This window comes from Saccopteryx leptura, chromosome 3 (genome assembly GCF_036850995.1).
Source record: "Saccopteryx leptura isolate mSacLep1 chromosome 3, mSacLep1_pri_phased_curated, whole genome shotgun sequence".
NCBI lineage: Eukaryota > Metazoa > Chordata > Mammalia > Chiroptera > Emballonuridae > Saccopteryx > Saccopteryx leptura.
The window spans coordinates 75,816,130-75,958,311 of record NC_089505.1 but is presented as its reverse complement, the minus strand read 5'-3'; the positions used below and the strand labels follow the sequence as shown (position 1 = coordinate 75,958,311).

Below are 142,182 nucleotides of genomic sequence, written 5' to 3'. Positions count from 1 at the left end.
GGAGGACCCAGGTTTGAGACCCTGAGGTCGCCAGCTTGAGCACGGGCTCATCTGGTTTGAGCAAAAGCTCACCAGCTTGGACCCAAGGTCGCTGGCTGGAGCAAGGGATTACTCCATCTGCTGAAGGCCCATGGACAAGGCACATATGAGAAAGCAATCAATGAACAACTAAAGTCTTGCAACGAAAAACTGATGATTGATGCTTCTCATCTCTCTCCGTTCCTGTCTGTCTGTCCCTGTCTATCCCTCTCTCTGACTCTCTCTCTGTCCCTATAAAAAATAAAAAATAAAAAAAAAAGAAATTCCCTGATGGGGTTGGGGGTGGCTTTGCTGGAGGCCCTTCCCCTGCCCCAGGAAACTTTTCTCATGGCTAGAAAGAAAGCCGAGGACATTTTGCACTTTTGACAAAGTGCTCAGAGACTGGTGAAATGTACCTTTGTAATTCTTCAAACTGTATGATTTGTGCTTTTGTTGTAATTTGTGTAATGTGTTTAACTTCCTTGTACTGGAATACCTGTGCTTTAGATTATAAGTGAGCAAAAGGGGTGAAATGTTGGTCAAATAAATTTTAAATATGATATATATGTTTGCTCGCTTATAGTTTGCATTGGGTGTGGGGGACAGGCTGTAAGCAGGCAGGGTCCTTATAGCCTAAGGCTTAATTTTAAGACTAAGCCTTTCCCCACATCCTTGACTGTTGCATGATAGGGGGTGGTGCACTCTTATGAGGAATCCCATTATGCCTCACATACGTGACTTTGTATCAGAGACTTCCTTATTTGTATATTGGCTTAAAGGTTTGGATTTCTACACTATAAAATGGGGCAGAGGAGCCCATGCTAGAGGAGAGCAGAGAAAGGCCACATGGAGGAGAGGAGAAGCAGTCAAGATGACAGAATGCTGAAGGAGAAGCTAGTTTTTTGGTTTTTTTTTTTTTTTTTTGTATTTTTCTGAAGCTGGAAACGAGGAGAGACAGTCAGACAGACTCCCGCATGTGCCTGACCGGGATTCACCTGGCATGCCCACCAGGGGCAACACTCTGCCCACCCAGGGGCGATGCTCTGCCCCTCTGGGGCGTCGCTCTGCCACGACCAGAGCCACTCTAGCACCTGGGGCAGAGGCCAAGGAGCCATCCCCAGCGCCCGGGCCATCTTTGCTCCAATGGAGCCTTGGCTGCGGGAGGGGAAGAGAGAGACAGAGAGGAAGGAGGGGGGGGTGGAGAAGCAAATGGGCGCTTCTCCTATGTGCCCTGGCCGGGAATTGAACCCGGGTCCCCCGCACGCCAGGCCGACGCTCTACCGCTGAGCCAACCGGCCAGGGCCGAGAAGCTAGTTTTTGTAGAGTTTGTGCAGAGAGAAGGAGATGGGGAACAGAAGTGAATAAGGCTTTTGAGGTACAAACCTTTGATCCTAGGAAAACTTGGATAAGTCACTGGCTTTGAGAGCCCTGAATGGAAAGGGAAATGTTTTCTATGTAATTGTTGGAATCCATGGGAGTCCAAAAGACCAGAGTAACAGGCTTTATTGAACGGAAGAAAGGAACCCTTCCGGGCACTTCTCCCAGGGGCAGAAGAGCGCCAGTTACAGACTAAGGGCGAGTTATATAGTGTTTGGGAGAGCCTGAGGGGATACTGAGGCAAAAGTCCTGGTATGTCCAGAATGCTCCTCCTTGGGGGGCTTCGAGCATGTGGGTGTTGAATCAAAAGTCCTGGTGTGTCCGGAGCCCCTCCTTGGGGCAGCTTGTCAGCTTCTTGGAATTCCTCTGTCTCCGGGGAGATAGTCCAGTAAGGGTGAGAGGTCTGACAGATAAGCAGAACATCAAGAGGCAGTTTGGAATACACATATCTATCTATCATTTCTCAACTCTGTGGTTACATATAAAAGAAAGGCAGTTATTAATTTTATTAATATATGGTGAGGGGTGATGAGGAGAAAGAGGAGAAAAGAATTGGAAAATTATTGCTTCTTCTGGAGAGAACTCAGGAAGGGAACCTTGCCAGACCAAGTCCCTCATCTAGTTAAGGAGGTCATCAATTTCCATGCTGTAAGGTCTGAACCAGGCGATGTCCATAAAAAACTGAGTGAGGAAGTAAAAAAATTTTGCGAGGAAATAATTGTGAATTCCTTGCTGAGAGTGCTGAGTGGACAGAGTGACATGGTGATACATGGTCTCCTGGATGAGCCTCATGAGACGTGCTGGTCTGGTTCCTCTCGAATGAGAGGACATGTGGAGATTTTTAGAGTCAGGGAACCTGTTGGTGTAAGTTTTAGAAAGACTTGAGTATGTGTGGTTTAAAAGGGGGTTTGAAAAAATTCAGGAAGGAACATCTCGGGCTGAGGGGCGGCTTCTTCCTGCTGTCATCCCTACCTATTTGATATTTCCCTCGTGAAGTTCTCCTTGGGGTATTGAAGAATAGGAGTGTAGGAGCATAGGAGCATTTGATTGTAGATAATCCTACAGATTTCTCTCATCCGGGCCTGTAGGAACTTGATAAAGAAGGGGGCAAGTGTTTGGAGATCAGGAATGCAGAGATAAGGAGGGTTGTATAGCAGGTGTGTGTGTGTGTGTGTGTGTGTGTGTGAAAGCTCTTCCATGGTAAAGTTAGAGATATTCTTTCCTGGCAGCCCTGGAGAGAGCAGTTAGCTTGAGCTAAAAGAATGTTTCATGTCTGTTTGTAGGTTCTTCTTCAGCCAAGAAGACCCAGCGATCTTGTCCTCTTACTATGTGAAGGGTAAAAAGACTGAAAAGCATCAAGAGGTGAATGCTATTTATTCTCCTAGTTCTTCAGGGATAAGGGAGAGCTTTAGGGTTAGGGGACCTGTAGGGGTTGAAAGGTAGGATTTAGGAGGTTTGCTGATACAGGGTTTCAGATTTTTCTGTTTGCGAGGGCAGGTTTCAGGGTTGGTGTGTAGGGTTAGGTAGATTTTTCCAATTTTCTGATTCGCGAAGGTCTGCATGCGGTTCTATAAGAAACTAGTGAACAAATGAAAGAGGCAGGGTTTAAAAGTTAGAAAAAGAAATAGGAGAGTGAGTGGACCAATGAAAGGTAATAGTCAAGACGCCCAGTTTGTGTGAAACCACTGATTCCATGTTTATGAATTCGCTGGGCTTCAGAGAGAGAGAGAGCGAGAGAGCAAACAGGAATAAGACAGAGAAGTAGCCAGTCCTCCTGCCCCCTAGACCTACTTTTATAGAAATTTTTAGGCCCTGGCTGGTTGGCTCAGCGGTAGAGCGTCGGCCTGGCGTGCGGGGGACCCGGGTTCGATTCCCGGCCAGGGCACATAGAAGAAGCGCCCATTTGCTTCTCCACCCCCCTTCCTTCCTCTCTGTCTCTCACTTCCCCTCCTGCAGCCAAGGCTCCATTGGAGCAAAGATGGCCTGGGCGCTGGGGATGGCTCCTTGGCCTCTGCCCCAGGCGCTAGAGTGGCTCTGGTCATGGCACAGTGACGCCCCAGAGGGGCAGAGCATCACCCCCTGGTGGGCAGAGTGTCACCCCTGGTGGGCGTGCCAGGTGAATCCCGGTTGGGCGCATGCAGGAGTCTGTCTGACTGTCTCTCCTCATTTCCAGCTTCAGAAAAATACAAAAAAATAAATAAATAAAAAATAAAAAAAATAGAAATTTTTAAAGCAACAAGAAAAGAAATTACCTGTATAGTTCATTGGTCCTTAGATTGATGGATAGTGTATTAGGAACTGGAAGAGGCTCATGGGTTGGGATTAGGTTGATATTTGGGGTGAGATAGATTAGGGTACAGGTTTCTGTACAATTAGTAGGGAGACACATATAGGTGTTGGTCTTATATGAGTAGAAAGCCCCTGATTGGGTGAGGTAGGCTGAGAGGTGAATAGAGAATAGAAGGACGAGGGGTTGGTTTTGTTTCTCTGTTTCTGAGCTCCAGATGGTCAGGGTGGAGGAAAGAGTCGTCCCAATAAGTGGGGAGAGTAGAGGATTGTTAGCTAGGGTGACTGATTAAACATTCTTTGAAAACCAGTTTTCTGACTTCACAGATTCTTTTTTCTCGGTACAAATCTCCTACAACCTGCACAAACCTTCTACAACTTACATAAACCTTCAACTTTCATGAACTTTCTTATCCAGCAATAACTGGCCTTCATAACAACTTGCTTTTCCTTTTTCTTTCAAAAGTATTTCCATACCTTATACCTTCTATTGTCAAAACCATACAATTCCTTTCTAGTCAGAACTCTTGATTTTAAATTCTTTAACCTTTAGTGACAATTAAGTTGGCTTTCTTTTTATCCTAGTTTCCTTTTCCCAAAGCCTGATTAAAAGAGTCCTTAGGCTCTTCATATATTTGCCATACGTAGACCAACCAGCTTCAGGTTTGTGGTTGGAGTAAGGCATGCCGTTTTTCTTTTTTTTTTTTTTTACAGAGGCAGAGATAGAGCGGGACAGACAGACAGGAACGGAGAGAGATGAGAAGCATCAATTATCAGTTTCTCGTTGCGCGTTGTGACTTCTTAGTTGTTCATTGATTGCTTTCTCACATGTGCCTTGACCGCAGGCCTTCAGCAGACCGAGTAACCCCCTGCTGGAGCCAGCGACCTTGGGTCCAAGCTGGTGAGCTCTTTGCTCAAGCCAGATGAGCCCGTGCTCAAGCTGGCGACCTCGGGGTCTCGAACCTGGGTCCTTCCGCATCCCAGTCCGATGCTCTATCTACTGCGCCACCACCTGGTCAGGCGGCATGCCGTTTTTCTACTTTAGCAGCAGTGGAAGTTGTCAGGATCATGGTGTGTGGACCTGTCCATGTGAAAGTCAGTCCTTGGGTGATGTAATGCTGGAAGTGCCTCTTGGACAGTCTTTGAATAGTTTGCTGAGCAACCTGTAAATCCTGCAAGTACAATACTTAGGGAAAGGGTGGTTACATTTCTACACTTTGCAGTTAGAGTTTAAGTCCTAGTGACCACTGCTTCTAGCTGGAATTAGCAGCAGGTCCCAGCCTATAATAGGCATGGAGCACTGAGATAAGAGGAATAAAGGAGATACTATACATTAAATAAAGTAACAAAATAAGACTGCCAATACCCACAGTAGAGATCTTTGAGGGATAAATAAAACTTAAATATTCAAGTAGATGGCCCTTGTATTTACAAGAAATGAGATTAGCTTATCTGCTACTTGGAAGAAATACCTTAGGCTTGTGAAGGATGTGCTTGGGCCTTCAGTGGCAATTCCCAGCATGCTGGGCAAGGTCAGGTCACAGGTAGGTGGAGCAGGGCTAGAAGAGACTGCACCCTCCCTCCATGGAGCAAGGGGGCAGCTTACCTTCTCATGTCCCTCTTTCCACAGCAGAGATGTGTCCCTTGATGGGGCCGGGAAGTCTGGCAGGCTTCAGTTCAATGAAATTTTTTCCATTCTTGAAGTAGGGCTCTGATAGAATCCTATGAAGCCCTTTAGGGCGCTGGAGCTAAAAGCTGTTATTTCCTGACTTCTTTTGGGCCTTATTTGCCTTTTCTGTTACTTTTTTAGTCATTATAGACCCTAAAAACCATGCTCAGATCTCACTGAGGGGCTTGACTAAGAGCAAAATTGGAAATCCAGTGTTTAAAGAGGCCTATTAGACTGAGGAAAGAAAAGATTTGATCTGTGGTGGTAGGTGATTGGAGACTGTGGAGGGTCTGAGTTTGATCTAGGGTGAGACTTCAGGGGTGGAGGTTAAGGCGATGCCTACATAGACTACGGCCTGAGAATGAAGTTGAGCCTTAGCAGAGAAGACAGGATATCCCTTTTCAGTGAGGAAGTTAAGAAGGGTGGTGGTGTGTCTCCTTGAGGCAGGCAGGGAGGGGCTGCAGAGGAGTAGGTTATCTACATATTGTAAGAGAGTACTAGTTTTGAGATTACATGCTGCTAAATCCTGAGCTAGTGCCTGCCCAAACAGGTGTGGGCTGTTTTGAACCCCTGGGTAAGACAGTTCATATAAGTGCTGGGCTGCATTAGTGTCTGGGTAAAGGCAAACAGAAAGTAAGAGTCAGGGTGTAGAGGAATGGTAAAGAGGCATTCTTGAGGTCTAGAACCCTGAAGTGAGTGGTGTTTGAGGGAATGTGTGACAGTAATTTGTAGGGATTAGGGACCACTGGATGGAGGGGAATTACTGCCTCATTGATTAGGTGTAAGACTTGTATGAGGTGATAAGCCCCTGAAGGTTTTCAAACAGGAAGAGTGGGGGTACTGCAGGGAGAGTCCATGGGGATGAGTAAGCCTGGTTTAAGAGGTGGGTAATTATTGGTTTAAGGCCATAGAAACAGACACAGTTACACATTAAACAAAGACTTTACATAAAAGTTATGAATTAAGGAATTTAAATGAGCACGCTCTACTTGTTTCAATTCAAATTATACTAGAGATATTTTCTGACAAAGAGACAAGATGGATTATTCACTCACACAGTTCAATAGACGATTTTTTTTAAGCTTTTCAAGATGGCAGGGAGTTGCCAGCATAGAGGGGAGGAAGAGAGAAAGCAGACAGATGGACAGTGTGAGTAGCTGGATGAAAAAGAAAGAGGATCAGAATCTGCAGGAGGAGGAGGAGGAGGTTAAAGTATTGGTGTGGTTCCACATGGTCAGAGGAGTCAAAAGGATTTAGAGCTCTGAGGAGGGGGAGAGGGTGAGGAGGAAAGAGGCACAGTCACAGTTTGTAAGGAAGGAGGAGGGGTCGGAGAGGAGACAGACAAAACTGCAGTTTGTAAGGAGGGAAGAGAGGTCAGAGATGAGACAGGCACCGCAGCCAGAGCCACAGCTTCTAAGGAGGGGGGAGGGGACGAAGAACACAGTGGAGAAGGGAGAGGCCCCTGGCCAGCAGGGGAGGAGAAAGAGAGACTGGTGAACAAGAAAACAGGATTTAGTGAAGGGAAGGGGCTTTCTGGAGGGAAGAAACTCCAGCAAAAAAGATTTGGTGAGGGACTAGAGAGGGGTCCCGAGAGAGGGGTGCCCCGGGGTCAGGCAGGAGAAGGAGAGAATTGGGAGTTGGCGGAGAAGGAAAGATTAGGAGCAGAGGTTTTAGGTGAGGTTTCTTTGGCCAAAAACGGCCTGTTTGTAGAACAGAAGGCACAGAAATTAAGGACAGGAGAGAAGGGAGAAGAAAGCCTGCACGTAAGGAATTTCTGATACCCTCCTTGTCCGGTGGCAGAAATTGTCAAGATCTCTTAGGATATTGTCATCAAATGTCCCGTTTTCAGGCCAATGGGAGTCATTTTCTAGTCTGTACTGAGACCATGCCGTGTTACAGAAGAAGATTAATTTCTTCGGTTTGAGGTCTGAGAGACCAAGTTTGGTGAGGTTTTTCATGAGACATCCTAGAGGGGTCTGGTTGCAAGGCTTAGACTCTGAAGAGCCCATAGTGGAGACAGGTGAGCAAGAGGGGGCGTCCCTGCCTTTTGTCACTGTCCCAAGAGAAGAAAATCTCCATGTGGAGGAGTCATCCCTGATAGAGGTCGTCATCACCTGTCAGGGAGCTCTGAAGACGAGAAGTCCGAGAGAGTGGAGAGGTTTGGCTAGGCGCCTAGTCTTCTGTGCAGTCCACTGAGACTGAAAGTCAAACCCCTCAAAACTTGAGGCGTGTCAGAGAAAACTGTCCGACCAGGAAGAGGTGTTTTTAGAGAGAAATTTAGAGGCCAACCGGGGAAGGGGAAGGGAGAAACTCCTTACCTTTCTCTCATCCAGCAGGGGTTCAGGACAGGGTTAGACTGCCAACCAATCGACCTACAATTACACATCCAAACAGAATCAGGGAGTAAGCCCGGGATGAGCTGCCGCTGCCCATTGCTTCCCTGGGTGTAAGTTTGGATGGCAAAGAGGGATCGTCCAGGCAGTTAGTACCCTGACCTGGGTTTAGGCACCAAATGTAAGAATCCATGGGAGTCCGAAAGACCAGAGTAACAGGCTTTATTGAAAGGAAGAAAGGAACCCTGCCGGGCACTTCTCCTGGGGGAGAAGAGCACAGGTTACAGACTAGGGGCGAGTTATATAGTGTTTGGGAGAGCCTGAGGGGATACTGAGGCAAAGTCCTGGTATGTCCAGAATGCTCCTCCTTGGGGGGCTTCGAGCATGTGGGTGTTGAATCAAAAGTTCTGGTGTGTCTGGAGCCTCTCCTTGGGGCAGCTTGTCAGCTTTTTGGAATTCCTCTGTCTAAGGGGTGATAGTCCAGTAAGGGTGAGGTCTGACAGATAAGCGGAACATTAAGAGGGCACTTTGGAATACACATATCTATGAGTAATAAGGTACCAAAAAGCTACAGAATTAATATTAATATTTTAGGAAGTGTAAAGAACATTTTATTTATTTGGGCTAGGTGTGCAGAGAGATTTTGTAGATGTGATTTCTATACTTGTGTGATTAGCACCAACTCAGGATGGCTGATAGCATTGTATTGTAAATGAAGAGGGGAAGGAAATTTGGATTCCCACCCCTTCCACCACCCCATACCTGTGAGGAAGCTGGTAAATAGCTTGCCAGGTGCAGGAAGGGAGAGATTGAAAAAAACCTTTTATTTTTTGATGAGCCATTTGCAGGCATTTTATTCCCTAGCACCATGGAAACTACCCCTCCCCTCCTGAAGGCCTGTAATTAATGTATATATATCTCTGAACAAAGGAATGGCAAATAAACACTAGAAAATTTAGAAATGTCTTTTAGCATGTAGAATGACATTTTTACTATTGTGTTACCTTATAAGTTTTAATCTGTGAAAACGTTTTTCATGAATCCTATAGACAAATGTTGTAAACTTGCTAATGAATTGTGTCCCATCCCCCACATCCTTTTCCCCAAAACTGTATAGGTGAAAACTAAGGTTGTAAGCTTGTGCCATGATGTCTCTCCCCAGCCCATGTGTGATTAAGGGTAATAACAAGCCCCTGAGATGCATTCACAAACATGATTTGGGCCTTCCAGATTGCCCGATGTAAGCTATATGCAGCCAGCATATTTAATAAATCTCCTCTTTTAATAAAACTCTTCAAAATTCATCTGGATTTGGTGTCTCTACCTAAACCTGTGGAATTGAGGTTTGGGTACTTTACAACAGAATAATATCTTTGCTGTTGTGTTACCTGTAAGGTATTTTTCCCCACCGAGAAAGAAGGAACAGGCCAGAGCCACAAACTGTGGAATAGTAGTAAAGGGTTTATTGAGTACCGCGCTGCCTGGACGATGTTCTCTGGTCCCAGGGGTCAGGGGTCAGAGAAGTCGCAAGGGTTGATCCACGTGAGAGATATTTAAAGGGTCCCTAGGGTGGTCGAGCTAATATGACATGGTGAAATCTCACTGGCTGGCAGACAGTCACTCTTTTCCAAAGGGCTCTTGGGAAGTTTCTTTTGGCGTGCTTGGTTGTGGGTGGCCCTAGCCAAAATTCCCAGGCCTGAGTTCCCCACGTGACCTTCCCCCATTGCCCACCACCCTACATTCTCATCTTTTGTGTTAATTAGGGGCTCTACTTATTCATCTGGCTACTTCCTGCTGATTAGGGGTGTCGTGGGGAGGGGAAATCAGAAGGTGGTGGTTTTGAGGGGTGTCAGGAGGAACATCTGTTTGGCTGTGACTGGAGAAACTTCATGGATGCGATCCCATTCCTGTGGCATTACCCTGAGGTTTGGTGAGGCTGATGGGTGTCTCCAAGTCCAGGGCGTCAGTCCCAGGAGTTTGAGCGATGAGCCCGTCTGGCTAGCTTGGCCTTCCCATTCGGGGGGCTTGTCCTCCACATAGAGACACTGAGGAAAAGCCTGTTGCCCAAAGGGGCGATCACTCCACCAGTGACCCGGTTGCTTGCAGTTAGGGTAGGGCTCAGTGGGCAGCTGTGGGCAGGGGCCCTGTCAGGCACAGTGGGCCTGCTTGCCACACTTAATGCAAGCTCCTGTTGGGGATTTTCTTTGCAGCCTGGACTTGGGTCGGGCACCCCCTGTGCCTTGCCCCTGTTGCTCTGCCAGCCTCAGGGCTGCCACAAGAGCCTGGGTTTGGAGTGTTACCTTCTGCTGTATGCGGGTCTGGTGAACCGCCTTGGCCTGTTTCTACTAGTTGTGACCATTAAAAACTTTAAATGCGCCTGACCGGGCAGTGGCGCAGTGGATAGAACATCGGACTGGGATGCAGAAGACCCAGGTTCGAGACCCCGAGGTCACCAGCTTGAGCGAGGGCTCATCTGGTTTGAGCAAAAGCTCACCAGCTTGAGCCCAAGGTCGCTGGCTCGAGCAAGGGGTTACTCGGTCTGCTGAAGGCCCACGGTCAAGGCACGTATGAGAAGGCAATCAATGAGCAATTAAGGTGTTGCAATGCGCAACAAAAAACTAATGATTGATGCTTCTCATCTCTCCGTTCCTGTCTGTCTGTCCCTATCTATCCCTCTCTCTGTAAAATAAATAAATAAATAAATAAATAAATAAAAACAAAAACTTTAAATGCCATGTTCACAGGTCCTGGATAGGGGTTTGGGGGTTGAGAATAAGAAGAGGGGGGCTCGTGGGGAGCCCAGCACCCAGATCCAGCTGGAAACGCTGGAGCCAGAGGCAGGACAGGGCCAGGCCTTCCTGCAAGAAAATTGGGGTTGGGAGTCCTGCAAACTGGTGTAAGTGGCCAATGACAGGCTGAGAATGGCCTGATGGAGGAGGGGCTTAAGAACACAGTGGAGAAGGGAGGGGCCCCTGACCAGCAAGGGAGGAGAAAGAGAGACTGGTATTTTGCAAGTGAATGAGAAACAGGATTCTGCGAAGGGAGAGGGCTTTCTGGAGGGAAGAGACTCAAGTGGAAGAGGTCTGCAGAGGGACTAGAGAGGGGTCCCGAGAGAGGGGTGACCCCGGGGGTCAGGCAGGAGGGAGAGAGAGTTGGAGGTCCACGGAGAAGGAAAGATCAGGAGTGGAGGTTTTAGGTGAGGTTTCTCTGGCCAAAAAAAAAAAAAAAAAAGGTCTGCACAATGGAACAGGCAGCACAGAGATTAAGGATGGGCACGTGAATAATTAGAAGCCATGAATGTAAGGGATCTCCAATCAGTTCCCAGCTTTTTTTGGTGATAGTTAAATTGGTGATGGTGTTAAAACCGAAAGTCCCTTCAGGAGGCTAATTCAGTGGGTTCTGTGGCCTGGCCACAGCAGAGAAGAAGAACAGTTTCTTCTTTTTTAGGGAGGAAGATTCCTGTGCCCCCATGGCCACCCTCAGTTCTCGGAGTAGTCAGAGTTGAGAACTGGTGTCCCAAAAATCAAGCTTTGGCCACGGATAGATAGGGAAAGTGGATGTGCTCGGGACATCTCCACAGGCACACACACACTCAGATGGAAAGAGGTCCCTGACGTAACTATGGTTTTGGACAGGGAGTCTCGGCAGAAAGAACTGAGAGGAAGGCTGGAGGCAGGGGACTTACTGCACCGTGCACCAAAGTGGGTGGAAGGTCGGAGATCCTGGTTCTTTCTCAGAGGAGAAGGGAAGAGGAGTGGTCTTTGCTGACTTCAACTCCTCCTGGGTTTCAGCACCAAAATGTAAGGTATTTTTCCCCAGTGAGAAAGAAGGAATGGGCCAGAGCCACAAAGTGTGGAATAGTAGTAAAGGGTTTATTGAGTACTGTGCTGCCCGGACGATGTTCTCTGGTCCCGGGGGTCAGGGGTCAGAGAAGTTGCAAGGGGTGACCCACGTGAGAGATATTTAAAGGGTCCCTAGGGTGGTCGAGCTAATATGACATGGCGAAATCTCACTGGCTGGCAGATGGTCGCTCTTTTCCAAAGGGCTCTTGGGAAGTTTCTTTTGGCGTGCTTGGTTGTGGGTGGCCCTAGCCAAAATTCCCAGGCCTGAGTTCCCCACGTGACCTTCCCCCATTGCCCACCATCCTACATTTTACCTTAGAAGTTTTAATGTATAGAAATGTTTTTATAGGTCCTATAGACAACTATTGTAAGCTTGTTAATGAATTATGTCCCATCCCCCTCCTCCTTTTCCCACCAACCTGTGTGTGTGTGAACAGAGGTATATAACCTGCTGCAAGGGCTGGACCTGAGAGCTTGCACATGGGTTTCCAGAATGCCCCATGGAAGCCATATGCAGCCAGAGTATTTAATAAATCTCCTCCTTTAATAAAACTCTTCAAATTTCATCTGGACTTGGTGTCTCTACATAAACCCGCGAAATTGAGGTACAGTAACTTTTAGCATCTGGGGTACAGGTACTTTATAACACCCACTGTGTGTATTTCTTGCCCTCTGAGTGCAAGCTAGGATTAAAGCTAATGGCCCACCAGTTCTTGGCTCCGTTGTTTCATTACTGTCTGAACGAATGAAATGTGAACCTGCATGGGCCAGGTGGCTCTGATGTTGGCCTTGGCTACTTGCTTTACACTGATGTTCAGTGAAAATTCATTCTGGCTAAAGTCCTTCCAAATTCATTATATTTGTAGGTTTTCTTTAATGATTATAACTGTGACATTTATTTATGAAGAAACAATGGTTCAAAACTGTCTTCTTTTTATGGCAAAATTTGCTTTCACACTAATTAAAAGTCTTTCCAATTGTCAATGTAAGAAACTTCCAAATGTGTAAGAACTCCTGTGAGTTTTTTGGAGACAAACTGTTGACATTTGCCGGGAAGCAAAGTGCTAAGGGATTGAGAAAGTGCTCAGGAAAATGGCAGTTTGACCATTTATTTTATACATAAGAATCAAAGAGGAAGACATGTAGGGCGAGTTACACGGAATTGATGGGTGATAGACTTGGAAAGCAGGAGAAAGCAAAGGAGGAAATCTCTGTGATGGGTAAAAAGTAAAAATGTAGAGCCTGACCAGGTGGTGGCGCAGTGGATAGAGCGTTGGACTAGGATGTGGAAAGACCCAGGTTCGAGACCCCGAGGTCGCCAGCTTGAGCGCGGGCTCATCTAGCTTAAGCAAAAAGCTCACCAGCTTGGACCCAGGGTCGCTGGCTCCAACAAGGGGTTACTCAGTCTGCTGAAGGCCCACGGTCAAGGCACATATGAGAAAGCAATCAATGAACAACTAAGAAGTCACAATGTGCAACGAAAAACTAATGATTGATGCTTCCATCTTTCTGTTCCTGTCTGTCTATCCCTCTCTCTGACTCTGTCTCTGTATAAAATTAAAGAAAAAAAAAAAAAAAGTAAAAATGTAGACATACAATATACTAAAATTCCTTTTATGTAGGCAGGCTTAAAATAGTTAACAGTTAATTAACATGATAATAACAATGAGGCAGGAGTGGTGATTTCTGCTCTGCTGGGATGCCTGCACTAAGTGGGGCAGGAAGAGTAGATTACATCTACGTTTCAAAGGCACCTTATCAGGTACTTAATGTAGATGCAAAAGAAAACAAACAGGTTTGATTAAGGTATGCACTGACCTTTGTTGAGAAAATTACCTCCCTAGGACATGATTACCCACTACAAACTGCTGTTTGTTAGAAAGTTTTAATTTCAGGCCATCCTGTGTGGTTACTTTAGGTCTCTAAGTCTTCAAGGCCTCTCCTGAGCTTCTCGCGTTCACTGTGTGGCCCCCTTTTCATCCACACAGTTATAAAAACAAAACAAACATTTTGATAGATTTCTTAACTTGATTACATTTATGCCTCCTCAGTTTTACAGAGACAGAGAGAGTAAGAGAGAGGGATAGACAGGGACAGAGAGATGAGGAGCATCAATCGTTAGTTTTTCATTGTGCATTGCTACACCTTAGTTGCTTTCTCATATGTGCCTTGACCGCGGGCCTTCAGCGGACCGAATAACCCCTTGCTGGATCCAGCGACCTTGGGTCCAAGCTGGTGAGCTTTGCTCAAACCAGATGAGCCCGCACTCAAGCTGGTGACCTTGGGATCTCGTACTTGGGTCCTTCCGCATCACAGTCTGATGCTCCATCCACTGTGCCACTACCTGGTCAGGCGCCTCCTCAGTTTTAATCTCAGTTGACCCTTACATACCGAAAAGTTTAAGTGTAAAGCCAGTAGCCATGGCCATCATCATAGCTGCCTGGCCCATGCAGGTTCACATTTGATTCGGACAGATGGTAATAAAACAACGGAGCCAAGAACTGTGGGCCATTACCTTTAATCCTAGGTTGCACCCAGAGGGCAAGAAATACACACAGTAGGAAAACACTTCCCTTTCCATTCAGGGCTCCCAAAGCCACTGACTTATCTGAGTGCTCTAGAATCAAAGGTTTCTAACCTCACCAGCCTTATTCACCTCTGTTCCTCATCTCCTTCTCTCTGCACAAATTCTGCACAAACTGGCTTCTCCTTCAGTACTCCGCCATTTGGCTGCTTCTCCTCTCCTCCACGTGGCCTTTCTCTGCTCTCCTCTCTAATGCTAATCTCAGAAACCGAGAGAGAGCAAGCTCCTGGTCTGCCTCATTTTATAGTGTAGAAATAAAAACCTTTAATCCAATATACAAACAAGGAAGTCTCTGATACAAAGCCACTTATTTATCTGAGGCATAAATGGGATTCCTCATAAGAGTGCACCACCCCCTATCCTGCAACAGTCAAGGGTGTGGGGAAAAGCTTAGTCTTAAAACTAAACCTTAGGTTATAAGGACACTGCCTGCTTACAGCCTGTCCCTCACATCCAATGCAAACTATAAGCGATCAAGCATATATATCATATTTACAAACTTATTTGACCAACATTAAGCCAATCCTTTCATCAAATCATTCCATACGTTTGTTTCCTGAACATGTCTTTTTTTTTTTTTAATACAATGTTCAGAATGTTTTAGGAATATTTGGAAAGTAGATTATAGAGATTATACATTGTTATATAACATTGCAATTAATCATGTTGGGTTAAATGTGATTTCAACTTGGAAACACATTAAACCAAATAAACACGTGGCTGGTAGAACTTTTCATCAAATTCAAAACCCTTGGAGTCTGACAAATTATAGGTGAAAGCCAAGAGTTCATTTTGTTTATGGGAAATCTTGTTGCTTGTAAAACTTACAAGTGAAATGAACATATTCACAAGAAGAAAGAGACAATATTATCATTTATTGTTAAGTCCTGTCATATCTCCCTGCAATATTATAAAACAGATGCAAATTGTTAGAGACAACAAAATGATTGTAGGCTTCAAAAATTTAAAACACACAAGCACTAGTGTGACCCGTTGAATTAAACTATATCACAAAAAGACAGACTGTTTTTAAACACACATAGAACATATAATATTTAACACTGTTGAATTTTTCAAAAGCTAATCTGCGAGAAAGTTGGTCACTTTGAACTTGAATGACATATATTTGGTAAGGTTTGAACACCATTACTCGCAAAATTTGTAAGGTATTTTTTCCTGCCTGACCTGTGGTGGCTCAGTGGATAAAGTTGACATGGAACACCGATGTTACCAGTTTGAAAATCCTGGGCTTGCCTGGTCAAGGCACATACACAAAGCAACTAGTACAAGTTGATGCTTCCTGCTTCTCCCCTTCCCCCTAAAAATCAATAAATTTAAAAAAAAAGATATTTTTTCCAAAGTTAATATGATGAGGCCCCTGGCCAGGTTGCTCAGTTGGTTAGAGCATTATCTCGATACGCCAAGGTTGCGGGTTCAATCCTTGGTCAGGGCACATACAAGAAGCAACCAATGAATGCACAACTAAGTGAAATAAATTGATGTTTCTCTGTCTCTCCCTGATCCTCTCCAAAAGCAACCAATAAAAAAATCATTAAAGAATATTATGACACCTCAAAGATTAATTTTGTTTTGTTTTGTTTTTACAGGGACAGAGAGAGAGTCAGAGGGAGGGATAGACAGGGACAGACAGACAGGAATGGAGAGAGATGAGAAGCATCAGTCATCAGTTTTTCATTGTGACACCTTAGTTGTTCATTGATTGCTTTCTCATATGTGCCTTGACCTGGGGCCTTCAGCAGACTGAGTAACCTCTTGCTCAAGCCAGTGACCTTGGGTCCAAGCTGGTGAGCTTTTTGCTCAAGCAGGCAATCTCAGGGTCTCGAACATGGATCCTTCCGCATCCCAGTCTGACGCTCCATCCACTACACCACCGCCTAGACAGGCAGATTGAATTATGGATAGTAACTTTCACACACACATTGTACAATTTTATTTTATTTTACTTTTTTGTATTTTTCTGAAGTTGGAAACGGGGAGGCAGTCAGACAGACTCCTGCATGCGCCCGACCGGGATCCACCCGGCACGCCCACCAGGGGGCGATGCTCTGCCCATCTGGGGTGTTGCTCTGTTGCAACCAGAGCCATTCTAGCACCTGACGTAGAGGCCACAGAGCCATCCTCAGTGCCTGGGCCAACTCTGCTCTAATGGAGCCTTGGCTGCAGGAGGGGAAGAGAGAGACAGAGAGGAAGGAGAGGGGGAGGGGTGGAGAAGCAGATGGGTGCTTCTCCTGTGTGCTCTGGCCGGGAATCGAACCCAGGACTCCTGCATGCCAGGCCGATGCTCTACCACTGAGCAAACCGGCCAGGACCACATTATACAATTTTAGATGGCCTTGGTGCGGTAGCTCAGTTGGTTAGAGCAGTGGTCCCCAACCTTTTTTGGGCCACGGACTGGTTTAATGTCAGAAAATATTTTCACGGCCTTTAGGGTGGGACGGATAAATGTATCACGTGACCGAGACAAGCATCAAGAGTGAATCTTAGACGGATGTAACAGAGGGAATCTGGTCATTTTTTAAAAATAAAACATTGTTCAGACTTAAATATAAATAAAACGGAAATAATGTAAGTTCGTTATTCTTTCTCTGTGGACCGGTACCAAATGGCCTACGGACTGGTACTGGTCCACGGCCCGGGGGTTGGGGACCACTGGGTTAGAGTATCCTCCCAATAAGCCAGGATTGCAGCTTCAATCCCTGGCCAAGGCACATACAAGAATCAACCAAAAAGACCTGCCCTGTGGTGGCGCAGTGGATAAAGCGTCGACCTGAAATGCTGAGGTTGCCGGTTCAAAATTCTAGGCTTACCCGGTCAAGGTACATATGGGAGTTGATACTTCCTGCTCCTCCCCCCTTCTCTCTCTCTCTCTCTCTCTCTGTCTCTCTTCTCTAAAATGAATAAATAAATTTAAAAATTTAAAAAAAATCAACCAATGAACACATAATGAATGGCACAACAAGGGGATGTTTCTCTCTTTCTCTCCTCTCTGTCTATAATCAATAAATAAAATTTTTCAAAATTCAAATCTCACCCTGGACAGTTGGCTTAGTGGTAGAGGGTCGACCGGCATGTTGAAGTCCCGGGTTCGATTCCAGCCAGGACACACAAGAGAAGCGCCCATCTGCTTCTCCACCCTTCCCCCTCTCCCTTCCTCTATCTCTCTCTCCCCATGCCACAGTCAAGACTTCATTGGAGCAACGTTGGCCTGGGTGCTGAGGATGGCTCCATGGCCTCCTTCTCAGGCACTAGAATGGCTCCAGCTGCAATGGAGAAATGCCCCAGATGGGCCGAGCATCACCTCCTGGTGGGCATGCCGGGTAGATCCTGTTCAGGCGCATGTGGGAGTCTGTCTGTCTGTTTCAGCCCCCCCCCCCCCGCCTCCTGCTTCTCACTTTGGAAAAATACAAAAAAAATTTTCAAATCTCATTAAAAAATATTTTTCTTAGATGTGTATAGATTGATATTTAATACCTTTTTTAGTAATGTATTTGACTCTTGATTGAATACATTACCTTATTCACTATATTTTATCACCTCCCTCAGTGCATATTTCTAATGCCATGATGTCACAAGGAAACCAGGAGTGAGTCACAGCAGGGTGACCTGGGTGCCCAGAAGGAGAGGTCAGTGTGGGACACTGCTATGAACCAGGTGAGGTGAGGACAGGGAAGTGTCCATTGGATTAAATTGGGCAACAGGAAAATATTTGGTGACCAGGACAGAAACAGGGGCCTCACCTGAGGGTCCAGCTCCATGCCCTTCTTAGTCTGTGGGTCCTTCATGGCAGCATCTGCTGGGGCAGAATGGGGGTGTCTCCTGACAGGGTCCCCGAGATCTCAGGGTAGCAGATCCCACCTGCTCCCAGATGGGCCAGTAACTCAGGGGTGAGGAGAGGTGCCAGGTCACGCAGTGTGGATTTCAGTCTTTCCCACCCTCTCATCTTAACACCCCCCATCATCTTCTGAAATTCCTGTGCCCCCTCCCCCAGGGCAGCCCTCTTTTCCTTTCACAGAGGGGCTCTTCCTGGGAGTCCACAGCTGGGGTCGGGCTGGGGGAGGATATAGGAGTTTTATGGACAGAGAAGGGTCATGGGGCATGTCCATAAGGTCTGGAGGTATTCTGGGCAGGAATGACCTAATCTGCAATTTGTAGGTTCTGGGCCTGTGGGCCCTGCAGGAGGTTAAACATCAGCCTCTCTATGGGCTGCTCAAGAGAGACAGTTGCAGCCCTGGGAGGGTAGGAGTGCAGTCTCTGTGTGATTCCACAAGAAAAGAAGGAAACATTCAACAAAAGGAGTGGCATTCGCTTGCAAGAGGTTTCTCTATTATTTTCCAGTAGGTGTTGCTGTATTACAAATTTTAGCTCTGAAATTCCTGGGGTTAGCCTCAGCTAAGATGTTGCTGTGCTATAATGTAGTTAGGACTGCAGTCGTGATGGTGGGTGGGGTGGGCGGTGAGGGTGAGGTTTATGCTTTTAGCGTTTAGAATCTCAGGCTTGATGATCTCAAGAATCCAGGTGCTCCTCCCTGCGTCCCAACATACCAGGAGACCAGACAGAGCACCTCTAGTCTTCAGGGGAGAGAGCAGCTCTGAAGAGCTAGCTGTGGAGTTTGTCTCTGCCACTCACCATACGGAGAGGTGAGGAGGAGGGATCTGGGAGGCTGGGGGGTTGCACTTTGTATTTTTTTTGTGTTTGTGACAGAGACAGAAACAGAGACACACAGAGAGAGGGACACACAGAGACAGACAGACAGGAAGGGAGAGAGTTGAGAAGCATCAATTCTTCATTGCAGCACCTTAGTAGTTCACTGATTGCTTTCTCATATGTGCCTTGACTGGGGGACTGGGGAACTAGAGCACAGCGAGTGACCCCTTACTCAAGCCAGTGACCTTGGACTCAAGCCAGCGACCTTTGGGCTCAGGCTAGTGACCATGGGGTCACGTCTATGATCCCACGCTCAAGCCAGAGACCCTGTACTCAAGCTGGTGAGCCCACGCTCAAGCCAGTGACCTCGTCTCAAACGTGGTTCCTCTGCATCCCAGTCTGACGCTCTATCCACTGTGCCACTGCCTGGTTGGGCTAGATAAGTTTTTCTTACATCAGGCCTGAGAATAATTTTTCCAGCTTTATTGAGATGTAACTGACATACAACACTGTGTAGGTGTTAGGTGACAATGTGTTGATTTGATACATTTAAATATAGCAATATGATACTACCATAATGTTAGCTAACAATTTTATTAAAAGTCACATAATTGGTAAGTTTTTTGTTGTTGTGAGAACAACAACACATTCTCTTTGCAACTCTTAGGAATGTAATACAGTATTATTAACTGTAGTCACCATGCTTATACTTCAGATCCCCATGACTTGTTAATCGTGTAATTGGAAGTTTACCTTCTGTAACCAATCAGTCTCTCCATTTCCCCTACACTGCCTGTGGGTAACCACCACTCTACTCTCTGTTTCTACAAGTTTGGCTTTTTTTTAGATTCCACATAGATGTGGAATTCAGTATTTGTTTTTATCTGTCTGATTTATCTCACTTAGCATAATGCCCTTGATATCCATCAGTGTTCTCACAAATGGCAGGATGTCCATCTCTCTTGTGGCTGAATAATACTTCATTATATATATATATATATATATATATATATGTATGTAAATGCCACCAATCAGGCCATTCTAAACATGTTCATTCAGAGGCAGAACACCACCAGGCTGTCCCTTCAAACAATCATGTGGGGATTCCAATTGATGACATTTCTGGAGAAATGACACCAGTGGCATCTGGTGAAAACAGGAAGGATTGTGGGTTCAGAGAGGGTAGTAGACATCATTTTTGGCTTATCTTTTCCAAGTCTCATTTTACCCATCTACTTAGTTATTAAATCCAAGTAAAGTCCTGCGAACCAAACAGATGAAGACTCAACAAATTCACCTGGTCATGTGGTGGTTAGAAATTTAGATCATATTAAATAGAAGTGGGGCAGAGCATGAGGTTTTAGGTGAGTGCACCCAACCCGGCCATGTGGTGTGGACCTTCATGTCCCAGAGTCGAAAGAGAAGGAAGCCAGTTACACAAGGTCAAGCATGGTAGGGAGAGGAAATAAATGCACATTTAATGGAGGAAGAGTCCTGTGCAGGGAGCACTCCGCCATTTTCTGCACCCAAACCCTGTTGACGCCACTGCACATTCCTAGCAGGTAGTTCTCCCAACTCATCATGGTCCAGATTTTCTTTCACTTCACAGGCACTCTGAGGGTCGGCAACCACTGCGGTGCTCACCTCCTGGCTGCCTCGTGGGTCCTTCTCGGACTGTTGCGAGCCTGAAACAGCAGCACCCCGAGGGCCAGCAGGATCAGTCCAGCCACGCCCATCCGGATGAGGTTCCCTGCTGTGTAGTCCTGGGGGTGGGAGGCTAGGAATTGTGCACAAAGAGGTCACGGAGGTCAGGAAAATCCAAACCGCAGGACCCTCACCATCCGCCTAAGACACCTGCTTCCCCTTGACAGGAGGGGCCCCTCTGTGCCCAGCCCCATAATGGAGAATTTTTCTTACTCACCACTCTTGGGGGCTGATTTGTTTTGTGAGAGACTGATGGTGTCAGCTGCTCCTGAGAATTGTGAAATGAGGGAGTGAGTGAGGACCTGCAAACACACAAGCCTTCCTTCTGGTTTCAGTGCTCTCAGATTTCCCCACTTCTCAGATCATAACTCTTACATAGCCCCGCAATGAGCCCTGTCTTGACTCTGCCAGGTTCCCTGGTCTCCTAACCAGACTCCCTCAGCCTCCTGTGATCTCTGAATTCAGAACTTGTTCTCAGTCGCTTCAATAAGAGCTGCATCCAAGAGTTCAGGATTATGAATAAAAAGGTGTTTATTCAGAAATAACTGAGACCTGTGTGTTCTGTGTTTAGTCAGAGGCACAGAAATCCTAAGCTTTTGCCTACAGCTGAGAGATCCCACTTACTCAACAGCTGAGGACCCAGGGCCCGAGGAGGAGGCATTGGTGTCAGGGGTTTTTCAATGTCCTGTCAATAGAAACCCCCTGGAACCCACACGTATTACTACTATCTCAGATGCTCCAGGGACAGCGCCCTGAACTAACTGAGCTCAAAAAGAACAGGTTTGTGGGCCCCTCACCTGAGACCAGAAGCTCCAAGGGCTCACTGGGCTGTGACAGCAGGTAGGGATTGGTGCTCTGTGAGCTGTAGCACCTGTAGGTCCCCCCATGGGCTGAGGTCACAGGACTCATGGAGAACTCTGCCTGGTACTGCTGAGCTCGGAGCTCTGATCTAAGATGCAGGGGGGGATCGGCTGTCCCCTCCTTGGACAGAAGGAAAGTGTCTGTCGGGCTCTGTGACTGACACAGCAGGGTCACATTCTCTCCTGAGGCCACCGTGGGGCCTGGCTGCACCGAGAGGGAGGGTCTGTCAGGGGGCCGTCCTAGAGAGAGGGAGGTGGGTGAGGGCTGCCTGCTACCTTGTTTTGACTGAGAGTCATCAGCCCTCTCTCTGAGGACCCTCCTCTCTGTCTGTCTCTGTTTCTCTGAGTCTCCCCTCCCCTCCCATCCCCTGTCTCTCTGTTTCTCTTTTTCTCCCCAGGACTTGACTTTCTTTATTTCAGCACTGAACATTGTGGATTCCCCAGAAGGACCTGTTTAAAATCTGGTTCCCTGATGGAAACTTCTGGCTCCTCACCTGCCACCAGGATGTCCACGGGGTCACTGGAAGCTGACCACTCAGAGGAGATGTTGTATCCACCGTAGCATCTGTACCGGCCCCCGTGGGAGCTGCTCACAGTGTCCAGGGAGAAGTTGGCCTGAGAGAGCCCAGCCTGGGGCTGCAGGACAAGAATCTGGGGGAGGTCAGGCTGCCCTTCCTTGGACAGAGCAAATCTGTCATAGCCGACATCAGAGTGACACTGGAGAGTCAGGCTCTGTCCAGAGACCACGATGGGGCCCTGCTGGGTCAGGAGGGAGGGCTTCTGAGACACACCTGGGGAGACCAGACATGAGTTACAGGGGTTGTTTCCCCCATAAACCCTCTTCTCTCATCCTGGTCCCCAGGTCTCACTGTCTCTCACTTCTGTGTCTCTGGCCCATGAGACCTGTGTTGTCCAAATTCAATCATCTCACAAGGGGCTTCCATGTCAGCGAGGATCCTAGTAACTTGTCAGGTGCTTTACTACATGGAAGGGGCAAAATAGAGACTTTCTCACCTGAGACCAGGAGCTCCAATGGGTCACTGGAGTGTGACCACACCTGGGGTCTGTTCCTGAAATAACCATAACATCTAAACATCCACCTGTGGCTGGGGGTCATGGGGTTCACAAGGAACAAGGCCTGGAACTGCCCACTGGGGTATCGTTGTGCATCCAGGGTCTGGGAGAGTCTTAGATCTCCTTCCTTAGTCAGAATGAACCTGTCAAATCCAAGCCCTGAGCCACACTGGAGGGTCACGTTCCCTCCTGAGGTCACGACAGGGCTGGGCAGGGCTGAAAGGCTGGGTTTGCTGTAGAATCCTAGGAGAGGAGGAGGCAGCGTGTTAGATGGGGCTTACACCTCCCTTACATCCTCCAGGGCTGGGCTCTGAGAGGGGAGACTCCCTGAGAGCAGACCCCCTTTCTGAGGACAGAGCCTGAGGCTGAGACCCTGAGTGCCCCCTCACCTGTCATCACCAGCTCCAGCGGGTCACTCTGCTCTGACCAGTGAGTGGAACTTTTATATTTACAATGATAGTGTCCTGTGTGTTTCCATTGCACCGATGGGATGGAGAAGTTGGCCGCGTTCTCAAGCTGCAGTATGACCCAACGTGTTGCACTTCCCTCTTTGTACAGATGAAACTCCTGGGATTTCAGGGTCCCCTGACACCAGATGGTCACAGGGCTCCCCCAGGGAGTGACAGAGCCTGGCTCAGCCCAGATGGTGGGTTTTGGTAGGGTCCCTGCAAGAAAACCAGAACCTGGGTCACAAGATATTCACCGCTGTTTCTAGTTCCCAGATGTCCCCCAGGACACTCCTTTATGCCCCCAGCTATTAGCCCAGAGTTGATTTCTCCCTTTGTCAGCTGATCAGGTTTTGCCTTCTTGTTCCCCAAAAAGAGATGGAACCTGGTAGTTTTGGGGACAGACTCACCCCACTGCATTTCAGTCCTCAGGCCCATGCTCAGCCCTGGAAGAGAGTCCCTGTGAGAGATTGGCCCCTGAATCCTGAGCAGAACCTTCCACCCTGTAAGCCTGCTGAGTCTGATGTGCTGAGAGAGCAGAGCCTGGCTGTGGGGTGACATCCCTCCCAGACCAGGGCTTCCCCTCCCCCTCCTCTAATCTCACCCAGGCAGAGCAGGGCTGTGAGTGTGGGGGTCATGGCATCTCCTCTCTCCGGTCCCAGCTGTGCAGATGGAAGAGACTATGGTTCTCTCATGACGGATAAACACACAGGGTGTGGCCATTTGGGGGCTGGCCCTCTTTGTCATGGGATTGTCACATCAGCAGCCCCACAGTAAGATGAATATTTCCTCCTTTGAAACCTTGCTCGTGTTTCCAGGATGGAACAGAAAATAGACCCTGAGCCTCATGAGATACCCCTTCCAGGTGAGGTGACCCAGGGCACGTCCTTCCCTGTCAGAGCCTCCCCCATGGGGTCACCTTCATCCTTAGCCCGTCCATCAGCTCCTCCCTGTGGGGTCCTCACCATGGATGGTGGTCACCAGCCCTGGAGATACTTCAGGAAGATGTGGGTCCCTATGACTGCAGAGCTCAGATCAGCAGGGACAGGTCCACCGTCTCCCTGTGCAGTTCAGGTCCAGTGTCTCTGACAATGAGCACAACAGAGAAGTAGAGAAAAATAAGGGAAGGAAACATGTCCCTTCCGGCCCCAGAGTGTGGCTTTCTTTCTCTCAAATCCCTTAATGGGGACCAAAGTATAAACAGGGTATTTTGCAATTTGGATATATCTTGGGGACAGAGGTGCTGGGCCTAACCCCCACTTTACCTGCCCAGTTAACAAAGAGCTATACCTGATTCTCGCTTGTCCCACCCATGTTCTCCAGAGCAGGCTGGAAGCTAGATTCTTACTGATGTAAAGTTAGATTTGAATGGTATGGTGGGGGTTGTCTTTGAGTTGTCTTGGAAACAATTGAATTGCTAATGGAGCACGTTTTTTTCCCTGAATAAAGATGGATGTGCTTGGGGGGGGGGGTGGCGATTGCATCGGCTTAGGAGCAGTTGAGACTGTTCACCTTGCAGTCCTCCTGAACCAATCCTTATGTATATATCTTTAAGTTTCTGTTTATCATTTATTCAATTTCATACCTTTTCCCATTCGAAGACCCCATAATAGACTCGTCATGGCTGGACCGCGACACTTCATGAAGTTCTCTCTTCCTTGTAACAGCGTCCACCCCCACATTTCTTCAAACAAGATTGTGACTCATTCCTGCTTCCTTGCTGCCCTTGTTTCTCAGGCAGAGCTGTTCCCTCATCCTGTGTCTCTCTCTTCATTTTAGGGGACAATGAGTGGGTTACACCTCTAATTTGGAGAACAAAGCTGATCTTATTTCAATATTCCTCCATCAATCAGTGTTCATGTGACCTTGAGCAGTAATGTCTAATTTTGGAACCCCAGTTTCCTCATCTGCTCCAAATTGTCATGAACCCCAGTCCTCAGAGTGCTCGTGGCATGACTGGTCCTATGTATATGGGAGAGGTCAATGTTAATTTCAGATCTGATTTAGATGTGCCGGGTGAGACATGAAAGTTCAACTGTTGGGCTCCATAGTCTAAGGTTGACTAGAGATGTGCCTACTCAAGAGCCATAGCCATTTCAAAAAGAAAAATAAAAAAATCAAAAACAAAAATAAAAATTTCCAAACTGGAGAAAGAACCACAATAGATAAAAACAGCCAAAGCTGAGGCCCTGGCCGGTTGGATCAGCGGTAGAGCATTGGCCCGGCATATGGAAGTCCCGGGTTTAATTCCCACCAGAGCACACAGGAGAAGCGCCCATCTGCTTCTCCACCCTTCCTCCTCTCCTTTCCAGTCTGTCTCTCTCTTCCCCTCCCACAGCCAAGGCTCCATAGGAGCAAAGTTGGCCCCAGGCACTGAGGATGGCTCCATGGCCTCTGCCTCAGGCGCTGGAATGGCTCTGGTTGCAACAGAGCACTGCCCTAGATGGGCAGAGCCTCACCTCCTGGTGGAATTGCCTGGTGGATCCCATGGAGCGCATGTGGGAGTCTGTCTGCCTCCCCGCTTCTCACTTCAGAAAAATACAAAAAAAAAAAAGAACCCCCACAAGAAAACAGCCAAAGTTGAGTGACCACTTGTGTCGCAGTCTAACCAGGGATCATCAAAGTGAAGGTATGCACTCTTGTGGACATGACAAGTATATCAGGGACCTCACAAGCAGGGAGAAGATCTTTGAGTAAGGTGAAAATTGGAGTCAGTGTCATCTTTTCTAGATGCTTGATGTGGACACTAAGATATCTCTGCCCACTGATCTAGTCCATGGTCAACACAGAGCCCTATCCCTCACAGGTGTGTGAAACTGATTCAATCCAGTCTAGCATGAACCAAGTGTCTGCCCAAGTGTGAATGTGAGGCTCACCTTGGAGCCATTTCTGTAGGGCATATCACAGTCAAGTGTTAAATTTTGAAGAACAAATGCCACAAGACAGGGTAGCTGCAGTTAGCTACCTTTTTCAGTCTTGAATGTCAGGATGGGCCTGGGAGAAACCCTTTGTGGAGAATTATGTGTGTGTGAGATGATTGTCCACAGGAATGGACAACACAGAGAAATTCTGATAATGACTAAGAGGGGTATGAAGGACAGTGAGAGTCATTAATGGGGGTGATCAGACCTAAGGAAAAAGAGCACTAGGAACATATGAAACTCATATCTGAAAAAATTAAAAAAGCATAAAATTATATTCTCGGAACAACAACAGGAGTTATATCATAGACGGATATAGAATTTTAGAAATAAACTAGGCAAATATCAGAAAGGTAAAAATAAAATTTTGGAATAACACATTCAAAATATTCATTCCACCAAGAAGATATAGCTGGAGATACAATTATGAAATTGGAAGACAATATTGAGAAGATGTTGTACAATAAGATAGAATACAGAGAGACTGGGATTAGAAAATTAACAGGCATGAGTAATAGAAAGAGAAGGGCCACCTATGCTGTGATTTTCAGGAGGAAAGCAAGGAACAGGATGTCCGCTTCAGTCCTAGAGGTCAATGGTGGGGTATTTTCCAGAGAAGCAGAGAGAATATGAGAGTGAAAGACTTGATGAGAGCTCACTTTCAAACAAAAAAATAATGCCAGAAAATGTGGTGACATACACTCAAGGAATAAACTGTGAGTGAAGAAGTCTGTACTCATCCAAATTATCATTAAGGTGAAAGGGTCAGTGGGGAGAAGTCCATAAGTAAGAGGAAACAAGGACACATCCGATCCGTTTGCATGTGTTAAAAACCCACCACATCAGGTTCTGTCTTCAGAAGAAATGAGGAGGGTTTTGGAGGTGGTAGATCCTTAACCATCCAGTGTTTTGTCCCCTCCTTCTAGTTAGATCATATTCTTTATTTGAAATATAAAAATATGTTTTACTATCTTAATAAAAATAGAGTAAAAATAAGGCATTTTCAGACATGCAAAGTCTTAGACATTTTACTTTTTACAGACTCACTAAATAGAATACTAAAATATATAATTTAGCTAAAATAGATGAAAAATAAAGCAAGTTACAAAAGTGAGAATAGATGGCAAAACAAATTATACATTGGAAAAATATTTGCATATACATTTATATACATATGTATTTAAAGAAGGTGAATGAGAATACTTAAAATTTATTTATTTATTTATTTTATTTATTTATTTATTTATTTATTTTTACAGAGGCAGAGATAGGGACAGACAGACAGGAACGGAGAGAGATGAGAAGCATCAATCATCAGTTTCTCGTTGCGTGTTGCAACTTCTTAGTTGTTCATTGATTGCTTTCTCACATGTGCCTTGACCGTGGGCCTTCAGCAGACGGAGTAACCCCCTGCTGGAGCCAGCGACCTTGGGTCCAAGCTGGTGAGCTCTTTGCTCAAGCCAGATGAGCCCGCGCTCAAGCTGGCGACCTCGGGGTCTCGAACCTGGGTCCTTCCGCATCCCAGTCTGACGCTCTATCCACTGCGCCACCACCTGGTCAGGCTAACTACTTAAAATTTGAAATACAGTATACAATGTCCAAACTGGTCAAAGTAATTATATAAAACAAGTAAATCTTAATCATACCAAAAGTATTCTGAAAATTCAAAAAGAAAGTAAAACAATGCAGAATATCTTTTTTCTTTTTAATTTTTATTTATTTATTTATTTACAGAGACAGAGAATGAGTCAGAGAGAGGGATAGACAGGGACAGACAGACAGGAATGGAGAGATGAGAAGCATCAATCATTAGTTTTTCATTGCGCGTTGCAGCACCCTAGTTGTTCATTGATTGCTTTCCCATATGTGCCTTGACCGCGGGCCTTCAGCAGACCGAGTAAACCCTTGCTGGAGCCAGCAACCTTGGGTTTAAGCTGGTGGGCTTTTCCTCAAACCAGATGAGCCCGCACTCAAGCTGGCAACCTTGGGGTCTCGAACCCGGGTCCTCTGCATCCCAGTCCGACACTCTATCCACTGCGCCACCGCCTGGTCAGGCCAATGCAGAATATCTTAATACATAATGAAGCATCACAAGTAAAACGGTGGTGACAATTTAAGTTTATGAATCAACAAATGTTAAAAGATTAATTGACTGATTCAAGGATTTGACCAAAGCACACTGCTCAGAAATAAAAGATATAAATTAACAATAAAATCTTATCTAAAACAAAATCATTAAAGAATATTTGAAATCAATAAAGAATGTTATTGTTATTTAATAAAATCTCATAGCTATAGAAATACTCATCAAAATGATATGTAAGAGAAAGATTTTTAAGAAGGAAAAATTATAATATTTTAATTTGAAGATACAGTATTCATAAACATTAACCTAATCAATGTCAATGAAATATATAAAGCATAAGTAAAAATATAATTGGAAATTCAAACAAATATCTTCATAAGATTATGAGATGTGTAATCTATATGATAAACTAACAAGATAAAAAAAATTATGAGTATATGACACACTTAAGTGCTTAAGCTAATGTGCATTAAATATTAGAAATCTGTTCAGAATTTATATTATATAATATACATATAATATTTGCAATGTACATATAAAAATAAGTAAATAAATAAAATATGGAGCTTTCTATGTAGCAATAAGAAGAAAAAATATATATTTAAGGCTCATATTCTACATTAATATTAAATATTTATTAGGTAAAAATAGAATTATTGCTAATTCTCTCTAGATTGCTAGAATATACATTAAGTTCTCTGAAAAAGCAGCAATTTATTTAACAACCAATAATTTTTTAAAAAATGTATGAAAGAGCCCTGCCTGGTTGGCTCAGTGTTAGAGCATCAGCCTGGTGTGTGAATGTCCCGGGTTCAATTCCCAGTCAGGGCACACAGGAGAAGTGCCTGTTTGCATCTCTACCCCACCCCTCTCACCTCTCTCTTTCTCCACCTCCTGCAGCCATGGCTCAATTGAAGCAAGTTGGCCTTGGGCACTGAGGATTGCTCCATGGCCTTCACCTTGGATGCTAAGAAGAGCTCAGTTGCTGAGCAATGGAGCAGCACCCCAAATGGGCAGAGCATCGTCCTATAGTGAATTTGCCAGATGGATCCCAGTTGGGGGGCATGCAGGAGTCTGTCTCTGCCTCCCATCCTCTCACTAAGTAAAAAAAAAAAAAAGTATGAAAGAATGTAATTACTGCATGAAATATGCAAAATAATGAAACATAATATTTGTTTAAACTTATAAGCTATTGAGAAAAGGGGATGATTAAATTACCTCCTATAAAAACCTGAAGAGTGTCAGAATCAAAAAAGCAGACACACAGAGATGTCAGCAAGATGGCGGAAGAAGAGTCCCTACCATCCAGTGGTAGTATTCAAATAATTTAACAACTGATTCTCTGCCCTAAAGACTGTTTTAAGTATAAAAACAATATACCAAAAGGTAGTTTATTATTTCATGCATTTAATACTTAAATAAGAACAATAAAAGAGGTACACAAAACTAGATTATGTTATAAGAAAAAATATTAATAAAAATATTAAATAATTCCTGACAATAAACAATAAAACTGTTATTTAAGATATTTCCATATTGCTTCTTGATTGGCATCCTCACTTGTAATTTTTTTCACCTATGGACAGAAAGAACATTACTATGAGCACTTAAAATACGCTGTTGTGCAGATGGATGTTAAAAAAGAGTAAGGAAGGTAAATTTGTGATTTCCACACTGGGCGGCTGTCCAGGCACCCACCTTAGAGAGAACCCTGATTATGAGTGCCATTTAAACAACTGGTTCGCCAAACTCAACAAAAAATTAGGTATCTGTTCTGTTGAACCGTTGTGAACCAGCTGAATCCCACCTCTGCTGCCGTCATACCCACACAGAACAGTGATTCTAATGACCCAAACCAAAGGCCAGCGCACCCCACCTATGAAATAACCCGAAGTCCATACTGATGACTTCCATCTCAATTCAGTTGCGCACCAGGATGGGTTCAGACACTCACATGACTCCAGTTTTACACTCTTTGTTATAGATCTTCCGATGTTGGGCCAAATGTTCAGAGACCCAGTTTGTCACCTGGGGAATGGGTCATTGTCTGATTAAATTTCAGTGAGTCTAAAGAGGCCGACACTGAGCCTGTTTTGGAAGAAACACAATGTCAACATGTAAAGCCTTTGCTACGACAAATCCACTTTGGTTGATAGTCAGTGATTGGTGAGGACAATGGGTTTCTCCATCCTATCTCAATCACTTCACTAAATTGTATAAAAACTAAACATAGATTATGAATAGAGTCATAGTATAATTTACCAATAACATATGGTATATATATATATATATATTTTTTTTTTTTTGCATTTTTCTGAAGCTGGAAACAGGGAGAGACAGTCAGACAGACTCCCGCATGCAACCGACCAGGATCCACCCGGTACGCCCACCAGGGGCGACGCTCTGCCCTCCAGGGGGTGATGCTCTGCCCATCCTGGGCGTCGCCATGTTGCGACCAGAGCCACTCTAGCGCCTGAGGCAGAGGCCACAGAGCCATCCCCAGTGCCCGGGCCATCTTTGCTCCAATGGAGCCTTCACTGCGGGAGGGGAAGAGAGAGACAGAGAGGAAGGCGCGGTGGAGGGGTGGAGAAGCAAATGGGCGCTTCTCCTGTGTGCCCTGGCCGGGAATCGAACCCGGGTCCTCCGCACGCTAGGCCGACGCTCTACTGCTGAGCCAACCGGCCAGGGCCCAACATATGGTATATTTTACCAATAACATATGGTATAATTTTTACCAATAAATATGGTATAACTTACCAATAACAAGTAGATTTATAAGTCAATAAATGAAACTCAGTGAGCATATTGCCCATGTCCAGAAGGCCCTCTGGTTTCCATCTTTTTTTTTTTTTTATTAAATATTTTAGTTATTCATTTTAGATAGGAGAGAGAGAGAAAGAAAGAATGGGAGGAGAAGGAAGTATCAACTCCCATATGTGCCTTGACCAGGCAAGCCCAGGGTTTTGAACCAGAGACCTCATCATTCCAGGCCTATGCTTTATCCACTGAGCCACCACAGGCCAGGTGTGGTTTCCATTTTGAATAAGATCTTCCAATGTGTCCTTATAGTTTACCACCATCATGGTAACTTTTCCTCTGATTATTTATAGGATTAAACAATAAACCGCCCATAAACCACACATTTCTCCTTTTGAACTTTAGTATGTAATGAAATACATACATGCTTCTTAAAAAATGTTCTTTATTTTTTTCACATTCATATATGAAAGTTGCTCATATTATGGGGAACAATTTTTTTCATTTTCTGTTGCATGAGGTTTTAGAACTTTTTCTATGTATTTCTGCATCACTGATTCCAAATCTGAAATTTATTTTTCAGTGCATGCTCTAGTTTTTGTGCAATTTTAATTTCTTTTTGTTACAGTTAAAGCATGCATTGGTTTTTAAATTGGAGTTAAAGGGCAACGACTCTTGGATTGAACATAACCACAAGGCAATTAATGTTTTACAAACATGACTTTAACATAATTGTAGTTGTTTTTAAATGTAAAAAATTATCTGATAAAAACACCCTCTTATTTTGTTTTAAGATTGAATCACGGCTTCTTTGAGTAGGTGTAAATGTAAAAATAGTCCTGACACCTTCTGTTATATATGTGGCTGTTACACATTTCAACGTCAAAGGCACAATATTTCATCATTTGTGACATGTGCATATATTGCCTATTTTTAAGTTCCTCTTGGTGAGCAAGAAAAGAATTGGGCTCCTCATATTGTGTGTCATAATTGTAATGAAATGCTTTGTGACTGGACAAAAAAAAACCCTGGAAAGGAATGCCTTTTGGTATTCCCATGGTTTGGCATGAACCTAAGGACCACAGCAGTGACTGTTATTTCTGTCTGATCCATACAAAGGGCATCAGCAAGAAAAAACGGCATATGATTACATATCGTAATATTCCTTCAGCAATACGACCTATCCCATACTTTGAGATACTCCTGGTTCCAGTTTTCAATGGTTTTATTTCTTCTAAGGACGAAGAAAGTGAACATGGTGATCAAGTGTATTTTGATGAGATGCATGAGGAAATGTTTGTAGAATCTGAAGGGTCTTCTTCTGATGCCAAGCAGTCACTAACCCCTCAGCCATTTAGCCAACCCGAATTGAATGACTTAGTAAGAGATTTGGGCCTATCAAAGAAAGCAGCTGAGTTTTTAGCCTCCAGGCTTCAAGAAAAGAATGTACTTCACCGGTCAGCTAAAGTATTCCATTTCAGGAAGCGTGAACAAATTTTTGTGGACTTTTTTTTCCAAAGACAAACACATTGTTTGTCGGGACCCGATCCACTAATGCTGGCTAACTAGGTCACAGCAGAAGAAGATCCACAACTGCTGGTTGACAAAGTCACAGCAAAAGAAGATAGAGTCACCGCAGTAAAGACCAACAGCTGCGGGTTGACAAAGTCACCGCAAGGAAAGGCACGATACTTCCCCCTTTAATCTTTTGAATTAATCTGGCCTTATATCCCCCCTTTTTCTGGGTGTGTGCTATTATTTGTGGCACAGGGATAATAGTACCGTACTTTCCCTGTAGATTTGTAGTAATTTCTTTGGAAATGAGACAGAAGGTGTAAGTTCCACAGAAAAGCCTGTAAGCCCCTTGATCTGGGCTCGTAAACATAAGAGGCTGGCTATGATATCCCTCATAAAGGGTTAAGTTTGTAGGAGAATTTCTTCTTATTAATCATGTTAAAAAGAATATAGTTAGAACTTAACTAGTGTGTGAATATAGTAAATAAATAAAATTTGACTAGACAATAGAATCTTAGGTAAGGTGTTATGGAATGGCCCGTTGCGTGGCCTGGGATGGGAATGCAGTCAGCAAGAAAAGAATGTTTTGCTAAGAGAATTGTTTTATAACTGAAGGCAGTTGCTGGGCTTTCTCAGTGAGACATTCTCATGAGATTTATATACTTTCCCAAGGTTTTTCGTTTAGATAATAAAGAGGAATATGGAAGCATACATAGAAGCAATAGCAATTAATGTCTTCTGAAATTATGTTGCTACTAAGCTATCTTGCGAGTGCACTCTATATATCTTTAAGTAAAAGTTACTCTTAATGTTATGTCAATTTCTTAATGGGCAAGCCTTTTGTTATCTTGTGAGAAAAATCAGGACACTGCATAAACTCAAGGCCATTTGCCTGAGCAAGCGGTGGTCCTTTGCTACTCCCTAATGATTTTGTCTGTTAATCTCTCTCTGCCCCTTGACTCACAACAACAGTAAAGTTGAGTTATTAGTTAGTACTAATCCTTTAAAAGCTTTTACCGATGTTATCGCTATTCAAGTTATTTTTTAATTGTACTTTGAATGATTTGCCACCTGATTTGTAGTTTATAGATATAAATTAACTGTTATCTGGAAACATGTAAACATAGTGAAACAGAAGCAATGATTAATACCATGTAATTGTAACTTGGTGTGTGTGTATAAAAAAGGAGCTGTACTAGCATTTGGCAGAGATACCTGGCAGTAAATGCTAACTAGAGAATAAAGAGAAAGAAAAGAATTCGGCTCTCTCACTCAATTTTCGCCGACGCCGTCTCCTCCTGTGGGACCCCTGGATCCCCCCCGGGGCTGGACCCCGGCAATTGTTTACTGTCATGATATCAGTAGTCTTCTCAGCCAGCTAGGTGTTACCACTTACAGTCCAACAGAATGGTGGCTATTTCTTGACAGCTCTAAATGGAGTCTGAAATGTGTTCTCCTATACAACAATAATGTTTATGCAGTGGTTCCAATTGGTTATTCAACTCATCTGCGAGAAGATTATAATGACATAAAAATTGTCCTCGACTTTCTGAAGTATGAGGAGCATAACTGGATCATTTGTGTGGATCTTAAAATGGTAAATTTCCTGCTAGGACAACAGAGAAGTTTCATGAAGTATCCTTGCTTTCTGTGTTTGTGGGACAGACGAGCTTGGGAGAAACACTGGACACAGAAGGAGTGGCCAAAACGTGAAGCTCTGGAAGTAGGGGTACAAAATATTGTGAATGAATATATAGTTAATCGAGACAGGATTATTTTTTCCCTACTTCACATCAAACTTGGCTTAATGAAGCAGTTAGTTCAGGCTTTGAATAGAGAAAGTGAATGCTTTCAACATATTATTTCTGCTTTTCCTGCCTTGTCTTTCGAGAAGATAAAAGCAGGTGTATTTGATGGACCTCAAATTCAAACCCTCATACGTGATGAAGAATTTGCCAGGAAGATGAATAAGGAGGAGAAAGCAGCATGGCAATCTTTTGTGGCAGTTACAAAGAACTTCTTTGGCAACAAAAAAGCAGAAAACTATGAACTTCTGGTTCAAAGGATGCTGTTGGCTTTCCGCGACTTTGGATGTAACATGAGCATTAGGATTCATTTCCTGAACAATCACCTTGATGAGTTTCCCCAAAATCTTGGAGCTGTTAGTGATGAGCAGACTACTGCTGGAGCATCAAATGAGATTGTCCTCAACAAGTACACAAATGCAAGAGCTACAAACGCAAATTTTTGCCTGAATAGAATTTAAATAAATTTTGCACAAATTTTGTGATTAAAATAAGTGTTTTAATATGTTCTATTTTGAAATTGTAGACAAATTCTGATGCAATCATATCTTTTAGTGTATTAGTGTATTTACTGCATTATATAAATTATTATATTTTCACAAAGATGATGCCCAAGAAGACATTCTACTTTATTATGTTAAACTAAAAGTTAAAAATTTTACAATACAGCTAGTGCTTGACTTACAACCATGATTGGTTCCAACAGACCGGTTGTAACATGATTTGGTCGTAAGTTGAGTAGGCTATATGTACAGTACTGTGAAATGATGTTATAAAATCTTTAAATCATATTTTATTATAATTTTCTTTCATTATTGTTATATATCATAATTTTCTTTGTTCATTTTATGCCATTTGTATCATCTCTACACCACTTTGTTTCTTATTTTTACATTTGTCAGGACTAAACACTGCATTACCAGTACAACTGGCTTAATATTTGCAAAGACAATTTCCTCTTGGTAGACATCTTGAGAGGGGTTTGATGAAAAATATCCAAGACACAAAACACAAATTGCTGTACCGAGTCTGGGATAATAGTTGAGATAGTGCACGCGAAGATGGTAGTGCTGCTGGAAGCTGGTTCGCACTGTCGTACGCCCAGCTAGGCAATGCTTGTGCTGCCAGACACAGAGCAGTTGTGGCTAGCGATTGTGGTCGTAAATGGGAATGGTCGTAAGTTGCATAGGTCGTAAGTTGATCAATATTTGTAAGATGAAAAACTAAAATCTTGAATTGCAAAAATACCTGTAGCTTACAGAGAAAAACTAATGTCAGATTTGAGATCAGCATACACGAATTAGGTAAGAACAAGTGTTTTTGTGGATGCAAGAAAAATTTTGTTCCCCAGTGTTAAGTTTGTGCCTTTTGACATAAAATATTTTATTACATAGATAAAGAACATTCATTAATTGGGATCTTGATTTCTATAATTTTTGTCTAAAATGCATGACACATTTGTCAATATTCTCTGAAAGTATCACTGTGGTCACATTTTCCTGTAGGGCATATATACTGCTCACAAAAATTAAGGGATATTTCAAAAGGAATATGAAGCTATAAAATATCCCCTAAAGTTTTGTGAGTAGTATAGTTATGAGTTGGAGCTATGGTCTCTTCCTTTTAACTAATAATAGCTATTCACTCCCCAAAGTGGCTGACACAGTGTGAACTCTTACCAGTAAGGTGCTGGGATTCTAGGCACTGAATATTGTCTTTTGCAATTGATTTTTTGCTACTGTTTTCTTTTTTGCTACTCCGGTAAGTGTACAAGGATTTGACACCAAAACTGTGTCATAGCATTGATGTGGAAATGGTCGTGACCTTTAAAATAGAATAAAACACACTTGTACGTGGAGATCACCAGTAATGTGATGTGGCTGGCTTTTATTCACTTGCAAAGACAATTCTATCCATTCCTTCTCCCTCTGCATACCGTGCATTCACACTGCCACCTGGAAGTTGGCCATGAAGGGAGATTTTCAACCAAAAAAAAAATAAGGAAATGCCACAAGTCCAGGTTTGTTGTTGGTTTTTAGATAGAGAAAGAGACAGACAGAGACAGACAGACAGGAAGGAAGAGAGATGAGAAACATCAACTCATAGTTGCAGCAGTTTAGTTGTTCACTAATCACTTTCTTATATGTGCTTTGATGGGGCTGGGGGGGGTTTCCCAGTTGAGCCACTGGCCCCTTGCTCAAGCCAGCGACCTTGGGTTTCAGTCCAGTGATCTTTGACCTCAAGCCAGTAAACATGGGGGTCACATCTATGATCCCACGCTCAAGCCAGAGACCCTGTGCTCAAGCTGGTGAGTCCGTGATCAAGACGGCGACCTTGGGGTTTTGAACCTGGGTTCTCAGCATCCCAGATCAATGCTCTATCCATTGCACTACCACCTAGTTAGGCACAAATTCAGGCTTAAAAAAATAATGTTTCAGAAAGTTGGTTTACCAGCCTTCCATCTGGCTTTTACTTCAGACACCAATGTGCTCATTCAAACAGATGATATTTCTGAAGAAATTATTATCTGATAAAAAGAGAAGGGCTTGGTGGGTCCAGAAGTGTTTTCAGGAATTATTTTGGATTTCCATGTCCTAACCAGGACCTTATTCTCACCAGTGTATTTAGTTATCTAAAACAGATTCTGAACTGAAGAGAGGTTTACCGCAAGGGATGTGCCTAATAAAAATAAGGAAGATAGGGCCCTGGCCGGTTGGCTCAGTGGTAGAGCGTTGGCCTGGCATGCAGGAGTCCCGGGTTCAACTCCCGGCCAGGGCACACAGGAGAAGCACCCATCTGCTTCTCCACCCCTCCCCCTCTCCTTCCTCTCTGTCTCTCTCTTCCCCTCCCGCAGCCAAGGCTCCATTGGAGCAAAGTTGGCCCGGGTGCTGAGGATGGCTGTGTGGCCTCTGCCTCAGGCACTAGAATGGCTCTGGTTGGGACAGAGCAATGCCCCCTGGTGGGCATGCCCGGTGGATCCCGGTCGGGCGCATGCGGGAGTCTGTTTGCCTCCCCATTTCTAACTTCAGAAAAATACAAAAAAAAAAAAAAAAAAAAAAAAAGATAAGGAAGATTGTATGTATATGAAAGTGTGGATCCAAACCCGACATGGATATAGCCTCGTGCCATTGGAGCTTTGAATGCAGGGACTCATTCAAAGGCAATCACTAATGGTGGGGAGAAAATGACAAGTTTAACAGGCCAAGAGTTCTCTACAAGTAATGCTCCAGGAGTATTTTGTCACATCAACCACTACTGCTCTTGACATTGGAAACAGTCAGTTCCCTCAATTTATGCTCCAGATATCCTTCTAGAACTTCTTGACCATACAAAATTTGTTTTCAAGAATCTACCTCAGCCTGACAGGGCGGTGGTGCAGTGGATAGAGCGTTGAACTGGGGTGCGGAGGACCCAGGTTTGAGACCCCGAGGTCGCCAGCTTGAGTGTGGGCTCATCTGGTTCAAGCAGAGCTCATCACCTTAGACCCAAGGTAGCTGGCTCGAGCAAGGGGTTACTCGGTCTGCTGAAGGCCCACGGTCAAGGCACATATGAGAAAGCAATCAAAGAACAACTAAGGAGTCGCAACGAAAAACTAATGGTTGATGCTTCTCTTCTCTCTCTGCTCCTGTCTGTCTGTCCCTATCTATCCTTCTCTCTGACTCTCTCTCTGTCTCTGTAAATAAAAAAAAAACCCAAAACCCAAAAAAATCCACTTAATATTAAAAACTAAAAAGAAATACCTCAGTGAGCCAGACCATGCAGTGGTGCAATGGATAAAGCATCGGCCTAGGCTACTAAGGACTCAGGTTCAACACTGTGAGATCATCGGCTTGAGCGCAGGCTCACCAATTTGAGTGTGGGGTTGCTGGCTTGAGTGTGGGATCACAGACATGACCCCCACTTTTAGGCCATTAGGGGATCTTTGACCTCACTTCCGGCTGGCAGAGCATGGAGTAGCGGAATGCGGGGGGGGGGGGAGGGACGACTGTATCTCTGGGGGCCCTGTGATCCCCATTACCAGCAACCACATAACCACAGCAACCATCATCAATCTACTGTTCTGGGGTGTTGTGGATTTCTAATTGACCATCATTACTGAGATAAGTGACAGGGAGTCTGGGAGAGGTGAGGGCCTGTGCTATGAGTGCCATTTCCCACCATTAGAAATAGCAGCAGCCATCTTAATTTACATAAGATGCAACTTGCAGAATTTCAAGACAGCATCTGGGCTCAGGTGTTTGTCGACTTGAGGTCAAAGCTTGAGAATCTGGAAAGGTGTTGCTTGGAGAATCAAGAGGAGTGCCACTACGAAGAGGAAGTTTGGAGTGCCTGGAACTGATTACCAGACACTTTTAGCACCCTGAAAAATATAGCACTGGCTTTACTCACAACTTTTCCCTCTATGTACTTTTGTGACACCTTATTCTCAGAGTTAAATAATATCAAAACCAACAAAAGAAACAGATTGACAGATGAAGTTAGTAGTGCTTGCTTGGGCTTGAAGTGTACAAAATACCAACCTTCAACTGAAGATTTAGCCAATGAAATTCAGCAACAAAAAAGTCATTAATAGGCAGGTTAGATAAAGAATTCCTCCTCCTTGGCCCTGGCCGGTTGGCTCAACGGTAGAGCGTCGGCCTGGCGTGCGGGGGACCCGGGTTCGATTCCCGGCCAGGGCACATAGGAGAAGCGCCCATTTGCTTCTCCACCCCCTCTCCTTCCTCTCTGTCTCTCTCTTCCCCTCCCACAGCCAAGGCTCCATCGGAGCAAAGATGGCCCGGGCACTGGGGATGGCTCCTCTGCCCCAGGCGCTAGAGTGGCTCTGGTCGCGGCAGAGCGACGCCCCAGAGGGGCAGAGCATCGCCCCCTGGTGGGCAGAGCGTCGCCCCTGGTGGGCGTGCTGGGTGGATCCCAGTCGGGCGCATGCGGGAGTCTGTCTGACACACCAAGCTCAAAAGATTGCCCATCACTACTCTAAGGTGTAAGAAATCTAGAGGGAACCAGGTCTGTTTTGCTTGCATTTTCTTTTTATTAATGTTCAATTTACATAACATAAAACTAAGCCTTTTAAAGTGTATGATTCCCTGGAATTTAGTAAATCCAAAATGTCGCAGCGTCACTTAGTTCAGAGGGATTGTTGTGATCCCCAAAGAACACACGAAGCTCTCAGCGTCCCGTACCTCCAGCTCGGCCCCTGACAAACAGATCCGATTACTGTGTCTATGGGTTTCCTTCTCCTGGACAATTTGTATAACTGGAATCACACAAAATGTGATCTTTTGTGTCTCTGGTTTCTTAGTCACTCAGGTGCATCATTTTGATGTTCACCCACAATGTTTCAGGTGCGAATAGTTGGTTCTTTACGGCTGGATAAGATCCTGGTGCTGTGAAGACACCAGTTTGTCGATGTGAATGTGGTCGGGAGTGAAGGGGTGTATAGATGTGGATCCAAACCAGCCATGTGGGCGCATCCTCGCCCACAGTCAGGTAGAGTCAGTGGTGACAGGGAGGGAGGCCCCCAGTGGGTAGAGGAGGCGTCCTCCACAGGAACACGGCACACGTTCCCTGCACCCCAATCACAGTCATTTCCCTGGACATTCTCAGCAGACAGTGTCCCCAACTGTGGTCCAGATGTTCTTTCACCACCTTCTGGGCCAGCAGATGTTCTCCAAGGCTCCACCTCTCTGAACACTGCATTGTTTCCTCTGTGGTCACCTCCTAGCTGCATCGTGAGTCCTTCTCAGGCTGTGTCGAGCCTGAAATAGCAGCACCCCCAAGGCCACAAGGATCAATCCAGCCATGGCCATCTGGATAAGGTTCTCCACTGTGTGGTCTTGAGGGTGGGAGGCTAGGAAATGTGGGCGAAGAGGTCACAAAGTTCAGGTCAGGCCAGTGTCATCTCAAGATCCTGTATGTCCACCCAGAACACCCATTTCTCTTTGACAGGACATGACCCTCTGCACCCAGCCCCACATGCACACGACCGGGATCTACCTGGCATGCCCACCAGGGGGCAATGCTCTACACCTCTGGGGCATTGCTCGGTTGCAACCAGAGCCATTCTAGCGCCTGAGGTGGAGGCCATGGAGCCATCCTCAGCGCCCAGGCCAAATTGCTCCAATGAAGCCTTGGCTGTGGGAGGGGAAGAGAGAGTTAGAGAGGAAGGAGAGGGGGAAGGGTGGAGAAGCAGATGGGCATTTCTCCTTTGTGCCCTGGCCTGGAATAGAATCTGGGACTTCCATATGCCAGGCCCATACTCTACCACTGAGCCAGCCGGCCAGGGACACCATTCACCATTCCTGGTGTCTTGTCTTGTAACAGACTTGTGGTGTCAGTTGCTCCTGAGAACCGTGAAAAGAGTGAGAAGCCCTGAGCACATCCTGTCTCTGTGTTTTCTGTTCTGAGCACTCGTTTCTCACAGCATGAGTTCTGCGTTCTCCTTAGCAAGCCCCCATCCCTCTGCTGTGGCCTGGTTACGTCCGGATTCCTCACTGCTCTCATCCAGGCTCCTGAATTCATCACGTGAATTCGGGTCTCACATCTGAGCCCCAGTGGAACCTATTTGGATGGGGTTTCCTAAGATCGGAAAACTTTCTTCTCCAATTCAAACATGCTCTGGTCTATTCTGCGTTGACTCTGGGATGTGGGACCCTACTGTTTAATCCCTTGGGGAGCAGTGTAGCCTCGTAGGCAACAGCTGGGCCCCAAGGATACTGGGAAGAGGGGATGGTAGTCAAGGGTTTCTGATGTCTAGAGCATAGTGGGGTGAAAGTCTGAGGCTGACCCCGTTTTCCCTCTGGCTCAACCATTTCACCTGGTATTTCATCTATTTAATCTCTCACTAACAATTTCTTATGTAGTTAGGAATATCTACAATAGGACATGCCAGTGACTTTATTACATCTGGGTACAATTTGCGTGTGTGTGTGTGTGTGTGTGTGTGTGTGTGTGTGTGTGTATATGACAGAGACAGAAAGAGAGAGATAGAGAGAGGGACAGATAGGGACAGGCAGACAGAAAGGGAGAGAGATGAGAAGCATCAATTCTTCATTGCGGCTTCTTAGTCTCCTTAGTTGTTCATTAATTGCTTTCTCATATGTGCCTTAATGGGGGTGGCTACAGTAGAGCGAGTGACCCCTTGCTCAAGCCAGGGAGCATGGGCTTTAAGCCAGTGACCTTTGGGCTCAAACCAGCGACCATGGGGTCATGTTTATGAATCCATGCTCAAGCCAGATGAGCCCATGCTCAAGCTGGAGACCTCGGAGTTTCGAACCTGGGTCCTCCACATCCCAGTTTGACGCTCTATCCACTGTACCACCGCTTGGTCAGGCCACATGCATACACATATACACACAAATATACACAGTGATACAGAGAATCACACATAAATATATACATATTATTTCCAAATGCTGGTGTCAGTAACTCATTATGACAATACTTCTAATTTCCTGAAAGAGAAAGGGTTATGGCCTGGGTTGAGGCCATTGATTACAGCAATGATTAGAGCAGGGGTCCCCAAACTTTTTACACAGGGGGCCAGTTCACTGTCACTCAGACCATTAGAGGGCCAGACTATCAAAAAAACTATGAACAAATCCCTATGCACACTGCACATATCTTATTTTAAAGTAAAAAACCAAAATGGGAACAAATACAATATTTAAAATAAAGAACAAGTAAATTTAAATCAACAAACTGACCAGTATTTCAATGGGGACTATGCTCCTCTCACTGACCACCAATGAAAGAGGTGCCCCTTTCAGAAGTGTGGTGGGGGCCGGATAAATGGCCTCAGGGGGCCGCATGCGGCCCACGGGCCGTAGTTTGGGGACCCCTGGATTAGAGCATCATCCAGAAGCACAGAAGTTGCTGGTTCGATCCCCGGTCAGGGCACATACTGGAACTGATCGATGTCGCTATCTCTTTCTCTCCTTTCCTCTCTCTCTAAAGACAATACATTTAAAACATATATATATATTTTTTTTTTTCCAAAAAGAAAGGTGTATGGCCTGACCAGGTGGTGGTGTATTGGATAGAGCTTTGGACTGGGATGCAGAGGACCCAGGTTTGAAAACCCAAGGTTGCCCAATTTGAGCGCGGGCTCATCTGGTTTGAGCAAGGTTCACCAGCTTGAGCCCAAGGTCACTGGCTTGAACAAGGGGTCACTCTATCTGCTGTAGCCCTCTGGTCAAGATATATATGAGAAAGCAGTCAATGAACTACTAAGATGTCGCAACGAATAGTTGATGCTTCTCATCTCTCTCTCTTCCTGCCTGTCTGTCCCTATTTGTCCCTGTCTCTGTCTCTGTCACACACACAAAAATGAAAGGTGTATAAATGTAGTTGAGCAGATAAATAGCACAATGTATATAAATTCATACCAGATGAAATATACTAGTTCGTTAGATGGATACATATTTTCAGTTGAAGATTATATAACGTTTACACATAAATGGATATGCATATAAATATATGATTATAACTAAAATACTGGACCTATGTCACTGAACTGTAGATAGGTGTGTGCCTGTGCTGTTTGGAGTAGAGTCTTCAGTGAGCCTCTTTCTTGGGGATGCCAGTTAAACTGATTTTTGAAAGGGGTGAGGAGCCCTGAGCAGTCTGGTGAGGACCCACCTCTCTACCTGACGCCATTGAACTCATGGCTTCTCGCTTTCAGTGTATCTGGACGCAAAATCACTAGACCCCCTAACCCCATCCTGCAGGGGTCCTGCCACCAGGAACTCCCCTGTGGCAGGCACGTAATCATTCAGGGGCACAGATGGGATTTTCTTACCTGAAACCAAAAGCTCCAGGGCATCAGTGGGCTGTGACTACACCTGGGGGCTGTTCCTGAAATAACCGTAACATCTGAACTTCCACCTGTGGCTGGGGGTCACGGAGCCCACAGAAAATAGAGCCTGGGCCCTGGCCGGTTGGCTCAGTGGTAGAGCGTGGCCTGGCGTGCAGAAGCCCCGGGTTCGATTCCCGGCCAGGGCACACAGGAGAGGCGCCCATTTGCTTCTCCACCCCTCTCCCTCTCCTTCCTCTCTGTCTCTCTCTTTCCCTTCCGCTGCCGAGGCTCCACTGGAGCAAAGATGGCCCGGGCACTGAGGATGGCTCCTCGGCTTCTGCCCCAGGCGCTAGAGTGGCTCTGGTCACGGCAGAGCGACGCCCCAGAGGGGCAGAGCATCGCCCCCTGGTGGGCGTGCCAGGTGAATCCCGGTCGGGCGCATGCGGGAGTCTGTCTGACTGTCTCTCCCCGTTTCCAGATTCAGAAAAATACAGAAAAAAAAAAAAAAAAAAAAAAGAAAAGAAAAGAAAATAGAGCCTGGACCACTCACTGGGGTATTGTTGTGAGTCCAGGGTCCAGAAGAGCCTCTGTTCTCCTTCTTTAGTCAGAATAAACCCTTCAAATCTCTTCCCTGAGCCACACTGGAGGGTCACATTTCGTCCTGAGGTCACGACAGGGCTGGGCAGGGCTGAGAGGCTGGGTTTTCTGTAGAATCCTAGGAGAGGAAGAGGCAGCATGTTAGATGGAACTCATACCTCCCTCCTGTCCCCTAGGGCTGGGCTGTGAGAGGGGAGACCCCCTGAGAACAGATCCCCCTTCCTGAGTGCAGAACCTGAGGCTGGGACCCTTGAGTGTCCCCTCACTTGTCATCACCAGCACCAGGTGATGCTGACCACCCAGTGGGACTGAGCTAGTAATAGCAATATATCCCTGCATCATGCTCTGTCATGTATGTGATGGAGAAGTTGACCTTGTCTCTGGGCTCCAGTGACTTCTGTTTGTACAAGGGTTCTGAGCTTCTTCTGTCTTTATACAGAAGGTACTCCTGGACCTACAGGGTCATCTGACACCAGATTGTTACAGGGTCCCCCCAGGGGATCACAGAGCCTGGCTCAGCCCAGAAGGTGGGCTTGGGGAGGTTCCCTGGAAGGAATCAGAAACTGAGTCAGAAGACATTCCCCACCCCCAGTTTCCAGCTCTCAGTTTCAAACATCCCAAAAGTCCCCAAACATCGACCCAAAACTTCAGTTCTCCATCCCCACCTGTCCAGATGGTAGTCCCTTGACCCCATTGAAGACTGGGATCTGAAACTTCTGGGGACAGACTCACCTGTCTGCACTCGGGACCTCGATGTCACACTCAGTGCTGGAAGAGAGTTCCTGTGAGAGATTTGCCCTCGAGCCCTTGAAGAACCCTCCTCCCTGTGAGCCTGCACAGTCCCCGGGGTCTCCCTACAGAGCAGGGCTTCCCCTCCCCGTTCTCATTCCCGAGGCAGAGCAGGGCCACGAGGATGGGGGTCATGGTGTTTCCTTCCTCTGGTCCTAGCTATGCAAATGTTGGAGAGCCTGGTGCCCTCATAACACACAGAGGAATGGGATGTGACCACTGGGAGGCTGACCCTACTTTTCATGGTGTTGTCATGGCAGCAGCCCCACAGGTAGGGAAACAGCCTCTCCGCAGGGGCGTCGTCTCCAGGATGGAGCAGAACACAGACCCGCATCTTTCCTGAGATGTCCCTCCAAAGTGAGGGAGAATGAGGACACATCTTCCCTGTCAACACCTCCCCCAGAGGGGTCCCTTTCAACCTCAGCCCACCCATCAGCACCTCCTTGTTGGGTCCTCACCATGGATGATGATCATCTAGCCCACAGTCATGCTTCAGGTTGGCGTGGGTTCCTGCGCCTGGCAGAGCTCGGGTCATCAGAGACACGTGTTGATCATCTCACTGTGCAGTTCAGGTTGAGCGTCACCATGACAATGAGCCCAAAGGGAGAAAGAGAGAAAAATAAGGGAAGGAAAACTAACTCTTCTCCTGGCCCCGGGGGTGTGAGTGTTTATTCTATCACAGCCCTGTCATGAACTTCTCTTTTTCTTAGAATCAGCATTTATCTCCACCCCACCCCCATATTCCTGGGAACCAGACTCATTCCTGCCTTCCTCCTTGGGAGAGCAAGATGACTGGTCACCTCATCCAGTGATCCTGCCCGCAGGGCTTCAGCATTAAGGGACAGTGAGTGGGTTAGTGCTCTAATTTCAGTGACAAAGCTCATTCTTTTTTTTTCTTTCCTTCTTTTTTTTTCTTGTATTTTTCTGAAGTTAGAAGTGGGGAGGCAGTCAGACTCCCACATGTATGCGACCAGGATCCACCTGGCATGCCCACCAGGGGACGATACTCTGCCCATCTGGGGCCTTGCTTCATTGCAGCTGGAGCCATCCTCAGTGCCTGGGCCAACTTTGCTCCAATGGGACCTTGGCTGTGGGAAGGGGAGAGAAAGATACAGAGAGAGGAGAGAAGAAAGGGTGGAGAAACAGATGGGTGCTTCTCCTGTGTGCCTTGGCCGAAATCGAACCCAGGGACTTCCACATGCTGGGCCGATGTTCTACCTCTGAGCTAGCCAGCCAGGTCCAAAACTCATTCTTATTTAAATATTCCTTCATCATCATCCGCTGCCCTTGTGGCCCTGAGATGTGTCATTCAATCTCTGAGTTTCAGTTTCCCCATCTATCAATACAATGTGTTGTGATGATCCCCATTGTTCAGTGTGCCTGGGACTTGAGAAGGATTAATCTCTGCTGATTTCCAGATCGGGTGAAGATGTGTGGGTTGAGACATGAGAAGACTGAGGTATCTGACTTTGCCATCAAGGTGGACAATGGATGTGGCCATTCAAGAGCCCTCATCTGCTCCTAATGCTGAGAAATGCTACTATATTTCCAAAATATGCACCACACTCAATGCAGAAAAAGTGAAGTAAATGTTCCCAATATCAGAGGCATCTACAACGAATAAAGTACACCAAAGCTGAGTGGCCTCCAAGGGCTGGGACGAGCAAGGGGTCATCAGAGAGGAGGTTTCCACCTCCGTGTGGTCAGATAAGATTCTACTGGGTATTCCCGAGCTGGGAGGGTATTTGGAACAAGAATAAAGTTGGCAGCAATGTTTCCCTCTCCCCCTGGTTTGGGGATGGGCACTGAGATATTTCTGTCCACTGACCTGGTTCATGGTCATCACTGAGCCACATCTTCTGGGTGTGAAACGGCTTCAATCCAGTCTAGTCTGACATGGGCATTTGTCCACATGCGAGTGTGAGGCTCAGCTTGGAGCCATCTTTGCAGGGCACACCACAGTCAGATGCTGAGTTTGGGACAGTGGACACCACGGGGCAGTACACTTTATGCTTTTCAGGTCTGAATATGTTAGGACATATTTAGGACAACCTTGAGAAAAACTGACTGTGGACAATTAGGTGGGGGCAGGTGAGCGTCCAACAGAAATGGGCACCACAGAGAAACTCTCAAAATAGCACATGGTGGTAGGAAAGACCATCTAATACAGTCGTTAATGGGGTTCATATATCTGAGAGAACACTAAGAATATATGAAACTTATTTTAATCTAAGCATGTTTTAGTATCTGGAAAAATGAAGAAGGGAATCAAAATCTTGAAACAAGAACAAAAGTTATTGTATGGAAGAATATAGGCCTGACCTGTGGTGGCGCAGTGGATAATGTGTTGACCTGGAACACTGAGGTAGGTCCCTGGTTTGAAACCCTGAGCGTACCCAGTCAAGCACAATGGGAGTTGATGCTTCCTGTTCCTCCCCTTCTCTGTTTCTTTCTAACTTTCTTTCTCTCTCTCTCCTCTCTAAAATAAAAAAATAAAAAGGTTAAGATCATACATTGAAAAAAGAATATACAGTTTTATAAATAAATTAAGCAGTCTTACCAGGTGGTGGCGCAGTGAATAGAGCATCGGACTGGGACTTGGAGGACCCAGGCTCATTTGGTTTGAACATGGACTCACAAGCTTGAGTGCAGGGTCACTGGCTTGAGCGTGGAATCATGGACATGACCCCATGATCGCTGGTTTGAGCCCAAAGTCACTGGCTTCAGCAAGGGGTCACTCACTCTGCTGTAGCCCCCTGGTCAAGGCACATGTGAGAAAGCAATCAATGAATAACTAAGGTGCTGCAACGAAGAATTGATGCTTCTCATCTCTCTCCCTTCCTGTCTATTTGTCCTTGTCTGTCCCTTTCTTTCTCTCTCTCTCTGTCTTTGTCACACACACATACACAGAAGAAGAATAAAGAAAGAAAGAAAGAAAGAAAGAAAGATAAATTAGGCAAATACCTTGGAGGTTAAATAAATAAATAAAAATCTGATTTATCACACTCAAAATATTTTGTCCGCCAAGGGGAAGATAGTTGAAGGTACAATGATCAAGTTGGAATACAACATTGAGGAAATGTTGTAGGATGCAATTCAGAGAGACTGGAATTAGAAAATTAATATGCATGTGTAATAGAAAAAGGGAGACCAATGGTTAGTGTGAGATTCAGGAGGAAAGCTATCAAGAGGACCTCTGCTATTGACTGAGAGGCCAAGAGTTGGGCAATTTACAGAGGAGCAGAGAGAACATGCAGTGCCAAGGTGTATGAGTCTATAAATGAAGTGTGGGAACCTGACCTGTGATAGTTCAGGGGATAAAGCGTTGACCTGGAATGCTGAGGTTGTCAGTTCAAAACCTCGAGCTTGCCTGGGTTTTATATGGGAGAGATGATATTTCCTGCTCCTCTCTCCTTCGCTCTCTCTTTCTCTCACTCTCCTCCTCCCCTCTCTAAAATGAATAAGTTAAAAAAAATTTTTTAATTATGAATGAAATGTGTGCCTTCATATTTATGACAAGTGGAAAAAATTGATGGGAGCCCACGTTCAAACAAACAAACAAACAAACAAACAAACAAAAATTAAAGATAGGGGAGAAATAAGTGTAAAAAAATATTCTGTACTTCCCCAAATTATTATTATGGTGGAAGGGTCAGAGAGGAGAACTTCCTAAGTACAGGGAAGACTTGGGCACATCAGACCACCTTGTTGTCTTACCTTCCACTTAATTAGACAGATGAGGTGAGCATTTGGGTCTTCAATGTGCCCTGAGAATCAAGCATATTACTTCATCTCTATCAGCTCCTTTTGTGTCTTACCCAGGATCATGTAGTTGCGAGTCACTTTCTACTTATTTATTTACCATTTTTATTATTATTATTATTATTTAGCATGTGCAAGTGCATGAGAGAGAGGGAGAGACAGAGAGAAAAAGAGAGGAGGGACTGAAGGGGACAGACAGACAGGAAGGGAGAGAGATGAGAAACATCAACTCATAGTTGCAGCACCTTAGTTGTTCATGGATTGCTTTCTTATATGTGCCTTGACCAAGGGGCTACAGCAGAGCCAGTGACCCCTTGCTCAAGCCTGCGACCTTGGGCTTCAAGCCAGTGATCATGGGGTCATGTTTATGATCCCAAACCCACGACAGCAACCCTGTGATCAGAGAAAGTGCTCGATATAATTTCTTTTTTTTTTTTTTTTTTTGTATTTTTCTGAAGCTGGAAATGGGGAGAGACAGTTAGACAGACTCCCGCATGCGCCCGACCGGGATCCACCTGGCACGCCCACCAGGGGCGATGCTCTGCCCCTCCGGGGCGTCGCTCTGCCGCGACCAGAGCCACTCTAGCACCTGGGGCAGAGGCCAAGGAGCCATCCCCAGCGCCCAGGCCATCTCTGCTCCAATGGAGCCTTGGCTGCGGGAGGGGAAGAAAGAGACAGAGATGAAGGAGGGGTGGGGGTGGAGAAGCAAATGGGCGCTTCTCCTATGTGCCCTGGCCGGGAATTGAACCCGGGTCCCCCGCACACCAGGCCGATGCTCTACCACTGAGCCAACCGGCCAGGGCCGATATAATTTCAATCTTCTTAAATTTGTTGAGACCCTTTTTGTGCCCTAACATGTGGTCTATCCTAGAGAATGTACCATGAGCACTTGAAAAAAATGTATATTCTGCTGCTTTGAGGTGAAAGGTTCTGAAGATATCTATTAAATTGAGTTGATCTAGTGTGTCCTTTAAGCCTATCTAGTGATGTTAGTGGGGTATTGAAATCCCCTACTATTATACTATTGCTGTTGATCTTGCCCTTTAAATCCATCAAAGTCTGCTTTATATATTTAAGTGCTCCTATATTAGGTGCGTATATATTTATAACAGTTATATCTTCCTGTTGGATTGCTCCCTTTATCATTATGTAGTGACCTTCTTTATCTCTTGCTATAGCCTTTTTTTTAAAGTCCATTTTGTCTCATATAAGTATTGCTACCCCAGCTTTTTTTTCATTTCCATTTGCGTGAAGTAGTCTTTTTCCATCCTTTTATCTTCAGTCTATGTGCATCTTTTATTTTTAGGTGTGTTTCTTGTAGACAGCATATGTATAGGTCCTGTTATCTTTCTTTTTTTTTAATTAAATTTAATGCAGTGACATTGATAAATCAGGGTACATATGTTGAGAGAAAACATCTCCAGATTATTTTGACATTTGATTGTGCTGTATACCCCTCATCCAAAGTCAAATTGTCTTCCGTCACCTTCTATCTGGTTTACTTTGTGCCCCTCCCCTCCCCCACCCCTTCTCTCCTTCCTCCTCCCAGCCCCCCTCCACCCCCCCCCCCCACATTGCCATCACATTCTTGTTCATGTCTCTGGGTCTCATTTTTTTTTTTTTTTTAAGATTTTATTTATTCATTATAGGGGGGGGGGGAGGAGCAGGAAGCATCAACTCCCATTTGTGCCTTGACCAAGCAAGCCCAGGGTTTTGAACCGGCAACCTCAGTGTTTCCAGATTGACGCTTTGTCCACTGCGCCACCACAGGTCAGGCCTCTGGGTCTCATTTTTATGTCCCATCTATGTATGGATTCATATAGTTCTTAGTTTTTTCTGATTTACTTATTTCACTCCGTATAATGTTATCAAGGTCCATCCATGTTATTGTAAATGATCCAATGTCATCATTTCTTATGGCTGAGTAGTATTCCATAGTATATATGTACCAAAGCTTTTTTTTTTTGTATTTTTCTGAAGCTGGAAACGGGGAGAGACAGTCAGACAGAATCCCACATGCGCCCGACCGGGATCCACCTGGCACGCCCACCAGGGGCGATGCTCTGCCCACCAGGGGGCGATGCTCTGTCCCTCCGGGGTGTCACTCTGCCGTGACCAGAGCCACTCTAGCGCCTGGGGCAGAGGCCAAGGAGCCATCCCCAGCGCCCAGGCCGGCCATGTTTGCTCCAATGGAGCCTCGGCTGCGAGAGGGGAAGAGAGAGACAGAGAGGAGGGGGGGGTGGAGAAGCAAATGGGCGCTTCTCCCATGTGCCCTGGCCAGAAATCGAACCCGGGTCCCCCACACGCCAGGCCGAAGCTCTACCACTGAGCCAACCAGCCAGGGCCTGTACCAAAGCTTTTTAATCCACTCATCCTCTGATGGACACTTGGGCTGTTTCCAGATCTTCGTTATTGTGAACAATGCTGCCACAAACATGAGGGTGCATTTCTCCTTTTGGAGCCGTTCTATGGTGTTCTTGGGGTATTCCTAAAAGTGGGATAGCTGGGTCAAAAGGCAGTTCGATTTTCAATTTTTTGAGGAATCTCCATACTGTTTTCCACAGTGGCTGCACCAGTCTGCATTCCCACCAGCAATGCAGGAGGGTTCCCTTTTCTCCACATCCTGGCCAGCACTTATTCTATGTTGTTTTGTTAATGAGCGCCATTCTGGCTGGTGTGAGGTGATATCTCATTGTGGTTTTAATTTGCATTTCTCTAATGATTAGTGATGTTGAGCATTTTTTCATATGCCTATTGGCCATCTGTATGTCCTCTTTGGAGAAGTGTCTATTCATTTCTTTTTCCCATTTTTGATTGGATTGTTTGTCTTCCTGGTGTTGAGGTTTACAAGTTCTTTATAAATTTTGGTTATTAACCCCTTATCAGACGTATTGTCAAATATGTTCTCCCATTGTGTAGTTTGTCTTTTTATTCTGTTCTTATTGTCTTTAGCTGTGCAAAAGCTTTTTATTTGATATAGTCCCATTTGTTTATCCTGTCTTTTATTTCACTTTCCGGTGGAGATAAATCAGCAAATATATTGCTCCGAGAGATGTCGGAGAGCTTACTGCCTGTTTTCTTCTAAGATGCTTATGGTTTCATGGCCTACATTTAAGTCTTTTATCCATTTTGAGTTTATTTTATTTGAGTGGCGTAAGCTGGTGATTTAGTTTCATTTTTTTTTTTTTTTCTGAAGCTGGAAATGGGGAGAGACAGTCAGACAGACTCCCGCATGCGCCCGACCGGGATCCACCCGGCACGCCCACCAGGGGCGACGCTCTGCCCACCAGGGGGCGATGCTCTGCCCCTCCGGGGCGTCGCTCTGCCATGACCAGAGCCACTCTAGCACCTGGGGCAGAGGCCAAGGAGCCATCCCCAGCGCCTGGGTCATCTTTCCTCCAATGGAGCCTTGGCTGCAGGAGGGGAAGAGAGAGACAGAGAGGAAGGAGGGGGGTGGTGGAGAAGCAAATGGGCGCTTCTCCTATGTGCCCTGGCCGGGAATCGAACCCGGGTCCCCACACGCCAGGCCGACGCTCTACCGCTGAGCCAACTGGCCAGGGCTAGTTTCATTTTTTTGCAGGTAGCTGTCCAATTCTCCCAACACCATTTGTTAAAGAGGCTGTCTTTACTCCATTGTATTTCCTTACCTCCTTTGTCAAATATCAGTTGTCCAGAGAGCTGTGGGTTTATTTCTGGGTTCTCTGTTCTGTTCCATTGATCTATATGCCTGTTCTTATGCCAGTACCAGACTGTTTTGAGTACAATGACCTTGTAGTATAACTTGACATCAGGAAGTGTGATACCTCCCACTTTATTCTTCTTTTTTAAGATTGCTGAGGCTATTTGTGTTCTCTTTTGGTTCCATATAAATTTTTGAAATATATGATCTATATCTTTGAAGTATGTCATTGGTATTTTAATTGGTATTGCATTGAATTTATAAATTGCTTTGGGTAATATAGACATTTTAATGATGTTTATTCTTCCTAACCATGAGCACGGTATATACTTCCACTTGTTTGTATCTTCCTTGATTTCTTTTATCAATGCTTTGTAATTTTCCGAGTACAAGTCTTTAGTCTCCTTGGTTAAGTTTCCTCCTAGGTACTTTATTTTTTTGGTTGTAATAGTGAAGGGGATTGTTTCCTTAATTTCTCTTTCTGACTGTTCATTGTTGGCATATAAAAATGCCTCTGATTTCTGAGTATTGATTTTATATCCTGCCACTTTGCTGAATTCATTTATCAGGTCCAGTAGTTTTTTGACTGAGACTTTAGGGTTTTCTATATACAATATTATATCATCTGCAAATAATGATAGTTTTACCTCTTCTTTTCCAACTTGAATGCCTTATATTTCTTCTTCTTGTCTCATTGCTGTGGCTAGGACTTCCAGGACTATGTTAAATAAGAGTGGTGAAAGGGGGCACCCCTGCTTTGTTCCTGATCTTAAGGTTATTGCTTTTAATTTTTGCCCATTGAGTATGATGTTGGCTGTGGGTTTCTCATAGATGGCTTTTATCATGTTGAGGTATGTTCCCTGTATTCCCACTTTGCTGAGAGTTTTGATCATGAATGGGTGCTGGATTTTATCAAATGCTTTTTCTGCATCTATTGAAATTATCATATGGTTTTTCTCCTTCTTTTTGTTTATGTGATGAATCACATTGATTGATTTACAAATATTGTACCAGCCTTGCCTCCCCAGAATAAATCCCACTTGATCATGGTGTATGATTTTTTTCATATATTGTTGGATCCAGTTTGCTAATATTTTGTTGAGAATTTTAGCATCTATATTCATCAGAGATATTGGCCTATAATTTTCTTTCTTTGTATTGTCTTTGCCTGGTTTTGGAATCAGAATTATGCTCACCTCATAAAAGGAGCTTGGAAGTCTTCCTTCCTCTTTAATTTTTTGAAATAGTTTGAGAATGATAGGAGTTAGTTCTTCTTTGAATATTTGGTAGAATTCAGTTGTGAAGCCATCAGGCCCTGGACTTTTCTTTGTTGGGAGTTTTTTGATAACTGTTTCGATCTCATTTGGTGTAATCAGTTTGTTTAGGTTTTCTGATTCTTCCAGATTGATTTTTGGAAGATTGTATGTTTCAAGGAATTTTTCCATTTCATCTAGGTTGTCTAGTTTTTTGGCATACAGTTCTTCATATTATTTTCTTACAATATTTTGTATTTCTGTTGTGTCAGTTGTTATTTCTTCACTCTCATTTCTAATTTTATTTATTTGAGTCCTCTCTCTCTTTTTCTTGGTGAGTCTAGTTAAAGGTTCATCAATCTTGTTTACCTTTTCAAAGAACCAGCTCCTAGTTTCATTGATCCTCTGTATTGTTTCTTTAGCCTCTATGTCATTTATTTCTGCTCTGATCTTTATTATTTCCTTTCTTCTACTACATTTAGGCTTTACTTGCTTTTCTATTTCTAGTTCTTTTAGATGCAGGGTTAAGTTGTTTATTTGAGCTTTTTCTAGCTTCTTAAAGTGTGCCTGTAGTGCTATGAACTTCCCTCTCAGTACTGCTTTTGCTGTGTCCCATAAATTTTGAGTTGTTGTATGCTTATTGTCATTCTTTTCTAGAATTTCTTTTTATTTCTTATTTGATCTCATTCTTAATCTATTCGTTATTTAACAACCTGCTATTTAGTTTCCATGTGTTTGAGAATTTTTGAGCTTTTCTGTTGTGGTTCATTTCTAGTTTCATGCCGTTGTGATTAGAGAAAGTGCTTGGTATGATTTTAATCTTAAATTTGTTGAGACCACTTTTGTGACCTAACATGTGGTCTATCCTAGAGAATGTACCATGAGCACTTGAAAAGAATGTATATTCTGCTGCTTTAGGGTGAAAGGTTTTGAAGATATCTATTAAATCAAGTTGATCTGCCTGACCTGTGGCGGCACAGTGGATAAAGCGTCGACCTGGAAATGCTGAGGTCGCCGGTTTGAAACCCTGGGCTTGCCTGGTCAAGGCACATATGGGAGTTGATGCTTCCAGCTTTTCCCCCTTCTCTCTCTCTGTCTCCCCCCCCCCTCTCTCTCTGTCTCTCCCTCTCCTCTCTAAAATGAATAAAAAAAATTTAAATGTTAAATCGAGTTGATCTAGTGTGTCCAATAAGTCTGCTGTTTCTTTATTAATTTTCTTTCTTGAGGATCTATCTAGTGATGTTAATGGGGTATTGAAATTCCTTACTATTATAGTATTGCTGTTGATCTCGCCCTTTAAATCCATTAAAGTCTGCTTTATATATTTAGGTGCTCCTATATTAGGTGTGTAGATATTTATAATAGTTATATCTTCCTGTTGGATTACTCCCTTTATCATTATGTAGTGGCCTTCTTTATCTCTTACTATATCTTTTGTTTTAAAGTCCAATTTGTCTGATATAAGTATTGTTACCCCAGCTTTTTTTTCATTTCCATTTGCATGAAATGTTTTTTTTCCATCCTTTTACCTTCAATCTATGTGTATTTTTTGTTCTAAGGTGTGTCTCTTGTATACAGCATATGTACAGGTCCTGTTTTCTTATCCATGCAGCTACCCTATGTCTTTTGATTGGATCATTTATTTAATCCATTTACATTTATGGTTATTATTGATATGTAGTTGTTTATTGCCATTTTATTCTTTAAAGCTGTATTCCTTTTTTGCTATATTCTTTTTCCACTTTGATCTGTTTACAACAGGCCCCTTAACATTTCCTGCATCATTGGTTTGGTTGTAGTGAATTCCTTGAATTGTTTTTTGTCTGGGAAGCTTTTTATTTCTCCTTCAATTTTAAATGATAGTCTTGCTGGATAAAGTAGTCTTGGTTGTAGGCTCTTGTTCTGCATTACTTTGAATATTTCTTGCCATTCCCTTCTGGCCTCAGTGTTTCTGTTGAGAAGTCGGAAGTCATCCTTATGGGGGCTCCTTTGTAGGTGATAGCCTTTTTTTCTCTAGCAGCTTTTAATATTTTCTCTTTATCACTTAGCTTTGGTATTTTAATTATGATGTGTTTTGGTGTAGATTTTTTTGGGTTTCTCTTTAATGGAGTTCTCTGTGCTTCTTGAACCTGTGAGATGTTTTCCTGCCTTAATTTAGGGAAGTTTTCATCTATGATATGTTTGTACAAAGTCTCTATCCCTTGTTCTTTCTCTTCTTCTTCAGGAACCCCTATGATGTGGATGTTATATCTCTTCATGTTGTCACAGAGCTCTCTTAAAGTTTCCTCAGACTTTTTGAGTCTCTTTTCTTTTTTCTGCTCTGCTTCTGTGCCTTCATTTATCTTGCCCTCTAACTTGCTGATTCAGTTCTCAGCTTCATCCATCCTGCTTTTAATTCCTTCCATTTTGTTCTTCATTTCTGATATTGTATTTGTCATTTCTGACTGATTCTTTTTTATTAATTCAATGTCCTTTTTTATATTTGCTATCTCTTTATTTAGGTGTTTGTAATGACCATGTATTGTTGTTCTAAGATCTTTGAGCATCCTAACAATCGTTATTTTAAACTCTGCATCTGGTAATTTGGTTATATCTGACTCATTCAGGTCCTTTTCTGGGGATTTCTCTTGATTAATTTGTGTTGTATTTCTCTGCCTTCTCATTTTTCTGTGTAAAAAAAGGTTTTGGCCCCTGGAGTCCACTGGGTGTGGCCTCTGTGTTCACTAGGTGTGGTCTGTCTGCAGGCCCGCCACTCCCTCGACTGCTGCAACCTATTGCGTTAGGGTATGGGCATTGCCAGTGCCAGCCCAATGGGAATGTTGCTGTGGTTTCTGCCTTTCCTTCATAGGAGTTGAATTGTTGGTAAATTTGATGAAAAGCTTTGTCTGCCTCTATTGTGAAGAGAATATTTTTATTCCTTTAATTGGCTGGATTATATTGATTTTTAATTAAATTTATTGGGGTGACATTGGTTAATAAGATTATATAGTTTTCAGGTATATAATTCTATGATACATAATCTATATATTACATTGTGATTAATTTTTAAAAAAATCATCATAAGCTTCTCTACCCTTCCCCCAAACCTTCACTGTTGTCATGATGTACTGTCCTTCTTATATCTCCACAATCCTTACTTGTGTCTATTTTTAGTGGTTGTCATCTAAGTTCCTGGGCAAGATCTCCCTGTACTTTTTCATCTTGTAATCTCCTTGTCAAGTTTTGGAGTCAATATTTTCCTCAGCTGACAAAATGCATTGGGGTGTACTTCATTTTATTTTATTTTTTGGACAGACAGAGACAGACTAGAAACAAAGGAAGAGAGGTGAAAAGCATCAATTCATAGTTGTGGCATTTTAGTTGTTCATTGATTGCTTTCTCTATGTGCCTTCATGGGGGGGAACAGGAGACAGCAAAGCCAGTGACCACTTGCTCAAGCTAGCGTCCTTGGTCTTCAACCAGAGACCTTTGGGCTCAAGGTAGTGACCATGGCATCATGTCTGTGATCCCATGCTCAAGCCAGCACCCTCAGGGTTTCGAACCTGGTTCCTTTACATCCGAGGATGATGCTCTATCTACTGTGCCACCGCCTGGACAAGTGGTGTGTACATCTTTTTCTACTCTCAGGAAATGTTTGCATAAGTCTGATGTGTGTGTGTGTTTCATAACTGCATAAGTATTTGGAAAGAATAACCAAAGAAACCTCTTGAACTGATATATTTATATGTTGCAAAGTGATGACCACCACATTAGTCAACACATCCATCCTACAGGAGTTGACTTTTCTTTCTGAGAGTACACTTACTCTCTTAGCAACACTCAAGAACATGATACGGCATAGTTATAGTCACCATGCTGTACATTAGGTCCCTGGAATTGGTCCATCTCAGAACTGGAAGTTTGTGCCTTTTAGTATCTCTCCATTGCTTCCTCCCTCAACCACTGGTAACTGACATTCTACTGTTTGCTTTTATTGGTTTTGACTTTTTAATATTCCATAGTGTTCAGTGGTAGGGCAATTTTTATTGCAAAATCAATGTAATGTATTCAATGTATATATATAAAGTGATACGAATTTTCTATTAACTCTTAGGTCTATTAGCATTGTGCATGTGAAGGTGTCTAGTCTACATTTTATAACACATTGGCATCAGACTGTTTATAATGTTATGTTATATATTTCAAGTCAGTAGTGTCTGTTGATGCGGTCCTGGTAGTGATAATGTACGTCTCTCTTTTTTCCTTGTCTACTGTGTCTAAGATTTAGGTGTGATTGAATTTTTCAAAAATGAAATTTTTTGGTTCCTTTTTTCCTCTTTTTGTTTGTCCTCATTAGTAGCTACCCATTATTATATCTCTCCTTCTATCTTCATTTAGAAGCCTTTTCTATTCTTCTTCTAAATCCTTGATGTAATAAATTAAGTAATTAATCTTTCAGGCTTTTTTTGGGTAACATATTCACTTATACTTCTTATTTTTCTAATTTTATAGATTTAATGTATAAATATGTTATTAATTTAAAACATTCTCTCACTTTATGTCAATAATTAATTCACACATTGATTATTGAGAAGGCGCTTGCATTGTTTTCAAAATGTAGAGATATTAGTTATTGTTTGTTGCAGAATCAATGGACTCCTAGAGGGTTCTGGGGGCTGCTGGGCATCCATGTCAGGTCTCTAGGCTGCTGGGGTCACTAGCTCAGTGTCCAGGGGGGTGATTCTCATGACTTCTGGAGTCCCTGCAGGTCCCTTCCTGGAGAGTGGGGTCTGGGTCTTCCCTGGGTTAGTTAATAGTCAGAGAAGCATGCACGCTGGACTCATCTGGGGGCTCCTTGTCTCCCGTCTGAGGTACGTGTGGTCCAGCTGGGCGTAGGTCATATTCTGCAGGGGGTCAGAGGCAGCAGCTGGAGCCAGAGCCGGGGGACAGTGAGGAGATGGAATGTGGTTGGGGTTGGGGGAGTCTGGGAACTTGGGAAGCATAAGACCCACCTGACTGTCCATCTGCCTGTCTCCTTCTGCATGTCTGCCCTTCGTGTCAAGCAATCTACCTGAGAGGGAGGAAGGAGAGGTGGCCATTCCCTGCTTGAGTCTGGATCTTGAGTGGTTTATCTGGGCATACGTCACTCCCTGAAGGTCTTCATCGTGCCTGTTCTGCTGCAGAGACAGTAAGACAGAGACAGTGTCCCCTGGTTCCACTGGTGACACCTTCCAGTCATTTATCCACCTGTTGTCAGAGTGATGATGTTAAACTTTAAATCAGATTAGGTCACTCTCCTGATGGAACCTGCAGGGTTCCTAAGCCCTGTGGCATCTGGATGCTTCTACGGTTCTGATTCTTATCCTAACATGCTATCTCTTGCTCATTTGGCTCCAGCCTCAAGGCCCATCTTAGTGAAGAAGTGTGTCCTGCCTCAGTACCTTTGCCCCTGCTATTTTCTCTGTTCTCACCCACACCAATGTGCTCTATCCCCTGCTCCTGCTTTATTTTCTCACAGCACTTGCTCTCTAGGACACTGTCCCCTTGTTTGCACAGTGTCTCCCTCCCCTACAGGTGAGCTGGAGGAGTGTGGAGACCGTGTTGCTCAGGGCTGCACTGTGGCCCCTAAAAGGCTCCGGTAAACAGTGAGCTCCTGTCACATCTGCTGCGGAATGAATGAAGGTGACCGTGGGAACCTGTGCGTGATTAACTTATTGATGCGACCTCCTGAGACCTGGGGCCACACAAGGTCACACAGAGGACTAGGAGTCAGCAAAGGGACCACATAGGAGGGGTTATGATGTCACAAGAAACTAGGAGGAGTGAGTCACAGCAGGATGACCTGGGTGCCCAGAAGGAGAGGTCAGGCTCCTGTGAATCAAGTGAGGTGAGGACAGGAAAGTGTCCATTGGATTAAACTGGACAACAAGAAGGTCCTTGGTGGCCTGGACAGGAGCAGGGGTCTCACCCAAGAGTCCAGCTTCGCACCCTTCTCCTCAGGCTGTGGGTCCTTCACTGCAACATGTGCTGGGGCACAATGGGGATGTGTCTCCTGACAGGGTTCCAGAGATCTCAGGGCTGCAGACCCCGACTGCTCCCAGATGGGACACTAACGCAGGGGTGGGGTGAGGTGTCAGGTCTCGGAATGAGGATGTTGGTCCTTCCCTCCCCTGACACCCACAGCCTCCCAGCATATCCTGTGTCCCTCCCTCCAGCAAAGTTCTCTTTTCCCTCTCAGAAGTGTTCTTCCTGGGCATCTGTTGCTGGTCTGCATTTGGGGAGACAGACAGGCATGTTAGGGGCAGAGAGGGGCCCTGGGAGGTGAAAGTCTGAGGGTCTTCAGGGCAGGTATTTTCTGACCTGCCAGCCTCTGTCTTTGGGCTCTAGGTCCATGGACCCCTCAGGAGATTGGGCATGACCCTCACTTTGGCCTGGTCAACACCCCTTCCCGTGAGATTCCAGAGGAAAGAAGGAAACCTTAATACACACATGTGTATATGTTTAAATATTTCATGAGATTGACAATGGTACAAGTTTATCTTATATTTGTATATCTATGTGGATGAGTGTTTCCTTTCTAGATTTTCTGATTTGAGATTCTGGAGAGATATTTTTCTCAGCTGATATTCTTCATCTATTTAATTTTCCTGTGGCTGCTGCCCTGAATGACCCTTTTGTTGACCAATATCACCCCGTCCCTACTCACCCCATGTTGTGCCTTTGCTCTAACGCTGGTGTCAGAGGAGGAGGAGAAAAAAGAGGAGAGTTAGCAGTAGGACCGGGACCACCAAGACCACAGTCAAGATTATCTGGCACCATTTGAGACCTTGGACATGAATGACATCATGAATGATCCAATGATGCCATTTAATGAGCACCTACTGTGTGCGAGGCACATGCTGGGGGCTGTCATTCATCTTCTCTTTCTCTTCCCACAGTCAGGCACAGGGATTGCTGACCTCACCGCCATTGCACTGAGGCTCAGAGAAGTTCACCACTTGCCCCAGGTCACCCAGCCTGGACAGGGCAGGGCTGGGCCTGTAACCCAGGACTGTGGGCTCCCTGTGCTGTCCTCATGCTTCCCTCCCCCAGGTGGACACCAGCTTTGTCGGGAGCCGATCTACAACTGCTGGCTGACAAGGTCACAGCAGGAGAAGACCCACAGCTGCTGGCTGACAAGGTCACAGCAGGAGAAGACCCACAACTGCTGGCTGACAAGGTCACAGCAGAAGAAGATCAAAAACTGCTGGTTGACAAAGTCACTGCAGTGAATACCAATGGCTGCCAATGGCTGCGGGTTGACAAAGTCACCACAAAGGAAAGGCAAAATGATACTTCCCCCTTTTGACCTTTTTGAATTAATCTGGCCTTATATCCCCCCTTTTTCTGGGTGTGTGCTATCATTTATGGCACAGGTATAATAGTACCATGCTTTCCCTGTAGATTAGTAGTAATGTCTTTGGAAATGAGACAGGGTGTGAGTTCCACAGAAAAGCCTGTAAGCCCTTTGAACTGGGCTCATAGACATAAGAGGCTGGCTATGATATCCCTCGTAAAGGGTTAAGTTTGTAGAAGAATTTCTTCTTATTAATCATGTTAGAAAGAATAGATTGTGACTTATGAATAGGTAGGAAACAGTAACTATACACAGAGTACCTTTCAGCCTTCACTTAATTCATCACTTTTCCTCTCTAGCCTTTTCATGTGGTAGAGTAAAGAAACTTTCCATTCTTCTTGCATACCTGACCTGCAGGTGGTGGAACACTCTGAGAAAAGTAAAGTTAGAACTTAATTAGTGTATGAATATAGTAAATAAATAAAATTTGACTAGACAATAGTATCCTAGACAAGGTAGAGTTATTAATCAGTACTGACCTTTTGCAAGTTTGTATCAATATTGTTATTGCTGTTCAAGTTATTGTATAATTGTACTTTGAATGACTTACCACCTGATTTATAGTTTATAGAAATGAATTAACTGTTACCTAGGAAATGTAACCATAGTGAAACAAAAACAATGATTAATCAATGTATTCTGAATACCATGTGATTGTAACTTAGTGTGTGTGCATAAAAAGAAAGCTAGACCAGCATTTGGCAGAGATGCTTGGCAGTAAATGCTAACTAGAGAATAAAGAGAAAGAAAAGAATTCGGCTCTCTCACTCGATTCGTGCCGACGCCGTCTCTTCCTGTGGGACCCCTGGATTCCCCCCGGGGCTGGACTCTGGCACGGCTTCATGCTCTGGACTCCTCATCTGTAGGGGCCTGTCCATGTCTCTTCTGGAGCTGAGGGTCCTTCCTTATTGCCATTCCCCCAGCACAGCAGGGACACAGGTTGGCTGGGGAGTGGGGAGGGCTCTGTGCCCCCTGGGACTCCTTTCCACCCTGCAGGGCCCTGATACTTTATTGGGAAGGTCAGGCTAGACTGGGGGTGCTGCCCTCCTGAGCTCTGTGAGGACCCCTATGTCACCTGACCTCACAGCAGCCTGTGAGCAGGACGGGACCAGGGATGAACAGACAAGAACCGGACACTCAGAGGAGAGAAGGGACAGCCTGGCCCCACAGCAGGAGCAGCAGAGCCGGGAACTGACCCAGGTCTGAGTCCTGCCCCCTCTCTCCTCTGAGCTGTGTGAGCTGAGGGACAGGACGTGGATGCCTTGGAACCCTGTCATATCAGTCCCTCCCTGCACAGTGTCAGCAGCACTGCTACAGAGGGGACACTCTCCATAACATCACACCCTGGGGGCTTCCCTGTGAGACCCCCCTCTCCCAGGAGCTCAGAGCCTGAACTGAAAGGAAATCTGAGCTCTGGGCCACGATTCTCTCCTTTTACACTTGGGGACACTGAGGCCATACAGGGGAAGGTGTGTCCATGTCAGTGTCTCCACAGGTGCCTGAACCCCAATGACTCAGCCCCTGTCCCCCGTGGACCCAGATACCACCTCCCCAAGGCAATTCTGACTTACCCCTCTGTGCGCCTGACTCTGTGGGGGACAGGAGCTGGTCATCGGGGCCTCCTGAGGATCAGGATGGGGTGGGGGTGAGGGTGGAGGCTGCCTTCTCCCCACCGGAGCCCAGGAGCTCCTCCCCCAGCCTGGGCCTTAACATCCCCCTCTGCCATGGCCATATAATATCATCTGTCAACTACTTCACTCACCCTCCTGCAGGCCTGACTTCTCAGGGGATACAGATGCATCCTCAGAGCCCCGAGAGCACCGTTTCTTCCCTAAAACATTTCCCCACTTCCAAACCCCCTGGAACACAAGCCTGTCCTTAAGTGTCTGGGGGGCATCAGATCCTCTGAGAGACTCAGAACCGCCCTGGGGTGGCTGTGCTCCCTCTGAGCAGAGGTCTCAGGGACTCACCGGCTGTGGAGATGAGCCCTGTGGGGTGGGCTGGGGTCTCAGAGGGTCCTGGAAGGAAGACAGAGGGGGTGGGAGTCTAGGGCTGACCCTGGAGTCTTCACCTCACTCAGACTTATCCTGCTCCTGCTGTGAGGCCCCACCAACACCCTCCAGCAGCCCACCTGGCACCTTTCAAACCCGGGTGAGAGGAGGGGCCTATAAGAGGGAGAAGAGTTTCTAAGGGGCAGATATATAGGAGACCATCCTTACAGCCCCTTCATTCCCCTTTCAGCACATAATTCTTCTGAAGACAGAACCCTGAGCTGACAGCTCAGAAAGGGAAGGTCAATGTCACCTCATCTGAGACCAGGAGCTCCAGGGGCTCACTGGGGTGTGACAGCAGGTAGCTGTTCTGTGAGCTGTAGCACCTGTAGGTCCCCCTGTGGGCTGAGGTCACAGGACGCATAGAGAACTCTGCCTGGTACTGCTGAGCTCGGAGCTCTGACCTAAGATGCAGGGAGGATCGGCTGTCCCCTCCTTGGACAGAAGGAAAGTGTTCGTCGGGCTCTGTGACTGACACAGCAGAGTCACGTTCTTTCCTGAGGCCACCGTGGGGCCCGACTGCACCGAGAGGGAGGGTCTGTCAGGGGGCCGTCCTAGAGAGAGGGAGGTGGGTGAGGGCTGCCCACCACCTTGTTCTGACCTGAGAGTCAGCAGGCCTCTCTCTGAGGACCCTCCTCTCTGTCTGTCTCTGTTTCTCTGAGTCTCCCCTCCCCTCCCACCCCCTGTCTCTCTCTGTCTCCCTCCCTGGGACCCTGCACGTTCACTCTGCCCATCACCACCTGAGATCCCCCAGCAGGGCCTGTGCAGAGTCTGGGTCCCTGACTGAACCCACAGGCCCCTCACCTGCCACCAGGATGTCCACGGGGTCACTGGGCACCGACCACTCGAAGGAGAGGTTGTGTCCACCGTAGCATCTGTACCGGCCCCCGTGGGAGCTGCTCACAGTGTCCAGGGGGAAGTTGGCCTGAGAGAGCCCAGCCTGGGGCTGCAGGACAAGGCTCTGGGGGAGGTCATGTCCCCCCTCCCTGGACAGAATAAATCTGTTGTATTCAACATCAGAGTGACCCTGGAGGGTCAGGCTCTGTCCAGAGACCATGATGGGGCCCTGCTGGGTCAGGAGGGAGGGCTTTTGAGACAGCTCTGAGGAGACCAGACATGAGTTACAGGGGCTGTTTCTTCCATACAATGTCTTCTCCTGTCCTGGCCCAGGTCTCACTGTCTCTCTGTGTCTCTGCTACTCTCACGCCACCCTCTCACACAAGGCTCCCCTCCCAGCGAAGACCCCAATAATATGTCTGTTGCCTCAATCTGTGGATGGGTCCAGGATGAGACTCACCTGAGACCGGAACTCCACGGGTCTGTCCCTGAGGTCTGTCCTTGTGACAGCCATAGCATCTGAACGTCCACCTGTGGCTGGAGGTCATGGGGCCCACAGGGAACAGGGCCTGGGACTGCCCATTGGGGTGTTGTTCTGAATCCTGGGTCCAGGAGAACTTGTGTTCTCCTTCCTTAGAATAAATTTGCCAAATCCTTCTTCTGAGCCACACTGGAGGGTCACGTAACCTCCTGAGGTCACGACAGGGCTGGGCAGGGCTGAGAGGCTGGGTTTGCTGTAGAATCCTAGGAGAGGAAAGGGCAGTGTGTTCGATAGGACTCATCCCCCCTCATGTCCCCCAGGGCTGGGCTGTGAGAGGGGAGACTCCCTGAGAGCAGACTGCCTTCCTGAGAGCAGAACCTGATGCTAGGACCCCTGAGTGTCCCCTCACCTGTCACTACCAGCTCCAGGGAGGCACTGCGCTCTGACCAGCCAATGGAGCTGATGTAATAACAGTAATATCTGTGCAACGAAGAACTTGGCCTTGTCTCTGAAATCCAGTAACTTCTGTGTGTCCCAGGCCAGTGGGATTCCCTCTTTTTTTTTTTTTTTTTTTTAAATAAATTTTTATTAATGGTAATGGGATGACATTAATAAATCAGGGTACATATATTCAAAGAAAACATGTCTAGGTTATTTTGTCATTAAATTATGTTGCATACCCCTCGCCCAAAGTCAGATTGTCCTTCGCCACCCTCTATCTAGTTCTCTGTGCCCCTCCCCCTCCCCCTAACTCTCCCCCTGTCCTCCCTCCCCCCACCCCTGGTAACCACCACACTCTTGTCCATGTCTCTTAGTCTCATTTTTATGTTCCACCAATGTATGGAATCATGTAGTTCTTGTTTTTTTCTGATTTACTTATTTCACTCCTTATAATGTTATCAAGATCCCACCATTTTGCTGTAAATGATCTGATGTCATCGTTTCTTATGGCTGAGTAGTATTCCATAGTGTATATGTGCCACATCTTCTTTGTCCAGTCTTCTATTGAAGGGCTTTTTGGTTGTTTCCATGTCTTGGCCACTGTGAACAGTGCTGCAATGAACATGGGGCTACATGTGTCTTCACGTATCAATGTTTCTGAGGTTTTGGGGTATATACCCAGTAGAGGGATTGCTGGGTCATAAGGTAGTTCTATTTGCAGTTTTTTGAGGAACCACCATACTTTCCTCCATAATGGTTGTACTACTTTACAGTCCCACCAACAGTGAATGAGGGTTCCTTTTTCTCCACAGCCTCTCCAACATTTGCTATTACCCGTCTTGTTGATCATAGCTAATCTAACAGGGGTGAGGTGGTATCTCATTGTAGTTTTGATTTGCATTTCCCTAATAACTAATGAAGCTGAGCATTTTTTCATATATCTGTTGGCCATTTGTATCTCTTCCTGGGAGAAGTGTCTATTCATGTCTTCTTCCCATTTTTTTATTGGATTGTTTGTTTGTTTGTTGTTGAGTTTTATGAGTTCTTTGTAAATTTTGGAAATTAGGCCCTTATCTGAGCTGTTGTTTGAAAATATCATTTCCCATTTAGTTGGCTGTCTGTTTATTTTTATATCAGTTTCTCTTGCTGAGCAAAAACTTTTTATTCTGATGTAGTCCCATTCATTTATCTTTGCCTTCACTTCTCTTGCCATTGGAGTCAAGTTCATAAAATGTTCTTTAAAACCCAGGTCCATGAGTTTAGTACCTATGTCTTCTTCTATGTACTTTATTGTTTCAGGTCTTATATTTAGGTCTTTGATCCATTTTGAATTAATTTTAGTACACGGGGACAGGCTGTAGTCGAGTTTCATTCTTTTGCATGTGGCTTTCCAGTTTTCCCAACACCATTTGTTGAAGAGGCTTTCTTTTCTCCATTGTGTGTTGTTGGCCCCTTTATCAAAGATTATTTGACCATATATATGTGGTTTTATTTCTGGGCTTTCTATTCTGTTCCATTGGTCTGAGTGTCTATTTTTCTGCCAATACCATGCTGTTTTGATTATTGTGGCCCTATAATATAGTTTAAAGTCAGGTATTGTAATGCCCCCAGCTTCATTCTTTTTCCTTAGGATTGTTTTGGCTATTCGGGGTTTTTTATAGTTCCATATAAATCTGATGATTTTTTGTTCCATTTCTTTAAAAAATCTCATAGGAATTTTGATGGGAATTGCATTAAATTTGTATATTGCTTTGGGTAATATGGCCATTTTGATTATATTTATTCTTCCTATCCAAGAACAAGGAATATTTTTCCATCTCATTGTATCTTTTTCGATTTCCCTTAACAATGCTTTGTAATTTTCATTATATAGGTCCTTTACGTTCTTTGTTATGTTTATTCCTAGGTATTTTATTTTTTTTGTTGCAATCGTGAAGGGGATTATTTTTTTGAGTTCATTTTCTAATATTTCATTGTTGGCATAGAGAAAGGCTATGGACTTCTGTATGTTAATTTTGTATCCTGCGACCTTACTGTATTGGTTTATTGTTTCTAATAATCTTTTTGTGGAGTCCTTCGGGTTTTCGATGTATAGGATCATATCATCAGCAAAAAGGGATACCTTTACTTCTTCTTTTCCAATATGGATGCCTTTTATTTCTTTGTCTTGTCTGATTGCTCTGGCCAGAACTTCTAGCACCACGTTAAATAAGAGTGGAGAGAGTGGACAACCCTGTCTTGTTCCTGATTTAAGGGGGAAAGCCTTCAGTTTAGTGCCATTTAATATGATGTTAGCTGATGGTTTATCATATATGGCCTTTATCATGTTGAGATATTTTCCTTCTATACCCATTTTGTTGAGAGTCTTAAACATAAAATTGTGTTGTATTTTATCAAAAGCCTTTTCTGCATCTATTGATAAGATCATGTGGTTTTTGTTCTTTGTTTTGTTGATATGGTGTATTACGTTAACCGTTTTGCGTATGTTGAACCATCCTTGAGATTCTGGGATGAATCCCACTTGATCATGATGTATTATTTTTTTAATATGTTGTTGTATTCGGTTTGCCAGTATTTTGTTTAGAATTTTAGCATCTGTATTCATTAGAGATATTGGTCTGTAGTTTTCTTTCTTTGTGCCATCCTTGCCAGGTTTTGGTATGAGGGTTATGTTGGCCTCATAAAATGTGTTTGGAAGTATTGCTTCTTCTTCAATTTTTTGGAAGACTTTGAGTAGAATAGGAACCAAGTCTTCTTTGAATGTTTGATAGAATTCACTAGTATAACCGTCTGGGCCTGGACTTTTATTTTTGGGGAGGTTTTTAATAGTTTTTTCTATTTCCTCCCTGCTGATTGGTCTGTTTAGGCTTTCTGCTTCTTCATGACTCAGTCTAGGAAGGTTGTATTGTTCTAGGAATTTATCCATTTCTTCTAGATTGTTGTATTTGGTGGCATATAATTTTTCATATTATTCTACAATAATTCTTTGTATATCTATGATGTCTGTGGTGATCTCTCCTCTTTCATTTTGGATTTTATTTATTTGAGTCCTGTGCCTTTTTTCCTTGGTGAGTCTTGCCAAGGGTTTGTCAATTTTGTTGACCTTTTCAAAGAACCAGCTCCTTGTTTTATTGATTTTTTCTATAGTTTTTCTGTTCTCTATTTCATTTATTTCTGCTCTGATTTTTATTATCTCCTTTCTTCGGCTGGTTTTGGGTTGTCTTTGTTCTTCTTTTTCTAGTTCCTTAAGGTGTGAAGTTAAGTGGTTTACTTCGGCTCTCTCTTGTTTGTTCATATAGGCCTGAAGTGATATGAACTTTCCTCTTATTACTGCTTTTGCTGCATCCCAGAGATTCTGATATGTGGTATTTTCATTTTCATTTGTCTGTATGTATCTTTTGATCTCTGCGCTTATTTCTTCTTTGACCCATTCATTTTTTAGAAGTATGTTGTTTAGTTTCCACATTTTTGTGGGTTTTTCCCCCTCTTTTTTGCAGTTGAATTCTAGTTTCAAGGCTTTATGATCAGAAAATATGCTTGGTACAATTTCAATTTTTCTAAATTTGCTGATATTGTCTTTGTAGCCCAACATATGGTCAATTCTTGAGAATGTTCCATGTACACTAGAGAAAAATGTATACTCTGTCGCTTTGGGATGAAGTGTCCTGTAGATGTCTATCATATCCAGGTGTTCTAGTATTTCGTTCAAGGCCACTATATCTTTATTGATTCTCTGTTTGGATGACCGATCTAGAGCCGTCAGCGGAGTATTGAGGTCTCCAAGTATGATTGTATTTTTGTTAGTTTTTGTTTTAAGGTCAATAAGTAGCTGTCATATATATTTTGGTGCTCCTTGGTTTGGTGCATATATATTAAGGATTGTTATGTCTTCTTGATTCAGTGTCCCCTTAATCATTATGAAGTGACCATTTTTGTCTCTGAGTACTTTTTCTGTCTTGTAGTCAGCATTATCAGATATGAGTATTGCTACACCTGCTTTTTTTTGGGTGTTGTTTGCTTGGAGTATTGTTTTCCAGCCTTTCACTTTGAATTTGTTTTTATCCTTGTTGCTTAGATGTGTTTCTTGTAGGCAGCATATAGTTGGATTTTCTTTTTTAATCCATTCTGCTACTCTGTGTGTTTTTATTGGTAAGTTTAATCCATTTACATTTAGTGTAATTATTGACACTTGTGGGTTCCCTACTGCCATTTTATAAATTGCTTTCTGTTAGTTTTGTATCTAGTTTGATTCTTCTCTTTTGTTTTTCTATCATTTGTTTCTGTTTGTTTGTGTTCCATACTTCTTTCCTCTGTTGCTACCTTTTTTAAGTCATGTGTTTTTGTGGTGGTTTTTTCTAGGGTGGTTACCATTAAGTAATGAAAAGGGTACCTACCATATTCATTGTAGTACCCTATCTTATAAGTATTTCTGCACTTCATCGTCCTTTGCTACTGTTAATCTCCATTCTCTCCCCCCCCTTTTTTTTTCCTTTGTTGTCACAGTTTAAGTTTGGTTTTATTGTGTTCTTGGTGGAGCTGTTACTTGTGGTGTTGTTTTCTTTTGTTCTTTGAATCTGGTTGGAAAACCCCCTTTAGTATTTCCTGGAGTGGGGGCTTTCTCGTGATAAATTCTCTCATCTTTTCTGTATTTGTGAATGTTTTTATATCTCCTTCATACTTGAAGGATAGCTTTGATGGGTATAGTATTCTTGGCTGAAAGTTCCTCTCTTTCAGGGCTTTAAATATTGGGGTCCACTCTCTTCTAGCTTGTAGAGTTTCTGCTGAGAAATCTGATGATAATCTAATAGGCCTTCCTTTATATGTTGTACTCTTCTTTTCCCTGGCTGCCTTGAGAATTTTTTCTTTGTCATTGGTTTGTGTCATCTTTATTATGATGTGCCTTGGAGTGGGTTTGTTGGGGTTAAGAAAACTCGGTGTTCTGTTTGCTTCTTGAATTTGAGGCTTTAGTTCTTTCCACAGGCTTGGGAAGTTCTCGTCTATTATTTGTTTGAGTATATTCTCCATTCCATTTTCTTTCTCTTCTCCCTCTGATATACCTATTATTCTTATGTTATTCTTTCTGATGGAGTCAGATAATTCCTGTAGGGCTTTCTCGTTTTTTATTATTTTTGAGTCTCTTTCTTCTTCTCTCTGTTGTGCCTCAAGTTGTTTGTCTTCTATTTCACTAATCCTATCTTCAATCTGGGTTGTTCTGCTAGCTAAGCTTGTTACCTCGTTTTTCAGTTCGTGAATTGAGTTTTTCATTTCTGTTTGATTTGTTTTTATAGTTTCAATTTCCTTGGTAATATATTCTTTGTGTTCATTGAGTTGTTTTCTGATCTCCCTATATTGCCTTTCCGTGTTTTCTTGTATATCTCTGAGTATTTTTAAGATTTCTATTTTAAATTCTCTGTCATTTAGCTCCAAGGCTTCCAATATGTTAAGTCTTTTCTCCATAGATTTTTCCACATCTATTTGTGTTACCTCTCTTTCTTTTGTATCCATAATATTCGATTTCCTCTTTCTTATTGGCATCTGAGGGTGGTCTTGTTGATAGCACTAATTAGAATTAATAAAGAGTAAAAAGTAAAAAACAAACAAAAAAAAACAAAAAACAAAAAACAAAAACAAAAACAAAAAAAACAAAAAAAAAACAAAGGGTAAAACACCCCACAAAAAAAAAGCAGTAATAATTTATTATTTCCCCCTTTTTTTTTTCTTTGTTCTCCTTCCCTCCTCTCCCCTCCTCAGGGAAATATCGTGCCTATAATGGAGGGCCTGGTTTGCGGTGAAGAGTTCAAGGGGGCAAAAAATAAAAAAATAAAAAAAAAATAAAAATAAAAATAAAAATAATAAAATAAAGGAAGAAAATCTTAGACAAGCATAAGTTGATCTGCCTGCGGGTGATGGTCAACCAAGAGATATAATGAGAGGGACAAGAGGGAACCAGAAAAAAGGACAAAAAAAGGAATAATCAAGAAGAAAAAATAAAAATAATAAGTAAAAATACGTTGTATTAAGTGGAGCAAAGACCAAATACAATGGAGACCTTGGGTTGGGAGGACCCAAAATGCCACAAAAACAAACCAACCAGAAAAAAAAACAAAAACAAAACCGAAAAAGAAAAACAAAGCCAAAAAAAACCTTGAGTCCCAAATTAACTAATTTGTTCGTGATTGAGGATTAAATGGGAGGAAAGTAAAACGAGAAAAGAAAAAACGAATAGAAAGGAAAAAATAAGAAAAAGAGAAAAACGAAGGAAGAAATAAAAAAGGAAGAGAAAAAAACAAAATAAGGCAAAAAAAAACAAAAGAGGAGAGAGTGAGAATTAAGTGTCCTGGAGTATAACCCCAAAGGAGGGTGAGGATGAAGAAGAGAAATAAAATGTAACACTTATGGGTAGTGTAGTTCAAGAAAAGGGAAGCATAAGATGGGCAGAGAATAGAAGGACTGAGGTGGAGGAAATAAAGGCAATAAGATAGAAGGAACAAACAACAACAACAACAACAACAAAAAAACAAACAAAAAAAAAACAAAAAAAACCAAATAAACAGTGGAACAAGCTGCAAAGTCTGTGGATTTTTCCTGATTTTGAGATGTCGACCTCTTCCTCCTTCTCCTCTCTCCCTCTTCCCCGTCGGCGACTCTGCACCCCAGGCCCTGCCCCTGCGCCACACCCAGGCAGGGACTTGCAGTTGATGGGGTTCTACGGCAATGTCACACAATTGGCTTTAGTCTTGTTGGTAGTCAAGGCCTGCCGGCGTCTGCAGGGTCACAGGCGCACTTTCTCGCGGCTTGAATGAACGTCCCTGCGGTAGCTTCCTCCACACCCTCGTCTCTCAGATTCGAGTGATAACAGTCCTTTTGCTTTCAGTTTGCTCCGAAGATAAATTTTCCTGTTTCTAGTTGATAAATTTGTTGTGATTTGGGGGAGATCTGTCGGACGCGCTGCTCACGGCGCCATTTCCGTGACGTCACTTCCGGGATTCCCTCTTTATGCAGCTTGAATTTCAGAGCTGTCAGGGTCCCCTGACACCAGAGGGTCACAGGACTCCACCAGGGGATGACCGAGCCTGGCTCAGCCCAGAGGGTGGGTCTGGGAATGGTCCCTGGAAGAAAATCAGGGACTGGATCACAAGACATTCTCCACCCCCAGTTCCCAGCTCTCAGCCCAAACAGCTCAGATGTCCCCCACCTGTCAGCCCCATCTGCTGTGCTCCCCAGCTGCCTGTGTGTGTGTGGGGGGGATGGTGGTGAAGGGGAATCTCTTGTCTCTGATGAGAAATGGGACCTGGAACACTTGGGGACAGCCTCACTTGCTTGTGCTTGGGTCCTCGGAGCCACAGTCAGCCCTGAAAGAGAGTTCCTGTGAGAGATCAGTTTCTGAGTCCCCCACCCTGAGAGCTTCCTGAGTCCTGGGGCCCTGACACAGCAGGTCTGGCCCTGGGGCCGGGTCCCTCCCAAGCCAGGGCTTCCCCTCCCCCTCATTCTCACCCAGGCAGATCAGGGCTGTGAGAACTGGAGTCATGGCATCTCCTGTCTCTGGTCCTGGTGGTGCCAATGGAGGGGTCACAGGGCCTCAGAACAGACAGACACAGAAGACGTGGTCCCTCAGAGGCTAGTCCTTCCCATCACGGGGTTGTCACATCAGCAGCCCGACCAGAAAGGCACGGCTCCGCCCTGGGAGCCAGTCTCTCAGTTCCTCATGGCCGAGGCTGGTGTGGGCAGCCGGTGTCTGCCCACACTTCTGAGCACATCAGAGACCCCATTCTACCCACAGGCCGCTGCTTCACTGGCCTGAACTCCTTTGCAGCCCGGAGCCTCAGCACGTACGGAGTATTTGCCATGTAGCTGGGCCCAGAGACACATCACCAAATAACAAAGGCTCAAAGTCCCAGCTCCCAATTTTCAGTTTAGCAAAACATAATTCCAAACTGCATCACCTCCTCCAAAAAAAAAAAAAAAAGCAAACAAGATAACAATCGCAACAAGAAAAAGACATGTCCAGTGTAGTAGCTTCTGGATGCTTCCTCCACGAATCCCCACAAATTAATGTGTCAAAGCAATGCAGCTTCATTATTCTGTCTGTCCGAACATCCGGCGTCAGCATGCATTTAATGTCGCTGGCACGTTCCAAGCCTCCCTGTCCCAGGTCTCCTTACGCTCTCTCATCTTTAAAGCCAGCAGCCCTATCACTTTATCTGAGGCTTTCCTTGTCCCATCTCTCTCTCTCTTTTTAAAAAAATTGTTCTTAGGACTTTACTTATTCATTTTTGAGAAGAGAGAGCGAAAGAAAGGGGGAGGAGCAAGAAGTATCAACTCCCACATGTGCCTTGACCAGGCAAGCCCAGAGTTTGGCTCCGGCGATCTCAGTGTTCCAGGTTGATGCTCTATCCACTGCGCCACTGCAGGCCAGGCCCCTTGTCCCAGCTCTTTGGTGCTGTCTCCCCTGCTTCCCTCTTTCCCTGCTAGGGGCTTTGTGATGCCATCGGGCTCCCCTGGATCCTCCAGGGTTGGCTCCCATCTCAACCCCCTTCGCGGTGTCACAACTGCAGAGTCCCTGTGGCCACAGGAGGTGACAGAGTCACAGGGGCGGAAGATTAGGAGGTGCCCGTTGGTAGAGGCGTATTATTCCACCAGCCTGGTGCCTTCAGGGACCTCTTCGGCCACACTGCACACACACCACGGCTGGGCGCGCCCTGTTGTAGCGACGGTGAGAAATCAGCTTCCGTTGCGTGATGGACATCTCATGTCTCATGCTGACTTGGCCAAGACCGCATCTGCGACAGCCTGGTGACCACCCAGACGCTGTTGCACAAAGGAACACAGTTGTCTGCGGAAACATAGAGCGGTAGCTCCAAGATGCTAAAATGTCGGTGTGGCGGTTCAGCGGTAGCTCCCCCCTAAGACCTTGTGTAAGGAGCTCATCTGCTGCAGGTGCTCCGAATACCATAAGATCTCCGGGGTTCCCCAACCCCGGCGCTGCACAGCCTGGACCCATTGCCAAGATGTCCCTCCTTCTGGACCCCGCCCAAAACCAGCAGCTGCCAAGACACTCCTAAGTGGGCGGAGGAGGCTGCCCAAGGAAAGATATGTGGTCTCCACAAGTCAGTGATTGAGGTGTTTGTACCAGTTGAAATATTTTCCCATTTATTTATTTAATTTATTATTGAGAGGCAGGGAGACAGAAACGGACTGCCTCCTGCGCCCTATCTTGGTAACACCCCTCAAATTTCCATGGGGCCAATGCTGTGCCTCTTTTGGGGCTACTGTTCTATTGTTAAGCCATCGAGCCATTTTAGCACCTGAGCAGAGGTCATAGAGCCATCCTCAGCTCTGGGGACCAACTTGTTCAAATCGTTTGAAGCATAGCTTTGGGAGAGGAAGAGAAAGAGAGAGAAGCGAGAGAGAAGGAGGAGGGGTGGAGAAGCAAATGATCACTCCTCCTGTGTGCCCTGACCGGTACTCGAACCCCGGATATCCACACACAGGCTCAAGCTCTACCACTGAGCAACTGGCCACAGCCCTGAGGTGTTTATATAATGGATACAAGTACAACATAAGTGAATCCTGTGATGTCACACCTGGTGGGGATACCTGTGTGGATTTACACTGTGCACCCTTCCTGATACTAAGCGGTCTATACGGAACAAAACCCCAGTAGTCCTGAGTTCAGGTAACCCAGGATGTGTTTTCTAAGTATGTATCATCCCAGAAGAAACTCAAGAATTTGGAGACAAGGTGGACTTCTGGTCCAGGGCCGGAGAAACTCACATAAGCCTAAACATAAACTCACATAAGGGTTCCCTTTTGATCTAGAAAGCACGCTGGGGCACAGGTGACGATGGGGCAGAGGTGATGATTGTGAAGTCTCAGAAGGCACCGCAGGAAGCCACCAGGACCTTCAGTGGCCACGTTTGGGAAGCTGAGCTGCACTGTTAGAGAAGACAGTCAGTCCCTGCTCTGAGTGGGGTGCAGGGACCCAGCAGGCAGCCCCTGTGCTGGAAAAACCCCTTCCTCCCTGAGACGAATACAAAATCAGGAGCACAGAGGGATCAAGGGGTCCGCACAGTTTCTGAAGAGGAGACACCTCAGAGCAGAGTGAGCCTCCCCCTCACAGTCTCCTGCCTGTGCTGGGGACAGGGGAGGGCCTGGGGTCACCCTGCCCAGCCCTGCTCTGCAAGAGAGAGGTGAGTGAGCACTTCGTCCTGACCACACAGGGACCCGGCACACTACAGCCCAGCCACAGGACAGCCAGGGTCCCAGAGTCATGGGCATCCTCCAGCCCCTGCAGCCCCGCGGTGTGCCGGCCGGACTTCCGGTCTTGTGGGGGTGGAGGTTTGGATGAAAGGTCGGGGATGAGACTAGAGGCTTCTGAGGAAAGCTCTGTCCCGGTTTCCAGACGCCTGAGGGTGTCCTGAGACCACAGAGTGTCAGACACCAGGTGCGTGAGATTCCTGCTTCTGCTGTGACCGGTCAGCACCCGGTGGTGGCTCACAGCAGCACGGTGTGTGATCTTCCGGCTCTGGAGGTCGCAGGTGCGAAAGGGGCCTCACGGGCTGAAATCAAGGTGTCAGCAGGGCTGCGTGCCCCCCAGAGGCTTCGGGGACAATCCGTTCCTCTTCTTCCCAGCGTCCCCTGGTCCCCGGACTATAACACGCGGGGTCTACTCCCTCCTCCACGCCGCAGGAGCCCTTGGTCCACGTGGGCGGCTGTGAGTCAGGCTGGTGTGCACACGGGTGTGCATGCACCGAAACCATGCTGTCACTTTTCTGCACGCGTGTCCCCGCGGGACTGCGGGCTGCAGGGCAATTCTGGGGTTACGTTTGAGGGAGGCCACAGGGCGCGTGCACGCGTTCCACCCCCAGCAGCCGTGCGCACGGCCCCCTCCGCCCCACGTCCGGTGACAGGTCTCACTTTTCCTTCATCCGCTGTCCTTTTCAGTCATAGTCGTCCTGATGGGTGTGCGGGGACATCTCACTGGTTTTGGTTTGCGTCTCTTTCCCTGACCTTTGATCCAAGCCGGTGGAGACCCAAGAGGATAGAGAAGGAGGCAGAGACCTTTCCAGGCACAGGAGAAGGGGGTGCCTGAAAGCGGCCGGCGCCGCTCCACGGGTGACAGGAGTGGGTGAGAAAAAGGACCCTGAGCAGCAGGGTTCTTGGAAAGTAGCCGGGAAGGTGGGGACCCAGGAGGAGAAAGCGGGAGGGAGGAAATCCCAGCGCAGGTGTCAGACGGTCAGACTGGGAGGGCAGCCCAGACACTGAGACCACGGGGAGAGGCGTGAGCACAGAGGAAATGGCCGGAGCTGGGCACCTGCATCCTCAGAAATGGGCGGAGGTGGAAGAGAGGGTGAAAACAGACGCTGTGGGGGAGGGGCTACAGGACCCGGCCTCTGTCTTAGACCCTGAGAGAAGGGAGACCCAGGGCAGAGGAAGGCGGGGCCATGATCTTTGTGAGGGTCAGACCTGTAGCCAAACCCTGCCGACCTGAGACGGAGCACACAGGCAACTGTGTCACCGCTTCCAAGAACAGAGTGCAGTCCCGAAACCAGCCTCCAGGTGGCGCACAGTGTGGGTGGGGCTCAGTCTCCAGGGGCTCCAGCGTGAGCCTTGGGCCCTGGGGTCTAATCTCTCTAATGGGTGTCGTCTTGTCTCCATCCCTGTGGCGCGTGCGGGGACCTGCGCTGGCTGTGCCAAGCTTCCGCCAGAATCGCCATCAGAATCAGTAAGACCGCAGCAGCGAGGCTGATGTGGACACAGTTCCCCACTGTGTAATTACGGGAGGCGGGGGCTGGAAGCAGAGGACATGGGGTCACAGACAGGGGGACAAGACCCCGCCCAGACCGGACCTGTGAGGCAGGAGCTCCTTCTCCACTGGGCAGTACCTGTCCCTCCCAGCATTCCCCCTGGGCACAAGCCCAGGTGACTCACCTGTCTGGGGCCCTGTCTCTGTGGGTGGGATGGTGACTTTACTGGGCAGTCCTAGGAGTCAGAAAGGGTCAGTAAATGACTCCTGCAGCCTCTGTCCCCTTCTCATGGTGACCTGCCTCTGGAGCCAGCACAGGCCTTCCCTCCACTGGGACCTCCCAGACACCTGACCTTCAGACACCTCCCCTCCCCCACCCCAAGACCCTTGCTTCCACACCCCGAGGACCCACATCTGGTCAACTAGAGGACCCCAGTACCTGATACAGTGGCAAAATTCAGGCCTGCTTGATCAAACTCACTCAGGGATCTAGGGTGAATCTCTCCTCCTAGATCTCAGATATCTCAGGGGTTAACAGGGCTCTTGCTGCCAAGGATACAAGATTTCACCGTCCAGAGTGTCCACTCCATGAGAGAAGCAGGACCCCACCCCACTGCCCACTCCCCAGCAGAGCCCCGAGGAAAGGGCACCCTAGGCTAAGGTCTCCACTCCCCAGCCCTGGTGGGTCTCTGGAGGGGGCAGTTGGGGACTCCAGGGCTCCTGTGAGGGGCAGGAGGGGCACTGAGCCCAAGTTCTCCCCCTCTGTCTGTCCCACTCAGCCTGGTCTTCACTCCTACCACATCCCCCCCTCTTTCTCCCACCCCTCAGTATAGCTGTCACCCCTGGACACCCTGCAAAGGGGACTGGGAGACGTGAGCACAGGGGGATGGAACTCTCTGCTTCTGTTTGTCTGAGGGTCTGGACACTCCTGGGAATGTCCCACCAACCTGAGGACATTAGCACAAAGCCACAGGTCCCCAGGCACAAACAGCGTGGGCAGGACCTACCTCATATGGCCACAGGGTCAGAGGGTTTTGAAGGCTGACAACACCTAGCTCAGCCATTGTGCCACCGCAGTACCCCAGGGCAGGAGGGGTCACAAGTTCCCATCAACTGGGGGGACACCTCCCAGGCCTGGATAATGGGGGGCCCCCTGGGCATGGGCACTGACCCAGGGGATGTCTGAGTAACAGCAGGACAAAGAGAACAGGGAGTGACAATGTTCAGTGTCGAAGGAAAAAGTCCCTCCTCCTCACCTCCCCTCTCTGAGGTGGTCACCTGAACTGTGACCCCAGGACATCTCAGGGGCTGGCTGTTGGGGACCGAAATATAAACAGGGTATTTTTACAATCTGGATATCTTGGGGACAGAGGTGCTGGGCCCAACCCCCCACCTCACCTGCCTAGTTAATTTAACAAAGAGCTATACCTGATTCTCACTTGTTTCACCCAATTTCTCCAGAGCAGGCTAGAAGCTAGTTTCTTATTGATGTAAAGTTAGATTTGAATGGTATGGTGGAGGTTGTCTTTGAGTTGTCTTGGAAACAATTGAATTGCTAATGGAACACTTTTTCCCCCTGAATAAAGACCTATGCGCTTCTGGGAGCAGCCATGTTACATCTGAGGAACAGTAGAGACTGTTCTCTGTGCCATCCTCCCGAACCCATCTGTATGTATATATCTTTAAGTCTCTGTCTATCATTTATTCAATTCCATACCTTTTCCCATTTGAGGAGCCTGTAATAGACTCGTCGTGGCTGGACTGCGACAGCTGGCCTCACCTATGGGAAGCACAGCCTCATCCCTGAGGTACCCCTGGTCAGTGGCCCCATGGACAATGTCTCTTGCACAAGGGAGGGTGGTCAACACCAGAGAGGACACATTGCCTGGGGCTGAATTCTCAATACCCTTTCAAAAAGCAGGACAATTCACCTCCCTGAGGTCCCTTCAGTCAGCAGTTGGTGATGGCCCACAATCTAGGACCCTACCGGCTGTCTTACACATTGCTGCCAATTCTTCCCTTTGTGACATTTACCACAATTTAAATTTGTATGTATGCAACATGTGCTTAATATGTGCACCATGATATAGTAAATACAAATTTGTCCTTAAAATGATGTGATTTAGTCGTGTCCGGATAGCTCAGGGGATAGAGCATCGGCCTGGTGTATGGACATCCCGGGTTTGATTCCCAGTCAGGGCACACAGCAGAAGCGACCATCTGCTTCTCCACCCCTCCTAGCAGTTAGTGAGTCAGGCCAGTGATGTCACAGTCATGAATATTAGGGATGCTCTGTGAGTGGCAGCCCCCTGCTGTGGTCTTCAGTCTCTGACACAGCCCAGGACAGAGGGCTGGGCCCTGGATCCTGGTCCCCAGCACAGAGGTCCCCAAACATGCCCCACCCCCAGGCTGAGGTCTCTACTACCAGCTGAGGAGACAGGCTTTGTGTGTGTGCTGGGGGTGGACCTGGTGACTCCAGGGGCTCCTGTGAACGGGGCAGAAGAAGGGCTGATGCTCTGTGGAGGCTGACTGGGGTGGGTCCCACTAAGTCTGGTCCTTTCCACCCTGAGTTTCTACCCACAGGCCACAACTGCCATCACTCAGTCCCAGATGACACTCCTCAGACACCTGAGAAATGGGAGGGGCAGAACACAAGGAGAGACCCTGCTCCCTTCTTCTGGTGTGTGTGGGGGTGTTAGCTCCTCTCTCCTCCCACCACCATGGCCCCCTTGACCTCACAGAGCAGCAGAGAGCAGCTCCTCAGAGGCCCAAAGAGGACATAGAGAGGGGTCCAAGCATCGCAGATGGACCCTGAGTTCAGGAATCTCAGGGGCTGAACACACACAGGGGAAGGACAGCTTCATTTCTCAATGCCTTAAAAGCGTGGTCCAGCCCTGGGCAGGGACTCCAGGAACACATGACTTGGCCAAAAAGGATCGAGCACACACGAGGGACACATTGCCCCACAGAGCCTGGCCCATGGAGAGGAATATTTAACACCATCATGAGTGAAAGAACACATATCCCCTTGAATGCAATCTGTCCCCACCTGGTCTCTGGAAGCCCACTCCCCATCCAGACCATCAGGGACAGCTCTGTGCCCACTCTGAGGCTGGGCTAGTATCCTTGTCACCCTGGGGTCCAGAGAAAACCAGTACTCCGAGCCCTGAGCCAGGTGTGAAGGCCGAGGATCACCTGTGCAGAGGGCAGGGGGCCACAGGGCTGGGGGTCAGCAGGAGAGGGAGCCTGAGGACAGAGACGCAGCTGGGACAGGGTGCAGGGACCTGCGGCAAAACTGAGGGCAGAGTGGACACGTCCTCACCTGTCACCTTCAGCTCCAGGGGCTCGCTGCGCGGAGACCAGGTGTGTGTTCCACGTAAAGAATAGAGGCAGCGATAAGGCCCAGCAGTGTGCTCAGTCACGGCGGGGATACGGAATCTGGCCTCTGTCCCCTGTGACCCACGTTGATACTCAATTTTGTCATTTTTATAAGCAGTTCTTCCATCCTTGTCCTCCAGGCGGAACACATCAGCCTGTTTGGGGCCCTGGCACACGATGGTCACAGGCCGTCCCTGAGGGATCACAGACACCGGCTCGGCCCTGATGGAGGGTGTGGGTGGGGCCCCTGGGAGGAAGCAGAGCAGGGTCTCAGGGTTCACTGTGAGGACATCACACACATCACAGTCCCCTGGTTTAAGTGCACACGTCACTGTCTTTAACAACTTACACAGCTGTGCAGCCATCACCACAACCCAGTCTGAGAACATTTCCACCTCCCTCTCCCACAAAGACCACCCCACGCCCACTCCAGGTGCCTGAATTCTCATCACTGCAGAGGGATTTCCCCACTGACACAAGGACTCTCAGTCATGGTCACATCTTGGGCTTTTCTCAGGGTGACACAAGAGGTCTCAGGCAGGCTGAGTCCCTGGGCAAGTCTCCCTGTCCACGGCCATGTCTAGGGGACAGAGAGGGCTGGGAGGGAGGCAGAGGATGAGGATGAGCAGGTCACCCGTGGGGACAGGAAGCAGGGCTCTGAGAGGGGGGCAGTGATCTGGGCCGGGTCAGAGGGGCAGCTGGGGAGGGTGTGGGGACTCATGGGGGCTGCAGGCTCCACTGGAAGTCCAGGGGGCTGTGCTGGAGCTCCAGCCAGCCCTGCTCATGGGACCCAGTGGGTGAGGACCCCCGACTCCAGGGCACATCCTCTATGGAGCCCTCATGTCTGGTCCCTCTGCATTTTCTACCTTCCTCTCAGCTTAGTTCCGTTTCCTTGTCCCTGAGGCTCCTGAACTCCCATGTGTCTCACTAGGCTGGGAGGGGGGAAGAGCAGGTTTGTGCCCTGAACCAGGAGGAAGACGTCCCAGTTACACCATCCCCGACAGAGGCTGGTGCTGGCCCAGGGTCACCACTCACACATTCGGTCGCTCATCCACTCACTCTTCATCTGTATCTTAGCTCCTGTCTGTCCGTGTGCAGACACCCTCCCTGTGCCATTAGCTCCACACACACGAGACACTCACACAGGGTCCCCCCTTCCTGGGCTGCAGGTACAGAGGGAGCACAGGGCTGACGAGGGAACTGTGCAAACCCACAGCCACACGCTGTGACACACACCCTGCGGTGAGTGGGGTCACAGGACAGACGGAGGCTGAGGTGACCTCGTCTGGGATCAGAGGGGAGAGGCTCTGAGCTGAGACCAGATGGCCAAGTATGGGTTAGCCAAGCCCAGCGACAGGAGATGTCAGCCCAGGAGGTCAGGGTTGAGGGGAAATTGTTTGTGTCAGTGATAGAAAGGCTGGGATTCTGACGATGAGTGAGACAGACAGCGTGAGCACAGATGGGTCCTGACACAGAGAGAGATGTGGGTCACATTCTGGCTGAAGATAAATATTATTCTTAAAAATAAAGCATATATGTAAACCTAGATAAAAAGGCAGACTCACCGTCCTGTGTGTGGATCGTGTGGCCCAGACAGAGCACTGGAAGAGAAGGTCTCGTGAGGAAAGCGCCCAATGCCCGGTGTCCTCATGGGGCTGCTCTCAGGAGCCCTGATGGCAGCAGTGGGCTCAGCCTCTGAGAATTTCCAAACCACCCTCCTTAGCGTTACCTCTGACACAACCCTTCTTCTTGCACTGATTGTGAGACAAATCTCCCACACCCCCTTCCAATCAGCTGCTCAGGCTGAACCTGTCCCCTTACCCAGGTCCCTGTTTCCAGGACTGAACTTTCTAAGGTCAGATATGGTTGGGGCCAGAGCTGAAGGGACAGACCTCCAGGAGGGACCGTGAGTCCCCTAAACGGCAGTTCAGACTCAGCAGGAACATAGACACCTCCCCCACCTACCAACCCCTCTGTCCATGGGTGCTGTCTCTCCATTCCAGGACTCACCGAGGCCCAGCAGGGCGGTGGGACGGGGGGACATGTCCTGTCCCTGCAGCCTGCACCGTCCTGGAGCTGGAGAGAGAGAGGACTGAGCCTGCAGCTGGCACAGGGCACAGGACGTGCTCGTCAGGGCCCATCTCGTGGTTGCTACGTCAATGTCCTCGTGCAAAGAGAGAAATCTCTTTCCAGTCCTTCCCACACTTCCCGCTAGTGGGATGGGGTGGAAGCCTCTGACCTCCAAAAATATTTCTTCCCCCCATGCTCAGATGAGGCTGAACTCATCTCTTATGAAACTCCTGGGTGTGGACTTTAACCTACAGGACAAGGCAGAGCGTGGGTTTGTGCAACCAACTGATGTCAGTGTTGGTTCCTACTGCACCAACGAAAAAAAATCTGTGCTTGGGCAAGGCTTCACGCCATTTTACACTGTCAAGTCCTTCTATTTAAAACGAGAAGCCTGGTATCAAAGCGTGATTCAGCACTGGGGTTCAGGTGGCCGTCCCCCCACGTGTCTCTCTCTAGGCCACCAATGTCACACTGTCTTCATGCGACTCCAGCCCACTAAGCCCTTCCTCCACCGGAGACCCGGGAATGAGCTCTGGTACCTTGAGAAGATGCAGGTAGAAAACGGGTGCCTTCTCTGTGAATAGGGCCTTCATGTCTGAGGTGCACTGGCCATGGGTCCTGCGGGGTGGATCACTGCGGTTTTGGGCATGCTTGCCCCGGTCATCACAGGATTCACCATCTGGCCTAAGGCAAGATAAAATAGGAATCACAAATGTTATTAACAGAAGTTCTGGCCAGATGTGAGGCCTCATTTTCCTGGTGAATGTGATGTAACAACATGCTATATACATGGTTTATGTTTTGAGTATGAACAAAGTCAACTTTGTGGAAAAATAAAAATTAATTGAATAGGCCCTGGCTGGTTGGCTCAGTGGTAGAGCGTCGGCCTGGCGTGCAGGAGTCCCGGGTTCGATTCCCGGCCAGGGCATACAGGAGAAGCGCCCATATGCTTCTCCACCCCTCCCCCTCTCCTTCCTCTCTATCTCTCTCTTCCCCTCCCACAGCCAAGGCTCCATTGAGCAAAGTTGGCCCGGCGCTAAGGATGGCTCCATGGCCTCTGCTTCAGGTGCTAGAATGGCTCTGGTTGCAACAGAGCGATGCCCCAGATGGGCAGAGCATCGCCCCCTGGTGGGCATGCTGGGTGGATCCCGGTTGGATGCATGCAGGAGTCTGTCTGACCGCCTCCCTGTTTCCAGCTTTGAAAAAATACAAAAAAAAAAAATTAATTGAATACACAAACAAAAATAATAAAATAAAATAAAATAAAATGGGAAGCCTAAAATCCCCCTCCAAACATTCAATGTTATGCTATATGTTAATTTCTCAGCAAGATACTGAGTGCATTAGAAATATTCTGCTCATATGATCTCTCTTCCCATCTGCCCCCCAGTGGCCCTGGAAACAGGGAAAGTCAGGTAACCATCAGCTAATGCAATATCATAAAGGGATTGAAGACTCAAGGGTCAGGAGAGAGACCAGGAGAGATGGCCCAGGGCTTAGAGCCGTTCCCAGCTGGGTGCTAGGAGGAAGGGCCGATCAAGGGTGGGGAAGGTGGTTGCACATTTCACAGCTACAAAGGTAATTTGATGCTATATAAATGCATCACATGAGCATCTTATACATTTTAAACTCATGTTCTATGTTAGGGGTCCTCAAACTTTTTACACAGGGGGCCAGTTCACTGTTTCTCAGACCGTTGGAGGGCCAGACTATAAAAAAAACTATGAACAAATCCCTATGCACATTGCACATATCTTATTTTAAAGTAAAAAGACAAAAACGGGAACAAATACAATATTTAAAATAAAGAACAAGTAAATTTAAACCAACAAACTGACCAGTATTTCAATGGGAACTCTGGGCCTGCTTTTGGCTAATGAGATGGTCAATGTGATCCTCTCACTGACCACCAATGAAAGCAGTGCCCCTTCCAGAAGTGAGGCAGGGGCTGGATAAATGGCCTCAGGGGGCCGCATGCAGCCTGTGGGCCGTAGTTTGGGGACCCCTGTTCTATGTCAATGATATTTCAAAAAAATTTTTTTTTAGAAAGATGAGTTTGCATCAGAATATTTGGAATGTTCCAAGAATACTCCAGCACAGGCACTCGTACTGAGCAGTCCTCCTTCCGGGACTGCGGTGGGTAAATGACCCCCACGGACAAACCGGGGTTCTTGGAATGGATCCCGGTCCTGTCTAGATGTTGCAGCCCTGGGTCTGGCCTCATACACAGAGTAGCTGTTCAGACCTCATAGACCCCTGTTCCTGAGCGACCCAGCCCGGTTCAGTCAAATGGGAGTGTCTGTAGGGGTTCCCCAGGACAGAGTCTGGTCCCAGAATGCCCCGGGGTCTCTGTTTCTGGTGTTTCTAGGAGACTCAAATGCAGAGCCCCTCCGACGTCATTCAAACCAGCCCTCTCCCCTGCACGTGAGTCCTGCTGCTGGGAGAACCATAATGTCCAGCCCGGAAACCACCTGGGGAGGGGGTGGACTCACCTGCCTGCATCCAGGTCTTCTGGCTTTGATGGGACCTGGGAAGGAGATTTCATGACCACTGCTGCCCCTTCACCTGACGCCCAGGCTCTGGGAAGTTTGCATGGTCTGGGCTGTGAGCCTGGGTAGCCAGGCCTGGACCTGGGGGTGGGTGAGCTCTGCTTCCCACTGGCTCCCACCTGCACCCTGCGCTGTGGAAGGTATGTCTTCACGACAAGACTTTTCACCATCATGATGTCCATATTGTACGAGAGTCCTGTGAAGGCCGAAGGACATGTCTGCAGAGGGGCAGGGGAGCCCCAAAGCTGGAGTTCAGCTGGAGGGCATGGAGCCTCGGGACAAAGGAAGACTCAGCTAGGGACAGGGTGCAGGGTCCTGGGGCAAACCTGAGGGCTTAGTGGAGAGACGTCCTCACCTGTCACCTCAGCTCCAGGGACTCACTGCACTCAGACCAGCGGGACCCTTTGTGACAGCAGCAGCAATAACTCCCGGCAGTGACCGCACTCTCTGTGGGATGAGGAATCTGGCCTCTGTCCCCTGTGGCCCATGTTGAGACATGATTCTCAGATCTCTATAGCAGGTCCTCCATCCTCCTTTACCTGGTGGATGACTCTGCCAAGCTGAGCCTGGTACACGACGGTCACAGGCTGTTCCTGGGAGATTATAGAGCCTGGCTTGGCCCTGGTGTACTGTTAGGACAGGACTTCTGAGAGAAGCTGAGCAGAAGGATCTCAGGGTCTATTATGAGGAAATAGACTTTCCCTCCCCTGTGACAACAGGAGGACCATAGGGCTGAGACTGAGGTCACCTCCACTACATCTGCACTCTACATCCTCATTTGAATCAGAACCTCACTTCTTAGCCAGGCTAAGAGCCTCACATAACAAAAAACAGCCCCTGTGCCCACAGGATCAGATCTGTGTAGCCCTGTGACCATGTCTGTGACAATGAGATGGAAGGAACCCTGCTGGTGACAGTCCCAGGAAGGCAGCTTCAAGGGTGGAGATTAAGCCTGGAAGTCTCTTTCCCACTTCTGCCTTTCTTTGCTATCAGTCTGCAAACCTGTGTAATGGCTGGAGCCCTGGCAGCCTTCTTGCAACAAGAGGTAACTTTAGTGCTGGTGGCCATGGACTAGAATGGTGGAGCACAACGAGGAAGACTGCATCCCTGGTGACATTCTGAGGCTGGTGGCCAAATGCCACAGAGACATCATCTTTGCAAGAGAGAGAAATAAACTGTCAAGACCCTCCATAGCCTGACCAGGTGGTGGCGTGGTGGTTAGAGCGTCAGACTGGAATGCGGAAGGTCCCAGGTTCGAGACCCCGAGGTCGTCAGTCGTCAGCTTGAGCGCAGGCTCAGCTGGTTTGAGCAAAAAGCTCACCAGCTTGGAACCAAGGTCACTTGTTCAAGCAAGGGGTTACTCGGTCTGCTGAAGGCCTGTGGTCAAGACACATATGAGAAAGCAATCAATGAACAACTAAGGTGTCGCAATGCACAACAAAAAACTAATGATTGATGCTTCTCATCTCTCCATTCCTGTCTGTCTGTCCCTGTCTATCTCTCTCTCTGACTTTCTGTCTCTGTAAAAAAAAAAAAAAAAAAAAAAAAAAGAAGAAGAAGAAAAAAAACCCCTCTGTATTATCAGTAATGATGTCAGGGTAACATGGAGTGAGGTTAAAAACCTTGATGAGAGGCAGCCCTGGGATGAGCACCCGCAGGTGGAAGGACAGCATGGAATAAGGAGACATAAGGTGTTGGGAATACTTCTCCTGAGGGACAGATGTCTGAGCTAAGGGGCACGTAGGACGTTGCTCAATTGAGCAGATCAGGGGAGGCTGGGGTGTTGGAGGGGGGAGGTCAGCATATGAGAAAGTCTGAGTGCAGGGTGAGTGCAGAGAGTCTGAGAAACTGAAAGAGCCAAATGTGTCAGGCAGAGCAGGGCAGGGTGTGGCCAGAGGCAGACATGGCCCCGAGGAAATACTTTGACCAGGGATCTGATGCAACCTCAAATCAACCAGCTGAGGATTTCAGCTGGGACGTAAAGTCATCTGATTTGCTTTCTTCTAAATTCACCTGCAGGAGAGAATGGGGCGGGGCCGGCAGGGAGAGGCCCCCGGAGGCCCCATACCTGCTGTGGGGGTGAGAGCTGATGGAGCTCAGACTGGGGGACAGCGTCTAGCAGGGATATGGACACACGTGAGGACCAGTGAGACACATGGGGTGACATGAACAGGATTCTGGGATGGAGTGACGTGGGGGGTGAGATATGAGGATGCAGGGTGATGGTGTTATCTGGTCCTGGACTGAGGACCTTCACTGAGAAAGCAGGAGGGAGAGCAATGAGGAGTCAGGTCAGAGTGAGTGAGAATCAGGGGGCCGGTTTGTGTTTATTGGCTCTGAGGAGTGTGGAAATCATGGATAGACAGGTATCTGTTGCCAACAGGAGAGACTCAGGAGGGATGCTCTTCTGGTGTAAATTGAGGTTTGGATCCCTCCTGGAATCCACAGGACTCCTGTCTGAGCTGCCCTTGGGGTGAGAGGGATTAGGAATTGTGTAGAAATGACTCACTGTCCCATGTGTGACTCACCTGGCCCAGGCAGAGACCTGCAAAGGAAGCCCCAGTAAGAAAGAAAATGTACACCGCCTAGTTTTCTTCAATGGAGGTCAAGGTCAGTGTGGTGCAGAGAAAGATTTAATCTTCACCATAATCTCCAAACCACCCTCATCAACATGGCTCCCAGTGTGTAGCCCCCTTCCCCTCTAGTGGGTTCCAGACACATTCCCAGAGCCAACGACAGCCCCTTCTGGCCTTTTTGTATCTGACCTGTTCCTACCCAGTGCTTAGAACGAATTAGAGCTGTGGACCTTTCACTGGAATCTTAGGCCCAGGTGACCCAGAGTGGACGGGGCCTGCATGGCTGTCTCTCCTGCCGCGGCCCAGCGGGTCCTGGCCTAGAGGTTGGACTGAGGTGGGTGAGACCTGGACCCCTTCCAGAGCTCCACGCTTCTGTCCCTGTGGGTCTTCCTCTGTGTTCCGACTCACCAAGGCTTAGGAGGGCTGTGGTTTTGGGGGATGTTGGGCAGATAAAATATATTATGCTCACTTTGTTAAAGATGGCGCTGCCCACATGGAAGCCTGCTGCCCAGGTGATATTAATGTGTGTTGGGGGCGGGCTGTGGGCAGGCAGGATCCTTGTAGCCTGGGGCTTGGTTTTAGGACTAAGCCTTTCCCACCCTTTTTGATGTGGGGCGGTACAATCCAATCATGCCTCAGATAAGTGACTTTGTATTAGAGACTTCCCTATTTTGTATATTGGATTAAAGGTTTGGATTTCTACACTATAAAATGGGGGTAGAACAGGAGCTTGCTCTCTCTTGGTTCCTGAGATTAATATTAGAGCAGAGAGAACAGAGCAGAGAGCAGAAAAAGGCCAAGTGGAGGAGGCCAGGAGAAGCAGCCAAGATGGTGGAGTGCTGAGGGAGATGCCAGTTTGTGCAGAGTTTGTGCAGGGAGAAGGAAGGAGATGGGGAACAGAGGTGAATAAAGTCTGGTGAGCTAGAAACCTTTGATTTTAGGAAACTCGGATAAGTCAGTAGCTTTGTTAGCACTGAATGTGAGTGGGTTTTGGAGCCCAGTGTGTGTTTTTTACTTGCCCACCGATTGCAAGCTAGGATTAAAGATGATGGCTCACCAGTTTTCGGCTCCATTGTTTCTTTACCGACTGTCCGAATCCAATGGGAAGCTGCATGTGAATGGCCACGATGGCGGCTCCTGGCCTTACAGGGGACATAGCTAACTTCTCACCGTCTGCTCTGTCCTTGTGCTGGGGTGTGAGGACAGGACCCTGCAGGTCAGGAGGTGAGTGGGCCGGGTTCACAACCGCCACGTCATAGACCTCATTTCTTGTGGTCTCACAGAAAGTGAATCTGGCTGCTCCCAGGCCCAACTCTAGCTTCTATTTGGGTCCAGAAAGGCTGTTTTGGTTTCTGGAAGTCGTTTCTAGTGTGACATTTCACAACCAGGCTTAAACATGTGCACATGAAACTCACCTAATAGTGCCTGACCTGTGGTGGCGCAGTGGATAAAGCATCGATCTGGAAATGCTGAGGTCGCTGGTTCAAAACCCTGGGCTTGCCTGGTCAAGGCACATATGGGAGTTGATGCTTCCAGCTCCTCCTCCCCTTCTCTCTCTCTGTCTCTCCTCTCTCTCTCTCCCTCTTCTCTCTAAAATGAATAAATAAATAAAAAATTACAAAAAATAAACTCACCTAATAGTAATTCATTAAAGATAGACAGAGATATATGATAGCTACTTACATATATACATATACACACATATTAGTTAATAGATAGATAGACAGTTACAGAGATAGATATATAAACACTTAGGTACACAGATACTTATATAAATACATAGATACATATATATACACAGAATAAGACCATGAAGGGTCTAATCAGTTATGACACGTTTCAAAGCTTGAACTTCATAAGAACAAGTGAAAGTTCTGAAGGAGTTCAGACAGGTAAAGTTCATAATGATCCTCTCCTATGGGCGCTGCACAGAGTGGATTTGAAGGGAGATGTTGAAAAGAGAAAGGCCATTTAAGAAGAGGTGGATGTGGGGACACTTACTGGCTTGTCATCTGATACTCACAGGCTGACTGTCCCCAAACCACACATTTCCTTATGCAAATGTTTTGGTTTCTCACATGCAAAACGGAAACCATAAATCTCTTCTGCACCTTCAGGTATTAGCGGGGTGCACAGAGAGGGGAGTGGCCTATTGTAAGGACACTCAGTTCATCACTCCCATGCTCTTCAGGGCAAGTGACTCCCTCCCTGCTCAGGCATGATGCCCTTGTCTCTAGTCCCCTCTGTGTCCTGGAACCCGAGCTGCACTCTGCACTCTTCCCCTGCCTCCCAGCTGGTTTCTGTGGTTTCCAAACTGAGAGCCCCTACGTCTGTGGAGGCAAGTGCACTAAAGAAACTGTTATATTGGCCCAACTTTTGTGAGAAGCACTTCATGGAAGGTTGAGTTTTCAAAGGATCGAATGGATCTACACTGGTGGCTGGAATTCTGTCTGGACACCAATGAGGAATCTTGAGTCCATACATGGCTCAGAGCACAGGCACTTGTGACTAGGGAAGGTGGCCTCATCGCCTCCATCTCTCACAATGCTGAGTGTTGGGCAGATAAAATATATTATGCTCACTTTGTTAAAGATGGCGCTGCCCACGTGGAGTCCCGTTGCCCAGGTGATATTAATGTGTGTTGGGGGTGGGCTGTGGGCAGGCAAGATCCTTGTAGCCTAGGGCTTGGTTTTAGGATTAAGCCTTTCCCACCCTTTTTGATGTGGGGTGGTATAATCCCATCATGCCTCAGATAAGTGACTTTGTATTAGGGACTTCCCTATTTTGTATATTGGATTAAAGGTTTGGATTTCTGCACTATAAAGTGGGGCAGACCAGAGCTTGCTCTCTCAGTTCCTGAGATTAGCATTAGAGAGCAGAGCAGAGAAAGACCACATGGAGGAGGCCAGGAGAAGCAGCCAAGATGGTGGAGTGCTGAGGGAGAAGCCAGTTAGTGCAGAGTTCGTGCAGGGACAGGGAAGGAGATGGGGAACAGAGGTGAATAAGTCTGGTGAGCTAGAAACCTTTGATTCTAGGAAACTCGAATAAGTCAGTAGCTTTGTGAGCACTGAATGTGAGTGGGTTTTGGAGCCCAATGTGTGTATTTCTTGCCCATTGGGTGCAAGATAGGATTAAAGATGATAGCCCACTAGTTCGGGGTTCTGTTGTTTCATTACCGTCTGTCCGAATCCAATGCGAACCTGCATGGGTCAGGCTGCTGTGATGGTGGCCGTGGCCACTGGCTTCACACTGAGTCACATCTTGGAGCTGTGATATGCACGCTGATATGTCCCTGCATCATGTGAGCTCGTAGAGTGAATGGAGAAGTTGGCCTTGTTGCTGGAGTCCTGCTGAGCTTTAATCTTCCAGTGCTTGGAACTCCTTTCTTTATACAGAGTGAAGACATCAGCCTGCAGAGACCCCTGACACCTGATGGTCACAGGGCTCCCTCTGGTGACTATGGGGCCTGGGTCAGCCCAGATGGAGGGTTTTAAGAGGACTCCTGTAAAGGAATCAGATGTGAAGATGCAGGGTTGCTCCTTCCCTCTCAGTTTCCCCAACTGTCACTCCAGGACACCCCCCGCCCATAGTGGTCACTCTCAGCTCAGATCCTCTGTGTGTCCCCTAGCTGTCTACGGGGACAAAGCAGGAGGTCCGGGGGAGGACTCACCTGCCTGGACTTGTTCTCCTGGGTCCCCACACAGCCGTGGAAGAGAGTCTCTGTGAGAACGGTACCTCAATCACACACAGAAGCTCCAGGCCTGGTCTGGGCCCCTGATGCTGTGGTCAGACCTGGGGCTGAGCTGATCAACCTTCCCCAGAAATTCTGCCCTCTACTGAACCTCTTGAGTCCTGGGGCCTCTCAAGAAAGAGGAACCTGGCCCTGGCTGGTTGGCTCAGTGGATAGAGCCTCAGCCTGTCTTACAGACATTCTGGGTTCGATCCCCAGTCAAGGCACACATGAGAAGCAACCATCTGTTTCTCTTCCCCCTCCCCTGTCTCCTCCTTCTCTCTCTCTTCCCCTTCATAGCCAGTGGCTCGGTTGGTTCAAGCATTGGCCTCAGGAGCTGAAGATAGCTTGGTTGATTCGAGCATCAGCCTCAGTCGGGGGTTGCAGGGTGGATCCCAGTCGGGGTGCATGCGGGAGTCTGTCTATCCATCTCCCTTCTTCTCACTTAAAAAAAAAAAAGGAAAGAAGAACTTGGGGAAGAGGGGACCCTATCCCTTCTCCATTTCCCATAGCTCACCAGGATGGAGAAGGGAAGTGAGGGTTGAGGTCATGAAGCTGTCTCTTAAGGTTCCCAGTGGTGCAGAGGACATATAAAGTCCACAGAAACTAGCAGGACAGATGGACACACACAGTGTGCCAAGGTCTAGACTCTGTGCGACAAGTTACACTTCTCACCAGACTCATCCTGCTCTCCCTGAAGAATGGTCCTGGAGACAGCAGGTGCTGGGACCTTTCAGATCAGCTCTGAGTCTCAGCAGACCCCACATGCTCTGTCCCCTCCTCGTGTCAAACCCACATCTAGAGGGTGACACCTGTCCAGAACCTGAGGGTAGAGAATGCAGGGCAGGACTTGGTCCAGCCCAATTTCTATTCCAATTCTGACTGTTCCTCTTATAGAGGCTGTGTGATCAGGGACAATTCACTTTGCTTCCCTAAGTCTCTTTAAATGCAAATTTTCTTCCTTCTTTACACCATCCCGGCAGGCAAACAATTGACGTTTGCTGAGCAGTTACCCTGTCCAGGCCTGAGATTCATGACTGATACCTTCCCTGGGGCATGGAGCTCTGATTAGTGCCATCAGACAATACAGATATTTAGACAATGGACAATGTGGCTGTAGTTTTGGTGACTTGTAGAGAAGGAGAAAAACAGAGGACAGAAAGAATCAATAACTAGTGGACGCCCAGTAGCCTCATTCATGGAGTGTGGGGACCAGCTGGTGAAGGAGGGACCAGGACAGGACACGGGTCAGCACAGCCTGGTGAGAGGATGCACTCTTGACCAGGAGGAGGGGGTTACTCTGCAAAGTGTCAGTCATCAGGGGCTGCTGGGTCCTGGTCACTCAGGGTCTTTGCTCCCTGCAGGAGACCTGCGGAAAGGCTTAGTGTGGGGGACGATCCGGGATAGGTAAGTTTGTGTCCAGGAAAATAAAACACCTGAGCTGGGCGTGAGGGTGTGCAGGAGGACAGGAAGAAGGATGGCGGGTTACACCAACAAGATATGTTGAGTCTTCAACTGATCTTGACTGTGGAGGTGAACTTGGTCACAGAAACAAGGGCTCAGGGTGAGAACTGAGGGATTTGTTCATTGTGTGTGAGGCAGAGAGTGTTAGAATTGAGGGCTCTTCCATCCTCAGCCTTGAGTGACTGGAGAAGCTGGGGCGGTCCCAAGAGCTATAACCCCCAGAGGAGCAGGAGTCTTGGGGAGATGTTTACAACACTGCCAACTGACTCATAGAGGGAACCGCGACCCCCTGCCTGCCTGCCTGGGTGGGCGGTTTGGTTTCTCCCCAACACTTCCTCCCTCTGGCTTCCTTGTTTCTGTAAGGAGGAAGCCCTTCTCTTCATCTCTCTCCATGAAATCCTGAGTCATTTCTGCCTCCCGCCTATTTATTCCATCTCTATGCTTTGAGCAGAAACACTAGTTGGAGACAATTCACAGGGTTTAAGACACGGGGAAACATTTCTTGGCCGTCTATTTTGAGTCGGTAACTAACCCCTCTCCCATTTTCCTCATTGTAGGACATCATAAAAGCCTCAGCTCTCAGGGTCGTTAGGAGGATCAGCAGTGCCTGAGACATGAAGGGTCTCAATCTGGTGTCATGGATGTGACCTGGTTAAGACCTGGGTATAAGAGACATATGGTTGGAAGGGCTACTTGGGAGCCACATACAAATCCCCCAACCTACAAGGTAAATCAGGAGCTATAGGAAATCTTTAGTGGAATGGAAGTTGAGCACAGAGTTAGAGGATGCAGGGTTGATGGTTCTCATCCTGGATCTTATACTCAGAGAAAATGAAGAGTGAAGGTGGATGTTCATCAGTGGGTTGATCCCTATGCACTAAGGCAGTTAGGACGTCTCTGATATGGCGGGAGGCCTGCCGCTCATAGAACTCCACGGGGCTGTAGTGCAACCTCTAAGGCGTAAGAAATCTAGAGGGAACCGTGTCTGTTTTGCTTCCATTATTTTCTTTATTGACGTTCAGTTCACATAACATAAAATTAAGCTCTTTAAAGAGTATGATTCCCTGGAATTTAGTAAATCCGTAATCTCACACCATCATGACAACTTAGTTCAGAGGGATTGTCGTGACCCCCAAAAAACACATGAAGCTGTCAGTGTCCCATACCTCCAGCTTGGCCCCAGACAAACAAATATGATTTCTGTGTCTATGGGTTTTCTTCTCCTGGACCAGGGGTCAGGAATCTATGGCTTGTGAGCCAGATGTGGCTGTTTTGATAGCTGCATCTGGCTTGCAGACAAATCTTTAATAAAAATAATAATAACATAAAAATATAAAACATTCTCATGTATTACAATCCATTCATTTCCTACCGCTCATGTTCATGGTTGCAGGTGGCTGGAGCCAATCACAACTGTCCTCTGAGATAACACCAGATTTTTATTGGGTAATGTGTAACGTACACAGGTCATTGTATGGCTCTCATGGAATTACATTTTAAAATATGTGGCGTTCATGGCTCTCTCAGCCAAAAAGGTTCCCAACCCCTGTGGACAATTCATACAACTGGAATCACACAGAATGTGATCTTTTGTGTCTGGTTCTTTAGTCACTCAGGTGCATCATTTTGATGTTCACCCCCAATGTTTCAGGTGCAAATAAATAGTTGGTTCTTTACGGCTGGATAAGATCCCAATGCTATGAAGACACCACAGTTTGTCGATGTGAATGTGGTCGGACGTGAAGGGTGTATAGATGTGGATCCAAACCAGCCATGTGGGTGCACCCTCTTGTCACAGGGGTGAGTACGAAGGACAGTCAGGGAAAGTCAGTGGTGACAGGGAGGGAGGCCCCCAGTGGGTGAAGGAGGCGTTCTCCACAGGAACATGGCACACGTTCCCTGCACCCCAATCACAGTCTCTCCCCTGGACATTCTCAGCAGACAGTGTCCCCAACTGCGGTCCAGACTTTCTTACACCACCTCCTGGGCCAGCAGATGTGCTCCAAGGTTCCACCTCTCTGAACACTGCATTGTTCCCTCTGTGGTCACCTCTTGGCTGCATCGTGAGTCCTTCTCAGGCTGTGTCGAGCCTGAAACAGCAGCACCCCCCAAGGCCATGTGGATCAATCCAGCCATGGCCATCCGGATAAGGTTCTCCACTGTGTGGTCTTGAGGATGGGAGGCTAGAAAATGTGGGCAAAGAGGTCACAAATTTCAGTTCAGGCCAGTATCACCTCAAGACCCTGGATATCCATCCAGATTGCCCACTTATCTTTGACAGGACATGACCCTTTGCACCCAGCCCCACAATGGAGCATTTTCCCAGTTACCATTCTCTTTATTTATTTATTTTTTTGTATTTTTCTGAAGTGAGAAGCGGGGAGGAAGTGAGACAGACTCTCACATGGGCTTGACCGGATCCACCTGGCATGCTCATCAGGCACAATGCTTTACCCCTCTGGGGCATTGCTCCATTGTAACCAGAGCTGTTGTGGACCATAAATGGCAAAAGGCCATTGTAGATTTCAAGGCTTAGCAAAAAGCTAAGTTCTCCCCCCTCCATCTCCATATTTGGCTTTGATGCTGAGTATTTGCACCCACTCCACTTGCTTCCTTGGGTTGCTGGAAGCAATATACATGCCCTTCCTCTGACTCTTTGTTTGTTTCAGATGTTGGTAGATTTCACTAATGTATCCTGGTTTTGCCTTGGGAAGAGTTCCTATCTTAGCCTTTGATGTGCAACTTTGTATCAGGGTCTCTGATTTGCATATGTCTATATAATAAAGCAAACTGGGCCTATGAGGCACTCAGATACTGCCAGGCAGTTTGAGGAGTCCTCCTGGTCCCATCGTTTTTGTTTGATAAGTGTGTTTCCTTAATTCCGCACCGTTATTAGGAGCCACACTGGTCTGCAGCACAGAGCCATTCTAGCACCTGAGGTGGAGGCCATGGAGCTATCCTTAGCACCCAGGCCAACTTTGCTCCAATGGAGCCTTGGCTGCAGGAGGGGAAGAGAGAGATAGAAAAGAGAGATGGAAGGGTGGAGAAGCAGATGGGCACTTCTCCTTTGTACCCTGGCCTGGAATTGAATCTGGGACTTCCACACGCCAGGCCAGTGTTCTACCACTGAGCCAGCCGGCCAGGGCCCCCATTCAGCATTCTTGGTATCTGACTTGTCTTGTGATGGACTGCTCCTGAGAACCGTAAAAAGAGTGAGAAGCCCTGAGCGCAGCCTGTCTCTGTGTTTTCTGTTCTGGTTCACTTCTCACAGCGTGAGTTCTGCGTTGTCCTTAGCGAGCCCCCCCCCCCCCCCAGCTGTGGCCTGGTTCCATCCCGATTCCTCACTGCTCTCATCCAGGCTCCTGAATTCACCATATGAATTCGGGTCTCACATCTGAGCCCCAGTGGAACCTATTTGGATGGGGTTTCCTAAGATCGGAAAACTTTCTCTCCAATTCAAACGTGCTCTGGTCTATTCTGCGTTGACTCTGGGATGTGGGACCCTGCTATTTAATCCTCTGGGAGCAGTGTAGCCATGAAGGGAACAGCTGGGCCCAAAGGATACTGGGAAGAGGAGATGGTGGTCAAGGGTTTCTGATGTCTAGAGCATAGAGGGGTGAAAGTCTGAGGCTGACCCCGTTTTCCCTCTGGCTCAACCATTTCACTCGGTATTTCATCTATTTAATCTCTCACTAATAATTCCTCATGTAGTTAGGAATAGGATATGCCTGTGACTTTATTGTATCTGGGTACAATTTACATGTATACACATATTTTTTCATTTTTTTGGTGACAGAGAAAGGGAGAGACAGACAGAGGGACAGATAGGGACAGACAGACAAGAAAGGAGAGAGATGAGAAACATCAATCCTTTGTTGTGGCTCCTTAGACTCCTTAGTTGTTCACTGATTGCTTTCTCATATGTGCCTTGAACGGGGGCTACATCAGAGTGAGTGACCCCTTGCTTAAGCCAGGGAGTATGGGCTTCAAGCCAGTGACCTTGGTCTCAAGCCAGGAATCGTGGGGTCATGGCTATGAACCCACACTAAAGCCAGATGAGCCTATGCTCAAGCTGGAGACCTCAGGGTTTCGAACTTGGGTCCTCTGTGTCCCAGTTTGATGCTCTATCCACTGCACCACTGCCTGGTCAGGCTACATGTATACACATATACACACACATATACACAGTGATATAGAGAATCACACATAAATATATACGTATTATTTCCAAATGCTGGTGTCAGTAACTCATTATGTCAGTATTTCTAATTTTCTGAAAGAGAAAGGGGTATGGCCTGGGTTGGGGCCATTGATTACAGCAATGATTAGAGCATCATCCAGAAGCACAGAAGTTGCTGGTTCAATCCCCGGTCACTGTACATACAGGAACTGTTCGATGTCCCTATCTCTTTCTCTCTCCCTTCCTCTCTCTCTAAAGTCAATAAATTTAAAACTTTTCATTTTTCAAAAAGAAAGGAGTATGGCCTAACTAGGCAGTGGTTTAGTGGATAGAGCTTCAGACTGGGATGGAGAGGACCCAGTTTCGAAAGCCCAAGGTTGCCTGACTTCAGCGCGGGCTCATCTGGTTTGAGCAAGGTTCATGAGCCTGAGCCCAAGATCACTGGCTTGAGCAAGGGGTCACTCACTCTGCTGTAGCCCCCCCGGTCAAGACACATATGAGAAAGCACTCAACGAAAAACTAAGATGCTGCAACGAAGAGTTGATGCTTCTCATCTCTCCCCCTTCCTGTCTGTCTGTCCCTATCTGTCCCTCTCTCTGCCTCTGTCACACACACACAAAAATGAAAGGTGTATAAATGTAGTTGAGCAGATAAATAGCAAAATGTATATAAATTTGTACCAGTTGAAATATACTAGTTTGTTAGATAAATACATATTTTCAGTTGAAGATTATATAACGTTTACACATAACTGAATATCCATATGCATATAAATATATGATTATAACTAAAATACTGGACCTATGTCACTGAACTGTAAATAGGTGTGTGCCTGTGAGGTTTGGAGTAGAGTCTTCAGTGAGCCTTTTTCTTGGGGATACTAGTTAAACTGATTTCTGAAAAAGGGGAGGAGCCCTGAGCAGTCCGGTGAGGACCCACCTCTCTAACTGATGCCACTGAACTCATGGCTTCTTGCTTTCAGTGTATCTGGACCCAAAAACACTAGAACCCCTGACCCCGTCCTGCAGGGGTCCTGCCACCAGGAACTCCCCTGTGGCAGGCATGTAATCATTCAGGGGCACAGATGGGATTTTCTTACCTGAAACCAGGAGCTCCAGGGCATCAGTGGGCTGTGACCACACCTGGGGTCTGTTCCTGAAATAACCGTAACATCTGAACTTCCACCTGTGGCTGGGGGTCACGGGCCCCACAGGAAATAGAGCCTGGACCACTCACTGGGTATTGTTGTGAGTCCAGGGTCCAGAAGAACCTCTGTTCTCTTTCTTTAGTCAGAATAAACCCTTCAAATCTCTTCCCTGAGCCACACTGGAAGGTCACGTTCCATCCTGAGGTCACAACAAGGCTGGGCAGGGCTGAGAGGCTGGGTTTTCTGTAGAGTCCAAGCAAAGGAGGAGGCAGTGTTTTAGATGGGGCTCACTACTCCCTCACATCCCACAAGGCTGGGCTGTGAGAGGGGAGACCCCCTGAGGGAAGACCACCTTACTGAGCGCAGAACCTGAAGCTGAGACCCTATGACCTCTCACCTGTCACCACCAGCTCCAGGAGGGTCACTGTGCTCTGACCACCCAGTGGTGCTGAGGTAGTAACAGCGATATATCCCTGCATCATGCTCTGTCATGTATGTGATGGAGAAGTTGACCTTGTCTCTGGGCTCCTGTGGCTTCTGTCTGTACATGGATTCTGAGCTTCTGTCTTTATACAGACAGAACTCCTGGGCCTGCAGGGTCGCCTGACACCAGATGGTCACAGGGCTCCCCCAGGGGATGAAAGAGCCAGGCTCAGCCCAGAAGGTGGGCTTGGGGAAGGTCCCTGGAAGGAGTCAGAGACTGAGACAGAAGACATTCCCCACCCGTTTTCAACTCTCAGTTTCAAACATCCCCAAAGTCCCCAAACATCGACCCAAAACTTCAGTTCTCCATCCCCACCTGTCCCTTGACCCCATTGAAGACTGGGATCTGAAACTTCTGGGGACAGACTCACCTGCCTGCACTCGGGACCTCGATGTCACACTCAGTCCTGGAAGAGAGTTCCTGTGAGAGATTTGCCCTTGAAATCTTTGCAGAACCCTCCTCCCTGTGAGCCTGCTGAGTCCCGGGGTCTCCTGACAGAGCAGGGCTTCCCCTCCCTATTCTCATTCTCACCAAGGCAGAACAGGACCATGAGGATGGGGGTCATGGTGTTTACTTCCTCTGGTCCTAGCTATGCAAATGTTGGAGAGCCTGGTGCCTTCATAACACACAGAGGAATGGGATGTGACCACTGGGAGGCTGACCCTACTTGTCAGGGTGTTGTCATGGCAGCAGCCCCACAGGTAGGGAAACAGCCTCTCCGCAGGGGCGTCATCTCCAGGATGGAGCAGAACACAGACCCGCAACTCTCCTGAGATGTCCCTCCAAAGTGAGGGAGAACGAGGACACATCTTCCCTGTCAACACCTCCCCCAGAGGGGTCCCTTTCAACCTCAGCCCACCCATCGGCACCTCCTTATTGGGTCCTTACCACGGATGGTGATCATCCAGCCCACAGTCATGCTTCAGGTTGGCGTGGGTTCCTGCACCCGGCAGAGCTCGGGTCATCAGAGACACGCGTTGATCATCTCACTGTGCAGTTCAGGTTGAGCGTCACCATGACAATGAGCCCAAAGGGAGAAAGAGAGAAAAATAAGGGAAGGAAAACTAACTCTTCTCCTGGCCCCGGGGGTGTGAGTGTTTATTCTATCACAGCCCTGTCATGAACTTCTCTTTTTCTTAGAATCAGCATTTATCTCACCCCACCCCCATATTCCTGGGAACCAGCCGGACTCATTCCTGCCTTCCTCCTTGGGGAGAGCAAGATGACTGGTCACCTCATTCAGTGATCCTGCCCGCAGGGCTTCAGCATTAAGGGACAGTGAGTGGGTTAGTGCTCTAATTTCAGTGACAAAGCTCATTCTTTTTTTTTTTTTCCTGTATTTTTCTGAAGTGAGAAGTGTGGAGGCAGACAGACAGACTCCAGCATGTGCCCGACCAGGATCCACCCGGCATGCCCACTAGGGGGCTATGCTCTGCCCATCTGGGGCGTAGCTCTGTTGCAACCAGAGCCATTCTAGGGCCTGAGATGGAAGCCATGGAGCCATCCTCAGTGCCCTGGCCAACTTTGCTCCAATGGAGACCTGGCTGTGGGAGGGGAAGAGAGAGACAGAGAGAAGGAAGAGGGGGAGGGGTGGAGAAGCAGATGGGCGCTTCTCCTGTGTGTCCTGGCTGGGAATCGAACCCGGGACTTCCACAAGCCAGGCCAACTCTCTACCACTGATCCAGCCAGCCAGGTCCAAAGCTCATTCTTATTTAAATATTCCTTCATCATCATCCGCTGCCGTTGTGGCCCTGAGACGTGTCATTCAATCTCTGAGTTTCAGTTTCCCCATCTACAATGTGTTGTGATGATCCCCATTGTTCAGTGTGCCTGGGACTTGAGAAGGATTAATCCCTGCTGATTTCCAGGTCAGATGAAGATGTGTGGGGTGAGACATGAGAGGACTAAGGTATCTGACTCCGCCGTCAAAGTGGACAATGGATGTGGCCATTCAAGAGCCCTCATCTGCTCCTAATGCTGAGAAATGCTACTTATAATATTTCCGAAACATGCACCACACTCAATGCAAAAAAGTGAACTAAATGTTCCCAATATCATAGGAATCTACAATGAATAAAATACGCCAAAGCTGAGTGGCCTCCAAGGGCTGGGACGAGCAAGGGGTCATCAGAGAGGAGGTTTCCACTTCCGTGTGGTTAGATAAGATTCTACTGGGTATTCCCGAGCTGGGAGGGTATTTGGAACAAGAATAAAGTTGGCAGCAATGTTTCCCCCTCTCCCTGGTTTGGGGATGGGCACTGAGATATTTCTGTCCATTGACCTGGTTCACGGTCATCACTGAGCCACATCTTCTGGGTGTGAAACAGTTTCAATCCAGTCTAGTCTGACATGGGCATTTGTCCATGTGCAAGTGTGAGGCTCAGCTTGGGGCCATCTTTGCAGGGCACACCACAGTCAGATGCTGAGTTTGGGACAGTGGACGCCATGGAGCAATGCACTTTATGCTTTCAGGTCTGAATGTGTTAGGACAACCTTGAGAAAAACTGACTGTGGACAATCAGGTGGGTGGCAGGTGAGCGTCCAACAGAAATGGGCACCACAGAGAAACCCTCACAATAGCACATGGTGGCAGGAAAGACCATCTACACAGTCATTAATGGGATCCATATATCTGAGAGAACACTAAGAATATATGAAATTCATATTAATCTAGCATGTTTCAATATCTGAAAAAATGAAGAAGTGAATCAAATTCTTGAAACAAGAACAAAAGTTATTGTATGGAAGAATATAAGCCTGACCTGTGGTGGCACAGTGGATAATGTATTGACCTGAAACACTGAGGTCCCTTATTTGAAACCCTGAGCATACCCAGTCAGGCACAATATGGGAATTGATGCTTCCTGCTCCTCCCGCTTCTCTCTCTCTTTCTTTCTCTCTCCTCTCTAAAATAAAAAAATAAAAAGATAAAAAGATTAAGATGAGCCTGACCAGGTGGTGGCGCAGTGAATAGAGTGTCAGACTGGGATACAGAGGATCCAGGTTTGAGGCTCCGAGGTCACCAGCTTGAGCACGGGCTCATCTGGCTTGAGCAAAAAGCTCACCAGCTTGGACCCAAGGTCACTGGCTTGAGCAAGGGGTTACTCGGTCTGCTGAAGGCCCGTGTTCAAGGTACATATAAGAAAGCAATCAATGAACAACTAAGGTGTTGCAATGAAAAACTGATGATTGATGCTTTTCATCTCTCTTTGTTCCTTTCTGTCTGTTCCTGTCTGTCCCTCTCTCTGACTCTCTCTGTCCCTGTGGGAAAAAAAAAAGATTAAGATGATACATTAACAAAAGAAGAATATACAATATTATAAATAAATTAGACAGTCTTACCAGCTGGTGGCACAGTGGATAGAGTATCTAAATGGGATGTGGAGGACCCAGGTTCGAAAACCTGAGGTTGCAGCCTTAGGCACGGGCTCATCTGGCTTGAACATGGACTCACAAGCTTGAGTGCAGGGTCGCTGGCTTGAGTGTGGGATCATAGATATAATCCCATGATCGCTGGCTTGAGCCCAAGGTCACTGGCTTGAGCAAGGGGTCACTCGCTCTGCTGTTGCTCCCTGGTCAAGGCACATGTGAGAAAGCAATCAATGAATAACTAAGGTGCTGCAATGAAGAATTGATGCTTCTCATCTCTCTCCCTTCCTGTCTGTCCCTTTTTTGGTCTCTCTCTTTGTCTCTGCCACAAAAAAAAGAAGAAAGAAAGAAAGAAAGAGAGAGAAAGAGAAAGAAAGAAAAAGAAAGAAAGATAGAAAGAAAGAAAGAGAGAGGGAGGGAGGGAAGGAGGGGGGGAGGAAGGAAGGAAGGAAGGAAGGAAGGAAGGAAGGAAGGAAGGAAGGAAGGAAGGAAGGAAGGAAGGAAGAGAAATTAGGCAAATACCTTGGATGTTAAATAAGTAAATAAATAAAAATCTGATATAGCACACTCAAAATATTTTGTCCACCAAGGGTAAGATAGTTGAAGGTACAATGATCAAGTTAGAAGACAACATTGAGGAAATGTTGTAGGATGTAATTCAGAGAGACTGGAATTAGAAAATTAATATGCATGTGTAATAGAAAAAGGGAGACCAATGGCTAGTGTGAGATTCAGGAGGAAAGCCATAAGGAGGACCTCTGCTATTGACTGAGAGGCCAAGAGTTGGGCAATTTACAGAGGAGCAGAGAGAACATGCAGTGCCAAGGTGTATGAGTCTATAAATGAAGTGTGGGAACCTGACCTGTGATAGTTCAGTGGATAAAGTGTTGACCTGGAATGCTGAGGTTGCCGGTTCAAAACCCCGGGCTTATCTGGTCAAGGCACATATGGGAAAGCTGAAGTTTACTGCTTTTCTCTCCTTCTCTCTTTCTTTCTCTCACACTCCTCCTCCCCTCTCCAAAATGAATGAATTAAATTTTTTAAAAAAAATTATAAATGAAATGTGTGCCTTCATATTCATGGCAAGTGTAAGAAATTGATGGGAGCCCACGTTCAAACAAACAAACAAACAAACAAATAAAAACTAAAGATAGGGGGAAAATACATTCACGGATTTAAGTGTAAAGAAAATATTCTGTATTTCCCCAAATTATTATTATGGTGAAAGGATCAGAAGGGAGAACTTCCTAAGTACAGGGAAGACTTGGACACATCTGACCACCTTGTTGTCTTACCTTCCACTTAATTAGACAGACGAGGTGAGCATTTGGGTCTTCACTGTGCCCTGAGAATCCAGCATATGGGGGGGGGGCGGGGGCAAAAGGCTGGCCCACCTTTCTACGCTTTTATTTATCAATTTATTATTATTATTATCATTATTATTATTATTTAGCATGCTCACGCGCGTGCGTGCACTAGGGAGAGAGAGAAAGAGAGAGAGAGAGAGAGAGAGAGAGAAAGGAGGGAATGAAGGGGACAGATAAATAGGAAGGTAGAGAGGTGAGAAGTATCAACTCATAGTTGTGGCAACTTAGTTATTTATTGCTTGCTTTCTCATATGTGCATTGACTGGGGGGCTCAAGCTGAGCCAGTGACCCCTTGCTCAAGCCAGTGACCTTGGGTTCAAGCCAGCAACCATGGGGTCATATTTATGATCCCATGCTCAAGCCAGTAACCCTGTGCTAGTGAACCCACGCTCAAGCTGGATGAGCCTGTGCTCAAGCCAGGAACCTAGGCTTTTCAAACCTGGGTCCTCAGTGAGCCAGGCTGATGCTCTATCCATTGCACCACCATCTGGTCAGTTTATCAATGAATTATTTTTATAACCCATGATGGGGTTTGAAACCCTGAGGTCGCCTGCTTGAGCATTGGCTCATCTGGCACTGGAGCCCCTCAGTCAAGGCACATATGAGGAGCAATCAATGAAGAACTAAAGTGTCACAACTATGAGCTGATGCTTCTCATCTCTCTCCCTTGCTGTCTCTTTCTGTCTCTCTCTGTCATTAAAAGAAAATGTGTGTGTGTGTGTGTGTGTGTGTGTGTGTATTATTTAGGTCTTACCTGTGGTGGTGCAGTAGATAAAGCGTCTACCTAGAACACTGAGGCTGTCAGTTCGAAACTTCGGGCTTGCCTGGTCAAGGCACATATAGGAATTGATGCTTCCTGTTTCCCCACCTCTCTCTCTCTCTCTTTCTTCTCTAAAATGAATAAATAAGATATATATATATATATTTATTATTTGGTATTTATATCTATATAAATACTAAAATGAATGGTCTAGACACAACAATTAAAAGACAGAGATTGTAAGATTGGTTTATTTAAAAAAAATATTGAACAAGACCCTACCATATGCAGTCTATAAGAAAGTCATTTGAAATATAATGATGTTAATGGGTTAAAAATAAAGGAATGAACAATGTGGATGAGTCCTGAAAACACCGTGCTAAGCAAAAATGCCAGACACAGAAGGTCACCGGGTGTAAACTCCCTTACATGAACTGCACAGGATACGCGAAGTCCTAGAAATGGGAAGCAGAACAGAAATTGCCCAAAGCTGGTCATAAGGGGGCGTGAGAGTTATTGTTTAGTGGGCACAGAGTTTCTATGTTATTTTACAGCATTAACAAAATAGAAGGATGATAAATGTATCATATCAACACTAATCAAAAGACAATTTAAGTGTTTGTATTTGTTTCCAATTGTGACTGTCCCAAATCACCACAGACTTAGTGGTTTAAAATAATACATATGGGGCCCTGGCCAGTTGGCTCAGCGGTAGAGTGTTGGCCTGGCCTGCGGGGGACCCGGGTTCGATTCCTGGCCAGGGCACATAGGAGAAAAGCCCATTTGCTTCTCCACTCCCACCCCTCCTTCCTCTCTGTCTCTCTCTTCCCCTCCCGCAGCTGAGGCTCCATTGGAGCAAAGATGGCCTGGGTGCTGGGGATGGCTCCTTGGCCTCTGCCCCAGGAGCTAGAGTGGCTCTGTCGCGGCAGAGCATCACCCCCTGGTGGGCAGAGCATCACCCCTGGTGGGCGTGCAGGGTGGATCCCGGTCGGGCGCTCCCCGTTTCCAGCTTCAGAAAAATACAAACAAAACAAAACAAAAAACAAAACAACAACAACAACAAAAATAATACATATGGGCCTGACCAGGCGGTGTCGCAGTGGATAGAGCATCGGACTGGGATGCAGAAGACCCAGGTTCGAGACCCCGAGGTCGTCAGCTTGAGCATGGGCTCAACTGGTTTGAACAAAAGTTCACCAGCTTGGACCCAAGGTCACTGGCTCCAGCAAGGGGTTACTCGGTCTGCTGAAGGCCCATGGTCAAGGCACATATGAGAAAGTAATCAATGAACAACTAAAGTGATGCAACGCGCAACAAAAAACTAATGATTGATGCTTCTCATCTCTCTCCATTCCTGTCTGTCTGTCCCTGTCTATCCCACTCTCTGATTCTCTCTCTGTCTCTGTAAATAAATAAATAGATTAAAAAAAAGAAAAAGTAAAATAAAATAATACATATGTATTTACAACACAGGGTGTGAGAAGTCAAAATCAGGGTCTTCGCTATAAAATGAGAGAAGAAGGAGACATTTATCTATCTCCTCTTAGAACAGAACTGTGTGCTGTAAACTAACCATGTATCTGGTGATACTGGGAAACTCCCCTTTTAGTTTGAGTAACACATCTTTATATTACTTTAAATTTTCTGTGTAAAACCACTGTTTAATCTGAGTGATACACTATCTTTCTTATCCACTCTGTACTTATCATTTATGGGTTTGGTGTTTGGGGTTTTTTTTGTATTTAAAATTTTTTTTTTGTATTTTTCTAAAGTGAGAAGCAGGGAGGCAGAGAGACAGACTTCCGCATGCGCCTGACTGGGATCCACCCAGCATGCCCACTAGGGAGTGATTTTCTGCCCATCTGGGCCATTGCACTGTTGGAACTGGAGCCATTCTACTCCCTGAGGCAGAGGCCATAGAGCCATCCTCAGCGCTCGGGCCAACTTTGCTCCAATGGAGCCTTGGCTGCAGGAGGGAAAGAGAGAGATAGAGAGGAAGGAGAGGGGGAGGGGTGGAGAAGCAGATGGGCTCTTTTCCTGTGTGCCCTTGCTGGAAATTGAACCTGGGACTTCCACGCTCTGGGCTTATGCTCTATCACTGAGCCAACTGGCCAGGGCCATTTATGTTTTATTTGGTTAGTTGGTACTTCAATGTTATGCTAAATAGAAGAGATTGTAAGGACAATACTTGGCTCCTTCCCAATCATAGAGGGCAAGACTCCAAGGTCTTAACTTTAAGAAGGCATCTCGTATTGATTGTTGAACACACCTTTATAAATTAGGAAATTCCCTTTTACTTCTGATGAGCTTGTATATTCATTGTGAATTGTTGGTAAATTTGATGGAAAGCTTTGTCTGCCTCTATTGTGATGAGAATTTTTTTATTCCCTTAATGGGCTGGATTATATTGATTTTTAATTAAATTTATTGGGGTGACATTGGTTAATACAATTATATAGTTTTCAGGTATATAATTCTATGATACATAACACTGGGGAACAAAATTTTTGTTGTATCAACAAAAACACTTATTCTTACCTAATTCGAGTGTGCTGATCTGAAATCTGACATTAGTTTTTCTCTGTAAGCTACATTTTTTTTGCAATTCAAGAGTTTAGGTTTTCATCTTATTGTAAAATTTTCAACATTTAGTTTAACATAATGAAGTAGAATGTCTTCTTGGGCATCATCTTTGTGAAAATATAATAATTTATATAATGCAGTAAATACACTAAAAGATATGATTGCATCAGAATTTGTCTACAATTTTGAAATAGAACATATTAAAACATTTATTTTAATCATAAAATTTGTGCAAAACTTATTTAAATTCTATTCAGGCAAAAATTTGCATTTGTAGCTCTTGTGTTTGTGTACTTGTTGAGGACAATCTTGTTTGATGCTCCAGCAGTAGTCTGCTCATCACTAACAGCTCCAAAATTTTTGGGAAATTTATCAAAGTGACTGTTCAGGAAGTGAATCTTATTGCTCATGTTACATCCAAAGTCGCGGAAAGCCAACAGCATCCTTTGAACCAGAAGTTCATAGCTTTCTGCTTTTTTATTGCCAAGGAAGTTCTTTGTAACTGCCACAAAAGATTGCCATGCTGTTTTCTCCTCCTTATTCATCTTCTTGGAAAATTCTTTGTCATGTATGAGGGTTCGAATTTGAAGTCCATCGAACACTTGCTTTTATCTTCTCGAAAGACAAGGCAGGAAAAGGAGAAATAATATGTTGAAAGCATTCACTTTCTCTATTCAAAGCCTGAACAAACTGCTTCATTAAGTCAAGTTTAATGTGAAGTGGGAAAAAATGATCCTGTCTTGATTAACTACAGGTTCATTCACAATATTTTGTATCCCTACTTCCAGAGTTTCACGTTTCGGCCACTCCTTCTGTGTCCAGTGTTTCTCCTGAGCTTGACTGTCCCACAAACACAGAAAGCAAGGATACCTCGTGAAACCTCTCTGTTGTCCTAGCAGAAGATTTACCATTTTAAGATCCACACAAATGATCCAGTTATGCTCCTCATACTTCAGAAAGTTGAGGACAATTTTTATGTCATTATACTCTTCTCACAGATGAGTTGAATAACCAATTGGAACTGCTGCATAAATATTACCGTGGTGTACGAGAACACATTTCAAACTCCATTTAGAGCTGTCAAGAAATAGCTGCCATTCTGTTGGACTGTAAGTAGTAACACCTAGCTGGCTGAGAAGACTACTGATATCATGACAGTAAACAATGTGTTTGTCTTCAAAAAAAAAGTCCACAAAAATTTGTTCACGCTTCCTGAAATGGGATACTTTAGCTGACCAGTGAGTTACATTCTTTTCTTGAAGCCTGGAGGCTAATAACTCAGCTGCTTTCTTTGATAGGCCCAAATCTCTTACTAAGTCATTCAATTCGGGTTGGCTAAACTTCTGAGGGGTTAATGACTGCTTGGCATCAGAAGAAGACCCTTCAGATTCTACAACCATTTTTTCATGCATCTTATCAAAATACACTTGATCACCATGTTCACTTTCTTTGTCCTTAGAAGAAATAAAACCATTGAAAACTAGGACCAGGAGTGTCTCAGAGAGTGGGATAGGTTATATTGCTGAAGGAATTAGGATATGCGGTCATATGCCGTTTTTTCTTGCCGATGCCCTTTGTATAGATCAGACAGAAATAACAGTCACTGCTGTGGTCCTTAGATTTACGCCAAACTATGGGAATACCAAAAGGCATTCCTTTGTGTTTTTCTTTTGTCCAGTCTCAAAGCATTTCCTCACAATTATGACACACAATATGAGGAGCCCAATTCTTGTCTTGATCGCCAAGGGGAACTTGAAAATAGGCAATATATGCACTTGTCACAAATGATGAAATATTGTGCCTTTGACGTTGAAGTGTGTAACAGCCACATATATAACAGAAGGTGTCAGGACTATTCTTACATTTACGCCTACTTGAAGAAGCCATGATTCAATCTTAAAATAAGAGGGTGCCCTGGCCGGTTGGCTCAGTGGTAGAGCGTCGGCCTGGCGTGCAGAAGTCCCAGGTTCTATTCCCGGCCAGGGCACACAGGAGAAGCACCCATCTGCTTCTCCACCCCTCCCCCTCTCCTTCCTCTCTGTCTCTCTCTTCCCCTCCTGCAGTGAGGCTCCATTGGAGCAAAGATGGCCTGCCCCAGGCGCTGGAGTGGCTCTGGTCGCAACAGAGCGACACCCCGGAGGGGCAGAGCATCGCCCCCTGGTGGGCAGAGCGTCGCCCCCTGGTGGGCGCATGCGGGAGTCTGTCTGACTGTCTCTCCCCGTTTCCAGCTTCAGAAAAAAATACAAAAAAATAAAATAAAATAAGAGGGTGTTTTTATCAGATAATAATTTTTTACATTTAAAAACAACTACAATTATATCAAAGTGATGTTTGTAAAACATTAATTGCCTTGTGGTTATTTTCAATCTAAGAGTTGTTGTCCTTTAACTCCAATTTAAAAATCAATGTATGCCATTAACTATAACAAAAAGAAATTAAAATTGCATAAAAACTAGAGCATGCACCAAAAAACGGATTTCAGATTTGGAATCAGCGATGCAGAAATATATAGAAAAAGTTCTAAAACCTCATGTAACAGAAAATGAAAAAAAATTGTTCCCCAGTGTAATCTATATATTACATTGTGATTAATTTAAAAAAAAAAAACATCTTAAGCTTCTCTACCCTTCCCCCAAACGTTGTCATGATGTACTGTCCTTCTTATATCTCCACAATCCTTACTTTTGACTATTTTAGTGGTTGGCATCTAAGTTTCTGGGAAAGATCTCCCTGTAGTTTTTTTTTTTTTTTTGTATTTTTCTGAAGCTGGAAACGGGGAGAGACAGTCAGACAGACTCCCGCATGTGCCCGACCGGGATCCACCCAGCACGCCCACCAGGGGCGACGCTCTGCCCCTCCGGGGCGTCGCTCTGCCATGACCAGAGCCACTCTAGCACCTGGGGCAGAGGCCAAGGAGCCATCCCCAGCACCCCGGCCATCTTTGCTCCAATGGAGCCTTGGCTGTGCGAGGGGAAGAGAGAGACAGAGAGGAAGGAGGGGGGATGGAGAAGCAAATGGGCGCTTCTCCTATGTGCCCTGGCCGGGAATTGAACCCGGGTCCCCCGCACGCCAGGCCGATGCTCTACCGCTGAGCCAACTGGCCAGGGCTCCCTGTAGTTTTCCATTTTGTAATCTCCTTGTCAAGTTTTGGAGTCAGTATTTTCCTCAGCTGACAAAATACATTGGGGTGTACTTTTTTTTATTTTATTTTTTGGACAGACAGAGACAGACCAGACAGAAAGGGAGAGAGATGAAAAGCATCAATTCATAGTTGTGGCATTTTAGTTGTTCATTGATTGCTTTCTCTTTGTGTCTTAATGGGGGGTGGGGGGCTACAGCCAAGCCAGTGACCCCTTGCTCAAGCCAGCGACCTTGGGCTTCAACCAGAGACCTTTGGGCTCAAGGTATTGACCATGGCGTCATGTCTATGATCCCACGCTCAAGCCAGTGCCCTCAGGGTTTCAAACCTCGTTCTTTAACATCCTAGGCTGGTGCTCTATCTACTGTGCCACCGCCTGGACAGGTGGGGTGTACTTCTTTTTCTACTCTCAGGAAATGTTTGCATAAGTTTGATGTGTGTGTGTGTGTGTGTGTGTGTGTGTGTGTGTGTGTCTATGTGTGTGTGTTTCATAACTGCATAAGTATTTGGAAAGAATAACCAAAGAAACCTCCTGAATTGATACATTTATATGTTGCAAAGTGATGACCACCACATTAGTCAACACATCCATCCTACAGGAGTTGACTTTTCTTTCTGTGTTGAGTGCACTTACTCTCTTAGCAACACTCAAGAACATGATACAGCATCATTAGTTACAGTCACCATGCTGTACATTAGGTCCCCAGAATTTGTCCATCTCGTAACTGGAAGTTTGTGCCTTTTAGTCAGTATCTCTCCATTGCTTCCTCCCTCAACCGCTGGTAACTGACATTCTACTGTTTGCTTCTATTGGTTTTGATGTTTTAATATTCCATAGTGTTCAGTGGTAGGGCAATTTTTATTGCAAAGTCAATATATTCAATGTATACATAAGGTGATACGAATTTTCTATTAACTCTTAGGTCTATTAGCATTGTGCATGTGAAGGTGTCTAGTCTACATTTTATAGCACATTGGAGTCAGACTGTTTATAATGTTATGTTATGTATTTCAAGTCAGTAGCGTCTGTTGATGCGGTCCTGGTAGTGACAGTGTACATTTCTCTTTTTTTCTTGTCTACTGTGTCTAAGATTTATGTGCGATTGAATTTTTCAAAAATGAAATTTTTTGGTTCCTTTTTTCCCCTCTCTTTTTGTTTGTCCTCATTAGTAGCTACCCATTATTATATCTCTCCTTCTATCTTCATTTAGAAGCCTTTGCTATTCTTCTTCTAAATCCTTGATGTAATAAACTAAGTAATTAATCTTTTAGGCTTTTTTGGGTAACATATTCACTTATACTTCTTATTTTTCTAATTTCATAGATTTAATGTATAAATATGTTATTAATTTAAAACATTCTCTCACTTTTTGTCAACAATTAATTCACACATTGATTATTGAGAAGGCTGTTGCATTGTTTTCAAAAGGTAGAAATATTAGTTATTGTTTGTTGCAGAATCAATGGACTTCCAGAGGGTTCCGGGGGCTGCTGGGCGTCCATGTCAGGTCTCTAGGCTGCTGGGGTCACTAGCTCAGTGTCCAGGGGGTGGTTCTCATGACTTCTGGATTCCTGCAGGTCCCTCCCTGAAGTGTGGGGTCTGGGTCTTCCCTGGGCTAGTTAATGGTCAGAGCAGCATGCACGCTGGACTCATCTGGGGGCTCCTTCAACGGAGAGGAAGGGGTGCAGTTGTCTTCCGTCTGAGGTGCGTGTGGTCCAGCTGGGCGTAGGTCACATCCTGCAGGGGGTCAGAGGCAGCAGCTGGAGCCGGAGCCGGGGGACAGTGAGGAGATGGAATGTGGTTGGGGTTGGGGGAGTCTGGGAACTTGGGAAGCATAAGACCCACCTGACTGTCCATCTGCCTGTCGCCGTCTGCTTGTCTGCCCTTCGTGTCCAGCAATCTGCTTGAGAGGGAGGAAGGAGAGGTGGCCATTCCCTGCCTGAGTCTGGATCCTGAGTGGTTCACCTGGGCGTACGTCACTCCCTGAGGGTCTTCATCGTGCCTGTTCTGCTGCAGAGACAGTAAGACAGAGACAGTGTCCCCTGGTTCCACGGGTAAAACCCTCCAGTCAATCATCCACCTGTTGTCAGAGTGATGATGTTAAACTTTAAATCAGATTAGGTCACTCTCCTGATGGAACCTGCAGGGACTTCTTAAGCCTTGGGGCATCTGGATGCTTCTACAGTTCTGATTCTTATCGTAACGTGCTATTTCTTGCTTATTTGGCTCCAGCCTCAAGGCCCATCTTAGTGAAGAAGTGTGTCCTGCCTCAGTACCTTTGCCCCTGCTATTTTCTCTGTTCTCACCCACACCAATGTGCCCTATCCCCTGCTCTTGCTTTATTTTTCTCACAGCACTTGCTCTCTAGGACACTGTCCCCTTGTTTGCACAGTGTCTCCCTCCCCTACAGGTGAGCTGGAGGAGTGTGGAGACCGTGTTGCTCAGGGCTGCAATGTGGCCCCTAAAAGGAGCCGGTAAACAGTGAGCTCCTGTCACATCTGCTGGGGAATGAATGAAGGGGACCCTGGGAACCTGTGGGTGATTCACACAACCTCCTGAGACCTGGGGCTGCACCAGGTCAGACAGAGGATCAGGAACCAACATAGGCAACCATGTAGGAGGGTCTATGATGTCACAAGGAAACCAGGAGGAGTGAGTCACAGCAGGGTGACCTGGGTGCCCAGAAGGAGAGGTCAGTGTGGGACACTCCTGTGAACCAGGTGAGGTGAGGACAGGGAAGTGTGCTTTGAATTAAACTGACAACAGGAAGGTCCTTGGTGGCCTGGACAGAAGCAGGGGTCTCACCCAAGGGTCCAGCTTCACACCCTCCTCCTCAGGCTGTGGGTCCTTCATGGCAACATCTGCTGGGGCAGAATGGGGGTGTGTCTCCTGGCAGGGCCCCAGAGATCTCAGGGCTGCAGACCCCGACTGCTCCCAGATGGGACAGTAACCCAGGGGTGAGGGGGAGTGCCAGGTCACGCAGTGAGGATGTCAGTCTTTTCCTCCCTTGACGTCCACACCCTCCCAGCGTATCCTGTGTCCCTCCCTCCAGCAAAGTTCTCTTTTCCCTCTCAGAGGGGTTCTTCCTAGGCGTCTATTGCTGGTCTGCATTTGGGGAGACAGACAGGCATGTTAGGGGCAGAGAGGGGCCCTGGGAAGTCTGAGGGTCTTCAGGGCAGGTATTTCCTGACCTGCCAGCCTCTGTCTTTGGGCTCTAGGCCCATGGACCCCTCAGGAGATTCGGCATGAACCTCACTTTGGCCTGGTCAACCCCCCTTCCCGTGAGATTCCAGAGGAAAGAAGGAAACCTTAATACACACATGTGTATATGTTTAAATATTTCATGAGATTGAAAATGTTACAAGTTTATCTTATATTTGTATATCTATGCTGACATTGAGTGTTTTCTTTCTAGATTTTCTGATTGAAGATTCTGGAGAAATATTTTTCTCAGCTGATATTCTCCATCTATTTGGTTTCCTGTGGCTGCTGCCCTGAATGACCCTTTTGTTGACCAAATTCACCTTGTCCTTACTTACCCAACGTTCTGCCTTTGCTCTGACGCTGGTGTCGGAGGAGGAGGAGGAAGAGGACGAGGGAGAGCAGCAGGACCAGGACCAACAAGACCGCAATCAGGACGATCTGGTACCATTTGAGACCTTGGACACGAGTGACATTATGAATGAGCCAATGATAGATGCCATTTAATGAGCACCTACTGTGTGTGAGGCACGTGCCGGGGGCTGTCATCCATCTCCTCTCCCCCTCCCCACAGTCAGGCACAGAAATTGCTGACCCCGCCCCCACTGCACTGAGGCTCAGAGAGGTTCACCACCTGCCCCAGGTCACTCAGCCTGGATGGGGCAGGGCTGGGCCTGGAACCCAGGACTGTGGGCTCCCTGTGCTGTCCTCATGCTGCCCCCCATGTGGACACCAGCTTCGTGCTTTGGGCTTGTCATATGCAGGGTCCTGTCCACGTCCCATCTGGAGCTGAGGGTCCATCCTTGTTACCTGCCCCCCATACAACAGAGACACTTGAGAGGCAAGGGTGTGGTGAAGCCTCTGGGTCTACTCTGGGACTCCTCTCTACCTTGCAGGGCCTTGATGTCCCTTTGAGAAGGCCTGACTGGACTAGGAACCCTGCCCTCCTGAGCTCTGTGAGGCCCCCTGTGTCACCTGACCTCACAGCAGCCTGTGAGCAGGATGGGACCAGGGATGAACAGACAAGAACCTGACACTCAGAGAAGAGAAGGGACAGCCTGGCCCCACAGCAGGAGCAGCAGAGCCAGGAACTGACCCAGGTCTGACTCCTGTTTCCTCTCTCCTCTGAGCTGAGTCTGAGCTGAGGGACAGGACCTGGATGGCTCAGAACCTTGGCCAGTCTGTCCCTCCCTGTACAGTGTCACCATTACTGCTACAGAGGGAACACTCTCCATAACATCACACCCTGGGGGCTTCCCTGTGAGACCCCCTCTCCCAGAAGCTCAGAGCCTGAACTGACAGGAAATCTGAGCTCTGGGCCACGATTCTCTCCTTTTACATTTGGGGACACTGAGGCCACACAAGGGAAGATGTGTCCATGTCAGCGTCTCCACAGGTGTCTGAACCCCAATGACTCAGTCATTATCCCCCATGGACCCAGATACCACCTCCCCAAGGAGATTCTGACTTACCCCTCTGTGCGCCTGACTCTGTGGGGGACAGGAGCTGGTCATCAGGGCCTCCTGGGGATCAGGATGGGGTGGGGGTGGGGGCTGCCTTCTCCCCACCAGAGCCCAGGAGCTCCTCCCCCAGCCTGGGCCTTAACATCCCCCTCTGCCATGGCCATATAATATCATCTGTCAACTACTTCATTCACCCTCCTGCTGGCCTGACTTCTCAGGGGATACAGATGCATCCTCAGAGCCCCGAGAGCACTGTTTCTTCCCTAAAACATTTCCCTACTTCCAAACCCCCTGGAACACAAGCCTGTCCTTAAGTGTCTGGGGGGCATCAGATCCTCTGAGAGACTCAGAACAGCCCTGAGGTGGCTGTGCTCCCTCTGAGCAGAGGTCTCAGGGACTCACCGGCTGTGGAGATGGGCCCTGTGGGGCGGGCTGGGGTCTCAGAGGATCCTAGAAAGAAGTGAGAGAGGACTGGAGTCTGGGGCTGACCCTGGAGTCTCCACCTCACTCAGACTCATCCTGCTTCTGCGCTGAGATCCCACCAAGACCCTCCAGCGGCCCACCTGGCACCTTTCGAACCCGGGTGAGGGGGGGGGCTATAAGACAGAGAAGAGTTTCTAAGGGGCAGATACATAGGAGACCATCCCCGCTGCCCTTTCATTCCCCTTTCAGCACATAATTCTTCTGAAGACAGAACCCTGAGCTGACAGCTCAGAAAGGGCAATATCACTGTCCCCTCACCTGAGACCAGGAGCTCCAGGGACACACTGGGGTGTGACAGCAGGTAGGGGTTGCTGTTCTGTGAGCTGTAGCACCTGTAGGTCCCCCCATGGGCTGAGGTCACAGGACTCAGAGAGAACTCTGCCTGGTACTGCTGAGCTCGGAGCTCTGATCTAAGACGCAGGGGGGGATCAGTTGTCCTCTCCTTGGACAGAAGGAAAGTGTCCGTCGGGTTCTGTGACTGACACAGCAGGGTCACGTTCTCTCCTGAGGCCACCGTGGGGCCCGACTGCACCGAGAGGGAGGGTCTATCAGGGAGCCGTCCTAGGGAGAGGGAGGGTGGGTGAGGGGCTGCCCGCCACCTTGTTCTGACCTGAGAGTCAGCAGCCCTCTCTCTGAGGACCCTCCTCTCTGTCTGTCTCTGTTTCTCTGAGTCTTTCCTCCCCTCCCATCCTCTGTCTCTCTCTGTCTCCCTCCCTGGGACCCTGCACGTTCACTCTGCCCATCACCACCTGAGATCCCCCAGCAGGGCCTGTGCAGAGTCTGGGTCCCTGACTGAACCCACGGGTCCCTCACCTGCCACCAGGATGTCCACAGGGTCACTGGGGGCCGACCACTCGGAGGAGAGGTTGTGTCCACCGTAGCATCTGTACCGGCCCCTGTGGGAGCTGCTCACAGTGTCCAGGGAGAAGTTGGCCTGAGAGAGCCCAGCCTGGGACCTAAAGACAATCTTCTGAGAGAGGAGATGTCCTTGCCCCTTTATGAGAGCAAATCTGTCATATCCGACATCAGAGTGACACTGGAGAGTCAGGCTCTGTCCATCAACCACGATGGGGCCCTGCTGGGTCAGGAGGGAGGGCTTCTGAGACACACCTGGGGAGACCAGACGTGAGTTACAGGGGCTGCCTCTCTCATACAATGCCTTCTCCTGTCCTGGCCCAGGTCTCACTGTCTCTGTGTCTCTGGTCCAGGAGCCCCTGTGCTCCCCTCCTCCACTCTCTCACATGGGGCTCCCCTCCCAGCAAAGACCCCAATAATCTGTCTGATGTCTCAATCTATGAATGAGTCCAGGATGAGACTCACCTGAGACCAGGAGCTCCAGGGCATCACTGGGCAGTGAGTACACCTGAGGTCTGTATCTGTAACAGCCATAGCATCTGAATATCCACCTGAGACTGGGGGTCATGGGGCCCACAGGGAACAGGGCCTGGAATGTCCCCCTGAAGTGTGACTGTGAGTCCAGGGTCCAGGAGAGCCTGTGTTCTCCTTCCTTAGTCAGAATGAACCTGTCAAATTCCTGCTCTGAGCCACACTGGAGGGTCACGTTCCCTCCTGAGGTCACAACAGGGCTGGGCAGGGCTGAGAGGCTGGGTTTGCTGTCGAATCCTAGGAGAGGAGGAGGCAGCGTGTTAGATGGGGCTCACCCCTCCTTCCCATACCCCAGGGCTGGCTTGTGAGAGGGGACACCCCCTGAGAGCAGACCCCATTCCTGAGGGCAGAGCCTGAGGCTGGGACCCTGAGTGTCCTCTCACCTGTCATCACCAGCTCCAGGGCGTCACTGCGCTCTGACCAGCCAATGGAGCTGATGTAGTAACAGTAATATGTCCCTGCATGATGCTCTGTCATCTGTGTGATGGAGAACTTGGCCTTGTATCCGAAATCCAGTGGGTTCTGTGTGTCCCAGGCCTGTGAAATTCCTTCTTTATACAGCTGGAACTTCTGAGCTGGCAGGGTCCCCTGACACCAGATGGTCACAGGGCTCCCCAGGGGGATGACAGAGCCTGGCTCAGCCCAGAGGGTGGGTCTGGGAAGGGTCCCTGGAAGGAAATCAGAGGCTGTGTCACAAGACATTCTCCACCCCCAGTTCCCAGCTCTCAGCCCAAACAGCTCAGATGTCCCCCATCTGTCAGCCCCATCTGCTGTGCTCTCCAGCTGCCTGTGTGTGTGTGTGGGGGGGGGGTGAGTGGGGGGAATTGCTTGTCCCTGATGAGAAATAGGACCTGGGACAGTTGGGGACAGACTCACCTGCTTGTGCTTGGGTCCTCAGAGCCACAGTCAGCCCTGAAAGAGAGTTCCTGTGAGAGATCTGTTCCTGAGTCCCCCACCCTGAGAGCCTCCTGAGTCCTGGGGCCCTGACACAGCAGGTCTGGACCTGGGGCCTTGTCCCTCCCAGACCAGGGCTTCCCCTCCCCCTATATCTCACCCAGGCAGAACAGGGCTGTGAGAACTGGAGTCATGGCATCTCCTGTCTCTGGTCCTGGTGGTGCCAATGGAGGGGTCACAGGGCCTCAGAACAGACAGACACAGAAGACGTGGTCCCTCAGAGGCTAGTCCTTCCCATCACGGGGTTGTCACATCAGCAGCCCCACCGGAAGGGCATGGCCTCGCCCTGAAAGCCAGTCTCTCAGTTCCTCATGGCCGAGGTTGGTGTGGAGAGCCAGTGTCTGCCCACACTTCTGAGCACATCAGAGACCCCATTCTACCCACAGGCCGCTGCCTCACTGGCCTGAACTCCTTTGTAGCCTGGAGCTTCAACACTTACAGAGTATTCGCCATGTAGCCCGGCCCAGGAACACGTCACCAAATAACAAAGGCTCAAAGTCCTAGCTCCCAATTCTCAGTTTAGCAAAACACAATTCCAAACTGCATCGCCTCCTCAAAAAAAAAAAAAAAAAAAAAAAAAGCAAACAAGATAACAATAGATAACAATCACAACAAGAAAAAGAGATGTCCAGTTTTGTAGCTTCTGGTTGCTTCCTTCTGGAATTGCCACAAATTAATGCGTCAAAGCAACGCAGCTTTATTATTCCGTCTGTCTGAACATCCGGCATCAGCATGCATTTTCTGTCTCTGGCATGTTCCAAGCCTCCCTGTCCCAGGTCTCCTTACGCTCTCTCATCTTTAAAGCGAACGGCCCCATCACTTTATCTGAGGCTTTCCTTGTCTCATCTCTTTTTTTTTTCAACTTTTGTAATGGTTTTAAAGACTTTACTTATTCATTTTTGAGAAGAGAGAGAGAGAGAGGAGCAAGAAGCATCAACTTCCATATGTTCCTTGACCAGGCAAGCCCAGGGTTTTGAACGGACGACCTCAGGGTTCCAGGTCGATGCTCTATCCACTGTGCAGCACAGGCCAGGCCTCTTGTCCCGGCTCTTTGGCGCTGTCTACCCTGCCTCCCTCTTTCCCTGCTAGGAGCTTTGTGATGCCATCGGGTTCCCCTGGATCCTCCACGCTAGGCTGTCATCTCAACCCCCTTCGCGGTGTCACAGCTGCAGAGTCCCTGTGGTCAAGGAAGGTGACAAGGTCACAGAGGCAGAGGACTAGGAGGTGCCCATCAGTAGAGGCGCATTATTCCTCCTGCCTGGTGTCTTTAGGAACCTCTTCGGCCACACCGCACACACACCACTCCTGGCCGCACCCTGTTGGAGCCGAGGTCAGCAATCAGCTCCCGTTGCGTAATAAACATCTCATGTCTCATGCTGACTTGGCCAAGACAGCCTCAGCAACAGCCCAGTGACCACCCGGATGCTGTTGTGCGAAGAAGCAATTTTCTGCGGAAATGCAGAGTGGTAGCTCCAAGATGATAAGATGTCCGTGTGGCGGTTCAGCGGTAGCTCTCCCCTGAGACCCTGTGTAACAACCTCATCTGCTGCAGGTGCTCTGGGCACTATGGGATCTCCTGGGGCCCACAGCCTGGGTGCTGGGTAGCCTGGATCCTTAGCCAAGACATCTCTCATTCTGGACTCCACCCAAAACCAGCAGTTTGCAAGACAGGCGTAAGTGGGCGGAGGAGGCTGCCCAAGAAAGATATGTGGTCTCCACAAGTCAGTGATTGAGGTGTTTGTACCAGTTGAGATTTTTTTCCCATTTATTTATTTATTTATTCATTTATTTATTATTAAGTGAGAGGCAGGGAGGCAGAGATGGACAGCCACATGCGCCCCATCTGGGTAACACCCCGCAAATTTCCATGGGGCTAATGCTGTGCCCATTTGGGGCTACGGTTTCATTATTGAGCCACCAAGCCATTATAGCGCCCGAGTGGAGGTCATAGAGCCATCCTCAGCTCTGTGGGCCAACTTGTTCAAACGCTTGAGCCATAGCTTTGGGAGAGGAAGAGAGAGAGAGAAGAGAGAGGCGAGAGAAAAGAAGTAGGGGTGGAGAAGCAAATGATCACTTCTCCTGTGTACCCTGACAGGGAATCAAACCCAGGATATCCACACGCCAGGCTCAAGCTCTACCACTGAGACAACTGGCCATGGCCCTGAGGTTTTTACATAATGGATACGAGTACAACATAAGTGAATCCTGTAATGTCACACCCAGTGGGGATACCTGTGTGGATTTACACTGTGCACCCTTCCTGATACTAAGCGGTCCATACGGGACAAAACCCCAGTAGTCCTGAGTTCACGTAACCCCAGGTCATGTTTTCTAAGTACGTATTGTTCCCAGTAGAACAAACTCAATAACTTGGAGACAGGGTGGACTCCTGGTCCAGGGCAGGAAGAACACACATAAGTCTGGGGTCCCTTTTGATCTAGAAAGCACGCTAGGGCACAGGTGACGATGGGGCAGAGGTGATGATTGTGAAGTCTCAGAAAGCCCCACAGGAAGCCACCAGGACCTTCAGTGGCCTCGTTTGGGAAGCTGAGCCAGACTGTTAGAGGGGCGGTCCCTGCTCTGAGTGGGTGCAGGGACCGAGCAGGCAGTCCCTTTGCTGGAAAAGCCCCTTCCTCTCTGACAGGGACACAGAATCCAGAGCACAGAGGGGCCGAGGGGTCCGCACAGTTTCTGGAGAGGAGACACCTCAGTCACAGCAGAGTGAGCCTCCCCCTCACAGTCTCCTGCCTGTGCTGGGGACAGGGGAGGGCCCGGGTCATCCTGCCCAGCTCTGCTCTGCAGGAGAGAGATAAGTAAGGACTGCGCCCCGGCCACACAGGGACTCAACACAAGACAGCCCAGCCACAGGACAGCCAGGGTCCCAGAGTCATGGGCATCCTCCAGCCCCTGACTCCCGCGATGTGCCCGGCAAGTCTTCCGGCCCTGGAGGGGTGGAGATTTGGATGGAAGGTCGCAGGTGAGGCGGGAGGTTCTGAGGAAAGCTCTGCTTCGTTTTTAGAAGCCTGAGGGTGTCCTGAGACCACAAGGTGTTGGACACCAGGGGGGTGAGATTCCTGCTTCTGCTGTGACCGGTCAGCACCCGGTGGTGGCTCACAGCAACACGGTGTGTGATCTTCAGGCTCTGGAGGTCGCAAGTCGAAAGGGGCCTCACGGGCTGAAATCAAGGTGTCAGCAGGGCTTCGTTTCCTCAGGAGGCTCCGGGGACAATCCGTTCCTTGTCTTCATAGTGTCCCGTGGTCCCTGTACTATGACCCCGGGGTGTGGTCCCTTCTCCACTCTGCAAAAGCACTGAGGCCACGTGGGCTGCTGTGAGTCAGGCTGGTGTGCACACGGGTGTGCAAGCACCGAAGCCGTGCTGTCACTTTTCTGCACGCGTGTCCCCGCGGGGCTGCAGGCCGCACAGCAATTCCGAGTTAAGTTTGAGGGAGGGGCACAGGGCGCTTGCACGCGTTCCACCCGCAGCAGCGGTGCACACGGCCCCCTCTGCCCTAAGTCCTGTGACAGGTCTCGCTTTTCCTTCATCCGCTGATCTTTTCAGTCATAGTCGTCCTGATAGGTGTGCAGGGACATCTCACTGGTTTTGGTTTGAGTCTCTTTCCCTGACTTTTGATCCAAGCCGGTGGAGACCCAAGAGGACAGAGAAGGAGGCAGAGACCTTTCCAGGCACAGGAGTAGCGGGTGCCTGGGGGCTGGAGCAGGCGCAGCTTCACGGGTGACAGGGGTGGGTGATACCAAGGCTTCTGAACAGCAGGGTTCCCGGAAAGCTGCTGGATGGTGGGGACCCAGGAAGAGAAAGAGGGAGGGAGGAAACCCAAGCGCCAGTGTCGGGTGGTCAGCCTGGAAGGGCAGCCCAGACGCTGAGACCTCGGGGGAGAGGCGTGAGCACGGAGAAAATGGTCGGAGCTGAGCACCTGTAGCCTCAGAAATGGGCGGAGGCGGAGGAGGGAGTGGGGACAGAGGAGGGGGGGGCTGCAGAACGAGCGTCTGTCCTAGACCCTGAGAGAAGGAAGACCCAGGGTAGAGTCCTGAGGGGGTCATGATCTTCGTGAGGGTCAGATCTGGAGCCAAACCCTGGCGACCTGAGACGGACCACTCAGGAGTGGCCAGGGCGTCACCGCTTCCGAGGACAGAGTGCAGTTCTGAAACCAGCCTCCAGGTGGCGCACAGTGTGGGTTGGGCTCAGTCACCAGGGGCTCCAGCGTGAGCCTTAAGCCCTAGGGCAGGGGTCCCCAAACTTTTTACACAGGGGGCCAGTTCACTGTCCCTCAGACCGTTGGAAGGCCAGACTATAAAAAAAAACTATGAACAAATCCCTATGCATACTGCACATATCTTATTTTAAAGTAAAAAACCAAAACGGGAACAAATACAATATTTAAAATAAAGAACAAGTAAATTTAAATCAACAAACTGACCAGTATTTCAATGGGAACTATGCTCCTCTCACTGACCACCAATGAAAGAGGTGCCTCTTCTGGAAGTGCGGTGGGGGCTGGATAAATGGCCTCATGTGGCCCGCGGGCCGTAGTTTGGGGACCCCTGCCCTAGGGTCTAATCACTCTAATGGGTGTCGTCTTGTCTCCATCCATGTGGTCTGTGCGGGGACCTGCGCTGGCTGTGCCCAGCTTCCGCCAGAATCGCCACCAGGATCAGTAAGACCACAGCAGCCAGGCCAATGCGGACACAGTTCCCTACCGCGTAATTCCAGGAGGCGTGGGCTGGAAGCAGAGGACAAGGGGTCAGGGACAGGGGGACAAGACCCTGCCCAGACAGGACCTGTGAGGCAGGAGCTCCTTCTCCACTGGGCAGGACCTGTCCCTCCCAGCACTCCCCCTGGGCACACGCCCAGATGACTCACCTGTCTGGGAATCTGCTTCCGTGGGTGGGGCCGTGACTTCATAGGGTGGTCCTAGGAGTCAGAAAGGGTCAGTCAATGACTCCTGCAGCCTCTGTCCCCTTCTCACGGTGACCTGCCTCCGGAGCCAGCAGAGGCCCTCCCTCCACTGAGAGCTCCCAGACACCTGTCCCTTGGAAACTCCATCTCCCCCAGCTCAGGACCCTTGCTTCTACACCCTCAGGACCCACATCTGGTCAACTAGAGGACCACAAGGCCCTGCACAGTTGCAAAATTCAGAACTGCTTAATTAACCTCACTCAGGGGTCTAGGGTGACTCTCCCCTCCTCGCTCTCAGAAATCTCAGGGATTAACAGGATTCTTGCTGGTGAGGATGCAAGATTTCACAGCCCACTGAGTGTCCACTCCATGAGAGAAGCAGGACCCCACCCCACTGCCCACTCCCCAGCAGAGACTGAGGAATGGGCACCCCTGGCTGAGGTCTCCACTCCCCAGCCCAGAGGGGTCTCTGGAGGGGACAGTTGGGGACTCCAGGGCTCCTGTGAGGGGCAGGAGGGGCACTGAGCTCAAGTTCTCCTCCTCAGTCTGTCCCACTCAGCCTGGTCTTCACTCCCACAGCATCTCCCCCACCCCGACCTCTTTCTCTCCATCCCGCAGTATAGCTGTCAGCTCTGGGCACCCTGCAAAAGGGATGGGGAGACGTGAGGACAGGGGGATGGAACTCTCTCTGCTTCTACTTGTCTGAGGGTCTAGACACAACTTGGAATGTCCCACCACCCTCATGAAATTAGCATAAAGCTGCGGGACCCCAGAAACAAACAGGGTCTGTGTCTCCCCTGGGACTCATCTTCACCCTGCAGCGCCCAGATACCCCCTTTGAGAAGGCCTGTCTGGACTAGGAACCCTGCCTTTCTGAGCTCTGAGACCCTCATGTCACCTGACCTCAGAGCACCTGTGAGCAGGACGGGACCAGGGATGGACCGACAAGAACCCGACACTCAGAGGAGAGAAGGGACAGCCTGGCCCCACAGCAGGAGCAGCAGAGCCGGGAACTGACCCAGGACTGACTCCTGCCCCCTCCCTCCTCTGAGCTGAGTCTGAGCTGAGGGTCAGGACCTGGATGCTCTGGACCCGTCTTGTCTCTCGCTTCCTGTACACTGTCACCGTTATTGCTACAGAGGGGACATTCTCCATAACATCACACCTGGAGGCCACCCTGTGAAGCCCCCTCCACCAGGAGCTCACTGACAGAACTGAAAGGAAATCTGAGCTCTGGGCCACGATTCTCTCCTCTTACACTTGGGGACATTGAGGCCACACAGGGGAAGGTGTGTCCATGTCAGCGTCTCCACAGGTCCCTGAACCCCCACATGACTCAGCCCCTGTCCCCCGTGGACCCAGATACCACCTCCCCAAGGAGATTCTGACTTACCCCTCTGTGTGTCTAACTCTGTGGGGGACAGGAGCTGGTCATCAGGGCCTCCTGGGGCTCAGGTTGGGGGTGGCAGGGGGCTGCGTTCTCCCCATCTGAGCCCGGGAGGTCTTCCGCCATCCTGGGCCTTAACATCCCCTCTGCCATGGCCCTGTCATCTGGCAGCTGCCTTACTCACCCTCCTGCAGGCCTGACTTCTCAGGGGATACAGATGCATCCTCAGAGCCCCGAGAGCACCGTTTCTTCCCTAAAACATTTCCCCACTTCCAAACCCCCTGGAACACAAGCCTGTCCTTAAGTGTCTGGGGGCATCAGATCCTCTGAGAGACTCAGAACCGCCCTGGGGTGGCTGTGCTCCCTCTGAGCAGAGGTCTCAGGGACTCACCGGCTGTGGAGATGGGCCCTGTGGGGCAGGCTGGGGTCTCAGAGGGTCCTGGAAGGAAGTGAGAGAGGACTGGAGTCTGGGGCTGACCCTGGAGTCTCCACCTCACTCAGACTCATCCTGCTTCTGCGCTGAGATCCCACCAAGACCCTCCAGCAGCCCACCTGGCACCTTTCAAACCCGAGTGAGGGGGCGGCTATAAGACGGAGAAGAGTTTCTAAGGGGCAGATACATAGGTGACCATCCCCACTGCCCCTTCATTCCCCTTTCAGCACATAATTCTTCTGAAGACAGAACCCTGAGCTGACAGCTCAGAAAGGGCAATATCACTGTCCCCTCACCTGAGACCAGGAGCTCCAGGGGCTCACTGGGCTGTGACAGCAGGTAGGGGTTGCTGTTCTGTGAGCTGTAGCACCTGTAGGTCCCCCCATGGGCTGAGGTCACAGGACGCATGGAGAACTCTGCCTGGTACTGCTGAGCTCTGAGCTCTGATCTAAGACGCAGGGGGGGATCGGCTGTCCCCTCCTTGGACAGAAGGAAAGTGTCTGTCGGGCTCTGTGACTGACACAGCAGGGTCACGTTCTCTCCTGAGGTCACCGTGGGGCCCGGCTGCACTGAGAGGGAGGGTCTGTCAGGGAGCCGTCCTAGAGAGAGGGAGGGTGGGTGAGGGGCTGCCCGCCACCTTGTTCTGACCTGAGAGTCAGCAGCCCTCTCTCTGAGGACCCTCCTCTCTGTCTGTCTCTGTTTCTCTGAGTCTCCCCTCCCCTCCCACCCCCTGTCTCTCTCTGTCTCCCTCCCTGGGACCCTGCACGTTCACTCTGCCCATCACCACCTGAGATCCCCCAGCAGGGCCTGTGCAGAGTCTGGGTCCCTGACTGAACCCACAGGCCCCTCACCTGCCACCAGGATGTCCACGGGGTCACTGGGGGCCGACCACTCGAAGGAGAGGTTGTGTCCACCGTAGCATCTGTACCGGCCCCCGTGGGAGCTGCTCACAGTGTCCAGGGAGAAGTTGGCCTGAGAGAGCCCAGCCTGGGACCCAAAGACAATCTTTTGGGAGAGGGGATGTCCTTGCTCCTTGATGAGAGCAAATCTGTCATAGCCGACATCAGAGTGACACTGGAGAGTCAGGCTCTCTCCATAGACCACGATGGGGCCCTGCTGGGTCAGGAGGGAGGGCTTCTGAGACACACCTGGAGAGACCAGACGTGAGTTACAGGGGCTGCCCCTCCCAGACAATGTCTTCTCCTGTCCCGGCCCAGGTCTCACTCTCTCTCTGTGTGTCTCTGACCCAGGATCCTCTGTGCTCCCCTCCCCCACTCTCCCACATGGGGCTCCCCTCCCACAAAGACCCCAATAATCTGTCTGATGTCTCAATCTATGAATGAGTCCTGGATGAGACTCACCTGAGACCACGAGCTCCAGGGCATCACTGGGCAGTGAACACACCTGGGATCTGTCCCTGTGACAGCCATAGCATCTGAATGTCCACCTGTGACTGGGGGCCACGGGGCCCACAGGGAACTGGGCCCAGTATCTTCCACTGAAGAAGTGTGACTGTGAGTCCAGGGTCCAGGAGAACCTGTGTTCTCCTTCCTTAGTCAGAATGAACCTGTCAAATCCCTGCCCTGAGCCACACTGGAGGGTCACGTTCCCTCCTGAGGTCACGACAGGGCTGGGCAGGGCTGAGAGGCTGGGTTTGCTGTAGAATCCTAGGAGAGGAGGGGGCAGCGTGTCAGATGGGCTCACACCTCTCTCCCGTCCCCCTGTGCTGGGCTGTGAGAGGGGAGACCCCCTGAAAGCAGACCCCATTCCTGAGGGCAGAGCCTGAGGCTGGGACCCCTGAGTGTCCTCTCACCTGTCACCACCAGCTCCAGGGCGTCACTGCGCTCTGACCAGCCAGTGGGGCTGATGTAGTAACAGTGATATCTCCCTGCATGATGCTCTGTCAGCAGTGTGATGGAGAACTTGGTCTTGTCCCCGAAATCCAGTGGGTTCTGTGTGTCCCAGGCCTGTGAGATTCCCTCTTTATACAGCTGGAACTTCTGAGCTGGCAGGGTCCCCTGACACCAGATGGTCACAGGTCTCCCCAGGGGGATGACGGAGCCTGGTTCAGCCCAGAGGGTTGGTCTGGGAAAGGTCCCTGGAAGGAAATCAGGGACTGGGTCACAAGACATTCTCCACCCCCAGTTCCCAGCTCTCAGCCCAAACAGCTCAGATGTCCCCCACCTGTCAGCCCCATCTGCTGTGCTCCCCAGCTGCCTGTGTGTGTGTGCGTGGGTGGGTGGAGGGGAATCTCTTGTCCTCGATGAGAAATGGGACCTGGGACACTTGGGGACAGACTCACCTGCTTGTGCTTGGGTCCTCAGAGCCACAGTCAGCCCTGAAAGAGAATTTCTATGAGAGATCTGTTCCTGAGTCCCCCACCCCGAGAGCCTCCTGAGTCCTGGGGCCCTGACTCAGCAGGTCTGGCCCTGGGGCCTTGTCCCTCCCAGACCAGGGCTTCCCCTCCCCCTATATCTCACCCAGGCAGAACAGGGCTGTGAGAACTGGAGTCATGGCATCTCCTGTCTCTGGTCCTGGTGGTGCCAATGGAGGGGTCACAGGGCCTCAGAACAGACAGAACAGAAGACGTGGTCCCTCAGAGGCTAGTCCTTCCCATCACAGGGTTGTCATATATGCAGCCCCACCGGAAGGGCACGGCCCCGCCCAGGCAGCTAGTCTCTCGGTTCCTCATGGCTGAGGGTGACATGGACAACAGGCTTTGCCCACAGTTCTGAGCACATCAGAGGTCCCATTCTACCCACAGGCTGCTGCCTCACTGGCCTGAACTCCTTTGCAGCCCGGAGCCTCAGCACATACAGAGTATTCCCATGTAGCCCGGCCCAAGAACACGTCACCAAATAACAAAGGCTCAAAGTCCCAGCTCCCAAATCTCAGGCTGGCAAAACACAATGCCAAACTGCATCGCCTCCTCCAAAAAAAAAAGAGCAAACACGATAACAATAGCAGCAAAAAACACAAAGAACCAGTGTAGTAGCTTCTGGTGGCTTCCTTCACGAATCCCCATGAGTTAATGCATCAAAGCAACGCAGCTTAATTATTTTGTCTGTCAGTCCATCGGAAGTCAGCATGCATTTCCTGTTGCTCACACGTTCCAAGCTGCCCTGTACCAGATCTCCTCACGCTTTCCATCTTCAAACCCATTGCCCCCATCACTTTATCCGAGGCTTTTCTTGTCCAGTCTCTTATTTTTTCTTCAACTTTTTCAATTGTTTTAAAGACTTTACTGATAGAATCAATCGGAGTCCGAAAGACCAGTGTAACAGGCTTTAATGAAAGGAAACCTGCCGGGCTGTCTCGTAAGGGAGAGCAGCAGTGGCTACAGTCTTCAGGCCACCTTTTAAGGGTAAGGATAGGGAAGTAGGAAGGGTAGTGGGGCACTTGCTGACTGGCTGTCACTATCGCTGGGCGCAGGGGTGCTTTTCACCAATTATGGATGTTGGTGCATTTTCAACCTTCAGCAGTTTCAACCGTCCATGACTTCATCGGACATTCCTTTGTGGTTGGTCACCTGCCGCAAGCCCTGAAACAAAACTAGTGCTGGCAGGGTTACAGAAATGAAACCTAAGATTCCTGACTATTTGATATATTTTTATAAAAAGGAAAGAGAATGATTCCTAAAGAGGCTTCAAGGGAAAGGGGACGGAGGTCACTGTATTCTGTAACTTCTTCCTGCTGAGTAGGGGCGGTGAGGGGTTATGGCCTCTCTAAGGGTTACTCTCAGTGAGGGGCAGAGAGGTGCAGTGATGGCTTCCTGCCGGGTAGGGGTGTATTTACAGGGGTTCAGATTTTTCTGTTTTGTGACGGCAGGTTTCGGGGTTGGTGTGTAGGGCTAGGTAGATCTCTCCAGTTTTCTGATTGGTAAAGGTCTGCATGCGGTTCTATAAGAAACTGAACAAATGGAAGAGGCAGGGTCCAAAAGTTACAAAAATAAATAGAAAAGTGAGTGGACCAATGGAAGGCAATAGTCAAGACACCCAGTTTGTGCGAAACCACTGGTTCCATGACTCGGTTTGTTTTTCACGAATTCACTGGGCTTGTCCCTTTAATTTGATTGCCGCGTCTCTAACTAGTCCTGACTGATTAAGGTAAAAGCAACACTCTTCTCTTGAAGGACATAAATACCTCTTTTTTTCTGCAGTTAAGAAATCAAGTCCTTGGCGGTTTTGTAGCATGACGGTGGCTAGGAAATCAATTTAATCCTGGAGTTTTACTTGGGTGGAGGCAATTTCTTCCAGGGAGCTTTGGAGGGTCTTCAGAGAGAGAGAGGTAATAAGACAGGGCAGTGGCCAGTCCCCCTGCCCCTAGGCCTACTCCTGTAGAGATTCCTAAAGCGACAAGAAGAGAAATTACCTGTATAGCTCGTTTGGTCCTTAGATTGACGGGTAGTGCACTAGGAACTGGAAGAGGCTCATGGGGTGGGATTAGGTTGATATTTGGGGTAAGATAGACTAGGGTACAGGTTCCTGTCCAATTAGTAAGGAGACACATATAGATGTTGGTCCCACACAAGTAGAAAGCCCCTGATTGGGGGAGGCAGGCTGAGAGGTGAATAGAGAATAGATGGACAAGGGGTCGGTTACGTCTGTCCAGCTCTGAACTCCAGACGGTCAAGGTGGAGGAAAGCGCAGCCCCAACTAGGGGGGAGACGTGGTCAGAGGTCTGCTTTGAGCATTGCAACTGTGAGGTAGGGGTAGTGAGCCAGGGACATAGCTGTGCGGTGGGATAGGAGCATTTATGTTGTGAAGCTGTAAGAGTAGGGCGTCCTGTGAATTGAACAGGATTAGAAAATAATCCGTTTGCTTCTGGAGAGACTTGATAGTTAACTCGTTGATTCTGATGGTCTTGAGGAGATTGGATAGTTATTGTGGTGTTGCAGAGGTTAGAAGGGAGGTGACCCACTGGGACAGTACCTTGAGCAGTAAAGCATAAAGGGGCAGGGGAAAGTAGGGGGGTGTTCAGGGTGACTGGTCCCCAAGCAGTGGAATTTGGGGTTTTAATTTTTTGAGCTGGGAATAATGGGTTTGATATAGCTTATTTGCTCAGTTGGTGGCTGAAGTGGGATAATTCCCTATAAGAGTGTCGGCTGTCTCAAAGAAGGAAGCCCCTTTTTGGGTTTGGTATATGAGAACTGTCCATAGAAGGTGGATGTTGTTGTTTGGGATAGGGAGGGCAGAGTAGGCTGAGGGGGACATAGACATCTGGCAATTAACAGCATAAGAAGAATTAGCTTCAATTAAAAGTCTTTGAGTGAGGTTAAGAGAGCGTTCTATGCATGTGGCCTCTAGGAGAGAGGAGATGGGGGCGGCATACGTGGCGCCCAGTAAGAGAGAAAGTGAACTGGTGTTAGGAGATCAAGAACTGGGGGCATGGTGGTTGGGTTTAGAGGTGATTAAGAGGAAGAGAAGAAGAAATGGAAAACCCACTGGGGTTTTTTTTGGAGAAAATTCAAGTAGAGAATCTTGCCAGGCAAGTCCCGCATCCAATTGAGCAGTCCGTCAATTTCACTGGAGTGAGGCCTAAACCAGGAGAGGTCCTCAGAGGCCTGAAGAAGGAAGTAGAAGAATCTGGCAAGGTGGTCATTGACAGTTGCCTGTTGTGAGTGCCTGCTGGACTGGGCGGTATGGCAGGATATGGCCTCTTGGAGGAGCATCATGAGATGGGCTGGTCTGGTTCTTCTTGGAAAGGGGAACATGTGGAGATTTTGAGACACAGAGGACCTGTGGGGGTGGAGATGTAGGTTTTAGGGGTATTGGTGGGATAAGGCTTAATGTGGGAGAGGTGAGTCCAGTGTGAGTCTCCTTCCACTTTGATGGCGGTAGGAGTGGACAGGATAACAGTATGGGGCCCTGTCCAGGTAGGCTGGAGTGGGGTTTTTCCCCATGTCCTCTTGTAGACCTGGCCCCCACGGAGGATTGATAGATGTGAGTCTGTGGTTGGAAAGGGTTGTGGAAGGAGCTTGTCAAGCTGGGAATAGTAGGTTGAGTATAGCTTGTTTGCTCAGTCAAAGAAGTTGGCCCCTTTCTGAATCTTGTATATAAGAGTGGTGTGAAGGAGATGAGTATTATTAAGAGGAATAGGGAGAGCTGAGTAAGCTGAAGATGACATGGACAGACATATCCAGCAGTCGGCTGCATAGGAGGAGTTAGTCTTGATTACGAGATTTTAAATAAGATTAAGAGAGCTTTCTAGATGAGAGGATTCCAAGAGGGAGGGTATGGGGGCAGAGTATGCCTTTAAGGGTAAGGAGATAAGAAAGAATAGAGCAAACTGGAATCTCCATCCTGTCTGTTATCAGGGGGTAATCACAGTTACTCACGGCTCAGGCTGTTCTTCTTCTTCTGGTATTTTAATTAGTCTGACCTTGGTGGGCCCTAAGGGGGAGCAGGTGTATGAGGGTGATGATTCAGATTGACTGGAAGGGTCATTCACAGGCATGTGCAGAGATGCAGCTTCTGTTTTCTTTAACCTGGAGACATGAAACTAAGGGGCCTTTCCCTGGAGTTTTGCCGCTGGAGGTGGTGGTGAGGAGAACCTTGGGATTCACTATGCTAGGTGGTAGAGGTAAATTTATAACAGAATTAGCCAAATCTGGCTGGCCAAGAAGCAGTAACAGAGCTGACTCTTAGGACAGGAAGTGAAAGGAGAGAGAGGCTCTGAATTTGGAGAGTAGATTCCGGCCTAAAACAGGCATTGAGGCAGGAGCAGAAAAGAGTGTGCAAAGGAGACACCATGTATTAGACAAGGCAGTGGATCTGTGGCCAATAGGGAGGAAATAAGACCATCAACAACCACAACAAAGATCTTTAAGGGATGAGCAGGACCCAAATATTTGGGCAAGGCAGAGTAAGTGGCCCCTGTGTCTATAAGAAATGAGATTGGCTTACCTGCTACTTGGATGGCTACCCTAGGCTCTTTGGTGGTGATGTGAGATGGGGCCAACAGCCCTGGGCACTTTCAGTTATCACAGGTGGCTGGGGTAGTGTAAAGCCAGGAGCCACCATCATGGCCATTCACATGCAGGTTCGTATCCTGCCGACTACGACAAATGTAAAGCCAGTGGCTGCGGCCACCATCACAGCAGCCTGGCCCATGCAGGTTCGCATTGGATTCAGACAGTCGGTAAAGAAACAATGGAGCCAAAAACTGGTGGGCCATAATCTTTAATCCTAGCTTGCACTCAGCGGGCAAGTAAAAAAACACACTGGGCTCCAAAACCCACTCACATTCAGTGCTCACAAAGCTACTGACTTATCCGAGATTCCTAGAATCACAGGTTTCTAGCTCACCAGACTTATTCACCTCTGTTCCCCATCTCCTTCCTCCTCCCTGCACAAACTCTACACAAACTCGCTTCTCACTCAACACTCCACCATCTTGGCTGCTTCTCCTGGCCTCCTCCACATGGCCTCCTTCTGCTCTCTGCTCTGCTCTCTCCTCTAATGATAATCTCAGGAACGAAGAGAGCAAACTCCCATTCTGTCCCCATTTTATAGTGTAGAAATCCAAACCTTTAATCCAATATACAAAATAGGGAAGTCTCTAATACAAAGTCACTTCTCTGAGGCATGATTGGATTGTACCACCCCACATCAAAAAGGTGGGAAAGGCTTAATCCCAAAACTAAGCCCCAGGCTACAATGATCCTGCCTGCCCACAGCCCGCCCCCAACACACATTAATATCACCTGGGCGATGGCCTCCACGTGGGCAGCACCATCTTTAACAAAGTGAGCATAATACATTTTATCTGCCCAACAGGTAGGGCTAGAATAGTCTGAACCCTCTCTTAGAGGAGCGAGGGGGCAGTCTACCTTCCAGTGTCCCTTTTTCCCACAGTGAGGACAAGACCTTGGCGAGGGCTGAGGAGCCAGACAGGCTTTTTTCCAATGACTTTTCTTTCCACACTTGAAGCAGGACTCTGGTGGAGTTTTATGAGGCCCCTTGGGGGCATTGGAGACTTTGAGGGCAGCTGCCAAAAGCTGGTATTTTGCCTAATCTCTTTTGGGCTGTCTGCCTTTTCCTGTTCCTCTTGGTTATTATAGACTTTAAAAGTCATGCTTAGGAGATCTCGTTGAGGGGTTTGACTAAGAGAGCAAAATTGGGAATCCAGTGTCTAAAGAAGCCTATTAGACCGAGGAAAGAAAGGATTTGATCTGCAGTGGTAGGTGGTTGGAGACTGCTGAGTGTCTGAGTTCGATCTAGGGTGAGACCTCAGGTGGTGGGTGTTGAGGTGATGCCCAGATAGACTACGGACTAAGTGTGAAGTTGAACCTTAGCAGAGAAGACACAATATCCCTTCATGGCGAGGAGGTTAAGAAGGGTGGCAGTGTGTTTCCCTGAGGCAGGCAGGGAGGGGCTGAGAGGAGTAGATCATCTACATATTATAAGAGAGTACTAGTTTTGAGATTGCATACTGCTAAATCCTGAGCTAGTGCCTGCCAAACAGGTGTGGGCTGTCTCTGAACGCCTGTGGTAAGACAATCCATGTAAGTTGCTGGGCTGCATTAGTGTCCAGGTCAGTCCAAGTAAAAGCAAACAGAAAGTAAGAGTCAGGGTGTAGAGGAATAGTAAAGAAGGCATTCTTGAGGTCTAGGACCATGAAGTGGGTGGTGTTTGAGGGAATGTGTGACAGTAACCTGTAGAGCAGGGGTCCCCAAACTACGGCCCGCGGACCACATGTGGCCCCCTGAGGCCATTTATCCGGCCCTCGCCGCACTTCCAGAAGGGGCACCTCTTTCATTGGTGGTCAGTGAGAGGAGCATAGTTCCCATGGAAATACTGGTCAGTTTGTTGATTTAAATTTACTTGTTCTTTATTTTAAATATTGTATTTGTTCCCGTTTTGTTTTTTTACTTTAAAGTAAGATATGTGCAGTGTGCATAGGGATTTGTTCATAGTTTTTTTATAGTCTGGCCCTCTAACTGTCTGAGGGACAGTGAACTGGCCCCCTGTGTGAAAAGTTTGGGGACCCCTGCTGTAGAGATTAAGCCAGTAATCATGTCCACCATCACAGCCACCTGGCCCATGCAGGTTCGCATTAGATTCGGACAGTTGGTAAAGAAACAGCAGAGCCAAAAGCTGGTGGGCCATTATCTTTAATCCTAGCTTGCACCCAGCGGGCAAGTAAAAACACACACTGGGCTCCAAAACCCACTCACATTCAGTGTTCACAAAGCTAATGACTTATCCGAGTTTTCTAGAATCAAAGGTTTCTAGCTCACCAGACTTATTCACCTCTGTTCCCCATCTCCTTCCTTCTCCCTGCACAAACTCTAGACTAACTGGCTTCTCACTCAACACTCCGCCATCTTGGCTGCCTCTCCTGGCCTCCTCCACGTGGCCTTTCTCTGCTCTCTGCTGTGCTTTCTGCTCTCTCCTCTAATGTTAATCTCAGGAACCAAGAGCGAGCTCCCATTCTGCCTCCATTTTATAGTGTAGAAATCCAAACCTTTAATCCAATATACAAAATAGGGAAGTCTCTAATACAAAGTCACTTTCTGAGGCATGATAGGATTGTACCATCCCACATCAAAAAGGGTGGGAAAGGCTTAGTCCCAAAACCAAGCTCCAGGCTATAAGGATTCTGCCTGCCCACAGCCTGCCCCCAGCACACATTAATATCACCTGGGTGACGGCCTTCACGTGGGCAGCACCATCTTTAACAAAGTGAGCATAATATATTTTATCTGCCCAACAGCCATCATCTTTAATCCTAGCTTGCACCCGGCGGGCAAGTAAAAATGCACACTGGGCTCCAAAACCCACTCATTCAGTGCTCACAAAGCTACTGACTTATCCGAGTTTCCTAGAATCAAAGGTTTCTAGCTCACCAAACTTATTCACCTCTGTTCTCCATCTCCTTCCTTCTCTCTGCACAAACTCTACACAAACTGGCTTCTCACTCAGCACTCCACCATCTTGGCTGCTTCTCCTGGCCTCCTCCACGTGGCCTTTCTCTGCTCTCTGCTCTCTGCTCTCTAATGCTAATCTCAGGAACCAAGAGAGCAAACTCTGGGTCTGTCCCACTTTATAGTGTAGAAATCCAGACCTTTAATCCAATATACAAAATAGGGAAGTCTCTAATACAAAGTCACTTCTCTGAGGCATGATGGGATTGCACCACCCCACATCAAAAAGGGTGGGAAAGACTTAGTCCTAAACCCAAGCCCCAGGTCACAAGGATCCTGCCTGCCCACAGCCCACCCCCAACACACATGAATATCACCTGGGCGATGGCTTCCACGTGGGCAGCGCCATCTTTAACAAAGTGAGCATAATATATTTTATTTGCCCAACATGGATGGAGGGGAATTATCACCACATTGATTAGGCGTAAATCTTGTACGAGGCGATAAGCCCCTGAAGGTTTTCAAACAGGAAGGATGGGGGTATTGCAGGGAGAGTCTGTGGAGATGAATAAGCCTTGATTTCATAGGTGGGTAATTATTGGTTTAAGGCAGGGGTAGTCAAACTTTTTATACCTACTGCCCACTTTTGTATCTCTGTTAGTAGTAAAACTTTCTAACCGCCCCCCAGTTCCACAGTAATGGTGATTTATAAAGTAGGAAAGTAACTTTACTTTATAAAATTTATAAAGCAGAATTACAGCAAGTTAAAGCATATAATAATAATTACCAAGTACTTTATATCGGATTTTCACTAAGTTTGGCAGAATAAATCTTTATAAAGCAACTTACTATAGTTAAATCTATCTTTTTATTTATACTTTGGTTGCTCTGATACTGCCCACCATGAAAGCTGGAACACCCTCTAGTAGGCGGTAGGGATCAGGTTGACTACCACTGTTTTAAGGCCTTAGAAGCAGACACAGTTACACATTAAACAAAAACTTCACATACAAATTATAAATTAAGAAATTTAAATGAACACGCTTTACTTGTTTCAATTAAAATTATACTAGAGATATTTTCTGACAAAGAGACAAAACAGATTATCCACGCACACAACTCAATAGACAACTCTGCCTTTTTAAGCTTCTCAAGATGGCAGGGAGTTGTCAGCATAGAGAGGAGGAAGAGAGGAAGCAGACAGACGGACAGCGTGAACAGCTGGATGGAAAGAAGGAGGGTCAGAATCTGTAGGAGGAGGAGGTTGAGGTGCTGGTGGTGGCGCCACTTGGTCAGAGGAGTTGAAAAGATTAGAGTTTAGAGGAGAGTTGGAGGAGGACGGGAGAGAAGAGGTTTTTATTTATTTTTATTTTTTTTTATTTTTTTTTTTATTTTTCTGAAGCTGGAAACGAGGAGAGGCAGTCAGAAAGACTCCTGCATGCGCTGGACTGGGATCCACCCGGCACGCCCACCAGGGGCGGCGCTCTGCCCACCAGGGGGAATGGACGATTCATTCTGGTCATTGCTCTGCCGCGACCAGAGCCACTCTAGCGCCTGGGGCAGAGGCCAAGGAGCCATCCCCAGCGCCCGGGCCATCTTTGCTCCAATGGAGCCTTGGCTGCGGGAGGGGAAGAGAGAGACAGAGAGGAAGGAGGGGGGGGGTGGAGAAGCAAATGGGCGCTTCTCCTATGTGCCCTGGCTGGGAATCAAACCCGGTCCCCCGTACGCCAGGCCGGCGCTCTACCACTGAGCCAACCAGCCAGGGCCGAGAAGGGGTTTTTGCTAAAAGTATTTGGTAGGTCGAGCAAAAGGAACAGAGGTAGTGTAGAGATTGGAGAAAGAAGAAGGCCTGTACATAGGGAATTTCTGAGGCTTTCCCTGTCCGGTGGCAAAAATTATTGAGATCTTTGAGTGTACTGTAATCGAAATTGGGGCCACATGGTAGGTACCCATGATAGGTAAAGGAAGTAGAAGGGAGTTGGGGAGGAAGGAGTAGCGTCCCAAAGGAGTAGTTTCTGAGGCCTGAGTTTGGGAGGAGCCCATGTTAGGCTGAGAATAAAGAAAGAGAGTCCTCAAACACTTTTGATTATTCTGAGTAGAGTAGAGTGTGTAGGATGTGAAGAAACCGATCATCACCGGAGACCTCAGTTCCAGAGAAAGAAGAAAGCGACCTGGCTAGGCGCCTAGACTTTCGAGGAAGTCTGTAGAAGCAGGCCGCTCGGAGTAGAAGCCTCCCAAACTGTGAACCTCAGAGAGTAGAGTGAGGGTGCGGGAAGCAGAGGAGCCTACAGGAGATTGGGAAAGCTTCAAAAAATCTCCTACCTCTGGTCCGGAGGGTTCAGGACAGGGTCAATTCGCTGGCCAATCAACCTACAATTACACATCCAAACAGAATCAGGGAGTAAGCCCAGGATGAGCTGCTGCTGCCCATTGCTTCCCTGGTTGTAAGTTTGGATGGCAAAGAGGAATCGTCCATTCAGTTAGTACCCTGTCCCGGGTGTCGGCACCAAACGATAGAATCAATCGGAGCACGAAAGACCAGTGTAACAGGCTTTAATGAAAGGAAACCTGCTGTGCTGTCTCCTAAGGGAGAGCAGCAGTGGCTACAGTCTTTAGGCCACATTTTAAGGGCTAGGTTTAGGGAAGTAGGAAGGGTAGCGGGGAATTTGCTGATTGGCTGTCGCTATTGCTGGGCGAAGGGGTGCTTTTCACCAATTATGGATGTCGGTGCATTTTCAATCGTTAGCAGTTTCAACCGTCTATGACTTCATCGGACATACCTTTGTGGTTGGTCATCTGCCACAAGCCCTGAAACAAAACTCATGCTGGCAGAGTTAAAAAAATGAAACTCAAGATTTACTTATTCATTTTTTAGAAGAGAGAGAGAGAGAGAAAGAGAGATAGGGGGAGGAGCAAGAAGCATCAACTCCCATATGTGCCTTGACCAGGCAAGCCAAGGGTTTTGAACTGGCGACCTCAGGGTTCCCGGTTGATGCTCTATCCACTGCACAGCACAGGCCGGGCCTCTTGTCCCAGCTGTTTGGCGCTGCCTCCCCTGCCTCCCTCTTTCCCTGATAGGAGCTTTGTGATGCCATCGGGCTCCCCTGGATCCTCCACACTAGGCTGCCATCTCAACCTCCTTTGCGGGACACAGCTGCAGAGTCCCTGTGGCCACAGGAGGTGACAGAGTCACAGGGGCAGAGGAATAGAAGGTGCCCATCGGTAGAGGTGCATTATTCCGCCTAACTGGCATCTTCAGGGACCTTTCGGCCACACTGCACACACATTGTTTCTGGAGCAGAGGTCAGCAATGAGCTCCCATTGCGTAATGGACATCTCATGTCTCTTGCTGACTTAGCCAAGACAGCCTCAGCGACAGCCTGGTGACCACCCAGACGCTGTAGCGAAGGAGCAGTTGTCTGCCGAAATGCAGAGTGGTAGCTCCAAGATGATAAGATGTCCGTGGGGCAGTTCAGTGGTAGCTCGCCCCTGAGACCCTGTGTAACGAGCTCATCTGCTGCAGGTGCTTTGGACACCATGGGATCTCCCGGGGCCCACAGCCCTGTCGCTGGGCAGCCTGGACCCGTAGCCAAGACGTCTCCTGTTCTGGGCCCCACCCAAAACCAGCAACCTTGCAAGACAGGCGTAAGTGGGCGGAGGAGGCTGCCCAAGAAAGATATGTGGTCTCCACAAGTCAGTGATTGAGGTGTTTGTACCAGTTGAGATTTTTTTCCATTTATTTATTTAATTATTCATTTATTTATTATTAAGTGAGAGGATGGGAGGCAGAGACGGATTGCCACATGTGCCCCATCCGGGTAACACCCCGCAAATTTTCATAGGGTCAATGCTGTGCCCATTTGAGACTACTGTTTTATTATTCAGCCACCAAGCAATTCTAATGCCTGAGTGGAGGTCGTAGAGCCTTCCTCAGCTCTGTGGGCCAACGTGCTCAAATCACTTGAGCCATAGCTTTGGGAGGCGAAGAGAGAGAGAGAAGAGAGAGAGAGAAGGAGGAGGGATGAAGAAGCAAATGATCACTTCTTCTGTGTACCCTGACAGGGAATTGAACTCAGGACATCCACACACAGTCTCAAGCTCTACCACTGAGACAACTGGCCACGGCCCTGAGGTTTTTACATAATGGATACAAGTACAACATAAATGAACCCTGTAATGTCACACCAGGTGGGGATACTTGTGTGGATTTACACTGTGCACCCTTCCTGATATTAAGCGGTCCATACAGGACAAAACCCAGTACTCCTGAGTTCACGTTACCCCAGGTCGTGTTTTCTAAGTACGGATCGTTCCCAGTAGAAGAAACTCAATAACTTGGAGACAAGGTGGACTCCTGGTCCAGGGCAGGAAGAACACACATAAGTCTGGGTTCCTTTTGATCTAGAAAGCACGCTGGGGCACAGGTGACAATGGGGCAGAGGTGATGATTGTGAAGTCTCTGAAAGCACCGTAGGAAGCCACCAGGACCTTCAGTGGTCAGCTGAGCAGCACTGTTAGAGGGGCAGTCCCTGCTCTGAGTGGAATGCAGGGACCAAGCAGGCAGCCCCTGTGCTGGAAGAGCCCCTTCCCCCCCTGACAGGGACACAGAATCCAGAGCACAGAGGGGTCGAGGGGTCCGCACAGTTTCTGGAGAGGAGACACCTCAGTCACAGCAGAGTGAGCCTCCCCCTCACAGTCTCCTGCCTGTGCTAGGGACAGGGGAGGGCCCGGGTCACCCTGCCCAGCCCTGCTCTGCAGGAGAGAGGTGACGAGGACTGCGCCCTGGCCACACAGGAACCTGGCACATGACAGTCCAGCCACAGGGCAGCCAGTGTCCCAGAGTCATGGGTATCCTCCAGCTCCTGACGCCCATGGTGTGCCCGGCAGGACTTCCCGCCCTAGAGGGGGTGAAGATTTGGATGCAATGTAGGGGGTGAGGCTAGAGGCTTCTGGGGAAAGCTCTGCCCTGGTTTTCAGAAGCCTGAGGATGTCCTGAGACCACAGAGTGTCGGACACCAGGTGCGTGAGATTCCTGCTTCTGCTATGACTGGTCAGCACCCGGTGGTGGCTCATAGCAACACGGTGTGTGATCTTCCGGCTCTGGAGGTCTCAGGTCCCAATGAGGCCTCAGGGGCTGAAATCAGGGTGTCTGCAGGGCTGCGTTCCTTTCGGAGGCTCAGGGAACAATCCGTTTCTCGTCTTCCCAGTGTCCCCTGGTCCCCAGACTATGACAGGAGGGTCTGGTACCTTCTCCACTCTGCAGGAGCCCTGTGTCCACGTGGGCTGCTGTGAGTCAGGCTGGAGTGCACACGGGTGTGCAAGCACCAAAGCTCTGCTGTCACTTCTCTGCACTCGTGTCCCCGCGGGGCTGCGGGCCACAGGGCAATTCCGGAGTTACATTTGAGGGAGAACCACAGACTGTGTACACACGTTCCACTTTCAGAGCCGTGCGCAGGGCCGCCTCCGCCCCACGTCCCGTGACTCGTCTCACTTTTCCCTCGTCCGCTGTTCTTTTCAGTCATAGTCGTCCTGATGGGTGTGCGGTGACTCTTACCGGTTTTGATTTGCGTCTATTTCCCTGACCTTTGATCTAAGCCGGTGGTGACCAGAGGGAACAGAGAAGGAGGCAGAGACCATTCCAGGCGCAGGAGTAGCGGCTGCCTGGGAGCCGGAGCAGGCGCCGCTCCACGGGTGACAGGGGTGGGTGACACCAAGGCTCCTGAACAGCAGGGTTCTCGGAAAGCTGCCGGATGGTGGGGACCCAGGAAGAGAAAGGGGGAGGGAGGAAATCCCAGCACAAGTGTCGGGCAGTCAGACTGGAAGGGCAGCCCAGACGCTGAGACCTCGGGGGAGAGGCGCGAGCACGGAGGAAATAGCCATGGCCGGAGCTGAGCACCTGCAGCCTCAGAAATGGGCAGAAGCAGAGGAGGGGGTGGGGACAGAGGACGATGGGGAGGGGCTGCAGAACGGGCGTCTCTCTTAGACCCTGAGAGAAGGGAGACCCAGGGTAGATTTCTGAGAGGCCTTGATCTTCGTGAAGGTCAGACCTGGAGCCAAACCCTGGCGACCTGAGACGGACCATCCAGGTTCTGCGAGGGCGTCACCGCTTCCGAGGACAGAGTGCAGTCCCGAAACCAGCCTCCAGGTGGCGCACAGTGTCGGTTGGGCTCAGTCTCCAGGGGCTCCAACGTGAGCCTTGGGCCCTGGGATCTAATCTCTAATGAGTGTCTTGTCTCCATCCCTGTGGTCCCTGCGGGGACCTGAGCTGGCTGTGCCCAGCTTCCGCCAGGTCAGTGTCCCCTCACCTGAGACCAGGAGCTCCAGGGGCTCACTGGGCTGTGACAGCAGGTAGCGAGTGGTGCTGTGTGAGCTGTAGCACCTGTAGGTCCCCCCATGGGCTGAGGTCACAGGATTCATGGAGAACTCTGCCTGGTACTGCTGAGCTCGGAGCTCTGATCTAAGACACGGGGCGGGGGGGGGGGGGGGATCGGCTATCCCCTCCTTGGACAGAAGGAAAGTGTCTGTCGGGCTCTGTGACTGACACAGCAGGGTCACGTTCTCTCCTGAGGCCACTGTGGGGCCCGGCTGCACCGAGAGGGAGGGTCTGTCAGGGAGCCGTCCTAGAGAGAAGGAGGTGGGTGAGGGCTGCCCGCCACCTTGTTCTGACCTGAGAGTCAGCAGGCCTCTCTCTGAGGACCCTCCTCCTGTCTGTCTCTGTTTCTCTGAGTCTCCCCTCCCCTCCCATCCCCTGTCTCTCTCTGTCTCTCTCCCTGGGACCCTGCACGTTCACTCTGCCCATCACCACCTGAGATCCCCCAGCAGGGCCTGTGCAGAGTCTGGGTCCCTGACTGAACCCACTGGCCCCTCACCTGCCACCAGGATGTCCACGGGGTCACTAGGGGTCAAGCACTCGGAGGATAAGCTGTGTCCACCGTAGCATCAGTACCGGCCCCCGTGGGAGCTGCTCACAGTGTCCAGGGAGAAGTTGGCCTGCAGGACAGGGCTCTGTGGAAGTCACGTCCTCCCTCCTTGATGAGAACAAATGTGTCATAGCCGATATTAGAGTGACATTTGAGGGTCAGGCTCTGTCCATAGGCCACGATGGGGCCCTGCTGGGTCAGGAGGAAGGGCTTCTGAGACACACCTGGGGAGACCAGACATGAGTTACAGGGGTGCTCCTCCCACACAATGTCTTCTCCTGTCCCGGCCCAGGTCTCACTGTCTCTCTCTGTGTCTCTGGCCCAGGATCCCCAGTGTTTCCTAACCCCACCCTCTCACATTGGGCTCCTCTCCCAGCAAAGACCCCAGTAATCTGTCTGGTGCCTGAATCTGTGGATGGGTCCAGGATGAGACTCACCTGAGACCACGAGCTTCAGGACTTCACTGGAGTGTGACCATACCTGGGGGGTGTTTCTGTAACAGCCATAGCATCTGAATGTCCACCTGTGACTGAGGGTCACGGGGCCCACAGGGAACTGGGCCCGGTATCTTCCACTGATGAAGTGTGATTGTGAGTCCAGGGTCCAGGAGAGCCTGGGATCTCCTTCCTTAGTCAGAATGAACCTGTCAAATCCCTGCCCTGAGCCACACTGGAGGGTCACGTTCCCTCCTGAGGTCACGACAGGGCTGGGCAGGGCTGAGAGGCTGGGTTTGCTGTAGAATCCTAGGAGAGGAGGAGGCAGCATGTTAGATGGGCTCACCCCTCCCTCATGTGACCCAGGGTTGAGAGAGGGGACACCCCCTGAGAGCAGACCCCATTCCTGAGGGCAGAGCCTGAGGCTGCGACCCCTGAGTGTCCCCTCAGTTGTCATCACCAGCTCCAGGGGGTCACTCTGCTCTGACCTGCCAATGGAGCTGATGTAGTAACAGTGATATCTCCCTGCGTGATGCTCTGTCATCTGTGTGATGGAGAACTTGGCCTCGTGCCCAGAATCTAGGGGCTTCTGTGTGTCCCAGGCCTGTGAGCTTCCCTCCTTATTCAGCCCGAACTTCTAGGTCTGCAAGGTCTCCTGACACCAGATGGTCACAGGACTCCACCAGGGGATGACAGATCCTGGCTCAGCCCAGAGGGTGGGTCTTAGATGGGTCCCTGGAAGAAAATTAGAGGCTGGGTCACAAGACATTCCCCACCCCACCCCCAGCTCTCAGGCCCAACATCTCAGATGTCTTCTATCCATCAGCCCCATTGGCTGTGCTCCCCCAGCAGCCTGTGTGTGTGTGTGGGGGGGGGATCGCTTGTTCCTGATGAGAAAAGGGACCTGGGACACTTTGGGACAGACTCACCTGCTTGTGCTTGGGTCCTTGGATCCACAATCAGCTCAGGAAGATAGCTCCTGTGAGAGATCTGTTCCTGAGTCCCCCACCTCTCGAGCCTCCTGAGTCCTGGGGCCCTGACACAGCAGGTCTGGCCCTGGGGCCTTGTCCCGCCCAGACCAGGGCTTCCCCTCCCCCTCATTCTCACCCAGGCAGAGCAGGGCTGTGAGACCTGGAGTCATGGCATCTCCTGTCTCTGGTCCTGGTGGTGCTAATGGAGGGATCACAGGGCCTCAGAACAGACAGACACAGAAGACGTGGTCCCTCAGAGGCTAGTCCTTCCCATCACAGGGTTGTCATATATGCAGCCCCACCGAAAGGGCATGGTCCCACTCTGGAAGCCAGTCTCTCAGTTCCTCATGGCCGAGGGTGGCGTGGACAACAAGCTTTGCCCACAGTTCTGAGCACATCAGAGGCTCCATTCTACCCACAGGCTGCTGCCTCACCAGCCTGAACTCCTTTCGTCCCAAAGCCTCAGTACATACGCAGTATTCACCATGTAGCCCAGCCCAGGAACACGTCACCAAATAACACAGGCTCAAAGTCCCAGTCCCCAAATCTCAGGTTAGCAAAACACAATGCCAAACTGCATCACCTCCTCCAAAAAAATAAAAAAAGCAAACAAGATGACAATAGCAGAGAACCAGTGTAGTTGCTTCTGGTGGCTTCCTTTACGAATCCTCATGAGTTAATGCGTCAAAGCAACACAGCTTAGTTATTCCATTCCATTGTCCTTTTGGAGGTCAGCATGTATTTTCTGTCGCTCACATGTTCCCAGCTGCCTTGTCCCAGGTGTCCTTGTTATAAAGTAGTGTTCTGCCAGGTTTACATAGAGACACCAAGTCCAAATGAATTTTTGAGGAGTTTTATTAATAGGAGATTTATTAATAAACCGGCTGCATATTGTGAGGTCCATTGGCAATGGGGGAAGGTTAGGTGAAGAACCAGACCCCAGGAACTTTGGCTAGAACCGCCCACACTCATGCGCGCCAAAAGAAACTTCCCAGGAGTCCTTTGGAAAAGAATGACTATCTGTCAGCCAATAAAATTTCGACACATCATATTAGCTTGACCACCCTAGACAATCCTTTAAAGTTCTACCAAGTGGTATCCCCCATGTGACTTCTTTCTTCCTCGGGGGGAAATACCTTACATTTGGTGCTGAAACCCGGGAGGAGTTGAAGCCTGCTGGGCCGCTCCTCTCCCCTTCCCTTCCGAGGAAGAACCAGGACCTC

The 142,182-nt window shown here is 47.9% G+C and overlaps 3 protein-coding genes and 3 pseudogenes across 3 annotated transcripts; all 6 read right to left on the bottom strand.

Annotated features, from left to right (window-relative positions):
* Positions 1–19,942: 19,942 nt before the first annotated feature.
* Positions 19,943–23,938, bottom strand: LOC136399352 (leukocyte immunoglobulin-like receptor subfamily A member 6). Its single transcript, XM_066374434.1, has 9 exons — positions 23,824–23,938; positions 23,463–23,663; positions 23,269–23,304; positions 22,802–23,077; positions 22,353–22,655; positions 21,833–22,129; positions 21,276–21,578; positions 20,696–20,746; positions 19,943–20,551 (listed from the first exon to the last, which is right to left on the bottom strand). The coding sequence occupies exons 2-9, from the start codon at positions 23,494–23,496 to the stop codon at positions 20,415–20,417; spliced, it is 1,437 nt and encodes a 478-aa protein (XP_066230531.1). The 5' UTR covers positions 23,497–23,663; positions 23,824–23,938; the 3' UTR covers positions 19,943–20,414.
* Positions 23,939–39,587: 15,649 nt separating this feature from the next.
* On the bottom strand, positions 39,588–97,890 carry LOC136399360 (leukocyte immunoglobulin-like receptor subfamily A member 6; annotated as a pseudogene).
* On the bottom strand, positions 42,603–44,257 carry LOC136397144 (leukocyte immunoglobulin-like receptor subfamily A member 6; annotated as a pseudogene).
* On the bottom strand, positions 73,143–81,249 carry LOC136399371 (leukocyte-associated immunoglobulin-like receptor 2). Its single transcript, XM_066374461.1, has 4 exons — positions 81,136–81,249; positions 79,070–79,372; positions 75,933–75,983; positions 73,143–75,792 (listed from the first exon to the last, which is right to left on the bottom strand). Exons 1-4 carry the CDS (start codon positions 81,167–81,169, stop codon positions 75,635–75,637), a joined length of 546 nt encoding a protein of 181 aa, XP_066230558.1. The 5' UTR covers positions 81,170–81,249; the 3' UTR covers positions 73,143–75,634.
* A 12,065-nt stretch (positions 97,891–109,955) lies between the features above and the next one.
* Positions 109,956–135,061, bottom strand: LOC136399332 (leukocyte immunoglobulin-like receptor subfamily A member 6). Its single transcript, XM_066374390.1, has 15 exons — positions 134,957–135,061; positions 125,247–125,330; positions 125,069–125,104; positions 124,580–124,864; positions 124,128–124,433; positions 123,618–123,914; positions 123,063–123,365; positions 114,505–114,801; positions 113,950–114,252; positions 113,611–113,658; positions 113,218–113,268; positions 112,084–112,203; positions 111,350–111,405; positions 110,390–110,554; positions 109,956–110,281 (listed from the first exon to the last, which is right to left on the bottom strand). Exons 2-15 carry the CDS (start codon positions 125,278–125,280, stop codon positions 110,210–110,212), a joined length of 2,373 nt encoding a protein of 790 aa, XP_066230487.1. The 5' UTR covers positions 125,281–125,330; positions 134,957–135,061; the 3' UTR covers positions 109,956–110,209.
* On the bottom strand, positions 134,810–141,129 carry LOC136398226 (leukocyte immunoglobulin-like receptor subfamily A member 6; annotated as a pseudogene).
* Between the last annotated feature and the right edge of the window lie 1,053 nt (positions 141,130–142,182).

Excerpts from the sequence above, each read along its gene's own strand:
- LOC136399332 (XM_066374390.1), bottom strand. The coding sequence starts at position 125,280 with ATGACTCCAGTTCTCACAGCCCTGTTCTGCCTGG. Across the intron at positions 123,366-123,617 it reads CGTGGACATCCTGGTGGCAG|GACGGCTCCCTGACAGACCC; the intron begins GTGAGGGGCCTG and ends CCCTCTCTCTAG. Across the intron at positions 113,659-113,949 it reads CCTGGAGCTCCTGGTCTCAG|GATCCTCTGAGACCCCAGCC; the intron begins GTGAGGGGACAG and ends ACTTCTTTCTAG.
- LOC136399371 (XM_066374461.1), bottom strand. The coding sequence starts at position 81,169 with ATGTCCCCCCGTCCCACCGCCCTGCTGGGCCTCG. Across the intron at positions 79,373-81,135 it reads CACCGCCCTGCTGGGCCTCG|GGGCCCCACCCACACCCTCC; the intron begins GTGAGTCCTGGA and ends GCTTCCTCCCAG. Across the intron at positions 75,984-79,069 it reads CCTGGAGCTGAAGGTGACAG|GACTGCCCAGTAAAGTCACC; the intron begins GTGAGGACGTGT and ends TCTGACTCCTAG.
- LOC136399352 (XM_066374434.1), bottom strand. The coding sequence starts at position 23,496 with ATGACCCCCACACTCACAGCCCTGCTCTGCCTGG. Across the intron at positions 23,078-23,268 it reads GAGGACTGAAATGCAGTGGG|GGACCCTACCAAAACCCACC; the intron begins GTGAGTCTGTCC and ends GTTTTCTTGCAG. Across the intron at positions 20,747-21,275 it reads CTTGGAGCTTCTGGTCTCAG|GAGCAGCTGACACCATCAGT; the intron begins GTGAGGGGCCCA and ends CACAATTCTCAG.